The sequence below is a fragment of the Eleutherodactylus coqui genome, unplaced genomic scaffold, assembly GCF_035609145.1.
Source record: "Eleutherodactylus coqui strain aEleCoq1 unplaced genomic scaffold, aEleCoq1.hap1 HAP1_SCAFFOLD_30, whole genome shotgun sequence".
NCBI classification, from domain to species: Eukaryota; Metazoa; Chordata; class Amphibia; order Anura; family Eleutherodactylidae; genus Eleutherodactylus; species Eleutherodactylus coqui.
This window is the reverse complement of record NW_027102247.1, coordinates 1,265,071-1,409,249: the sequence shown is the minus strand read 5'-3', so window position 1 is coordinate 1,409,249 and position 144,179 is coordinate 1,265,071. Positions and strand designations below refer to the sequence as shown.

General features: G+C 48.9%; 13 pseudogenes; all 13 read right to left on the bottom strand.

Annotated features, from left to right (window-relative positions):
- Positions 1 to 47,474: 47,474 nt before the first annotated feature.
- LOC136601124 (U2 spliceosomal RNA) lies at positions 47,475 to 47,602 on the bottom strand (annotated as a pseudogene).
- Positions 47,603 to 74,209: 26,607 nt separating this feature from the next.
- Positions 74,210 to 74,337, bottom strand: LOC136601123 (U2 spliceosomal RNA; annotated as a pseudogene).
- Positions 74,338 to 80,084: 5,747 nt separating this feature from the next.
- LOC136601122 (U2 spliceosomal RNA) lies at positions 80,085 to 80,212 on the bottom strand (annotated as a pseudogene).
- A 5,746-nt stretch (positions 80,213 to 85,958) lies between these two features.
- Positions 85,959 to 86,086, bottom strand: LOC136601120 (U2 spliceosomal RNA; annotated as a pseudogene).
- Positions 86,087 to 91,828: 5,742 nt separating this feature from the next.
- On the bottom strand, positions 91,829 to 91,956 carry LOC136601119 (U2 spliceosomal RNA; annotated as a pseudogene).
- Positions 91,957 to 97,714: 5,758 nt separating this feature from the next.
- On the bottom strand, positions 97,715 to 97,842 carry LOC136601117 (U2 spliceosomal RNA; annotated as a pseudogene).
- A 5,758-nt stretch (positions 97,843 to 103,600) lies between these two features.
- Positions 103,601 to 103,728, bottom strand: LOC136601116 (U2 spliceosomal RNA; annotated as a pseudogene).
- A 5,758-nt stretch (positions 103,729 to 109,486) lies between these two features.
- LOC136601115 (U2 spliceosomal RNA) lies at positions 109,487 to 109,614 on the bottom strand (annotated as a pseudogene).
- Positions 109,615 to 115,373: 5,759 nt separating this feature from the next.
- On the bottom strand, positions 115,374 to 115,501 carry LOC136601114 (U2 spliceosomal RNA; annotated as a pseudogene).
- A 5,747-nt stretch (positions 115,502 to 121,248) lies between these two features.
- Positions 121,249 to 121,376, bottom strand: LOC136601113 (U2 spliceosomal RNA; annotated as a pseudogene).
- Positions 121,377 to 127,118: 5,742 nt separating this feature from the next.
- On the bottom strand, positions 127,119 to 127,246 carry LOC136601112 (U2 spliceosomal RNA; annotated as a pseudogene).
- Positions 127,247 to 133,003: 5,757 nt separating this feature from the next.
- Positions 133,004 to 133,131, bottom strand: LOC136601111 (U2 spliceosomal RNA; annotated as a pseudogene).
- Positions 133,132 to 138,889: 5,758 nt separating this feature from the next.
- Positions 138,890 to 139,017, bottom strand: LOC136601110 (U2 spliceosomal RNA; annotated as a pseudogene).
- Between the last annotated feature and the right edge of the window lie 5,162 nt (positions 139,018 to 144,179).

Here is a 144,179-nt window from a genome sequence, read left to right as displayed (position 1 = left end):
TATATATACACTGGGAGCTGTCCAAATCCGCAGCTATGGTTGTGGTTTACACAGAAAGACGACAAGGAGAATAATGCTGATAATAATAGAAATTCTGTATGTCTGTTTTCAGCCTTACAAAACTATAACTATAGAAGTTTAAATTTATACGTAAAGCTAGATATTTTTAGAAATATCTATATTGATATATAACTATCTATTTTTATAGCTAGATATATATCTATGCAGTAAGATACATTAGATCGATGGTGACACACGCACCCGAAACAAGGACCACAGGTTGTAAGCAGCCATTTTTCCGTCAGTCTCCACTGGAGTCTCTCCCAGGCCCAAACTGAACCTACCTACCTGAATTGTAAGTACCTACCTTCTTGTTCTCTATGAAAGAACTGAGCGTACCTTTTAAAAAAATGGCGGCGGCAGCAGCAACCAATCAGATTTTGTATAGTTTATGTATAGCTACCTGCCATGCTGTCCATTGGTTTCTACAGTAACATTGCAGCGCCCTCTGTTGGTTTTACAGAAACGTGTTGCACCACCTATTGGATTTACCCAAACTTACAGCACCATAGAGATTAGCGGGTCACCTCCCAGTTCTCCATCTTTTTGCCCTATTTTTCTCTAGGGTGGTTTCAAACCGGCGGGTAAAATCGCGCCATTTTTAACCGATGCGTTGGTTATTGAAAAAAAAAAAAAGCAGATTTCACAGCCAATGATTCCCGACGGTTCCCTTCCCTTCAGCAAGGTTTTCACTGATGTGATGTTGAGAGAGAAAATCGCAGCCTGCTGTGTCCTTCTGCGCAGTGCGTTTTTTAAAATCTCCCATGTAATCCTATGGAGGCTGCGTTTTATCGCATCACAAGGCGACAAATATGCGCTGCAATGTTAACATTGGAAAGTCCTACCGACTTGCGCGTTAAACAAAAACATGTGGTTTTTAATGTGCGCGGCAGCGATGCGATTTAATCCTCTAAAAAAAAGCATCGCTGGTGATGGTCACGGCCGTATATTGGGACAAAACTAAGCCTAAGATTTCTGTGGTTTCGTTTTCACCAGCAGTATTCTCTCCCGTTAATACTTGACCGAGAAAATATAGGACCTCCCCTATGAATACTATGTGCGTGAAAGATCAGGCGGCCGCCATATTCCCACCATTTATTTTGTTTCTTACAGTTGCTCCTACAGCGGTGTGTGTGTGTTTGTTTATGTATGTGTATATATTTTACACACATACACACATCGCAATGCATTGTTCTTACAAGGCGCACTGCACTGCCAGACACACTCGCATATTTGCCATGCGAGATATTGGTTTGAGTTTCTCGGGCTGATATAGTGCTAATGAGCGGACTAACGAGGAAATGCTCATTTGTTGGCTGATGGCGTCCTTTACATGGGCTAAACATGAACGGCTCCTTGTCGTCTCTCCGTGTAAACCACAACCATAGCTGCGGATTTGGACAGCTCCCAGTGTGTGTATATATATATGTGTATATATATATATATATATATATATATACTGGGAGGAAGCTGCAGCAGCGCCGGGCAGCGCTCCTAGGTGATGTGTGTGTATATATATAGGCCTTAGGTTATGGCTGTGATGATAGGATTTCCTCCTGTCAAAGTTGCATCGCACACCGCACAAAAATCACGCTTTCATGCGATGCAACAGAGAGGAAGGCTCCATAGGATAACATGGGCCACGAAACCTCACGAGTCGCGGGCATATCGGGATGTCGCACCCTCCAAAACATGTGAATTGCCCCATTGGAAAGCATAGGCCGAACAAACACGTGATTTGTCGCAGTGTGACTTTGACGCTCATGTAAACGCGGCCTGAGTATTAGGGGACTCCCTAATATATACGAGCCTCCTAACATTTAGGCCATGTTTGTAGCTTGCTGGACCACGTGGTGCTAATAATCTCCGCTGTCGGTGTCCTGCGGCAGATTTGTACGTATTGCTGCGAACGTGTCGGACGCTCCTCGACTTCACAGCAGGTTTGCTGTTTCTGTGTTCATTGTGTGAAAATCCTGCTTAAGACGTGTTCTGCCTCCGAACGCCAACCGTAAATGCGCCAATATTCAGATGGAACATAAACGGTTGTATTCCCACGTTTGAGCGTTTCACTATTACCCGACTCCAGTTTACCATATGGTGCAGCCAACATGTCTGTTCATCATATGGCAGAAGGACGGCGTAATACTTAATTTCTCCTGCGGGGGCGTTGCAGGGGAATTGAACACTTCGGCCTTTTTCACGCGGCAGAGCAAATATTGCACGTATATGAACCGCGGCTCGTTCTATCTTTGGGCGGGGCCTTGCATCACCCATTGTTTTAATGGGGCTGGCGGCAGCATCGCACCGCGTGCTAGGAGCGGACAGCCGCAGCGGGAGGGAGGGGAGGCAGTTTTATTACAAAAATGACTCACATCCACAGAAAAATCGTACGTTAGCGAGCGCGAAAACGGGCCGCGATTCACGGCCTGGTATCGCACTCACTGTGTGACATTAGCCTTACTGCCAGATCTTCCTTGGATTACAGCGGATCGCTGGGGGTTCAGCTAACCTAATGCCAACACAATGGATCTCCCAGCTTTCCTAGAACCCTCTAGAGCAGTGCTCCCCACCTCCGCCCCTCAGCGCCCCCAACAGGTCATGTACAGGATCTCGTATAGTAAGAACACCTGTGGCAATGTCTGAGGTACCGATGATAATTACATCACCTGTACAACACTGAGGAAGTCCTGAAAACATGACCTGTGGGGTCCCTAGGACTGGAGGTGGGAGTCACTGCCCTACAGTGATATGACAAAAGGAGGCTGACTGGCCATTCAGGGACTAGGAAAGCTGGGTGACAGAACTGTTGGTAACCTGATGACCATCATGGAGCCCCCTACCGCTGACACGAACAGAGCCTCGCTCGGTAGTCGTCACACCACTTGCCTCGGCTCCTGAAAACAAAGTGGTGTAGACATGTAATGATGTTGTGCAGAAGACTAGGAAAGCTGGAGGCAAGTTGTGGTGGTGGCCATATTCAGTTCACTAAGATACAAAAATATCGTGAGTTCAGAACTGCTGCGTCCTCCCCAGAGCTGCCGCTCACTAGCCCCGCCCCCGCTCACTGATTGGATGGTGCGTCTGGAGTGTATTGGCTGCTGGGAGATCCTACCACCAGCCAATACATTCTAGCCAGCAGATCAGTGAAGTGGCTAGAGTGGAGCTACTGAAGAGAGGAGCCGCTCCAATCTAGTCTTGTGGAGCTAGTGAGCGCTATATTACCTTCAGAGAGGAAGGATGGGTGGGGGGCCGCTGGATCCTGATGGGTGGGGGGCCGCTGGATCCTGATGGGTGGGGGGCCGCTGGATCCTGATGGGTGGGGCGCTGTTGGATCCTGATGGGTGGGGGGGCTGGTGGATCCTGATGGGTGGGTGGGGGGGGGGGGTTGTTGGATCCTGACAGTCATCAAAGGGATGACAACCAGCTAGAACTAGGAGTAATAGATGCAATATAGACCATCCACCATAACACTGATACATATGGTTGGTGAGGAGACAAACTGTTATAGGCGTGCCGCGTGCGTGCGCCGGGCACATCTGCCGGGCCGAAGAAAGAAGATCGGGCCGCAAAGAAGAGAAGATCTGCCCGGTCTGCTACGGGTAAGTTATTCTTATTTTAGGTCTCCCGCGGATCCGGACGGCTTCCATAGGCTTCAATAGAAGCCTGCGGGAGACCCGCACCTAAATGGAGCATGTCCATTTTTTTTTTCATGCTCCACATTTTTCTTAATTCACTTTTATTGACCATCCGCGGGTATTTATCTACCTGCGGGTGGTCAATGCATCCCTATGGGGTGCGGATCCGCGTGCGGGTGATCCGCTGCGGATTTTAATTCTTCTTTTCCCCGTGGACATGAGGCCTAAAGGCTCTGCATATCCAAGTGATTCTGATATTGTTTTTTTGCCACATGTTGTACTTCATTTAGGTGGTGAAAATAGTCTGAGAAAATTAGTGTATATTTATTAAAAGCGTCAAAATTGAGAAAAAATTTATAAAAATGTAATTTATTTTCAGCCACAATATCTCAAATATGTGCAAACATACTGTACAAATCTTTGATAAGATATATATTTCCATCTGTTTACTTTATTCTGGACGCACATTAGAAAAACAGGAGACGTACAAATTTTACATTGATTTTTAACATTTTGAGGAACACTTTTTTTTCCTGCACCAAGCCAAGATTGCAAAGTCTCATGGGTGTCCAAATGATAGATCCCCCCACAAATGACCCCATTTTATAAACTACACCCCTTAATGTATTCACTGAGGGGGTCAGGAGGATTTTTACCCCACAGGTTTTGTCAAGAATTAATGCAATTTGGAGGGGAAGAAATTAAATTTCATATTTTTGCAAATATGTCATTTTAATTTTAATGATGGGCTTTTTTTCTATATTGCACATGAAGATGAGGATTGGCACCCCAAAATGGAGACCCCCCGTATGTCCCGTGTTCAGAGATATACCCATTGTGGCCCTAATCTTGTGTCCGTATGCACAATGGGGCCCAAACCGAAAGGAGCAGCCGGTGGCTTTGTGAACAGTTATTTTGCATGAAAGTGTTTTAGGTCCTATTGCTCACTTGTGGAGCCCTTGAGCACTTGGGAGAACCCCCACAAATGACCCTGTTTAAAAAACTAGACCCCTTAACGAATTCCTCTAGGGCTGTGCTGCGTATTTTGACCCACAGTATTTGAATGAATCTGAGCAAAGCAGAAGGAAAAAAGTTAAAGTTGTACTACCTCTAGCTTGGATACAAAATGTGAAACAGATCCTGTTGTATCGCCTCTAGCTTGGATACAAGACGTGATATGGGTGGGCAAGCTGCCACTTGGGATGCATTATGCATTGACACTTGGGGGTCAGGATAACAGCATGCTGACAATAGAGGGCAATGTATAGCTTTATGTCTTTGGTGATGTTAAATTCATTCTCTGTGGCTGATTTTACACAAGTGAGCACTATATCAGCCCGAGAAACTCAAACCTATATCTCGCATGGCAAATATGCGAGTGTGTCTGCCAGTGCAGTGCGCCTTGTAAGAACAATGCATTGCGATGTGTGTATGTGTCTAAAATATATACACATACATACACACATACATATACAAACACACACACACCGCTGTAGGAGCAACTGTAAGAAACAAAATAAATGGTGGGAATATGGCGGCCGCCTGATCTTTCACGCACATAGTATTCATAGGGGAGGTCCTATATTTTCTCGGTCAAGTATTAACGGGAGAGAATACTGCTGGTGAAAACGAAACCACAGAAAGCTTAGGCTTAGTTTTGTCCCAATATACGGCCGTGACAATCACCAGCGATGCTTTTTTTTTTTAGAGGATTAAATCGCATCGCTGCCGCGCACATTAAAAACCACATGTTTTTGTTTAACGCGCAAGTCGGTAGGACTTTCCAGTGTTAACATTGCAGCGCATATTTGTCGCCTTGTGATGCGATAAAACGCAGCCTCCATAGGATTACATGGGAGATTTTAAAAAACGCACTGCGCAGAAGGACACAGCAGGCTGCGATTTTCTCTCTCAACATCACATCAGTGAAAACCTTGCTGAAGGGAAGGGAACCGTCGGGAATCATTGGCTGCGAAATCTGCTTTTTTTTTTTTCAATAACCAACGCATCGGTTAAAAATGGCGCGATTTTACCCGCCGGTTTGAAACCACCCTAGAGAAAAATAGGGCAAAAAGATGGAGAACTGGGAGGTGACCCGCTAATCTCTATGGTGCTGTAAGTTTGGGTAAATCCAATAGGTGGTGCAACACTTTTCTGTAAAACCAACAGAGGGCGCTGCAATGTTACTGTAGAAACCAATGGACAGCATGGCAGGTAGCTATACATAAACTATACAAAATCTGATTGGTTGCTGCTGCCGCCGCCATTTTTTTAAAAGGTACGCTCAGTTCTTTCATAGAGAACAAGAAGGTAGGTACTTACAATTCAGGTAGGTAGGTTCAGTTTGGGCCTGGGAGAGACTCCAGTGGAGACTGACGGAAAAATGGCTGCTTACAACCTGTGGTCCTTGTTTCGGGTGCGTGTGTCACCATCGATCTAATGTATCTTACTGCATAGATATATATCTAGCTATAAAAATAGATAGTTATATATCAATATAGATATTTCTAAAAATATCTAGCTTTACGTATAAATTTAAACTTCTATAGTTATAGTTTTGTAAGGCTGAAAACAGACATACAGAATTTGTATTATTATCAGCATTATTCTTATAATTGCCATTGATGTTATTCCAGGGTCAGGTAATACACTGCATGAGGCTTTGACCAATTTTTACTATTTTAGGTAAAAAGCTGCATTGACTGCACTTCTGCATTTAGTGCGATATGGTAGGACTGCAAGCAAAGCCTGAGACAAGATCTTGGTGCGCCCCATGACAATACATATCAGGTAGGTATCCTGCCCTAGAGGTATGAAGGCACCATACAGCAGCACTCATCTGTAATCCAACCTGCAGGGACATTGTGTGCTGCTGTAATGCCCCAAAGTTACTGTAAGATTCTATTGCTTTACTGGTTTTTGCTTTTTTTGGTGTTTTTTATCTTTCATCCCAGTGCTACAAAGACCGAGGACAGAAAGCTCTGGCACTGAAATACTGTGATGAGGCTTCAGCCATGCCACCTGTTACTAAAGAGGTGAGGACTGTCAGTAGTAACGTGGTAACACAATTCAACTGTTATTTCAGCCATTGATTTACTGACCTACTCCACTGCTTACTGTATTGATTCTCTAGAATAGAGCCTCCATAGCCGCCTGTTCCCCATCTTCTATACTAGAAGCTAGAAGTGGTACAACGCAGTACTAGAGTCCCCTTCCCTGTCCTTATCTTATCTTTTATCCAAGCTACAAGGCGTACAACAGGGTACTAGAGCCTCCATTCCCATCTGTATAACCTCTTGTATCCAAGCTAGAAGTGGTACAACAGGATACCAGAGCCTCCTTGCCCACGTTTCATGTTTTGTCACCAGCTGCTTCCTTTGGGTAAGTGAGAATAGTGAGAATTTTGGCCCATGTGAAAGGGGAATTACTGTATGCTAAACTGTTCACTTCATTTTCATTACCTTCTATGACATTTATGGAAATGACACGGCACAGATTATTGTTAGGGGTTCCATCACACTCCCCTTCTGTAGCCGCACCGCCTCCACGCTCCCCTCATGTAAGCCCACTTTCCTAGTGTAACCGTATTGTCACCACACCCCCCTTAGGTAACCATACCGTCTTCACACTCCCCGCATGTAACCATACCACGGTTCGAAAAGTGTCATAATAGAGCCTTAAAGGGGTTCTGTCATTAAAAACAAAAAAATATACTGTATACTTACCTATTGCTCCCCAGGGAGCCTGCTTACCTCTTCTTCTTATCCCAAATCTTCTCCTGGAGCCGCTTGTCACTTCGGTCACGTGACCTCCAGCAACCCGATTTTCCTCCATCCGGTCAAAAAGTGTACATTGCGCTACCTTCCGCTTCCTTCACTAGTGACGTATGCGTACATTGCCTTGTCAGGAAGCGCGGAATGAAAGCAGCCGTGCGAGACAATGGCGCGACTGCGCACGTGCGAACCCGGCACACGACTGCGCATGCAGCTATCCTGGAGATAGCTATAGTCTATGGAATATACACGGGCTTTAGCCTTGGCAGTCGTCGTCTTTAAAATCTATGTATAGCTACCTCCCATGCTGTCCATTGGTTTCTACAGTAACATTGCAGCGCCCTCTATTGGTTTTACAGAAACGTGCTGCACCTATGCTCCCTTTAATAAATGATCCCCAAATAGGGGACGTATCAGATGCAACACGCTCAGGCAGCACTCCGGGCGCACCCACAATGCTCTGAGGGAGCTGGAAGACCTTTGCATAGCCCCACCCAACGCTTTATCAACCGCGCCCTCCCCCCTCCCCCTCACATCCTCCTCAGTCCTTCCTCTTGCACCGTGCTCACGCATCCTAGGCTTGCAGAGCCTGCAGGACTCGTCACCTCCCTACGCAGGATGGTTAAGCAGACGATGACACTAGAAGCAAGCACTAGTTTGCCTCTGAAGGTGCGTCCGTCGGTCGTTTTGAGAGATCTCTTTTGGTGGACGCATTTCGAGTGGGGACGGACGGAAACTTTTTCCCAAAAAAAGGAAAATTGGCTTCGAGCCCATAGGGCTTTATTGGCTTCCCCTGGGCTGGCATTAGTAGACCCTAGTAAGAATAACTATAGATCAGCATGGTCATCTGAAGAAGTTAAAATGTACAGCAGGCCTTTTTTTTTTCCCGCCATACATAAATAAATTCATCCATCCATCCATAACTATAGATTATATAGAGAAATAAATCTTGCTATTTGTATAGCGATAGATAGATAGATAGATAGATAGAGTGAGTAGATTATAGACATACATTATATCCAGATGATAGATTTTAGATTATTTATATCTGTGTAGATTTTATCATCTATATTAATTATATAATAGATCTATGGATTATCTATCTATCAATCAATAGATCTATTATATAATCAACATACATTATAGAATCTACATATATACATAATACAGCTTTATGTGTTTGTGTATGTATGTAGATATATAAATATATATATATATATATCATCTAAAATCTATCTTTAATCTATATGCACAAGATCTATAATTCAGATATAATCTATATCTATAATCTACATAATTAATAAATAGATAGATTCATTCAGTCATACTCATTCATTCATACATACATACATACATACACACTGTATGCAAATGAGCCAGGTGTCTGGCAGGCTGGTGTCACTGCATTGTGATGTCATCAATTTAGAAGTATAAATACCGGACTTGGCAGCCATGTTAGTCAGTCTCCGCTGCAGCTCGTGGACTGGAGGTGGGGGATCCCCTATCTCCTCCGAGAAGCCACAGAACTGGACCCTTTTTATTTTTAGCAGAGTGCATTTTTAATGCAGCACACAAGGGGGAGACAGCGGCCTACCAAAATCTACTGGGTCATATGACGTGGCTGGCGGTGGGCGGGGAAGCGGTTTTTACTCTATCTTCCGCTGTGCTACAGCGGAAGATAGCGTGACGCACTGCTTCCATTGACTAGAATGGAGGCCGGCCGCGCGTACACCCGCGGCAAATAAAGCATACCGCGGGTGAGGTCAGGTGATTTCACGGTGCGGAATTCCACGATGGAATTCCGCACCGTGAGCATTGAGCTATTGGGTTCAATAGAACCTAATAGCTGCGGGCAACGCAGCAGATTTACGCAGCATAAATCCCTCCGTGGGAATGAGCCCTAACTTTAGCCAGCAGAAGGCGCCATAGTATAAGGCAGAAAAAGAAAAGCCCCATGGCAACCCAAATCCAAAATTGGATTGCAGAGGGTTAAAGAGGCCCTGTCCTTTTTAGAACGACGGGGGTAAAATCATACGTCCTGATCAGCCCCGCCCCTGACACGTTGGCGCTTTGCGATAAATAAGTGGGTTTTGTGTTGCAGTTTGGGTACCCAGTCTCTAAAAGGTTCGCCATCACTGATATAGAGGAAGCCCCGACATGTTGGATACACATGGGAGTGCAGCGCCAAAAACGCATGGAACCGTAGTAACAGTGTGAAAATGGCCTTATAAAGATATATGTTTACATTTAGGCTGGATTCCGATGAGCTTACGCATATTTGCACAGACAAAGAAATAACACGCAACGATTATCTCAGCTAGTGAAATAGACAATTAGTATAATATGCGTTCTTTCCCTATGAGAATGTGCGAGAAAATATAGTATGCTGCGTATTTTTTTGTGCGATCGAAATGCACATGGAAAATACGCGCCTGTGAACAAACCCATTGAAATCAATCATTTCTATTTTCTGTGACTTTCGTAGGTGCAACTGCCCCAGAACAAATGGAATCCTGTCCCCTTCACCAGCAGTTTACACTCCGTGCCAGTGCGCGGAAGTTTGGAAATTGCTACGAGATGACAGGCGCCGCCCGATCTTCACCACCTAAATCAAGTACAACATGTGGCAAAAAAACAATATCAGAATCACTTGGATATGCAGAGCCTTTAGGCCTCATGTCCACGGGGAAAAGAAGAATTAAAATCCGCAGCGGATCACCCGCACGCGGATCCGCACCCCATAGGGATGCAATGACCACCCGCGGATAGATAAATACCTGCGGATGGTCAATAAAAGTGAATTAATAAAAATGTGGACATGCTCCATTTAGGTGCGGGTCTCCCGCGGGGACGGCTCCCGCAGGCTTCTATTGAAGCCTATAGAAGCCGTCCGGATCCGCGGGAGACCTAAAATAAGAATAACTTACCCGTAGCGGACCGGGCAGATCTTCTTTCTTCGGCCCGGCGGATGTGCCCGGCGCACGCGCGCGGCACGCCTATAGCAGTTTGTCTCCTCACCAACCATATGTATCAGTGTTATGGTGGATGGTCTATATTGCATCTATTACTCCTAGTTCTAGCTGGTTGTCATCCCTTTGATGACTGTCAGGATCCAGCAGCCCCCCACCCATCCTTCCCCTCTGAAGGTAATATGGAGCTCACTAGCTCCACAAGACTAGATTGGAGCGGCTCCTCTCTTCAGTAGCTCCACTCTAGCGACTTCACTGATCTGCTGGCTAGAATGTATTGGCTGGTGGTAGGATCTCCCAGCAGCCACTACACTCCAGACGCACCATCCAATCAGTGAGCGCGGGGCGGGGCTAGTGGGCGGCAGCGCTGGGGAGGACGCAGCAGTTCTGAACTTCATGTCTTTTGGGGTGGGTGCGGTGGCCTTCAGTTCCTGCAGGCAGAGCTGCACATCCAGCAGGTGAGGCCATCATATCTCTAGTGGGCATTAGTGTTTACAGCTGCTTTAACCAGGGCATTGTGGGTAATGGGCGGGGCCATAGTCTCCGCTGGGGCATTGTGGGTAATGGGGGGGGCTCTCTAGTCTTCGCTGGGACTAGTGGGGTCATAAATAAAGAGAGGTTTATGCGCACAACAGAACCATCTGCACAGCGCAGGCCGAGTCTTCATGCATGGCTGCTGCCGCACAGGAGGCTGGAGGGGCGGGTGAATAACAGCACCTAGCGGACATGGCGCGGCCCCAACTGCACCGCTCTGCGCCATCTGCGTGCAGCACGGGGACTTCTTACAGATGCGACACCATTGTACCCTTTACATTCCACGGTCAGCATAGATTGCTGTCAGTCCCAACCAGCTCCCACTGTGAACCCTTTACATTCCACGGTCAGCATAGATTGCTGTCAGCCCCAGCCAGCTCCCTCTGTGAACCCTTTACATGTCACGGTCAGCATAGATTGCTGTCAGCCCAAGCCAGCTCCCTCTGTAAACCTTTTACATGCCACGGTCAGCATAGATTGCTGTCAGCCCCAGCCAGCTCCCTCTGTAAACCCTTTACATGCCGTGGTCAGCATTTATTGCTTTCAATCCCAGCCAGCTCCCACTGTGAACCCTTTACATGCCGCGGTCAGCCAAGATGGCTGTCAGTCCCAGCCAGCTCCCTCTGCGAACCCTTTACATGCCGCGGTCAGCATAGATTGCTGTCAGCCCCAGCCAGCTCCCTCTGTAAACCCTTTACATGTCGCGATCAGCGTAGATGGCTGTCAGTCCCAGCCAGCTCCCTCTGTAAACCTTTTACATGCCCAGTCAGCATAGATTGCTGTCAGCCCCAGCCAGCTTCCTCTGTGAACCCTTTACATGCCGCGGTAAGCATAGATTGCTGTCAGTCCCAGCCAGCTTCCTCTGTGAACCCTTTACATGCCACGGTCAGCATAGATTGCTGTCAGTCCCAACCAGCTCCCTCTATAAACCCTTTACATGCCACGGTCAGCATAGATTGCTGTGAGCCCCAGCCAGCTCCCACTGTGAACCCTTTACATGCCACGGTCAGCATAGATTGCTGTCAGTCCCAGCTAGCTCCCATTGTGAAGCCTTTACATGTCACGGTCAGCATAGATTGCTGTCAGCCCCAGCCAGCTCCCTCTTTGACCACTTTACATGCCGTGGTCAGCATAGATTGCAGTCAGTCCCAGCCAGCTCCCTCTGTGAACCCTTTACATGCCACGATCAGCATAGATTGCTGTCAGTCCCAGCCAGCTCCCACTGTGGGATAGTACAATCTCAGATTCTGCTCCCACGAGTTTACAGCAAGTACCAGCCACCCAGGACATAAGTTATCTCTTAAGGGGTTAAACCCTTAATGCCACCGGATGTACGTCTGTCCTGGCTGTGTGGTACTTGCCACAACAGGACACAAACGTACATCATGTGGATGGCGTGGGATCAGAAGCTGAGCTCACACCATCCGATAGCGGGCTTCCCACTGCTACAGCAGGGTACCTAAGGATAGCGATCCCTACTATTAAACTCCTACATTCTGTTGAGATGGCAGCAAGTAGAGGATTCCCTGAGGGAGCATGCTCCCTATGTTATGTCGTCTGGCCCTTGTAATCGTGGCGGGCCGATTGGTTGCCATGACAACAGGTGTCCCTGCTTGCCATTACCTATGATCACTACTGTAACTGATGAGGCATTGCGGTACAGAAGCCTCTTGTATAATCATGGCTGTTGTGGCCCCTATAGAGAGAGATATAGATATTCAACTTTTCTGTGCATTTTCCTCTATTTCATATGGGGGGGGGGTGAAGACCCCCATATTTGGTATCACCATATCCGTAATGGCCTGTACAATACACTGAATACACTATCAAACACAGAAAAACTGGAGAAAGACAAACCTCTAATAAATGGAGGCAAAATACTAAGTGATCAAAAGTATGGACCCAAAATGGGGCAAAAAGCTCGTCACGTAGAAAGCAAGGCCTCACATACCTCTGACCGGGAAAGATGCAGAAGTTATGGGATGCTGAATGCGGGGATGGGAAAAGAACTTCCAAAACCAAGTGTTGTGTTTGATATGGAGATAATCTGCCCCCCGCAGGACACAATGTATCCGGGCATTAATGCTGGAATACATCACAGGCGTCGAGAGATGGGAAAATAAGAACTACACTTCACCAGGCCTCATATGGCCATGTCCTCAAGGGGCTTCCAAGAAATACATTGACCCCTGGGGAAGGGGGGGACAAACACAGGGCAGTCAGAATATGACAGTCATGGGACCAGCCCTCCGGAACAGGACCAATGCTCTCTACAGGTGCCAGGAGCAGAAGAATGATGATGTCATCATCCGGCTCCACTACATACACCGCGTCGGCCGACACTCCACCCCTCCCACAACAGGCGTCCGGCAGTGTGAAGGGACCACACAGGCGCCAGGAGCAGGATGATGATGTCATCATCCAACTCCGCGCCGGCCGACCCTCCACCCCTCCCACAACAGTTGTCTGGTAGTGTGAGGAGACCACACGGGTGCCAGGAGCAGAAGAATGATGATGTCATCAACCAGCTCCGCGCTGTACACTGCATTGGCCAACCCTCCACCCCCTCCCACAACAGGCAGTGCGGCAAGGGAGTAACGCACTCCATGCACAGTCTTTATATGGTGGGGGCCTCTGAGTTCCCTCACCGCAGGGGCCGGTTTGCAATTGTGACACCTGACGGTACACCTATGCTTTTCCTAAAGGCACACAATCTGCTGGTCAGTACGATTAAGGGCGCCCACCCACTGGCGATTTTTTTCCCTGCGAAATTCGCAGCATTTTGTTCTCTGCAGGGGTCTACGGGACTTGTAATGTTAAAATTGCGATCGCGCAAAATCGCGATAAATTGCGATTTTGCGCGATCGCGATTTTAACATTACAAGTCCCATAGACCACTGCAGAGAAAAAAATGCTGCGAATTTCGCAGGGGGGAAAAAAAATAAAAAAATAAAAATCGCCAGTGCGTCGGCGCCCTAAGGGTTAATACATTTGTGGCATTTATGCGCATCGTTTACTTAGACTAGTAACGTCCCCGCGCTCTCGTGGAAGGTTGTACATACACTGGAACTATAAGATTTGGGCTCTCCCATTCCCCGACCATAGATGCAAAAACTTCAGACGAGACACCCAATGAGTATTCCGGAAATTTCTCCCCCCACCCCCGAAACAAATACCAATCATCATCTTCCGCCAGGAGCTGTCATGTCCACAGCCCCCAGGGCTTTAATCCTCAGAGTGAGCATGTTTTTACGGCCCTAGGGATCAAAAACACTATAGGGCGGTCAATAAGGGGTTAAGGAGCAAACAGACTTTGTCTCTAAGGCCTCTCTATTTTAGTTTGTTTCAGCCCTTTTTAACGCCCCTCATCACCTATTGTAATGATGGAGTGCGTTACACAACGCTGTTGAGCACGTTTGAAAATGGCGTTCGAAAACACTTTAAAATGCAGCATTTTACCAGACGCCTGTGTGAAAGCAGCCTTAGGGCTCATGTCCACGGGCGTATACGTAACACACTGTGGGTCTCCTGCGGTGTTTTACAAATTGCAACCAATACTCTCTGCCGGCAGATAGACGGCAGAGGCCGCGTATGTGGTAAGTATAGCACTGTGCATGCCCACTAATTTCACATCACGGACATGCGCAGTTTGATTTTTTTTTTTTAATTCCCGCTCTGTTCAGAGCAGGAGAGTGTATCGAAACACTGCCCTCTTGCAATTTGGAATTTCTGCGGTTTTGTTTTTACCACTTCTTTTCCCGCCCGTTATTTGTGCGCTCGGGAAAAGATAATACCTGCCCTATCATGTAGTGACAGTACCTGCAGGGAAGATCGGGCGGCGCCGTAGCAATTTCCAAACTTCCGCGCACTGGCACGGAGTGTAAACTGCTGGTGAAGGGGACAGGATTCCATTTGTTCTGGGGCAGTTGCACCTATGAAAGTCACAGAAAATAGAAATGATTGATTTCAATGGGTTTGTTCACAGGCGCGTATTTTCCATGTGCATTTCGATCTCACAAAAAAATACGCAGCATACTATATTTTCTCGTACATTCTCATAGGGAAAGAACGCATATTATACTAATTGTCTATTTCACTAGCTGAGATAATCGTTGCGTGTTATTTCTTTGTCTGTGCAAATATGCGTAAGCTCATCGGAATCCAGCCTAAATGTAAACATATATCTTTATAAGGCCATTTTCACACTGTTTTTCCTCTTACTACGGTTCCATGCGTTTTTGGCGCTGCACTCCCATGTGTATCCAACATGTCGGGGCTTCCTCTATATCAGTGATGGCGAACCTTTTAGAGACTGGGTACCCAAACTGCAACACAAAACCCACTTATTTATCGCAAAGCGCCAACGTGTCAGGGGCGGGGCTGATCAGGACGTATGATTTTACCCCCGTCGTTCTAAAAAGGACAGGGCCTCTTTAACCCTCTGCAATCCAATTTTGGATTTGGGTTGCCATGGGGCTTTTCTTTTTCTGCCTTATACTATGGCGCCTTCTGCTGGCTAAAGTTAGGGCTCATTCCCACGGAGGGATTTATGCTGCGTAAATCTGCTGCGTTGCCCGCAGCTATTAGGTTCTATTGAACCCAATAGCTCAATGCTCACGGTGCGGAATTCCACCGTGAAATCACCTGACCTCACCCGCGGTATGCTTTATTTGCCGCGGGTGTACGCGCGGCCGGCCTCCATTCTAGTCAATGGAAGCAGTGCGTCACGCTATCTTCCGCTGTAGCACAGCGGAAGATAGAGTAAAAACCGCTTCCCCGCCCACCGCCAGCCACGTCATATGACCCAGTAGATTTTGGTAGGCCGCTGTCTCCCCCTTGTGTGCTGCATTAAAAATGCACTCTGCTAAAAATAAAAAGGGTCCAGTTCTGTGGCTTCTCGGAGGAGATAGGGGATCCCCCACCTCCAGTCCACGAGCTGCAGCGGAGACTGACTAACATGGCTGCCAAGTCCGGTATTTATACTTCTACATTGATGACCTCACAATGCAGTGACATCAGCCTGCCAGACACCTGGCTCATTTGCATACAGTGTGTATGTATGTATGTATGTATGAATGAATGAGTATGACTGAATGAATCTATCTATTTATTAATTATGTAGATTATAGATATAGATTATATCTGAATTATAGATCTTGTGCATATAGATTAAAGATAGATTTTAGATGATATATATATATATATATATATATTTATATATCTACATACATACACAAACACATAAAGCTGTATTATGTATATATGTAGATTCTATAATGTATGTTGATTATATAATAGATCTATTGATTGATAGATAGATAATCCATAGATCTATTATATAATTAATATAGATGATAAAATCTACACAGATATAAATAATCTAAAATCTATCATCTGGATATAATGTATGTCTATAATCTACTCACTCTATCTATCTATCTATCGCTATACAAATAGCAAGATTTATTTCTCTATATAATCTATAGTTATGGATGGATGGATGAATTTATTTATGTATGGCGGGAAAAAAAAAAGGCCTGCTGTACATTTTAACTTCTTCAGATGACCATGCTGATCTATAGTTATTCTTACTAGGGTCTACTAATGCCAGCCCAGGGGAAGCCAATAAAGCCCTATGGGCTCGAAGCCAATTTTCCTTTTTTTGGGAAAAAGTTTCCGTCCGTCCCCACTCGAAATGCGTCCACCAAAAGAGATCTCTCAAAACGACCGACGGACGCACCTTCAGAGGCAAACTAGTGCTTGCTTCTAGTGTCATCGTCTGCTTAACCATCCTGCGTAGGGAGGTGACGAGTCCTGCAGGCTCTGCAAGCCTAGGATGCGTGAGCACGGTGCAAGAGGAAGGACTGAGGAGGATGTGAGGGGGAGGGGGGAGGGCGCGGTTGATAAAGCGTTGGGTGGGGCTATGCAAAGGTCTTCCAGCTCCCTCAGAGCATTGTGGGTGCGCCCGGAGTGCTGCCTGAGCGTGTTGCATCTGATACGTCCCCTATTTGGGGATCATTTATTAAAGGGAGCATAGGTGCAGCACGTTTCTGTAAAACCAATAGAGGGCGCTGCAATGTTACTGTAGAAACCAATGGACAGCATGGGAGGTAGCTATACATAGATTTTAAAGACGACGACTGCCAAGGCTAAAGCCCGTGTATATTCCATAGACTATAGCTATCTCCAGGATAGCTGCATGCGCAGTCGTGTGCCGGGTTCGCACGTGCGCAGTCGCGCCATTGTCTCGCACGGCTGCTTTCATTCCGCGCTTCCTGACAAGGCAATGTACGCATACGTCACTAGTGAAGGAAGCGGAAGGTAGCGCAATGTACACTTTTTGACCGGATGGAGGAAAATCGGGTTGCTGGAGGTCACGTGACCGAAGTGACAAGCGGCTCCAGGAGAAGATTTGGGATAAGAAGAAGAGGTAAGCAGGCTCCCTGGGGAGCAATAGGTAAGTATACAGTATATTTTTTTGTTTTTAATGACAGAACCCCTTTAAGGCTCTATTATGACACTTTTCGAACCGTGGTATGGTTACATGCGGGGAGTGTGAAGACGGTATGGTTACCTAAGGGGGGTGTGGTGACAATACGGTTACACTAGGAAAGTGGGCTTACATGAGGGGAGCGTGGAGGCGGTGCGGCTACAGAAGGGGAGTGTGATGGAACCCCTAACAATAATCTGTGCCGTGTCATTTCCATAAATGTCATAGAAGGTAATGAAAATGAAGTGAACAGTTTAGCATACAGTAATTCCCCTTTCACATGGGCCAAAATTCTCACTATTCTCACTTACCCAAAGGAAGCAGCTGGTGACAAAACATGAAACGTGGGCAAGGAGGCTCTGGTATCCTGTTGTACCACTTCTAGCTTGGATACAAGAGGTTATACAGATGGGAATGGAGGCTCTAGTACCCTGTTGTACGCCTTGTAGCTTGGATAAAAGATAAGATAAGGACAGGCAAGGGGACTCTAGTACTGCGTTGTACCACTTCTAGCTTCTAGTATAGAAGATGGGGAACAGGCGGCTATGGAGGCTCTATTCTAGAGAATCAATACAGTAAGCAGTGGAGTAGGTCAGTAAATCAATGGCTGAAATAACAGTTGAATTGTGTTACCACGTTACTACTGACAGTCCTCACCTCTTTAGTAACAGGTGGCATGGCTGAAGCCTCATCACAGTATTTCAGTGCCAGAGCTTTCTGTCCTCGGTCTTTGTAGCACTGGGATGAAAGATAAAAAACACCAAAAAAAGCAAAAACCAGTAAAGCAATAGAATCTTACAGTAACTTTGGGGCATTACAGCAGCACACAATGTCCCTGCAGGTTGGATTACAGATGAGTGCTGCTGTATGGTGCCTTCATACCTCTAGGGCAGGATACCTACCTGATATGTATTGTCATGGGGCGCACCAAGATCTTGTCTCAGGCTTTGCTTGCAGTCCTACCATATCGCACTAAATGCAGAAGTGCAGTCAATGCAGCTTTTTACCTAAAATAGTAAAAATTGGTCAAAGCCTCATGCAGTGTATTACCTGACCCTGGAATAACATCAATGGCAATTATAAGAATAATGCTGATAATAATACAAATTCTGTATGTCTGTTTTCAGCCTTACAAAACTATAACTATAGAAGTTTAAATTTATACGTAAAGCTAGATATTTTTAGAAATATCTATATTGATATATAACTATCTATTTTTATAGCTAGATATGAAATGTGTGAGTAAAGAGAATTCTGAAGGCATCCATTGAAACAAATATGTTTGTGTGAAGCGGCCCTTACTGTACTTTTGTTAGCACGAATCAAGCACATTTGCAAGCGCAAAAAAACACGCAACCATGCCGCCATTTATTGAAATGGGCTCTCTTGGAGCGTTAAGGATATGGGAGCGTGGTCAGACCATGATATTGTTCCAATATCCGCCTGTAAAGCCCCCTCGAGGCCTGCCCGCGGCAGCAGGAACATATCTATCCTAGAATAAGATGCATGTGGCGCGGAGAGAAACGTGTAGTCCCTCTACGATCCATGCATGCACCTCCACACGTCGTATAATTCTTCTGAGTGTATGATTGGGACAATGGGTGACATGCCCCTGCCGCTCGCGGTGGAGTCCAAGGTAGGGTCCACCACTGAGTTTAGATCTCCTCCGATCACCAAATTCCCCTCTCGAATTTTAGCCACTTCGGAAAGAACATGTTTGAAGAATTTGGCCTGCCTTTTAAATGGGAAGTAGACATTTACTAGAGTGTAGGTGGTGGCGTTAATTACGCAGACTAATATTAGAAATCGCCCGCCTGGGTCCACGTATACGTTTTTTTGGGAAAATGTAACGTTCCGGCTAATGGCTATCATTACGCCTTTCTTTTTTTTCCCTTCATTTGATGCCAGGAAAATGTTTGGAAATTTAGGGTGGTTGCAGGGGGGGTGTTTATCTCTCAGGAAGTGTGTCTCTTGGGCGAGGAAGATGTCTGAGTGGGACTTAAGAGCCTGTCTCCAAAGCATGCTACGTTTATAGGGGCTGTTCAGGCCTTTTACATTTAGGGATGTGATGCTAATGGGCATAACTGGTAGGTGGTTTATACGCTGGGGAGTCGTTGTGTTTTTTCATATTAAGTATGGTGGGGGGGGGGTAGGGAAGTGGCCTCCTACTGAACCTTTTATAACTATATTTGACATAAGGAAAAAAAACATCATTAACAGTTAACAAAATCAAAATATTGTTCATCCAGCGCCTATCTGCACTGGATGAATGAACCTTAGGTAGGGGTGGCATTTTAAACCATCCACTTTAGGCTCCGTAAAGGAGAAATATAACTATGGGTTCAAGACCCTTTACAACATCAATTTATGCGTGTCTGCCATGCTTATCTGATGTTTTCCAGTCTTGTTCGATTCTTGTAGGAGATTCTACCGCCGTCCTCAGAGGCTTCTGAAGGATAGGGATCCCCCATTGTTTCAGGAACGAGACGCCTTCTTCTGGCGAGGTGGCAACCTGGATGGTTCCATTTTTTGAGATCAGTAGTTTGGTTGGGAATCCCCATCTATACTTGATGTGCGCCTCTCGTAGTGCTGCTGTAACTTCTGTAAACTTTCTCCGAGACTGCAGAGTGGCGGCTGAAAGATCTGGAAATATTTGTATGTCTTCATATGGAGTCGGTAGTGTGCCTCTACGCCTTCCAACTGCCAAGACTTCCTCTTTTATTTTATGGAAGTGTATTCTTGCTAAGATTTCTCTGGGGGCTGACTCAGGGACAGAGCGTGCTTTTGGAATTCTGTGGGCTCTGTCAACTGCATATTCGATCTCGGGAAGGTCCGGGAGGAGCGTTTGGAGTAATTTGAGTATATATTGTGGAATGTCAGGGGGGGTCACAGTCTCTGGAACTCCCCTAAATTTGAGATTGTTTCTTCTGGATCGGTCTTCCAAGTCTATGACCTTCTCTCTCAAATATGCGACTTCTTCCATACTGCCATGCGCATCTACCAACTCGTTGTGGGCTTTGGTAAATTCTCCCATTTTCCGTTCAAGGTGGTCAGTTCTGGTAGCTAGGTGGTCGATGTTAGATTGTAATTGACCAGAGAGGCTCTGTATATCTTTAGAAATGTCCTTTTGCAGCGAGATTAGCATAGTCTTCAGAGCGTTTATAGTTAAGGGGCTTTCAGAGTCGGGATAAGCTTGGAGATTGTTGATAGGATCTGTCTGCGGGGGAGTTTCTTGTGGATTGTTATTTTGGCTCTTTTTTGCCGCCGGTCCTTTTGGGGAGGGGGAGGCTGGTAGGGGGTCCTGAACATTCCTTTTCCCTTCGCTTCCAGGGGAGGTGTTGGGATTGGCTGGGGTAGGCGGGAGAGATCCTGTGGAGGAGTATGGAGACAGAGCCGCAGGGCTGTGGGTGTTGGGTATTTCTTCGGTTACGGGGATGTTTGAATGAGATGTGGCGGGTTTGTTTTTGTTGCTCTGTGTGCCAGGCGGGAAGTACTCTGAGAGTCTCCTGGGGGCCGTTGCTTTAATACGTCGCTTAACCATCCTGAATAGTTAATTCTTGGATATGCGCTGTGGATTGGATATGCGCTGTGGACTATTACTGCTGGGGCTGCTGGGGGTGGGTCACTATTACCGCTGGGGTATGTTTACATGTGGCGGAAATGGGCAGGGCTGTTTCAAAATAGGGTGCAAATTTTGACTACTTTTTGGATGCGGAAATGCTGCAGAATTTTCCACAGAAATTTCCGCTGAGGACGTTCTGCAACATTTCCGCATCTAAAAGCAGTCAAAATCTGCATGCTGTCAATTTTGAAGCGGCTGGTCCTTTTTGGAACGACGGGGGTAAAATCATACGCCGTGATAAACCCCGCCCCCGACGTGTTGGCACTTTGTGATAAATAAGTGGGTTTTAGGTTGCGGTTTGGGCACTCGATCTCTAAAAGGTTCGCCATCACTGGCCTATGCTCATTAGTGCTTAAACCAGGTCAGTCATGAAGGAGTTAACTGCGGGCGAATGCAGGTTACAGATGGAGGGATGTTGGTTGAACTGCATGTAAATCTGCAATAGTTTGGGGGACTCCCAGCAGACAGAGGGGTTCTCCTCCAGGAAGCAGGCAGCACATGGTTAACTACCTAAGCCGGGTGCGGGTGAATGCAACGCTTGTATGAAAGAGGCATAAAGCTGCGGGTTTTTTTTTCTCCCCTCTTCCCCCATGCACAGATATACGTTGTCCTCGTGTGCAGGGGAAGGGGGGGGGGGAAGAGCCAGGAGCAGGAACTGAGCTCCTGTCCCCCTCTCTGCCTCCTCTCCGCCCCTCTGCACTATTTGTAATGGGGAGAGGTGGGACGGGGGCGGGGCTAATTCTCGGAACTTAGCCCCGCCCCCGCCTCTATCCCATTGCAAATAGCGCAGCGTCATGACCGCGGGAAAGGAGGGAGCCGCTGCGGGATTCTGCATGAAGAATCTGCGGCGGGCATGATTTTCCCCGTGGACATGAGGCCTAAGGCCCCAGGGCCACGGGGAAAATCAGGCCCGCTACGGATTCTCCATGGAGAATCCGTAGCTGGTCCCGCCTGCCCCGCGGACATGATGCTAAGAAATAGGAATAAACTCACCTGCAGCGGTCCGTGCGTGTCTTCCTTCCATCACGAACGGAACTTCTTTCTTCAGCCCAGCGGATGTGCTTGGCATGTCGGCTGTGTGCCGTTCGCATGCGCCGGTCACATTCGCCGGGCCGAAGAAAGAAGTTTCCGGCCGCGAAGGAAGGAAGACCTGCATTGCCCGGAGCAGGTGAGTTTAATTCAGGCGCGGGTCTCCTGCGGATCCGGACGGCTTCCATAGGCCTCAATAGAAGCCTGCAGGAGCCATCCCCGCGGGAGACCCGCGCCTGAATGGAGCATGGCCGGATTTTTTCCTGCACACGGGACCCGCGCCTGCAGGAAAAAATGACATCCGCAGATATTTTACTACCTGCGGGTGTCTAATGCATCCCTATGGGGCGCGGATCCGCGTGCAGGAAAAACGCTGCGGATTTAAAATCCGCATTTGCCCGTGGACATGAGGCCTAAGGCGGATTTTAACTCTTCTCCTGCCCGCGGATCCGCATCCCATAGGATGCTCCCTGCTGTTGGCGCGACCACCAGTCACCCTTAAAAGTAAACAGAAAGTTAAAAAATGGTAAAATGTAATCTTCGCTCATATTCGTGAGGGGAGATACAATTACATACCTAAGGCCCCCGGATTTACCCTTGGACCTCACCTCGGCTTCTGCGCACGCGCCCGTCGTCAACGTTGGCCGATGCAAGAGCCGAAGATTGCCTGAGTAATTTAAGATATCCCTGCTCCTGGCTACCAAACATAGCCGAGAGCCTGGAGATTTCATGGTGGGCCGCAGTACGTGGTCCCCAGTCACGTGATTGCCATTAGCCAATGGATAACGGCGATCATGTAAAAGTAAAAGAGTTACAGCTTCACCTCCTGTCACGAATCCAATCCGTAAGGGAAGGTGAAAATTCTTCCCTAAGGCCTCCGGCGATGTCCCCCGATGGGATCCTTATCCTCGGTTGGATAACGGCGATCATGTAAAAGTTAAGAAAAAGTTGAAGTTTAACCTCCCCTCTTTGATCGGTGAGAGGAGATGAAACTTCTTACCGGAGGCCTCCGTATTTGAACCTCGATGTGATCCTCCTCCGTGGACCTTCTCCGGCTTCTGCGCATGAACCTGCCTTAAAATGCCAGACACATGCGCAGCAGCTGGGGAGCCCGGAAAATTTTAAATCTCTGTGTTCCCGGCTAACAAAGGTCACCGAGAGCCTGGAGCAGTGATCGGTGGTCTCGTTGAGCTGTCCCTGGTCACGTGATAAAAAGGTAGTGATCTACCGAAGGCCGGTCTCACACGACTGGATATGTTATACAGCCAGCCGCGGCGAAGGGAAGATCCGGAGCAGGTGAGTAAATTCCGATTTTGGTCTCCCGCACGAAAATGGAGCACGGTCCAGATTTTTTCATGCTCAATTTTTAAAAAAATCACTTTTATTGACCATCCGCGGGTATTTATCTACCCGCGGGAGATCAATGCATCCCTAGGGGATGCGGATCCGCGGGCAGGAGAAGAGTTAAAATCCGCCTTAGGCCTCATGTCCACGGGCAAATTCGGATTTTAAATCCGCAGCGGTTTTCCGCAGCGGAATTATACATCAGTATTTTGTGAGCCAAACCAGGAACGGGCGCAAAATACGGAAGAAATGAAAATCTTCCCAATTAGACTTTCTCTACACTTCTGGTTTTGGCTCACAAAATACTGATGAAAAATATGCCCGTGTGAATAAGCCCCTAATTCTGTGCATTGGGGGAAGGGGGGAGAAAAAAACCCCGCAGCTTTAGGCCTCTTTCATACAAGCGTTGCATTCACACGCAAAGGCATCGCGTGGAAGAATTGCGGCAGCGCAGCATTGCTGCAATCTAATCCCTTTTGGAATTAGCGCTGTCTCGTCCATTCACAGGGCTGCATCGCGTGAATGGACTCCGCTGCCGCGGTCGGCAGAATGGCTTTTGTTAAGCCTTAATAGCTAAATAGAAGCCCGCTGTCTTCTGCAACAAGTGCCGGTAAACTCCCTCCCCCTCTCTGCGGTTTTTGTCAAAAAATAGGTCATGGCTCATATTTTGATGCTGTGCGGGAGGGGAGGGGGGATAATAATCGCCCGTGTGAATGAATGCATTGGAGTCCAATGCTTTACATGGCGACGATTTGTGGGCGACATTTATCTGCGAGAAAACATTTGTATGAAAGCAGCTTTATGAGTGCGATATCAGTCTGATTTTCTTGTAGCGATATTGCGCTTGCCCGCGTATGTGTATTCGCATCTGCAGATATTTTGCTGGCTTTTGTGCATTCAGAAAGATACCCACCGCTGATCCCAGCTATTGAAATTAGTCTAACGAGTTCTGGGTGTGTTCCTCTCCTGCGCAATTACGCAGCCAGCTCCCTCATTTGCATATTACCCAGAGGAGCGTGCATGGCCAGGTGCGTCTACTTACTCAGTTTGCAGTTGCTCTCCGTTAGGGGGATTCATGACAGTTCCCTTATTTGTATATTACCCAGAGGAGCGTGCATGGCCAGGTTCGTCTCCTTACTCAGTTTGTAGGTGCTCTCCCTAAGGAGGATTCATGCCAGCTCCTTCATTTGCATATTACCCAGAGGAGCGTGCACAGCCAGGTGCGTCTACTTACTCAATTTGTACTTGCTCTCCCTAAGGAGGATTTATGCCAGCTCCCTTATTTGCATATTACCCAGAGGAGCGTGCATGGCCAGGTGCATCTGCTTACTCAGTTTGTAGTTGCTCTCCCTAAGGAGGATTCATGCCAGCTCCCTTATTTGCATATTACCCAGAGCAGGGGCGTAGATAGAGGCTCATGGGCTCGGGTGCATAAGTTTAGCTTGGGGCCCTCTACAGACCCCTCCAACCTCCACTCCTTTTCACGGCTACTACTTCTACATCACTTTTAGCTCCATTACTGTTTTTTTTTTTTAATTGCCCACCAATAGATCATTGGTAATCAGTGGTTTTAGCAGAGTTTTAAAACATCCAGAACACAAGCCTCAAGGCATGCTTCGCTTCCTCAGGAAAGAAAAAGAAAAAAAAAAAAATATATATATACATACACACACACATATACAGACATATACACATATGGAGACAGCATAATAACAATATATACAATAGAGACAACATTATATGGATGAGATTTCTTTAAACGTGTGACTACTTCTCCATTCACTTCTGTCGAGCTGACGGAGATGGTCAAGCACTGAGCTCCCATGAACGGCGGAGTCGTAGTCATGCAATGAGACTAGTGCTACGCGACCAAGATTGCTGTATAGCCCTGCGACCTCACACTCTCGGGCCGGCTTCACACCACCAGTTTCCTATTGTTCAATCCGCAGTTGTCGTCCACACGGAGGATCTGCAGCAAATCACATACATTGAAAGATACATACTACTGCTACTTCCTTCACACTCGCGGTCATCCGCATTACAGATTCTGCAGGAACGCAGGGTCGCCGGCTGGGGTAACGGCCAGATTCCGCTGTGGTATCCCGTATTCGGAATGTGAAGTGGTTGTGTGCAGCTGGCCTTACTGAAGACAATGGAGTTGCGATACAACTCACAAGTAGCTGCGACCAATATATTGCAAAAATCCAACCTCGGTGAGGTTTTAGCAATCTATAGGTTGTGGGAACTTGCGCGACCCCATTGATATATTTGAGAATGCAAGTTCACAGGGCTGCACAGCGATCTTTGGTCACATGACCCATGGCATGGCGAAAGACTCCATAGAGCTCCAGCCTTAGGGCTCACGTCCACAATTGTGTTCTCACCGCAGAGACGCAGCGTTTTATGCTCAATATGAAGACATACAAATATTTCCAGATCTTTCAGCCGCCACTCTGCAGTCTCGGAGAAAGTTTACAGAAGTTACAGCAGCACTACGAGAGGCGCACATCAAGTATAGATGGGGATTCCCAACCAAACTACTGATCTCAAAAAATGGAACCATCCAGGTTGCCACCTCGCCAGAAGAAGGCGTCTCGTTCCTGAAACAATGGGGGATCCCTATCCTTCAGAAGCCTCTGAGGACGGCGGTAGAATCTCCTACAAGAATCGAACAAGACTGGAAAACATCAGATAAGCATGGCAGACACGCATAAATTGATGTTGTAAAGGGTCTTGAACCCATAGTTATATTTCTCCTTTACGGAGCCTAAAGTGGATGGTTTAAAATGCCACCCCTACCTAAGGTTCATTCATCCAGTGCAGATAGGCGCTGGATGAACAATATTTTGATTTTGTTAACTGTTAATGATGTTTTTTTTCCTTATGTCAAATATAGTTATAAAAGGTTCAGTAGGAGGCCACTTCCCTACCCCCCCCCACCATACTTAATATGAAAAAACACAACGACTCCCCAGCGTATAAACCACCTACCAGTTATGCCCATTAGCATCACATCCCTAAATGTAAAAGGCCTGAACAGCCCCTATAAACGTAGCATGCTTTGGAGACAGGCTCTTAAGTCCCACTCAGACATCTTCCTCGCCCAAGAGACACACTTCCTGAGAGATAAACACCCCCCCTGCAACCACCCTAAATTTCCAAACATTTTCCTGGCATCAAATGAAGGGAAAAAAAAGAAAGGCGTAATGATAGCCATTAGCCGGAACGTTACATTTTCCCAAAAAAACGTATACGTGGACCCAGGCGGGCGATTTCTAATATTAGTCTGCGTAATTAACGCCACCACCTACACTCTAGTAAATGTCTACTTCCCATTTAAAAGGCAGGCCAAATTCTTCAAACATGTTCTTTCCGAAGTGGCTAAAATTCGAGAGGGGAATTTGGTGATCGGAGGAGATCTAAACTCAGTGGTGGACCCTACCTTGGACTCCACCGCGAGCGGCAGGGGCATGTCACCCATTGTCCCAATCATACACTCAGAAGAATTATACGACGTGTGGAGGTGCATGCATGGATCGTAGAGGGACTACACGTTTCTCTCCGCGCCACATGCATCTTATTCTAGGATAGATATGTTCCTGCTGCCGCGGGCAGGCCTCGAGGGGGCTTTACAGGCGGATATTGGAACAATATCATGGTCTGACCACGCTCCCATATCCTTAACGCTCCAAGAGAGCCCATTTCAATAAATGGCGGCATGGTTGCGTGTTTTTTTGCGCTTGCAAATGTGCTTGATTCGTGCTAACAAAAGTACAGTAAGGGCCGCTTCACACAAACATATTTGTTTCAATGGATGCCTTCAGAATTCTCTTTACTCACACATTTCATATCTAGCTATAAAAATAGATAGTTATATATCAATATAGATATTTCTAAAAATATCTAGCTTTACGTATAAATTTAAACTTCTATAGTTATAGTTTTGTAAGGCTGAAAACAGACATACAGAATTTGTATTATTATCAGCATTATTCTTATAATTGCCATTGATGTTATTCCAGGGTCAGGTAATACACTGCATGAGGCTTTGACCAATTTTTACTATTTTAGGTAAAAAGCTGCATTGACTGCACTTCTGCATTTAGTGCGATATGGTAGGACTGCAAGCAAAGCCTGAGACAAGATCTTGGTGCGCCCCATGACAATACATATCAGGTAGGTATCCTGCCCTAGAGGTATGAAGGCACCATACAGCAGCACTCATCTGTAATCCAACCTGCAGGGACATTGTGTGCTGCTGTAATGCCCCAAAGTTACTGTAAGATTCTATTGCTTTACTGGTTTTTGCTTTTTTTGGTGTTTTTTATCTTTCATCCCAGTGCTACAAAGACCGAGGACAGAAAGCTCTGGCACTGAAATACTGTGATGAGGCTTCAGCCATGCCACCTGTTACTAAAGAGGTGAGGACTGTCAGTAGTAACGTGGTAACACAATTCAACTGTTATTTCAGCCATTGATTTACTGACCTACTCCACTGCTTACTGTATTGATTCTCTAGAATAGAGCCTCCATAGCCGCCTGTTCCCCATCTTCTATACTAGAAGCTAGAAGTGGTACAACGCAGTACTAGAGTCCCCTTGCCTGTCCTTATCTTATCTTTTATCCAAGCTACAAGGCGTACAACAGGGTACTAGAGCCTCCATTCCCATCTGTATAACCTCTTGTATCCAAGCTAGAAGTGGTACAACAGGATACCAGAGCCTCCTTGCCCACGTTTCATGTTTTGTCACCAGCTGCTTCCTTTGGGTAAGTGAGAATAGTGAGAATTTTGGCCCATGTGAAAGGGGAATTACTGTATGCTAAACTGTTCACTTCATTTTCATTACCTTCTATGACATTTATGGAAATGACACGGCACAGATTATTGTTAGGGGTTCCATCACACTCCCCTTCTGTAGCCGCACCGCCTCCACGCTCCCCTCATGTAAGCCCACTTTCCTAGTGTAACAGTATTGTCACCACACCCCCCTTAGGTAACCATACCGTCTTCACACTCCCCGCATGTAACCATACCACGGTTCGAAAAGTGTCATAATAGAGCCTTAAAGGGGTTCTGTCATTAAAAACAAAAAAATATACTGTATACTTACCTATTGCTCCCCAGGGAGCCTGCTTACCTCTTCTTCTTATCCCAAATCTTCTCCTGGAGCCGCTTGTCACTTCGGTCACGTGACCTCCAGCAACCCGATTTTCCTCCATCCGGTCAAAAAGTGTACATTGCGCTACCTTCCGCTTCCTTCACTAGTGACGTATGCGTACATTGCCTTGTCAGGAAGCGCGGAATGAAAGCAGCCGTGCGAGACAATGGCGCGACTGCGCACGTGCGAACCCGGCACACGACTGCGCATGCAGCTATCCTGGAGATAGCTATAGTCTATGGAATATACACGGGCTTTAGCCTTGGCAGTCGTCGTCTTTAAAATCTATGTATAGCTACCTCCCATGCTGTCCATTGGTTTCTACAGTAACATTGCAGCGCCCTCTATTGGTTTTACAGAAACGTGCTGCACCTATGCTCCCTTTAATAAATGATCCCCAAATAGGGGACGTATCAGATGCAACACGCTCAGGCAGCACTCCGGGCGCACCCACAATGCTCTGAGGGAGCTGGAAGACCTTTGCATAGCCCCACCCAACGCTTTATCAACCGCGCCCTCCCCCCTCCCCCTCACATCCTCCTCAGTCCTTCCTCTTGCACCGTGCTCACGCATCCTAGGCTTGCAGAGCCTGCAGGACTCGTCACCTCCCTATGCAGGATGGTTAAGCAGACGATGACACTAGAAGCAAGCACTAGTTTGCCTCTGAAGGTGCGTCCGTCGGTCGTTTTGAGAGATCTCTTTTGGTGGACGCATTTCGAGTGGGGACGGACGGAAACTTTTTCCCAAAAAAAGGAAAATTGGCTTCGAGCCCATAGGGCTTTATTGGCTTCCCCTGGGCTGGCATTAGTAGACCCTAGTAAGAATAACTATAGATCAGCATGGTCATCTGAAGAAGTTAAAATGTACAGCAGGCCTTTTTTTTTCCCCGCCATACATAAATAAATTCATCCATCCATCCATAACTATAGATTATATAGAGAAATAAATCTTGCTATTTGTATAGCGATAGATAGATAGATAGATAGATAGATAGAGTGAGTAGATTATAGACATACATTATATCCAGATGATAGATTTTAGATTATTTATATCTGTGTAGATTTTATCATCTATATTAATTATATAATAGATCTATGGATTATCTATCTATCAATCAATAGATCTATTATATAATCAACATACATTATAGAATCTACATATATACATAATACAGCTTTATGTGTTTGTGTATGTATGTAGATATATAAATATATATATATATATATATATATATATATATATCATCTAAAATCTATCTTTAATCTATATGCACAAGATCTATAATTCAGATATAATCTATATCTATAATCTACATAATTAATAAATAGATAGATTCATTCAGTCATACTCATTCATTCATACATACATACATACATACACACTGTATGCAAATGAGCCAGGTGTCTGGCAGGCTGATGTCACTGCATTGTGAGGTCATCAATGTAGAAGTATAAATACCGGACTTGGCAGCCATGTTAGTCAGTCTCCGCTGCAGCTCGTGGACTGGAGGTGGGGGATCCCCTATCTCCTCCGAGAAGCCACAGAACTGGACCCTTTTTATTTTTAGCAGAGTGCATTTTTAATGCAGCACACAAGGGGGAGACAGCGGCCTACCAAAATCTACTGGGTCATATGACGTGGCTGGCGGTGGGCGGGGAAGCGGTTTTTACTCTATCTTCCGCTGTGCTACAGCGGAAGATAGCGTGACGCACTGCTTCCATTGACTAGAATGGAGGCCGGCCGCGCGTACACCCGCGGCAAATAAAGCATACCGCGGGTGAGGTCAGGTGATTTCACGGTGGAATTCCGCACCGTGAGCATTGAGCTATTGGGTTCAATAGAACCTAATAGCTGCGGGCAACGCAGCAGATTTACGCAGCATAAATCCCTCCGTGGGAATGAGCCCTAACTTTAGCCAGCAGAAGGCGCCATAGTATAAGGCAGAAAAAGAAAAGCCCCATGGCAACCCAAATCCAAAATTGGATTGCAGAGGGTTAAAGAGGCCCTGTCCTTTTTAGAACGACGGGGGTAAAATCATACGTCCTGATCAGCCCCGCCCCTGACACGTTGGCGCTTTGCGATAAATAAGTGGGTTTTGTGTTGCAGTTTGGGTACCCAGTCTCTAAAAGGTTCGCCATCACTGATATAGAGGAAGCCCCGACATGTTGGATACACATGGGAGTGCAGCGCCAAAAACGCATGGAACCGTAGTAAGAGGAAAAACAGTGTGAAAATGGCCTTATAAAGATATATGTTTACATTTAGGCTGGATTCCGATGAGCTTACGCATATTTGCACAGACAAAGAAATAACACGCAACGATTATCTCAGCTAGTGAAATAGACAATTAGTATAATATGCGTTCTTTCCCTATGAGAATGTACGAGAAAATATAGTATGCTGCGTATTTTTTTGTGAGATCGAAATGCACATGGAAAATACGCGCCTGTGAACAAACCCATTGAAATCAATCATTTCTATTTTCTGTGACTTTCATAGGTGCAACTGCCCCAGAACAAATGGAATCCTGTCCCCTTCACCAGCAGTTTACACTCCGTGCCAGTGCGCGGAAGTTTGGAAATTGCTACGGCGCCGCCCGATCTTCCCTGCAGGTACTGTCACTACATGATAGGGCAGGTATTATCTTTTCCCGAGCGCACAAATAACGGGCGGGAAAAGAAGTGGTAAAAACAAAACCGCAGAAATTCCAAATTGCAAGAGGGCAGTGTTTCGATACACTCTCCTGCTCTGAACAGAGCGGGAATTAAAAAAAAAAAATCAAACTGCGCATGTCCGTGATGTGAAATTAGTGGGCATGCACAGTGCTATACTTACCACATACGCGGCCTCTGCCGTCTATCTGCCGGCAGAGAGTATTGGTTGCAATTTGTAAAACACCGCAGGAGACCCACAGTGTGTTACGTATACGCCCGTGGACATGAGCCCTAAGGCTGCTTTCACACAGGCGTCTGGTAAAATGCTGCATTTTAAAGTGTTTTCGAACGCCATTTTCAAACGTGCTCAACAGCGTTGTGTAACGCACTCCATCATTACAATAGGTGATGAGGGGCGTTAAAAAGGGCTGAAACAAACTAAAATAGAGAGGCCTTAGAGACAAAGTCTGTTTGCTCCTTAACCCCTTATTGACCACCCTATAGTGTTTTTGATCCCTAGGGCCGTAAAAACATGCTCACTCTGAGGATTAAAGCCCTGGGGGCTGTGGACATGACAGCTCCTGGCGGAAGATGATGATTGGTATTTGTTTCGGGGGTGGGGGGAGAAATTTCCGGAATACTCATTGGGTGTCTCGTCTGAAGTTTTTGCATCTATGGTCGGGGAATGGGAGAGCCCAAATCTTATAGTTCCAGTGTATGTACAACCTTCCACGAGAGCGCGGGGACGTTACTAGTCTAAGTAAACGATGCGCATAAATGCCACAAATGTATTAACCCTTAGGGCGCCGACGCACTGGCGATTTTTATTTTTTTATTTTTTTTTCCCCCCTGCGAAATTCGCAGCATTTTTTTCTCTGCAGTGGTCTATGGGACTTGTAATGTTAAAATCGCGATCGCGCAAAATCGCAATTTATCGCGATTTTGCGCGATCGCAATTTTAACATTACAAGTCCCGTAGACCCCTGCAGAGAACAAAATGCTGCGAATTTCGCAGGGAAAAAAATCGCCAGTGGGTGGGCGCCCTTAATCGTACTGACCAGCAGATTGTGTGCCTTTAGGAAAAGCATAGGTGTACCGTCAGGTGTCACAATTGCAAACCGGCCCCTGCGGTGAGGGAACTCAGAGGCCCCCACCATATAAAGACTGTGCATGGAGTGCGTTACTCCCTTGCCGCACTGCCTGTTGTGGGAGGGGGTGGAGGGTTGGCCAATGCAGTGTACAGCGCGGAGCTGGTTGATGACATCATCATTCTTCTGCTCCTGGCACCCGTGTGGTCTCCTCACACTACCAGACAACTGTTGTGGGAGGGGTGGAGGGTCGGCCGGCGCGGAGTTGGATGATGACATCATCATCCTGCTCCTGGCGCCTGTGTGGTCCCTTCACACTGCCGGACGCCTGTTGTGGGAGGGGTGGAGTGTCGGCCGACGCGGTGTATGTAGTGGAGCCGGATGATGACATCATCATTCTTCTGCTCCTGGCACCTGTAGAGAGCATTGGTCCTGTTCCGGAGGGCTGGTCCCATGACTGTCATATTCTGACTGCCCTGTGTTTGTCCCCCCCTTCCCCAGGGGTCAATGTATTTCTTGGAAGCCCCTTGAGGACATGGCCATATGAGGCCTGGTGAAGTGTAGTTCTTATTTTCCCATCTCTCGACGCCTGTGATGTATTCCAGCATTAATGCCCGGATACATTGTGTCCTGCGGGGGGCAGATTATCTCCATATCAAACACAACACTTGGTTTTGGAAGTTCTTTTCCCATCCCCGCATTCAGCATCCCATAACTTCTGCATCTTTCCCGGTCAGAGGTATGTGAGGCCTTGCTTTCTACGTGACGAGCTTTTTGCCCCATTTTGGGTCCATACTTTTGATCACTTAGTATTTTGCCTCCATTTATTAGAGGTTTGTCTTTCTCCAGTTTTTCTGTGTTTGATAGTGTATTCAGTGTATTGTACAGGCCATTACGGATATGGTGATACCAAATATGGGGGTCTTCACCCCCCCCCATATGAAATAGAGGAAAATGCACAGAAAAGTTGAATATCTATATCTCTCTCTATAGGGGCCACAACAGCCATGATTATACAAGAGGCTTCTGTACCGCAATGCCTCATCAGTTACAGTAGTGATCATAGGTAATGGCAAGCAGGGACACCTGTTGTCATGGCAACCAATCGGCCCGCCACGATTACAAGGGCCAGACGACATAACATAGGGAGCATGCTCCCTCAGGGAATCCTCTACTTGCTGCCATCTCAACAGAATGTAGGAGTTTAATAGTAGGGATCGCTATCCTTAGGTACCCTGCTGTAGCAGTGGGAAGCCCGCTATCGGATGGTGTGAGCTCAGCTTCTGATCCCACGCCATCCACATGATGTACGTTTGTGTCCTGTTGTGGCAAGTACCACACAGCCAGGACAGACGTACATCCGGTGGCATTAAGGGTTTAACCCCTTAAGAGATAACTTATGTCCTGGGTGGCTGGTACTTGCTGTAAACTCGTGGGAGCAGAATCTGAGATTGTACTATCCCACAGTGGGAGCTGGCTGGGACTGACAGCAATCTATGCTGATCGTGGCATGTAAAGGGTTCACAGAGGGAGCTGGCTGGGACTGACTGCAATCTATGCTGACCACGGCATGTAAAGTGGTCAAAGAGGGAGCTGGCTGGGGCTGACAGCAATCTATGCTGACCGTGACATGTAAAGGCTTCACAATGGGAGCTAGCTGGGACTGACAGCAATCTATGCTGACCGTGGCATGTAAAGGGTTCACAGTGGGAGCTGGCTGGGGCTCACAGCAATCTATGCTGACCGTGGCATGTAAAGGGTTTATAGAGGGAGCTGGTTGGGACTGACAGCAATCTATGCTGACCGTGGCATGTAAAGGGTTCACAGAGGAAGCTGGCTGGGACTGACAGCAATCTATGCTTACCGCGGCATGTAAAGGGTTCACAGAGGAAGCTGGCTGGGGCTGACAGCAATCTATGCTGACTGGGCATGTAAAAGGTTTACAGAGGGAGCTGGCTGGGACTGACAGCCATCTACGCTGATCGCGACATGTAAAGGGTTTACAGAGGGAGCTGGCTGGGGCTGACAGCAATCTATGCTGACCGCGGCATGTAAAGGGTTCGCAGAGGGAGCTGGCTGGGACTGACAGCCATCTTGGCTGACCGCGGCATGTAAAGGGTTCACAGTGGGAGCTGGCTGGGATTGAAAGCAATAAATGCTGACCACGGCATGTAAAGGGTTTACAGAGGGAGCTGGCTGGGGCTGACAGCAATCTATGCTGACCGTGGCATGTAAAAGGTTTACAGAGGGAGCTGGCTTGGGCTGACAGCAATCTATGCTGACCGTGACATGTAAAGGGTTCACAGAGGGAGCTGGCTGGGGCTGACAGCAATCTATGCTGACCGTGGAATGTAAAGGGTTCACAGTGGGAGCTGGTTGGGACTGACAGCAATCTATGCTGACCGTGGAATGTAAAGGGTACAATGGTGTCGCATCTGTAAGAAGTCCCCGTGCTGCACGCAGATGGCGCAGAGCGGTGCAGTTGGGGCCGCGCCATGTCCGCTAGGTGCTGTTATTCACCCGCCCCTCCAGCCTCCTGTGCGGCAGCAGCCATGCATGAAGACTCGGCCTGCGCTGTGCAGATGGTTCTGTTGTGCGCATAAACCTCTCTTTATTTATGACCCCACTAGTCCCAGCGAAGACTAGAGAGCCCCCCCCCATTACCCACAATGCCCCAGCGGAGACTATGGCCCCGCCCATTACCCACAATGCCCTGGTTAAAGCAGCTGTAAACACTAATGCCCACTAGAGATATGATGGCCTCACCTGCTGGATGTGCAGCTCTGCCTGCAGGAACTGAAGGCCACCGCACCCACCCCAAAAGACATGAAGTTCAGAACTGCTGCGTCCTCCCCAGCGCTGCCGCCCACTAGCCCCGCCCCGCGCTCACTGATTGGATGGTGCGTCTGGAGTGTAGTGGCTGCTGGGAGATCCTACCACCAGCCAATACATTCTAGCCAGCAGATCAGTGAAGTCGCTAGAGTGGAGCTACTGAAGAGAGGAGCCGCTCCAATCTAGTCTTGTGGAGCTAGTGAGCTCCATATTACCTTCAGAGGGGAAGGATGGGTGGGGGGCTGCTGGATCCTGACAGTCATCAAAGGGATGACAACCAGCTAGAACTAGGAGTAATAGATGCAATATAGACCATCCACCATAACACTGATACATATGGTTGGTGAGGAGACAAACTGCTATAGGCGTGCCGCGCGCGTGCGCCGGGCACATCCGCCGGGCCGAAGAAAGAAGATCTGCCCGGTCCGCTACGGGTAAGTTATTCTTATTTTAGGTCTCCCGCGGATCCGGACGGCTTCTATAGGCTTCAATAGAAGCCTGCGGGAGCCGTCCCCGCGGGAGACCCGCACCTAAATGGAGCATGTCCACATTTTTATTAATTCACTTTTATTGACCATCCGCAGGTATTTATCTATCCGCGGGTGGTCATTGCATCCCTATGGGGTGCGGATCCGCGTGCGGGTGATCCGCTGCGGATTTTAATTCTTCTTTTCCCCGTGGACATGAGGCCTAAAGGCTCTGCATATCCAAGTGATTCTGATATTGTTTTTTTGCCACATGTTGTACTTGATTTAGGTGGTGAAGATCGGGCGGCGCCTGTCATCTCGTAGCAATTTCCAAACTTCCGCGCACTGGCACGGAGTGTAAACTGCTGGTGAAGGGGACAGGATTCCATTTGTTCTGGGGCAGTTGCACCTACGAAAGTCACAGAAAATAGAAATGATTGATTTCAATGGGTTTGTTCACAGGCGCGTATTTTCCATGTGCATTTCGTTCGCACAAAAAAATACGCAGCATACTATATTTTCTCGCACATTCTCATAGGGAAAGAACGCATATTATACTAATTGTCTATTTCACTAGCTGAGATAATCGTTGCGTGTTATTTCTTTGTCTGTGCAAATATGCGTAAGCTCATCGGAATCCAGCCTAAATGTAAACATATATCTTTATAAGGCCATTTTCACACTGTTACTACGGTTCCATGCGTTTTTGGCGCTGCACTCCCATGTGTATCCAACATGTCGGGGCTTCCTCTATATCAGTGATGGCGAACCTTTTAGAGACTGGGTACCCAAACTGCAACACAAAACCCACTTATTTATCGCAAAGCGCCAACGTGTCAGGGGCGGGGCTGATCAGGACGTATGATTTTACCCCCGTCGTTCTAAAAAGGACAGGGCCTCTTTAACCCTCTGCAATCCAATTTTGGATTTGGGTTGCCATGGGGCTTTTCTTTTTCTGCCTTATACTATGGCGCCTTCTGCTGGCTAAAGTTAGGGCTCATTCCCACGGAGGGATTTATGCTGCGTAAATCTGCTGCGTTGCCCGCAGCTATTAGGTTCTATTGAACCCAATAGCTCAATGCTCACGGTGCGGAATTCCATCGTGGAATTCCGCACCGTGAAATCACCTGACCTCACCCGCGGTATGCTTTATTTGCCGCGGGTGTACGCGCGGCCGGCCTCCATTCTAGTCAATGGAAGCAGTGCGTCACGCTATCTTCCGCTGTAGCACAGCGGAAGATAGAGTAAAAACCGCTTCCCCGCCCACCGCCAGCCACGTCATATGACCCAGTAGATTTTGGTAGGCCGCTGTCTCCCCCTTGTGTGCTGCATTAAAAATGCACTCTGCTAAAAATAAAAAGGGTCCAGTTCTGTGGCTTCTCGGAGGAGATAGGGGATCCCCCACCTCCAGTCCACGAGCTGCAGCAGAGACTGACTAACATGGCTGCCAAGTCCGGTATTTATACTTCTAAATTGATGACATCACAATGCAGTGACACCAGCCTGCCAGACACCTGGCTCATTTGCATACAGTGTGTATGTATGTATGTATGTATGAATGAATGAGTATGACTGAATGAATCTATCTATTTATTAATTATGTAGATTATAGATATAGATTATATCTGAATTATAGATCTTGTGCATATAGATTAAAGATAGATTTTAGATGATATATATATATATATATATATATATATATTTATATATCTACATACATACACAAACACATAAAGCTGTATTATGTATATATGTAGATTCTATAATGTATGTTGATTATATAATAGATCTATTGATTGATAGATAGATAATCCATAGATCTATTATATAATTAATATAGATGATAAAATCTACACAGATATAAATAATCTAAAATCTATCATCTGGATATAATGTATGTCTATAATCTACTCACTCTATCTATCTATCTATCGCTATACAAATAGCAAGATTTATTTCTCTATATAATCTATAGTTATGGATGGATGGATGAATTTATTTATGTATGGCGGGAAAAAAAAAAGGCCTGCTGTACATTTTAACTTCTTCAGATGACCATGCTGATCTATAGTTATTCTTACTAGGGTCTACTAATGCCAGCCCAGGGGAAGCCAATAAAGCCCTATGGGCTCGAAGCCAATTTTCCTTTTTTTGGGAAAAAGTTTCCGTCCGTCCCCACTCGAAATGCGTCCACCAAAAGAGATCTCTCAAAACGACCGACGGACGCACCTTCAGAGGCAAACTAGTGCTTGCTTCTAGTGTCATCGTCTGCTTAACCATCCTGCGTAGGGAGGTGACGAGTCCTGCAGGCTCTGCAAGCCTAGGATGCGTGAGCACGGTGCAAGAGGAAGGACTGAGGAGGGTGTGAGGGGGAGGGGGGAGGGCGCGGTTGATAAAGCGTTGGGTGGGGCTATGCAAAGGTCTTCCAGCTCCCTCAGAGCATTGTGGGTGCGCCCGGAGTGCTGCCTGAGCGTGTTGCATCTGATACGTCCCCTATTTGGGGATCATTTATTAAAGGGAGCATAGGTGCAGCACGTTTCTGTAAAACCAATAGAGGGCGCTGCAATGTTACTGTAGAAACCAATGGACAGCATGGGAGGTAGCTATACATAGATTTTAAAGACGACGACTGCCAAGGCTAAAGCCCGTGTATATTCCATAGACTATAGCTATCTCCAGGATAGCTGCATGCGCAGTCGTGTGCCGGGTTCGCACGTGCGCAGTCGCGCCATTGTCTCGCACGGCTGCTTTCATTCCGCGCTTCCTGACAAGGCAATGTACGCATACGTCACTAGTGAAGGAAGCGGAAGGTAGCGCAATGTACACTTTTTGACCGGATGGAGGAAAATCGGGTTGCTGGAGGTCACGTGACCGAAGTGACAAGCGGCTCCAGGAGAAGATTTGGGATAAGAAGAAGAGGTAAGCAGGCTCCCTGGGGAGCAATAGGTAAGTATACAGTATATTTTTTTGTTTTTAATGACAGAACCCCTTTAAGGCTCTATTATGACACTTTTCGAACCGTGGTATGGTTACATGCGGGGAGTGTGAAGACGGTATGGTTACCTAAGGGGGGTGTGGTGACAATACGGTTACACTAGGAAAGTGGGCTTACATGAGGGGAGCGTGGAGGCGGTGCGGCTACAGAAGGGGAGTGTGATGGAACCCCTAACAATAATCTGTGCCGTGTCATTTCCATAAATGTCATAGAAGGTAATGAAAATGAAGTGAACAGTTTAGCATACAGTAATTCCCCTTTCACATGGGCCAAAATTCTCACTATTCTCACTTACCCAAAGGAAGCAGCTGGTGACAAAACATGAAACGTGGGCAAGGAGGCTCTGGTATCCTGTTGTACCACTTCTAGCTTGGATACAAGAGGTTATACAGATGGGAATGGAGGCTCTAGTACCCTGTTGTACGCCTTGTAGCTTGGATAAAAGATAAGATAAGGACAGGGAAGGGGACTCTAGTACTGCGTTGTACCACTTCTAGCTTCTAGTATAGAAGATGGGGAACAGGCGGCTATGGAGGCTCTATTCTAGAGAATCAATACAGTAAGCAGTGGAGTAGGTCAGTAAATCAATGGCTGAAATAACAGTTGAATTGTGTTACCACGTTACTACTGACAGTCCTCACCTCTTTAGTAACAGGTGGCATGGCTGAAGCCTCATCACAGTATTTCAGTGCCAGAGCTTTCTGTCCTCGGTCTTTGTAGCACTGGGATGAAAGATAAAAAACACCAAAAAAAGCAAAAACCAGTAAAGCAATAGAATCTTACAGTAACTTTGGGGCATTACAGCAGCACACAATGTCCCTGCAGGTTGGATTACAGATGAGTGCTGCTGTATGGTGCCTTCATACCTCTAGGGCAGGATACCTACCTGATATGTATTGTCATGGGGCGCACCAAGATCTTGTCTCAGGCTTTGCTTGCAGTCCTACCATATCGCACTAAATGCAGAAGTGCAGTCAATGCAGCTTTTTACCTAAAATAGTAAAAATTGGTCAAAGCCTCATGCAGTGTATTACCTGACCCTGGAATAACATCAATGGCAATTATAAGAATAATGCTGATAATAATACAAATTCTGTATGTCTGTTTTCAGCCTTACAAAACTATAACTATAGAAGTTTAAATTTATACGTAAAGCTAGATATTTTTAGAAATATCTATATTGATATATAACTATCTATTTTTATAGCTAGATATATATCTATGCAGTAAGATACATTAGATCGATGGTGACACACGCACCCGAAACAAGGACCACAGGTTGTAAGCAGCCATTTTTCCGTCAGTCTCCACTGGAGTCTCTCCCAGGCCCAAACTGAACCTACCTACCTGAATTGTAAGTACCTACCTTCTTGTTCTCTATGAAAGAACTGAGCGTACCTTTTAAAAAAATGGCGGCGGCAGCAGCAACCAATCAGATTTTGTATAGTTTATGTATAGCTACCTGCCATGCTGTCCATTGGTTTCTACAGTAACATTGCAGCGCCCTCTGTTGGTTTTACAGAAACGTGTTGCACCACCTATTGGATTTACCCAAACTTACAGCACCATAGAGATTAGCGGGTCACCTCCCAGTTCTCCATCTTTTTGCCCTATTTTTCTCTAGGGTGGTTTCAAACCGGCGGGTAAAATCGCGCCATTTTTAACCGATGCGTTGGTTATTGAAAAAAAAAAAAAAGCAGATTTCGCAGCCAATGATTCCCGACGGTTCCCTTCCCTTCAGCAAGGTTTTCACTGATGTGATGTTGAGAGAGAAAATCGCAGCCTGCTGTGTCCTTCTGCGCAGTGCGTTTTTTAAAATCTCCCATGTAATCCTATGGAGGCTGCGTTTTATCGCATCACAAGGCGACAAATATGCGCTGCAATGTTAACACTGGAAAGTCCTACCGACTTGCGCGTTAAACAAAAACATGTGGTTTTTAATGTGCGCGGCAGCGATGCGATTTAATCCTCTAAAAAAAAAAAGCATCGCTGGTGATTGTCACGGCCGTATATTGGGACAAAACTAAGCCTAAGCTTTCTGTGGTTTCGTTTTCACCAGCAGTATTCTCTCCCGTTAATACTTGACCGAGAAAATATAGGACCTCCCCTATGAATACTATGTGCGTGAAAGATCAGGCGGCCGCCATATTCCCACCATTTATTTTGTTTCTTACAGTTGCTCCTACAGCGGTGTGTGTGTGTTTGTATATGTATGTGTGTATGTATGTGTATATATTTTAGACACATACACACATCGCAATGCATTGTTCTTACAAGGCGCACTGCACTGGCAGACACACTCGCATATTTGCCATGCGAGATATAGGTTTGAGTTTCTCGGGCTGATATAGTGCTCACTTGTGTAAAATCAGCCACAGAGAATGAATTTAACATCACCAAAGACATAAAGCTATACATTGCCCTCTATTGTCAGCATGCTGTTATCCTGACCCCCAAGTGTCAATGCATAATGCATCCCAAGTGGCAGCTTGCCCACCCATATCACGTCTTGTATCCAAGCTAGAGGCGATACAACAGGATCTGTTTCACATTTTGTATCCAAGCTAGAGGTAGTACAACTTTAACTTTTTTCCTTCTGCTTTGCTCAGATTCATTCAAATACTGTGGGTCAAAATACGCAGCACAGCCCTAGAGGAATTCGTTAAGGGGTCTAGTTTTTTAAACAGGGTCATTTGTGGGGGTTCTCCCAAGTGCTCAAGGGCTCCACAAGTGAGCAATAGGACCTAAAACACTTTCATGCAAAATAACTGTTCACAAAGCCACCGGCTGCTCCTTTCGGTTTGGGCCCCATTGTGCATACGGACACAAGATTAGGGCCACAATGGGTATATCTCTGAACACGGGACATACGGGGGGTCTCCATTTTGGGGTGCCAATCCTCATCTTCATGTGCAATATAGAAAAAAAGCCCATCATTAAAATTAAAATGACATATTTGCAAAAATATGAAATTTAATTTCTTCCCCTCCAAATTGCATTAATTCTTGACAAAACCTGTGGGGTAAAAATCCTCCTGACCCCCTCAGTGAATACATTAAGGGGTGTAGTTTATAAAATGGGGTCATTTGTGGGGGGATCTATCATTTGGACACCCATGAGACTTTGCAATCTTGGCTTGGTGCAGGAAAAAAAAGTGTTCCTCAAAATGTTAAAAATCAATGTAAAATTTGTACGTCTCCTGTTTTTCTAATGTGCGTCCAGAATAAAGTAAACAGATGGAAATATATATCTTATCAAAGATTTGTACAGTATGTTTGCACATATTTGAGATATTGTGGCTGAAAATAAATTACATTTTTATAAATTTTTTCTCAATTTTGACGCTTTTAATAAATATACACTAATTTTCTCAGACTATTTTCACCACCTAAATGAAGTACAACATGTGGCAAAAAAACAATATCAGAATCACTTGGATATGCAGAGCCTTTAGGCCTCATGTCCACGGGGAAAAGAAGAATTAAAATCCGCAGCGGATCACCCGCACGCGGATCCGCACCCCATAGGGATGCATTGACCACCCGCAGGTAGATAAATACCCGCGGATGGTCAATAAAAGTGAATTAAGAAAAATGTGGAGCATGAAAAAAAAAATGGACATGCTCCATTTAGGTGCGGGTCTCCCGCAGGCTTCTATTGAAGCCTATGGAAGCCGTCCGGATCCGCGGGAGACCTAAAATAAGAATAACTTACCCGTAGCGGACCGGGCAGATCTTCTCTTCTTTGCGGCCCGATCTTCTTTCTTCGGCCCGGCAGATGTGCCCGGCGCACGCACGCGGCACGCCTATAACAGTTTGTCTCCTCACCAACCATATGTATCAGTGTTATGGTGGATGGTCTATATTGCATCTATTACTCCTAGTTCTAGCTGGTTGTCATCCCTTTGATGACTGTCAGGATCCAACAACCCCCCCCCCCTCCCACCCATCAGGATCCACCAGCCCCCCCACCCATCAGGATCCAACAGCGCCCCACCCATCAGGATCCAGCGGCCCCCCACCCATCAGGATCCAGCGGCCCCCCACCCATCAGGATCCAGCGGCCCCCCACCCATCCTTCCTCTCTGAAGGTAATATAGCGCTCACTAGCTCCACAAGACTAGATTGGAGCGGCTCCTCTCTTCAGTAGCTCCACTCTAGCCACTTCACTGATCTGCTGGCTAGAATGTATTGGCTGGTGGTAGGATCTCCCAGCAGCCAATACACTCCAGACGCACCATCCAATCAGTGAGCGGGGGCGGGGCTAGTGAGCGGCAGCTCTGGGGAGGACGCAGCAGTTCTGAACTCACGATATTTTTGTATCTTAGTGAACTGAATATGGCCACCACCACAACTTGCCTCCAGCTTTCCTAGTCTTCTGCACAACATCATTACATGTCTACACCACTTTGTTTTCAGGAGCCGAGGCAAGTGGTGTGACGACTACCGAGCGAGGCTCTGTTCGTGTCAGCGGTAGGGGGCTCCATGATGGTCATCAGGTTACCAACAGTTCTGTCACCCAGCTTTCCTAGTCCCTGAATGGCCAGTCAGCCTCCTTTTGTCATATCACTGTAGGGCAGTGACTCCCACCTCCAGTCCTCGGGACCCCACAGGTCATGTTTTCAGGACTTCCTCAGTGTTGTACAGGTGATGTAATTATCATCGGTACCTCAGACATTGCCACAGGTGTTCTTACTATACGAGATCCTGTACATGACCTGTTGGGGGCGCTGAGGGGCGGAGGTGGGGAGCACTGCTCTAGAGGGTTCTAGGAAAGCTGGGAGATCCATTGTGTTGGCATTAGGTTAGCTGAACCCCCAGCGATCCGCTGTAATCCAAGGAAGATCTGGCAGTAAGGCTAATGTCACACAGTGAGTGCGATACCAGGCCGTGAATCGCGGCCCGTTTTCGCGCTCGCTAACGTACGATTTTTCTGTGGATGTGAGTCATTTTTGTAATAAAACTGCCTCCCCTCCCTCCCGCTGCGGCTGTCCGCTCCTAGCACGCGGTGCGATGCTGCCGCCAGCCCCATTAAAACAATGGGTGATGCAAGGCCCCGCCCAAAGATAGAACGAGCCGCGGTTCATATACGTGCAATATTTGCTCTGCCGCGTGAAAAAGGCCGAAGTGTTCAATTCCCCTGCAACGCCCCCGCAGGAGAAATTAAGTATTACGCCGTCCTTCTGCCATATGATGAACAGACATGTTGGCTGCACCATATGGTAAACTGGAGTCGGGTAATAGTGAAACGCTCAAACGTGGGAATACAACCGTTTATGTTCCATCTGAATATTGGCGCATTTACGGTTGGCGTTCGGAGGCAGAACACGTCTTAAGCAGGATTTTCACACAATGAACACAGAAACAGCAAACCTGCTGTGAAGTCGAGGAGCGTCCGACACGTTCGCAGCAATACGTACAAATCTGCCGCAGGACACCGACAGCGGAGATTATTAGCACCACGTGGTCCAGCAAGCTACAAACATGGCCTAAATGTTAGGAGGCTCGTATATATTAGGGAGTCCCCTAATACTCAGGCCGCGTTTACATGAGCGACAAAGTCACACTGCGACAAATCACGTGTTTGTTCGGCCTATGCTTTCCAATGGGGCAATTCACATGTTTTGGAGGGTGCGACATCCCGATATGCCCGCGACTCGTGAGGTTTCGTGGCCCATGTTATCCTATGGAGCCTTCCTCTCTGTTGCATCGCATGAAAGCGTGATTTTTGTGCGGTGTGCGATGCAACTTTGACAGGAGGAAATCCTATCATCACAGCCATAACCTAAGGCCTATATATATACACACACATCACCTAGGAGCGCTGCCCGGCGCTGCTGCAGCTTCCTCCCAGTATATATATATATATATATATATATATATATATATATATATATATATATATATATATATATATACACATATATATATACACACACTGGGAGCTGTCCAAATCCGCAGCTATGGTTGTGGTTTACACGGAGAGACGACAAGGAGCCGTTCATGTTTAGCCCATGTAAAGGACGCCATCAGCCAACAAATGAGCATTTCCTCGTTAGTCCGCTCATCGCTGCCATGTTCACACGAGGTAATGAGCGGGCACCAGTCAGTGGCCACGAACCTTCGGCCACTGCAGATATTGGCGCGGACTTCCCTTTTACGGGAACCCGTGGCCAGCTGTTAGCCCAGTAAACCAATCCCACGGGTACAATGGTGTCGCATCTGTAAGAAGTCCCCGCGCCGCACGCAAATGGTGCAGAGCGGTGCAGTTGGGGCCGCGCCGTCTCCGCTAGGTGCTGTTATACACCCGCCCCTCCAGCCTCCTGTGCGACGACAGCCATGCATGAAGACTTGGCCTGCGCTGTGCAGCTGCTTCTGTTGTGCACATAAACCTCTCCATTTATGACCCCACCAGTCCCAGCGAAGACTAGAGAGCCCCCCCCCCCAATTACCCACAATGCCCCAGCGGAGACTATGGCCCCGCCCATTACCCACAATGCCCTGGTTAAAGCAGCTGTAAACACTAATGCCCACTAGAGATATGATGGCCTCACCTGCTGGATGTGCAGCTCTGCCTGCAGGAACTGAAGCCCGGCCACCGCACCCACCCCAGAAGACATGGAGTTCAGAACTGCTGCGTCCTCCCCAGAGCTGCCGCTCACTAGCCCTGCTCCCCGCTCACTGATTGGATGGTGCGTCTGGAGTGTAGTGGCTGCTGGGAGATCCTACCACTAGCCAATACATTCTATCCAGCAGATCAGTGAAGTGGCTAGAGTGGAGCTACTGAAGAGAGGAGCATTTTAGCATTCCCTAAAATAACGTAAACTGCGTTTTATGTCCGACGGCGGGGGTAATTACAGAGGCTGGTTGGGATGGGCACATGGGGCAAGAAAACCAGGTTTCCCCCCTCCTCTAATGCTTTTTGGGGTATTTCTTGACCTCAGCGACGGGTATGGGTTGTAAAAAGTGGCGCTCTGTGAAGCTGGCCATTCAGGAACTAGGAAAGCTGGGTGACAGAACATGTTGGTAACCTGATGACCATCATGGAGCTCCCTACCACTGACACGAACAGAGCCTCGCTCGGTAGTCGTCACCCCACTTGCCTCGGCTCCTGAAAACAAAGTGGTGTAGACATGTAATGATGTTGTGCAGAAGACTAGGAAAGTTGGAGGCAAGTTGTGGTGGCGGCCATATTCAGTTCACTTAGATACAAAAATATCGGATTAGTCATCTTAGTGACTTGGCGGAAGATGATGATTGGGATTTGTTCCCGCCAGGAACTTTTGTTCTAAAAGGAACAATCCCGTGGCCCCTTCAGCAGCACTCTGCGCTCTCACACTAACCTGCTATAGTGTGAGTGCAGAGCGCTGCTGAAGGGGCAGCTTTAAAATCCACCCCACAGGTCAATTTAAACTGTAGATTGTTTTTCCGCATTATATGGATGAGATTTCTTTAAACGTGTGACTACTTCTCCATTCACTTCTGTGGAGCTGACGGAGATGGTCAAGCACTGAGCTCCCATGAACGGCGGAGTCGTAGTCATGCAATGAGACTAGTGCTACGCGACCAAGATTGCTGTATAGCCCTGCGACCTCACACTCTCGGGCCGGCTTCACACCACCGGTTTCCTATTGTTCAATCCACAGTCGTCGTCCACACGGAGGATCCGCAGCAAATCACATGCATTGAAAGATACATACTACTGCTACTTCCTTCACTCTCGCGGTCATCCGCATTGCAGATTCTGCAGGAACGCAGGGTCACCGTCTGGGTTAACGGCCAGATTCCGCAGTGGTATCCCGCATTCGGAATGTGAAGCGGTCGTGTGCAACCGGCCTTACTGAAGACAATGGAGTTGCGATACAACTCACAAGTGGCTGCGACCAATATATTGCAAAAATCCAACCTCGTAGAGGTTTAAGCAATCTATAGGTTGTGGGAACTTGCGCGACCCCATTGATATATTTGAGAATGCAAGTTCACAGGGCTGCACAGCGATCTTTGGTCACATGACCCATGTCATGGCGAAAGACTCCATAGAGCTCCAGCCTTAGGGCTCATGTCCACGACACTGTTCTCACCGCAGAGACGCAGCGTTTTACGCATACCACCGTGGGCTCTTCGGCCAGATTCACACAGATGTATTTGCGCAGCATATTATGCATGAAAAATATACATGCTAAATACACGTCAGTAGAACCCGCTGATTGCAGCGAGTTCCTTCACATAAGTGTATTTTGCATGCGCATTTTGTTTAAAAAAAAAACAGTCCCCTTTATTTTCTCGTGCATTTCTGCAGGGGCAGAACATGTATTATTCTAATTACACTAATTGCCCATTTCAATAAATGGCGGCATGGTTGCGTGTTTTTTTGCGCTTGCAAATGTGCTTGATTCGTGCTAACAAAAGTACAGTAAGGGCCGCTTCACACAAACATATTTGTTTCAATGGATGCCTTCAGAATTCTCTTTACTCACACATTTCGCATGCATGCAAAACCTCACCATGCTCTATTTTTGTGCACATTTGCGCACCAAGGGTCCCTGTACAAGTCTATGGGAAGTGTGCACGTAACCGATTCCTATCTCCAAAAAAAGTTATAATAAACAGCGATAAAGTCTTATAAACTCCAAAATGGTACAAATAAAAACTACAGGACATCACGCAAAAACACGAGCCGTCGCACAAGTATCATGCGATACTTCCGCCATGTATCACGTGGACATGAGGCCTAAATCTAAGTGCTTGGTTGTTAGCAGCCGCAGCTGCGCTGCACCTCTTGCTCATCAGTTTTTTTTCCTGCTTTTGGAAACTGCTGTAGGAAAGGGGGTGCACCAGTACTGGAGGTACTGCAATACCAGGTCAATGTGCGGAGTGGACAGAGCAAGCACTTTTTCCAGCTCCCTGTTCTAAAAATCCATTTAATATATGATCCCCAGATAGGGGACGTATCAGATGCAACACGCTCAGCCAGCACTCCGGGCACACCCACAATGCACTGAGGGAGCCGGAAGACCTTTGCATAGCCCCGCCCAACGCCTTCTCAACCAGGGTGAGCCGTCCCCGCGGGAGACCCGCGCCTGAATGGAGCATGTCCGGATTTTTTCCTGCACGCGGGACCCGCGCCTGCAGGGAAAAATGACATCCGCAGGTATTTTACTACCTGCAGGTGTCTAATGCATCCATATCCATTGCATAGCGCCGATCGCAATGTCGGGGGTGGGGGGGTCCGAACAGCCCGGGATGACAGCTCCATGCTGCGGACACCGACAGCATGGAGCTGTCACGTCCAGAGCCCGAGGGGCTTTATTCTCTGCAGGACACATGTTTTTACTTCCTCAGAGAATAAAGCCCACTTCGGGAGGACGTAAAAACACTATGGCCCGGGGCGTGGCTTAGCAAGCAAGGAGAGAGGTCGCACGCTGTTTTGCTCCTCCACAGAATCTCCCTTTTCAGCCCTTTTCTGGGTCAAATCAGTGACCCAAACAGAGGCAGACAAGAGCACAGCACCTGGGGACCCACCAGAACCCACAACCGGCCCGGACAAGGCTCACCTGGTGATCTCCAGCCGCCAAAAAGAAGCCGAAGAGCCGTGGCCCTGCACAGCGGCCCGCGGCCTAACCCGACAAATACCGCGCTCAGAAACACCCGGCGAGGACCGCTCACGGAGCCCCAAGCAGAGGACTACGGCACAAGGTAACCCCTGCCGACTTGGAGGGGAGGCTCTGTCACCCTCAGTGCCCGCGCTCTCACCGCAGCGCCTTGCAAATACACAGCCGCGGCTCCCTCCCTCTGAATATACCGCCGTGGCCACCAACCTGCAACTCGGCGGCACATACACTCATCAGGGTGATCCCCCGCTGGACTAATCCCCACGCTGGTGGTTTTCCCCCTCCTGCTCCCCAGAGCCGACAATCAGCACGGGCAGGCACACCGGAAGATCTGCACCTAATCTCTAGCTCCCTGTGAGGCAGCGGCCATCTCGCCCCCCCTCCCCCCTGAGTCGAGCAGGCTGCTTGGCATACTAGCCAGACCAGAGCAGAAAAGTAAAAGTAAAAAAGAGAGGATACTGTGATCCAGCACATCAACACCAGGCAAAGTTTAAAGCAGTACTCACTATTTCTGACGTGCAGCGGGGGAACGAAGGTCCTCTCCCCGGAGCTCTCAGACCGACAGCAGGCTCCATTAAAGTATAGTGCAGTTCAAATATCAATGCACCACAGCACCATCTAGTGGCCAAAACAGAGATAACCAGGACCTGAACCTCTTCTCATCCCTTTCTCAAAGCACTAAACAAAGCCAATCCTTGCCCATTAGAAAGAGCAACGAGGCCCCTAAGGCCTCCTTCCCACGAGCGTGACGGGCTCCGCCGCGTAATATTACGCAGTGAAGCCCGTCACGGCGCCCCCCAGAGACCCCATACTTACCAGCGGAAGATCGCGTGAAGACGCTTCCCTGCCCACCGCCGTCGCGTCATGTGACACGCCCACGGCGTCACATGACGCGGCCGGCCGTGTCACGTGACGCGCCGGCCGCGTCATATGACGCGCGGCGGTAGGCGGGGAAGCGTTTTTTCACGCTATCTTCCGCTGGTTGCAGCGGGAGATAGCGTGAACGGACGGCTTCCATTGACTGCAATGGAAGCCGTCAGCGCGTACACCCGCAGCAAATAGAACATGCTGCGGGTGACAACGGGAGATTTCACGGTGCGTAATTCCGCGGTGGAATTACGCATCATGTGCATTGTGCTATTAGGTTCAATAGAACCTAATAGCATGGGGCAACGCAGCGGATTTTTGCCGCGGATTTACGCGGCGTAAATCCGGTCGTGGGAAGGAGGCCTAAGGCCTCATGTCCACGGGGAAAATAAGAATTAAAATCCGCAGCGGATTTTAACTCTTCTCCCGCGCGCGGATCTGCACCCCATAGGGATGCATTGACCACCCGCGGGTAGATAAATACCCGCGGATCGTCAATAAAAGTGATTTTTTTAAAAATGGAGCATGAAAAAATCTGGACCATGCTCCATTTTCATGCGGGTCTCCCGCGGGGACGGCTCCCGCGGGCTTCTATTGAAGCCTATGGAAGCCGTCCGGATCCGCGGGACACAAAAATCATATTTTACATACACGCTCCGGTTCTTCTCTTCGGCGCCGCGCCATCTTCTCTCAGTCGCGGCCGGATCATTTTGCTTCGGCCCGGCGCATGCGCGAGGCACGTCACCGACGTCATCATGCACATCCGCCGAGCCGAAGAATGAAGATCCGGCCGCGATGAGAGAAGATGACGCCGCCGAGAAGAGAAGAAACGGAGCGGATGGGAGGTGAGTTTATTCTAATTTATTCCCATTTTCAGCGCTCATGTCCGCGGGGCAGGAGGGACCCGCTGCAGATTCTACATGGAGAATCTGCAGCGGATCTGATTTTCCCCGTGGACATGAGGCCTAAGTGTGTTGAGAAGAGGGACCCACAGTTAACTACAAGGAGAATACCTCCCCACCTTACTGCCAAGTGATCTGTGGAGGAATATCTGCATAGCCAGACTGCTATATAGAAACTGTCAGCAACCCACAAAGACAGACCCTGTGCCAAAGGGTACTGACAGAAAAACACTATATAGCCTCCTCAGCATTACAAAATAGCCTGGAAGCAAGTCCCAGCCCCCGCAACACCCAAGGAAGCAATACATTGCGCGCCTCGCAGACGCAAATATCAATTTCCTGGTGCGACCCAGCGGACTCCTCAATCCCAAACACTTTCTTCTCAGCAAATACTGATAGTTCTAAAAAAAGAAAGGACTCTTATCAGGCAAAGCCACACTTAACAAATCTTCAAAACTCTACAGGAGCGCTACCTAAGGCACTCAAGATGGAATAGCAGGACTCTATGTTCTAACTCCACCCGCCACATGAGGCTCCTCAGCAACACATAACAGGACCACTCAACATCAATGAGCTTCTAAAGGAACTTTTAACAAACAACTACGCCTTCCAACGCCTCCATAAAGAATACGCCACCCGGTAGACCACTATACAACAAATAGCGACCAATCCACAGCGCATATCCAAGAATTAACTATTCAGGATGGTTAAGCGACGTATTAAAGCAACGGCCCCCAGGAGACTCTCAGAGTACTTCCCGCCTGGCACACAGAGCAACAAAAACAAACCCACCACATCTCATTCAAACATCCCCGTAACCGAAGAAATACCCAACACCCACAGCCCTGCGGCTCTGTCTCCATACTCCTCCACAGGATCTCTCCCGCCTACCCCAGCCAATCCCAACACCTCCCCTGGAAGCGGAGGGAAAAGGAATGTTCAGGACCCCCTACCAGCCTCCCCCTCCCCAAAAGGACCGGTGGCAAAAAAGAGCCAAAATAACAATCCACAAGAAACTCCCCCGCAGACAGATCCTATCAACAATCTCCAAGCTTATCCCGACTCTGAAAGCCCCTTAACTATAAACGCTCTGAAGACTATGCTAATCTCGCTGCAAAAGGACATTTCTAAAGATATACAGAGCCTCTCTGGTCAATTACAATCTAACATCGACCACCTAGCTACCAGAACTGACCACCTTGAACGGAAAATGGGAGAATTTACCAAAGCCCACAACGAGTTGGTAGATGCGCATGGCAGTATGGAAGAAGTCGCATATTTGAGAGAGAAGGTCATAGACTTGGAAGACTGATCCAGAAGAAACAATCTCAAATTTAGGGGAGTTCCAGAGACTGTGACCCCCCCCCTGACATTCCACAATATATACTCAAATTACTCCAAACGCTCCTCCTGGACCTTCCCGAGATCGAATATGCAGTTGACAGAGCCCACAGAATTCCAAAAGCACGCTCTGTCCCTGAGTCAGCCCCCAGAGACATCTTAGCAAGAATACACTTCCATAAAATAAAACAGGAAGTCTTGGCAGTTGGAAGGCGTAGAGGCACACTACCGACTCCATATGAAGACATACAAATATTTCCAGATCTTTCAGCCGCCACTCTGCAGTCTCGGAGAAAGTTTACAGAAGTTACAGCAGCACTACGAGAGGCGCACATCAAGTATAGATGGGGATTCCCAACCAAACTACTGATCTCAAAAAATGGAACCATCCAGGTTGCCACCTCGCCAGAAGAAGGCGTCTCGTTCCTGAAACAATGGGGGATCCCTATCCTTCAGAAGCCTCTGAGGACGGCGGTAGAATCTCCTACAAGAATCGAACAAGACTGGAAAACAGCAGATAAGCATGGCAGACACGCATAAATTGATGTTGTAAAGGGTCTTGAACCCATAGTTATATTTCTCCTTTACGGAGCCTAAAGTGGATGGTTTAAAATGCCACCCCTACCTAATGTTCATTCATCCAGTGCAGATAGGCGCTGGATGAACAATATTTTGATTTTGTTAACTGTTAATGATGTTTTTTTTCCTTATGTCAAATATAGTTATAAAAGGTTCAGTAGGAGGCCACTTCCCTACCCCCCCACCATACTTAATATGAAAAAACACAACGACTCCCTAGCGTATAAACCACCTACCAGTTATGCCCATTAGCATCACATCCCTAAATGTAAAAGGCCTGAACAGCCCCTATAAACGTAGCATGCTTTGGAGACAGGCTCTTAAGTCCCACTCAGACATCTTCCTCGCCCAAGAGACACACTTCCTGAGAGATAAACACCCCCCCTGCAACCACCCTAAATTTCCAAACATTTTCCTGGCATCAAATGAAGGGAAAAAAAAGAAAGGCGTAATGATAGCCATTAGCCGGAACGTTACATTTTCCCAAAAAAACGTATACGTGGACCCAGGCGGGCGATTTCTAATATTAGTCTGCGTAATTAACGCCACCACCTACACTCTAGTAAATGTCTACTTCCCATTTAAAAGGCAGGCCAAATTCTTCAAACATGTTCTTTCCGAAGTGGCTAAAATCCGAGAGGGGAATTTGGTGATCGGAGGAGATCTAAACTCAGTGGTGGACCCTACCTTGGACTCCACCGCGAGCGGCAGGGGCATGTCACCCATTGTCCCAATCATACACTCAGAAGAATTATACGACGTGTGGAGGTGCATGCATGGATCGTAGAGGGACTACACGTTTCTCTCCGCGCCACATGCATCTTATTCTAGGATAGATATGTTCCTTCTGCCGCGGGCAGGCCTCGAGGGGGTTTTACAGGCGGATATTGGAACAATATCATGGTCTGACCACGCCCCCATATCCTTAACGCTCCAAGAGAAATTCAACTACTCCCCATCATTCCCATGGAGATTAAATGAATACACTTTAAACCATCCTGAGCACGAACTACCTCTTAAAGAGGAATTAGAAGGATTTTTTGCAAACAATATAGGATCAGTCCCGAACATCTCCACAGTGTGGAATACACACAAAGCCTACATGAGAGGCATATTTATTAAACTTGGAGCAAGAGCCAAAAAGAAAAGAGAAGAGGAATTTAACCTCCTAATGGACGCGTGCAGGTGATCCGCTGCGGATTTTAATTCTTTTCCCCGTGGACATGAGGCCTAAAGGCTCTGCATATCCAAGTGATTCTGATATTGTTTTTTTGCCACATGTTGTACTTCATTTAGGAGGTGAAAATAGTCTGATAAAATTAGTGTATATTTATTAAAAGCGTCAAAATTGAGAAAAATTTAAAAAAAAACGTAATTTATTTTCAGCCGCAATATCTCAAACATGTGCAAACATACTGTACAAATCTTTGATAATGGAGACCCCCTGTATGTCCCGTGTTCAGAGATATACCCATTGTGGCCCTAATCTTGTGTCCATATGCACAATGGGGGCCAAACCGAAAGGAGCAGCCGGTGGCTTTGTGAAGTTATTTTGCATGAAAGTGTTTTAGGCCCCATTGCCCACTTGTGGAGCCCTTGAGCGGCTTTGGAGAACCCCCACAAATGACCCTGTTTAATTGTCTCTTTATTAACAATTTTCCATTACAATCAAAAGAGAAAAAAAAAAGGGACTTTTCATATTGTTAACATATTGAAGTGTAGTAGTACTGTGGCAATATCCAAATTATACCAGAACTACAGAGCAGAATAGAGCATATATATATAACATATTGAAAGAGGAACAAAATAAAATAAAATAAAATAACATGGAATAAAATAACATGAGATAGAGGAGGTACACTTATGATGGGGACTGATGAGTTATTTGAGTCCAAAATCTATCGAATTTACCATACTACCGTATGTTTTCCGGGGTGTGGGTAGGGGGGGGCTTCGGTCGACGGAGGGGGAGTTAGAACATGTGGGGGGTCAGCAGGTCCGCCTCATTTGGGTTTAGCAGTTAAGGGAGGTGGCATTGCCTTTTCGTGTCTTTAGGGATTATTAGTCATATAGTCTATCCAGGTTGCCCAAAAGGTCATTCGTGGGCCCCCGGAAGCAAATCTTCGTGAGTAGGCCTCCTCTAAATGAAATGTGTGGTTTACTAAGTTCCTTACCTCCAGTATGGAGGGGGCTTCCTTTGCTTTCCAGTGTTTGGCAATTGCCATACGTGACGCTAGGAGAATGTGTGAGGTGAGAGCCGAGTAGAAGGGGGATAGCCTCAAGGGGCTTCCAAGAAATACATTGACCCCTGAGCCGTGGGGAAGGGGGGGACAAACACAGGGCAGTCAGAATATGACAGTCATGGGACCAGCCCTCCGGAACAGGACCAATGCTCTCTACAGGTGCCAGGAGCAGAAGAATGATGATGTCATCATCCGGCTCCACTACATACACCGCGTCGGCCGACACTCCACCCCTCCCACAACAGGCGTCCGGCAGTGTGAAGGGACCACACAGGCGCCAGGAGCAGGATGATGATGTCATCATCCAACTCCGCGCCATACACCGCGTCGGCCGACCCTCCACCCCTCCCAAAACAGGCGTCTGGTAGTGTGAGGAGACCACACGGGTGCCAGGAGCAGAAGAATGATGATGTCATCAACCAGCTCCGCGCTGTACACTGCATTGGCCAACCCTCCACCCCCTCCCACAACAGGCAGTGCGGCAAGGGAGTAATGCACTCCATGCACATTCTTTATATGGTGGGGGCCTCTGAGTTCCCTCACCGCAGGGGCCGGTTTGCAATTGTGACACCTGACGGTACACCTATGCTTTTCCTAAAGGCACACAATCTGCTGGTCAGTACGATTAAGGGTTAATACATTTGTAGCATTTATGCGCATCGTTTACTTAGACTAGTAACATCCCCGCGCTCTCGTGGAAGGTTGTACATACACTGGAACTATAAGATTTGGGCTCTCCCATTCCCCGACCATAGATGCAAAAACTTCAGACGAGACACCCAATGAGTATTCCGGAAATTTCTCCCCCCACCCCCGAAACAAATACCAATCATCATCTTCCGCCAGGAGCTGTCATGTCCACAGCCCCCAGGGCTTTACTCCTCAGAGTGAGTAAAAACCGCTTCCCCGCCCACCGCCAGCCACGTCATATGACCCAGTAGATTTTGGTAGGCCGCTGTCTCCCCCTTGTGTGCTGCATTAAAAATGCACTCTGCTAAAAATAAAAAGGGTCCAGTTCTGTGGCTTCTCGGAGGAGATAGGGGTTCCCCCACCCCCGTCTCCGAGCTGCAGCGGAGACTGACTAACATGGCTGCCAAGTACGGTATTTATACTTCTAAATTGATGACATCACAATGCAGTGACATCAGCCTGCCAGACACCTGGCTCATTTGCATACAGTATGTATGTATGTATGTATGTATGAATGAATGAGTATGAATGAATGAATCTATCTATTTATTTATTAATTATGTAGATATAGATTATATAGATTTTGTGCATATAGATTAAAGATAGATTTTAGATGATATATATATATATATATATATATATTTATATATCTACATACATACACAAACACATAAAGCTGTATTATGTATATATGTAGATTCTATAATGTATGTTGATTATATAATAGATCTATTGATTGATAGATAGATAATAGATCTATGGATTATCTAATTAATATAGATGATAAAATCTACACAGATATAAATAATCTAAAATCTATCATCTGGATATAATGTATGTCTATAATCTACTCACTCTATCTATCTATCTATCGCTATACAAATAGCAAGATTTATTTCTCTATATAATCTATAGTTATGGATGGATGGATGAATTTATTTATGTATGGCAGGAAAAAAAAAAAAAGGCCTGCTGTACATTTTAACTTCTTCAGATGACCATGCTGATCTATTCTTATTCTTACTAGGGTCTACTAATGCCAGCCCAGGGGAAGCCAATAAAGCCCTATGGGGTCGAAGCCATTTTTCCTTTTTTTGGGAGAAAGTTTCCGTCCGTCCCCACTCGAAATGCGTCCACCAAAAGAGATCTCTCAAAACGACCGACGGATGCACCTTCAGAGGCAAACTAGTGCTTGCTTCTAGTGTCATCGTCTGCTTAACCATCCTGCGTAGGGAGGTGACGAGTCCTGCAGGCTCTGCAAGCCTAGGATGCGTGAGCACGGTGCAAGAGGAAGGACTGAGGAGGATGTGAGGGGGAGGGCGCGGTTGAGAAAGCGTTGGGTGGGGCTATGCAAAGGTCTTCCAGCTCCCTCAGAGCATTGCGGGTGCGCCTGGAGTGCTGCCTGAGCGTGTTGCATCTGATACGTCCCCTATCTGGGGATCATTTATTAAAGGGAGCATAGGTGCAGCACGTTTCTGTAAAACCAATAGAGGGCGCTGCAATGTTACTGTAGAAACCAATGGACAGCATGGGAGGTAGCTATACATAGATTTTAAAGACGACGACTGCCAAGGCTAAAGCCCGTGTATATTCCATAGACTATAGCTATCTCCAGGATAGCTGCATGCGCAGTCGTGTGCCGGGTTCGCACGTGCGCAGTCACGCCATTGTCTCGCACGGCTGCTTTCATTCCGCGCTTCCTGACAAGGCAATGTACGCATACGTCACTAGTGAAGGAAGCGGAAGGTAGCGCAATGCACGCTTTTTGACCGGATGGAGGAAAATCGGGTTGCTGGAGGTCACGTGACCGAAGTGACAAGCGGCTCCAGGAGAAGATTTGGGATAAGAAGAAGAGGTAAGCAGGCTGCCTGGGGAGCAATAGGTAAGGAGCTCCCTACCACTGACACGAACAGAGCCTCGCTCGGTAGTCGTCACCCCACTTGCCTCGGCTCCTGAAAACAAAGTGGTGTAGACATGTAATGGTGTTGTGCAGAAGACTAGGAAAGCTGGAGGCAAGTTGTGGCAAGTTTGGCCTGGTCATTAAGGTGCAAACAGGCTTTCATTTTTTTGGCAATTGTGTCAATTTAAAAACTGGGTTTTTTGGACAGTGTACATAGGAATGAAGACATTCACCCCAAAATGGATACCCCCGCTGTCCCGTGTTCAGAAACATACCCATTGTGGCCCTAATCTACTTAAAGGACACATGGCTAGGCCTATAATGGAAGGAGCACCCATTGGATTTCAGGGTACAACGGAATAAATTCCAGTCCCCATTGCCCACTTGTAGAGACATTGGGCGGCCAAAACGAAAAAGAACCCTCACAAATGACCCTATTTTGAAAACTAGACCCCTTAACAAATTCATCTAGGGGTGTACTGCGTATTTTGACCCCACAGTATTTGACTGAATCTAAGCAAAGCAGAAGGAAAAAATTACGATTTTCATTTGTTTGGCAATTTTGTCAATTTAAAAACTGGTTTTTTTTACAGCACACATAGGAATGAAGACTTTCACCCCAAAATGGATCCCCCCATTTGTCCCGTGTTCAGAAACATACCCATTGTGGCCCTAATCTACTTACAGGACACATGGCTAGGCCTGGAGGGAATGCCCGCTGGATTTCTGGGCAGAACTGAATAATTTCCAGGCCCCATTGCCCACTTATACAGAAAAAAAAACTGACATCCTAAAAATAATCCCTCCCCCCGCCATCCCCATTTTTTTGGCATTCCCTAAATATTAGATAAAGGTAATAATATAAACTGCGTTTTATGTCCGAAGACAGGGGTAATTACGGAGGCTCCTTGGGATGGGCACATGGGGCAAGAAAACCGGGTATCCCCCCTCCTCTCATGTATTTTGGGGGGGATTTCGTAACCTCAGCAGCGGGTATGGGGTGTAAAAAGTGGCGCTCTGTGAGGCTTTGTAATTTTGCTGCGGTGCGGCGGTCTCACAGACAAGGCGCACAACAAGCTGCTCCTGGAACTGCAGGAAGGCGAGCGTTCCCGGGGCTTCTTGTAAATTACGGATTACAGGTAGCGGTCTGAATAACGCCGGGCTTACGTAGCCGTAGGCGGAATCTGCTTGCGGAGGCCCACAGCGGATTCCAGCTGTGAGCCCGGCTGTGACCCTGCGTACAGCCGCGTAATGTTCTGCGCATAACTGCCTACTGGGGTCAGAAACGCTCTTTTCTCCTTAGGGAGAGCAACTATATACTATAAACTAAGTGAGGAGACTCAAATGGCCACGCACGCTCCTCTGGGTAATATGCAAATAAGGGAGATGGAATAAATCCTCCACAGTGCCACCTATTGAAAGGCAGCATTCCTTCGAGTCAAAGTGGGACTTTTTATACAAGTCTTCTTACAATGACTGGGAATCAAAAGCAAAGCCAGACTCCATGTACATACAGCTGTTTCCAGGTTATTGCCCATCATCAGTGTACAGTAGGAGTCTGGCTTTTGCTAGTGAGAGGCCTGGGACAGGGGTCAGAAACGCTCTTTTCTCCTTAGGGAGAGCAACTATATACTATAAACTAAGTGAGGAGACTCAAATGGCCACGCACGCTCCTCTGGGCATAACTGCCTACTCACACAGGCAGTTTTTTGTTTATATTTCCCGTGCCGTCGCTTAGAGATGACCCGGGTACCCGCAGCCCGTACACAATGTGTTTGCATATGGGCTGCGGGTATATCCGTGGTCATAGAGCACAATGGGCTCTAGGTCGCGGATATCCGCGGTAAAATATAGCATGCCGTGTTCTGTTTCTGCGAGTGGATTACGTAATTCCGACCCGCTAATTGGGGGGAATTGTGTAATCCAATGCATGCGATTGATCCGTGGATTACCGTTGATCAAGCGCATGCAGAACCTGTAATTCCTCTCCGGTCATGTGTGACCGGCCTAATGTTAGTTCGCTACTTTATCATGTGACCGGGGACCGCTCAACGAGGCCCCCGGTCACTGCTCCAAGCACTCAGCAACCATTGGTCGCTGGGAGCAAGGAGATTTAAAATTTCCTGGGCTCCCCGGCTCCTGCGAATGTGTCCGGCATTTTGCCGGCGGGCCCATACCCAGGAGCTGGCAGGATCCATGGAGGATAATCGCATCTGGATTCAAATGCGGAAGCCTCCGAGAAGATGTTTCATCTCCTCTCACCGATCGCATCGGTGAGGGGAGATGAAACTGCCACTTTTTAAAGAACTTTTACGTGATCGCCATTATGCATTGGATAACGGCGATCACGTGACCAGTAACCGCATACCGCGGCTCCCCGTGACATCTCCAGGCTCTTGGCTACCTTTGGTAGCCAGCAGCAGGGAGATGTTACATTTCTTGGGCAATCTTTCACTTTTGCGCATGCGTCCGCCATAATGCTGACGGGCGCATGCGCAGAAGCTGGGGTAAGGTCCACGGATCAACATCCCACCAGGGAACAAATCCGGGACCTTGGGTACGTAATTTCATCCCCCTTACGGATACGACCTGTAAGGGGAGATGAAAGTTTAACTTTTTAAACTTTTAACTTTTTTTTTTTTTTTACTTTTTAACTTTATATGATCACCGTTATCTGATGCATAAAGGTGATCATATGACTGGAAACCGCATACAGCGGTCCCCAGTCATATCTCCCTGCACTCGGCTATCTGTGACAGCCGGGTGCAGGGAGATTTTGAATTTGCCGGGCTCGCCGGCTTCTGCGCATGCGCGCCACATTATTTAGATCCCACATTTTCAGGAATTAATGCAATTCAGATTAAAAAAAAAAAAGTGTTCGGGTAATGTGCTATTCTAAAAATTTTTCCCCCAAAATCATTTTCATGTGCACTGACGCCCCAAAATGGATACCCCTGTTTGTATTGTGTTCAGAAATGTACCCATTGTGGCCCTAATGTTATGTTAGTATGCACAAATGGGACCCAAAATGTAATCAGTACTATGTGGCTTTCTGAACAGACTGTTATGATCGTGTGGGCAGATTTAGCAGACTGCCAATACCATCGTGACCAAAGGACTAGTAGTCTAGTAGTATACATGCACACAGGAAATTCACATGGAATCCATGCCACTGACCCTGTGCTAAAAGGGGGGGGGGGGGGTCGACAGTGGCCCAACCTAAGCGTAGACATCGCCCAAATAAGAGAGCGGCCCAGCGGTCTTCGGAACTGGGCCATAGCTGATCTTAGGAGCCACAGAACAGGACACACGCATGGCATATAACAGAGACAGAACAGAATACACAGAGATAGAAAACACTGCATACAGAAGCCAAAAATGCAACCACTACTAAAAGATAGGCTGATTATAAAGAACAGGTATTACTTGACATTTTAGACAAAACGTGAAGCTAGCGGGCGAACTTCTAAGCTCCTGGTTATACCGCTATTCCCTACCCTAACCATGAGTCCAGGAGACCCGGACAACGATCACACAGGAGATCTCTAATAAATCTCTAAACCGCTATAAGCTACATACTGTCCCTGCTTTTCTTCACCACAACTTTAACCCATTCCCGCTGCAGGGCGTAAGTTTACGTCCTGGGAGCGGGGGTACTTCCCGCAACAGGGCGTAAACTTACGTCCTGGAGATAGCGCTGGATCATATGTGATCCAGCGCTATCCCGCAGCGGGAGCCGGCTGTCAGTCACAGCCGGCGTCTCGCTGCAGCAGCGGGGGGACATCGGAGATGCGCCCGCCACTGTTAACCCCTTCCCTGCCGCGATCTAAGTAGCTCGCGGCAGGGAAAGAGTTCACAGCGGGAGCGCGGCTCCCTCTGTGTCTCCGGCCGGAACTCGCGATGTCATCGCGAGAGCCCGGCCTGTCACCATGGCAACAGGACACCAGACACTGGCGTCCTGTATTGCCTATGCCTGAGATCGCTGTATGAGCGATAAGGCATGGGAGAGCAGTAGCTCTGCCATGCCTTATGACAGCGATCATCAGGGCAGTGATTAAAGTCCCTCAGAGGGACACAAACAGTGTAAAAAAAAGAAAGATTTAAAAAATGAATTAAAAAAAATGTAAAAAAAAGAGTAAAAAAACCATTTTTTATGCTTTTTCTCAGATTAGCATAAAAAAAGGTAAAAAAAAAACAAAACCCCACATATTTGGTATTGTCGCGTCCGTAACAATGTATACAATAAGTTGCACATGCTTTTGACTGTGCACCGAAAAAAACGCTTAAAAAAAAGCTAAAAAACTGAGGCAAAATGCTCATTTTTAGCATTTTGCCTCACTAAAAACGCAATAAAAGTGATCAAAAAAGTCGTATGTACGCCAAAATGGTACCAATAAAATCTACAGCTCGTCTCGCAAAAAATAAGCCTGTACATGAAAAAATAAAAAAGTTACGTAACTTTGAATGCAGCAATTTAGAATAGAAAAAAGATTTCCAAAAAAAAGGGTTTTTATTGCAGAAAAGTGGGAAAACCTAAAAAAAATTTTAGAATTTTGGTATCGTTGTAACCGTCCTGCAGAAAAAATGGAAAGTCTCATTTATGCTGCATGATTAACGGTGTAAAAAAAAAATAAAAAAATCTATGGCAGAATTGATGCGTTTTCTCTCTCTGCTATCATTAAAAAAAAAAAACAAATTTTACAATATAGTCTATGTACCCAAAATTGGCATCGATAAAAACTACAGTTCGCCACGCAAAAAACAAGCCCTTATACGGCCGCGTCCACGGAAAAATAAAAAAGTTATGGCTTTTGAAAAATGGAGATGGAAAAATACCAAAAAATCGCTTGGTCCTCAACGCCAAAATAGGCCATGTCATGAAGGGGTTAATAGATCCAGACATCTCATTTGGACAATTGGTATGTTTTTCCGAAGCTTTGTTAGCTGTGTGCTAATTTGGTACAGTATTGTGATGGCACCTGTACGTTTGCAAGAAAATAAATAAAAGCTATTAGTGTATCCAAAAATGCCAAATAAAAAATAAAAATTCAAAAATTTTATGTAATCTGTTATCCGGCCTATAAGATGAAATTTTAACACAGCAAATTATTGTCCAAATTCGACGTACGTGTACACACACGTACGTACATACATACACGTACGTACGTACGTACGTACACGTATATACATACACGGGAGTACGTACATGCACGGACGTACATACATAAACGCACGTACGTACATACATACATGTACATACGTACATACATACACGCACGTACATACATACATACATACACGCACGTAGGTACATACATACACGCACGTACGTACGTACATACACGCACGTACGTACGTACATACACGCACGTACGTACATACATACATACACGCACGTACATACATACATACATACACACACGCACGCACGTACACACACGCACATACATACACGCACGCACGTACATACACACACGCAGCTGATGACAAGTGCGAACCGCTGCCACTTCAGTCTATGCCAGACGCAGCACCGTACATTTCCGGCTGTACACGCCTGCATAGGATTGCATTTTAATACGCAATCCTATGCAGAAGGCCGTGGTTTATCTACGCGAAATCACGCGCAGAAAACAAACCGCGCCATGCTCTAATTCTGTGCGGGGTGCGCATGCGCCGTCTGCTGGCACATGAGTCAGAGCTGCGGGAGCGGGCGAGTTCCGCACTGCTCTCTGCAGGCGCTCAGGTTGGGTCCCGTTGCGAGCAGCTGGATGCGACACGGCCGTCTGCAGGCGGCCTTAGGCCTCATGTCCACTAGAAAAATACAATCCGCGTAGAATCAGGCGTCACGCGCTCGATTGCCCATGCACGCTGTGGCGTCATGCGGGACTCCGAAACCGGAAGTATTGGGGTCTCTTGGGGCCGCCGTGACGGGCTCCGCCCCGGAATTCCATGGCAGAGCCTGTCACAGCCATGTGCAGCCGGCTTTACAGTGTGGGTAATCAGGAGTCTGAAAACATAAATAAGGTAAAACAAAAAAACAAATTCAAATCACGTTTTATTATTTATTAAAAATGTGGATTTTACACCAAGTGTCATTCCCTGATAAACCAAAGGCCGCTGTGTTTGGGTATCTTTTCTGTTTACTCAATCGGTGTAAAATATTGCGCAGTTTTTCAGGATCCTCCGTCCTAATTCTTTAAAGAAAAAGCTTATAAAAAAAAAAAAAAGGTGAGTCACAGGCAAAAAGCAGTCCAATAGCCCTAAACAATATTGTTAAAGGGGCGTTCGAGGCTATCGCTCTTCATGACTGCGAAAGCTTCTTCCCAGGAGCGTGGGCGCAATACACTCGGCGGCACGAAGCGCAATTGTGCCTCGAGGAGAGCGATCCCTTGGCCGGCTTTACCGATACCACGCTACACAGCAGATGAAAGATATGTTTTTTTTCAGACAGCATTCGCTAGTTGTTACCATGTACGTCAGGCGCAAACAGAGCTGTAAGTCACGGATGAGAATAACGGAGGAAAAGATTCCTGAAAGTCGCCCAAAGAAAATATGGCGGAGCGAGAAAACCAAACTAAAACGACGCAGACAGTTCTCAGCGAGGCACAGGATTTACTGAATGTAAAACTATTCGTCTGCAATACAACCCCCCCCCCCCCCATATGAAATAGAGGAAAATGCACAGAAAAGTTGAATATCTATATATCTCTCTATAGGGGCCACAACAGCCATGATTATACAAGAGGCTTCTGTACCGCAATGCCTCATCAGTTACAGTAGTGATCATAGGTAATGGCAAGCAGGGACACCTGTTGTCATGGCAACTAATCGGCCCGCCACGATTACAAGGGCCAGACGACATAACATAGGGAGCACGCTCCCTCGGGGAATCCTCTACTTGCTTACATCTCAACAGAATGTAAGAGTTTAATAGTAGGGATCGCTATCCTTATGTACCCCGCTGTAGCAGTGGGAAGCCCGCTATCGGATGGTGTGAGCTCAGCTTCTGATCCCACGCCATCCACATGATGTACGGCCTATAATGGAGGGAACACCTGTTGGATTTCAGTGCACAACTGAATAAATTCCAGGCCCCATTGCCCACTTGTGCGGAAAAAAAATTGACTTTCTAAAAATAATCCCCCTCTACAACCCCCCTCCCCCCTGCCATCCCCAATTTTTAGCATTCCCTAAATCTTAGATAAAAGTAATAATATAAACTGCGTTTTATGTCCGACGGCGGGGTAATTACAGAGGCTGGTTGAGATGGGCACATGGGGCAAGAAAATCAGGTATCCGCCCTCCTCTCATGCTTTTTTGGGGGTATTTCTTGACCTCAGCGGCGGGTATGGGGTGTAAAAAGTGGCGCTCTGTGAGGCTTCGTATGCTTGCCATGGTGCGGAAGTCTCACACAGAAGACTCTCAACAAGCTGCTCTTGGAACTGCAGGAAGGCAAGCGTTCCCGGGGCTTCTTGTAAATTATGTATTCTAGGTAGTGGTCTGAATAACGCTGGGATCACACTGCCGTATGTAGAATCCACTTGTGGAGGCCGGCGGGCGCATGCACAGAAGCCGGAAGGGTCCATGGAGGATAACCGGATCTGGATTCAAATGCGGAAGCCTCCGAGAAGATGTTTCATCTCCTCTCGCTGATGGCCGGGGTAAGGTCCGCGGATCAACATCCCATCAGGGGACAAATCCGGGGACCTTAGGTACGTAATTTCATCTCCCCTTATGGATACGAAGTGGGGTGAGTATCTTCACCTTCCCTCATGGATCCGATCCATGAGGGGAGGTGAAACTTATGAATGTGTGTGTGTGTATGAATGTGTGTGCGTGTGTATATGAATGTGTGTGTGTGTGTATGAATGTGTGTGTGTGTTTGTGTGTGTGTATGTATGAATGTGTGTGTGTGTGTATGTGTGTGTATGTGTGTATGTGTGTGTGAGAATGAATGTGTGTGTATGTATGAGTGTGTGTGTGTGTGTATGTATGAGTGTGTGTGTGTGTGTATGTATGAGTGTGTGTATGTGTGTGTGTATGTATGTATGTATGTATGAGTGTGTGTGTGTGTGTATGTATGTATGAGTGTGTGTGTGTGTGTGTGTATGTATGAGTGTGTGTGTGTGTGTGTATGTATGATAAAGAGCTGGTATGTGAGGTTGAAACGTCGCACTCCTTTTCATGCTTACATACTGGGAAAATAAAAGCTGATTTTTCTACGAAAAAGTTATCCAATGTGCTGGTCCTCCTTCTGAAACTTTCCTAAACACTCTGCTCCTCACACAGCTGCCCGCCTGCTCACCCACTTACTCAGCCACCCCCTCTCTCTCACACACACACTTGCTGTGTTCAATTTGTCTTATTGGTCGAAAAAGACATTACATTAGATTAGATTTGAGTATTTAATTCCTTTTTTTTTTTTTAGCAAACGTACAGGTTCCATCACAATACTGTAACAAACAGTAACTGAACAAACCTTCGGAGAAACATACCAATTGTCCAAATAAGATATCTTTATCTATTAAAGTAGGAGTGAAAAAAAGCAGGAACAGTGTGTTGCCTATAGATGTTTAGAGATGTATTAGGCAATAACTATGCAAACCCACGGAACTAAGCCAATTGCAGGGAATAGAGCCTCCTGAGTGTGAACAAGCTGGTGATGCCACCAGCTGCTTCCTTTCTGTAAGTGAGTGGAGCTACTGAAGAGAGGAGCCGCTCCAATCTAGTCTTGTGGAGCTAGTGAGCGCTATATTACCTTCAGAGGGGAAGGATGGGTGGGACGCTGTTGGATCCTGGGGGGGGGGGTGTTGGATCCTGACAGTCATCAAAGGGATGACAAACAGCTAGAACTAGAAGTAATAGATGCAATATAGACCATCCAACATAACACTGATACATATGGTTGGTGAGGAGATAAACTGCTATAGGCGTGCCGCGCGCCGGGCACATCCGCCGGGCCGAAGAAAGAAGATCCGGCCGCAAAGAAGAGGAGACCTGCCCGGTCCGCTACGGGTAAGTTATTCTTATTTTAGGTCTCCCGCGGATCCGGACGGCTTCCATAGGCTTCAATAGAAGCCTGCAGGAGCCGTCCCCGCGGGAGACCCGCACCTAAATGGAGCATGTCCATTTTTTTTCATGCTCCACATTTTTTTTAATTCACTTTTATTGACCATCCGCGGGTATTTATCTACCCACGGGTGGTCAATGCATCCCTACGGGGTGCGGATCCGCGTGCAGGTGATCCGCTGCGGATTTTAATTCTTTTCCCCGTGGACATGAGGCCTAAAGGCTCTGCATATCCAAGTGATTCTGATATTGTTTTTTTGCCACATGTTGTACTTCATTTAGGAGGTGAAAATAGTCTGATAAAATTAGTGTATATTTATTAAAAGCGTCAAAATTGAGAAAAATTTAAAAAAAAACGTAATTTATTTTCAGCCGCAATATCTCAAACATGTGCAAACATACTGTACAAATCTTTGATAATGGAGACCCCCTGTATGTCCCGTGTTCAGAGATATACCCATTGTGGCCCTAATCTTGTGTCCGTATGCACAATGGGGGCCAAACCGAAAGGAGCAGCCGGTGGCTTTGTGAAGTTATTTTGCATGAAAGTGTTTTAGGCCCCATTGCCCACTTGTGGAGCCCTTGAGCGGCTTTGGAGAACCCCCACAAATGACCCTGTTTAATTGTCTCTTTATTAACAATTTTCCATTACAATCAAAAGAGAAAAAGAGAAAAAAAAAAAGGGACTTTTCATATTGTTAACATATTGAAGTGTAGTAGTACTGTGGCAATATCCAAATTATACCAGAACTACAGAGCAGAATAGAGCATATATATATAACATATTGAAAGAGGAACAAAATAAAATAAAATAAAATAACATGGAATAAAATAACATGAGATAGAGGAGGTACACTTATGATGGGGACTGATGAGTTATTTGAGTCCAAAATCTATCGAATTTACCATACTACCGTATGTTTTCCGGGGTGTGGGTAGGGGGGGGCTTCGGTCGACGGAGGGGGAGTTAGAACATGTGGGGGGTCAGCAGGTCCGCCTCATTTGGGTTTAGCAGTTAAGGGAGGTGGCATTGCCTTTTCGTGTGTGTGTGTGTGTGTATGTATGAGTGTGTGGGATTATTAGTCATATAGTCTATCCAGGTTGCCCAAAACGTCATTCGTGGGCCCCCGGAAGCAAATCTTCGTGAGTAGGCCTCCTCTAAATGAAATGTGTGGTTTACTAAGTTCCTTACCTCCAGTATGGAGGGGGCTTCCTTTGCTTTCCAGTGTTTGGCAATTGCCATACGTGACGCTAGGAGAATGTGTGAGGTGAGAGCCGAGTAGAAGGGGGATAGCTTCTTTGTGTTCAGGAAACAAAGGACCAGGGTCGGGTCAGGGGCTACATATTGGTGGGTGACTGAGTGGATGAAGTTGAACACTGTGTTCCAGAACGATCTTATGACTGGACAAAGCCACCACATGTGAAAATATGTGCCTTTCGCACCGCACTCTCTCCAGCAGGTCTCCGGGATTAGGTTGTTCATCTTAGATATTCTAGCTGGGGTAAGGTACCAGCGAAGAAATATCTTCTGGGATGTTTCCCAGTGTGCTATTCCATGCGATATCTTTTTCGTCCATGCAAGCGCCCTACTCCAATCTTCCAGACTGAATGTTTGTTTAAAGTCAAGCTCCCATAGCATCATATGGGCTGATTTGGTTTGGGAGATCTGAGAGAACGAGCTCTCGTAAAAAGTAGATATGCCTCCGGAGACCTCTGTTGAGAGCGAGTAGAAAGTAAAGGCCGTTTTTGGGAATAGTGGTTTACTAATATCTAGGGATTGTAGTGCGTATCTCAATCTCAAATGTGAGAAGCCCAGTTTACTAGGGAGATTGAATTTTCTGCTTAATGTAGGGAAGTCCATTATAGCAGCCTCTTCCCATAGATCTCCTACTTTTTTCACCCCAGCTCTCTCCCAGGTCCCAAATTCAAAGTCCGGGAGTATAGAGGATAGGAATCTCAGGGGGAGGGATATGGCCGAGACCTTTTCCGAGTTGGATGCCACTAGTTGGTTCCAAATCTGCACCGACACCTGAAGACTTGGTAGGGTACGAGTTGGCAGCGGGGGGGGGGGGGGGCGGGGGTTGGCAACTCCGAGAAGGGAGATCAGGGGGGCTCCCAATGTTGCTTTTTCTATGCTCACCCATTTTTTGGGGGATGAGGTAACCCACCAGTGTTTGATTTGATCTAGAATAGTGGCTGCGAAGTATCGCTTAATGTCAGGTGCTCTCATACCTCCCAGTTCATATGGTTTTGCTAAAGTGGCGAATTTTATTCTAGCGTGGGATCCTCCCCAGATGAATTGGTTAATCAAGGCTTGGAGTTTGGTTATGAATTGGGACGGAATTGGGATTGGTACTGTTCTGAAGACATATAGGATTCGGGGTAGCATCATCATTTTGACTGCCGCTATTCTACCTGCCCAGGAGATGAAGGGTTTGCGAAACTTACTTAGAATATTGGGGATACTGTTAAGAAGTGGTAGATAGTTTTTGGAGAAGGTGAGGGAGCTGGGGTATGCTATGTTGATGCCCAGGTATGGCATAGAACTGCTGCACCATGTGAAAGGGAATGCTTCCGTAATGCTTTGGGTCGTCTTGGGGTCCAGGCCTAAATTTAACATTTGGGATTTTGTGTTGTTGATTTTATAGTATGAGACATCTCCAAATTGGTCTAAAGTAGACTGGACATGTGGCAGGGAAGAGGTTGGGTTAGTAATGGCTAAAATGACGTCGTCTGCATATAAACCAATCTTATGTTCTTGTAATGCTACTTTGATCCCTTGAATGTTTGGATTAGTCCTAAACTTTTCAGCCAGTGGTTCCATTACCAAGGCAAATATTAGGGGGGAAAGGGGGCACCCCTGTCTTGTACCATTAGAGATGGCAAATGGAGAGGAAAGGCATCCCGAGGCGAATATCCTTGCTGACGGGGCAGAGTACAGGGACATAATTGCTGTCTTGATACGTCCTGAAAATCCAAACCTCTCCAGGGTGGCTTCCAGGAACCCCCAATGGATTCGGTCGAATGCTTTCTCAGCATCTAGTGCTAAGAGCATAGCTGGTGTTCTGTTCCTTTCGGCCACCCTGACCAGGTCTAGAAAGCGACGGGTACCATCCGATGCCTGTCTTTGGGGGACAAATCCCACTTGGTCTGTTGCTACTAATACCGGAAGGATTGTGAACAGTCTTATACCAAGGATTTTTGCGTAAATTTTTACATCTGTGTTCAACAGGGAGATAGGTCGGAAATTGGCTGGGGATGTATTCTCCTTCCCTGGTTTGGGGATTGTAACGATCAGAGCTTCCAACATCTCGGGTGGGAAGGAGCCGTTTTCCATCGCCCTGTTGAACACAGATGCCAGATGAGGGGCCAGGAGCGTTGCAAATTTTTTATAATAACCGTTTGAAAATCCGTCCGGGCCTGGGGTTTTGTGGGGCTTAAGTAATTTAATCGCGTCCTCCACTTCCTGAGAGGTGATTGGGGAAGAGAGATTTTCTATTTGCTCGGGAGACAGGCGAGGGAGGTTCACACTTTGTAGGAAACTGTGTATTTCTTCCTTTTGGGGATGGTGTATGTTTTGGTTATTTTTTAAGTTATATAAGGAGGAATAATATGCAGCAAATGCGTTCGCCATTTTTTGGGGATGGAAGATTTTTCTGCCTTGTGGGTCGAGGAGGTATGCAATTCTTTCTTTAGTTCTAAGATCTTTGAGCTGCTTCGCTAGTAAGGCCCCCGTCCTATTGTCGTGCGCATAAAATTGCATTCTGAGTTTTTGAAACGCGGTCATGTTTAAAAACCAACAGGTTTTGTAGCTTCGCCCGAAGGTTAAAAAGGTCTGTTGTCCTTTGTGGGGTAGGTTTATTTTTATTTAATGCTTCTAGGGATTTAATTTTGTCCATTAGGAGGTTAAATTCCTCTTCTCTTTTCTTTTTGGCTCTTGCTCCAAGTTTAATAAATATGCCTCTCATGTAGGCTTTGTGTGTATTCCACACTGTGGAGATGTTCGGGACTGATCCTATATTGTTTGCAAAAAATCCTTCTAATTCCTCTTTAAGAGGTAGTTCGTGCTCAGGATGGTTTAAAGTGTATTCATTTAATCTCCATGGGAATGATGGGGAGTAGTTGAATTTCTCTTGGAGTGTTAAGGATATGGGGGCGTGGTCAGACCATGATATTGTTCCAATATCCGCCTGTAAAACCCCCTCGAGGCCTGCCCGCGGCAGAAGGAACATATCTATCCTAGAATAAGATGCATGTGGCGCGGAGAGAAACGTGTAGTCCCTCTACGATCCATGCATGCACCTCCACACGTCGTATAATTCTTCTGAGTGTATGATTGGGACAATGGGTGACATGCCCCTGCCGCTCGCGGTGGAGTCCAAGGTAGGGTCCACCACTGAGTTTAGATCTCCTCCGATCACCAAATTCCCCTCTCGAATTTTAGCCACTTCGGAAAGAACATGTTTGAAGAATTTGGCCTGCCTTTTAAATGGGAAGTAGACATTTACTAGAGTGTAGGTGGTGGCGTTAATTACGCAGACTAATATTAGAAATCGCCCGCCTGGGTCCACGTATACGTTTTTTTGGGAAAATGTAACGTTCCGGCTAATGGCTATCATTACGCCTTTCTTTTTTTTCCCTTCATTTGATGCCAGGAAAATGTTTGGAAATTTAGGGTGGTTGCAGGGGGGGTGTTTATCTCTCAGGAAGTGTGTCTCTTGGGCGAGGAAGATGTCTGAGTGGGACTTAAGAGCCTGTCTCCAAAGCATGCTACGTTTATAGGGGCTGTTCAGGCCTTTTACATTTAGGGATGTGATGCTAATGGGCATAACTGGTAGGTGGTTTATACGCTAGGGAGTCGTTGTGTTTTTTCATATTAAGTATGGTGGGGGGGGTAGGGAAGTGGCCTCCTACTGAACCTTTTATAACTATATTTGACATAAGGAAAAAAAACATCATTAACAGTTAACAAAATCAAAATATTGTTCATCCAGCGCCTATCTGCACTGGATGAATGAACCTTAGGTAGGGGTGGCATTTTAAACCATCCACTTTAGGCTCCGTAAAGGAGAAATATAACTATGGGTTCAAGACCCTTTACAACATCAATTTATGCGTGTCTGCCATGCTTATCTGCTGTTTTCCAGTCTTGTTCGATTCTTGTAGGAGATTCTACCGCCGTCCTCAGAGGCTTCTGAAGGATAGGGATCCCCCATTGTTTCAGGAACGAGACGCCTTCTTCTGGCGAGGTGGCAACCTGGATGGTTCCATTTTTTGAGATCAGTAGTTTGGTTGGGAATCCCCATCTATACTTGATGTGCGCCTCTCGTAGTGCTGCTGTAACTTCTGTAAACTTTCTGCCGAGACTGCAGAGTGGCGGCTGAAAGATCTGGAAATATTTGTATGTCTTCATATGGAGTCGGTAGTGTGCCTCTACGCCTTCCAACTGCCAAGACTTCCTCTTTTATTTTATGGAAGTGTATTCTTGCTAAGATTTCTCTGGGGGCTGACTCAGGGACAGAGCGTGCTTTTGGAATAGCTCCACTCACTTACAGAAAGGAAGCAGCTGGTGGCATCACCAGCTTGTTCACACTCAGGAGGCTCTATTCCCTGCAATTGGCTTAGTTCCGTGGGTTTGCATAGTTATTGCCTAATACATCTCTAAACATCTATAGGCAACACACTGTTCCTGCTTTTTTTCACTCCTACTTTAATAGATAAAGATATCTTATTTGGACAATTGGTATGTTTCTCCGAAGGTTTGTTCGGTTAGTGTTTGTTGCAGTATTGTGATGCAACCTGTACGTTTGCTAAAAAAAAAAAAGGAATTAAATACTCAAATCTAATCTAATGTAATGTCTTTTTCGACCAATAAGACAAATTGAACACAGCAAGTGTGTGTGTGAGAGAGAGGGGGTGGCTGAGTAAGTGGGTGAGCAGGCGGGCAGCTGTGTGAGGAGCAGAGTGTTTAGGAAAGTTTCAGAAGGAGGACCAGCACATTGGATAACTTTTTCGTAGAAAAATCAGCTTTTATTTTCATTCATGACAGTTCCCTTATTTGTATATTACCCAGAGGAGCGTGCATGGCCAGGTTCGTCTCCTTACTCAGTTTGTAGGTGCTCTCCCTAAGGAGGATTCATGCCAGCTCCTTCATTTGCATATTACCCAGAGGAGCGTGCATGGCCAGGTGCATCTACTTACTCAATTTGTACTTGCTCTCCCTAAGGAGGATTCATGCCAGTTCCCTTATTTGCATATTACCCAGAGGAGCGTGCATGGCCAGGTTCGTCTCCTTACTCAGTTTGTAGGTGCTCTCCCTAAGGAGGATTCATGCCAGCTCCTTCATTTGCATATTACCCAGAGGAGCGTGCACAGCCAGGTGCGTCTACTTACTCAATTTGTACTTGCTCTCCCTAAGGAGGATTTATGCCAGCTCCCTTATTTGCATATTACCCAGAGGAGCGTGCATGGCCAGGTGCATCTGCTTACTCAGTTTGTAGTTGCTCTCCCTAAGGAGGATTCATGCCAGCTCCCTTATTTGCATATTACCCAGAGCAGGGGCGTAGATAGAGGCTCATGGGCTCGGGTGCATAAGTTTAGCTTGGGGCCCTCTACAGACCCCTCCAACCTCCACTCCTTTTCACGGCTACTACTTCTACATCACTTTTAGCTCCATTACTGTTTTTTTTTTAAATTGCCCACCAATAGATCATTGGTAATCAGTGGTTTTAGCAGAGTTTTAAAACATCCAGAACACAAGCCTCAAGGCATGCTTCGCTTCCTCAGGAAAGAAAAAGAAAAAAAATATATATATATATACATATACATACACATACACATACACATACACACACACACACACACACACACACACACACACACACACACACACACACACACACATATATACAGACATATACACATATGGAGACAGCATAATAACAATATATACAATAGAGACAACATTATATGGATGAGATTTCTTTAAACGTGTGACTACTTCTCCATTCACTTCTGTCGAGCTGACGGAGATGGTCAAGCACTGAGCTCCCATGAACGGCGGAGTCGTAGTCATGCAATGAGACTAGTGCTACGCGACCAAGATTGCTGTATAGCCCTGCGACCTCACACTCTCGGGCCGGCTTCACACCACCGGTTTCCTATTGTTCAATCCACAGTCGTCGTCCACACGGAGGATCCGCAGCAAATCACATGCATTGAAAGATACATACTACTGCTACTTCCTTCACTCTCGCGGTCATCCGCATTGCAGATTCTGCAGGAACGCAGGGTCACCGTCTGGGTTAACGGCCAGATTCCGCAGTGGTATCCCGCATTCGGAATGTGAAGCGGTCGTGTGCAACCGGCCTTACTGAAGACAATGGAGTTGCGATACAACTCACAAGTAGCTGCGACCAATATATTGCAAAAATCCAACCTCGTAGAGGTTTAAGCAATCTATAGGTTGTGGGAACTTGCGCGACCCCATTGATATATTTGAGAATGCAAGTTCACAGGGCTGCACAGCGATCTTTGGTCACATGACCCATGTCATGGCGAAAGACTCCATAGAGCTCCAGCCTTAGGGCTCATGTCCACGACTGTGTTCTCACCGCAGAGACGCAGCGTTTTACGCATACCACCGTGGGCTCTTCGGCCAGATTCACACAGATGTATTTGCGCAGCATATTATGCATGAAAAATATACATGCTAAATACACGTCAGTAGAACCCGCTGATTGCAGCGAGTTCCTTCACATAAGTGTATTTTGCATGCGCATTTTGTTAAAAAAAAAAAGCAGTCCCCTTTATTTTCTCGTGCATTTCTGCAGGGGCAGAACATGTATTATTCTAATTACACTAATTGCCCATTTCAATAAATGGCGGCATGGTTGCGTGTTTTTTTGCGCTTGCAAATGTGCTTGATTCGTGCTAACAAAAGTACAGTAAGGGCCGCTTCACACAAACATATTTGTTTCAATGGATGCCTTCAGAATTCTCTTTACTCACACATTTCGCATGCGTGCAAAACCTCACCATGCTCTATTTTTGTGCACATTTGCGCACCAAGGGTCCCTGTACAAGTCTATGGGAAGTGTGCACGTAACCGATTCCTATCTCCAAAAAAAGTTATAATAAACAGCGATAAAGTCTTATAAACTCCAAAATGGTACAAATAAAAACTACAGGACATCACACAAAAACACGAGCCGTCGCACAAGTATCATGCGATACTTCCGCCATGTATCACGTGGACATGAGGCCTAAATCTAAGTGCTTGGTTGTTAGCAGCCGCAGCTGCGCTGCACCTCTTGCTCATCAGTTTTTTTTCCTGCTTTTGGAAACTGCTGTAGGAAAGGGGGTGCACCAGTACTGGAGGTACTGCAATACCAGGTCAATGTGCGGAGTGGACAGAGCAAGCACTTTTTCCAGCTCCCTGTTCTAAAAATCCATTTAATATATGATCCCCAGATAGGGGACGTATCAGATGCAACACGCTCAGCCAGCACTCCGGGCACACCCACAATGCACTGAGGGAGCCGGAAGACCTTTGCATAGCCCCGCCCAACGCCTTCTCAACCAGGGTGAGCCGTCCCCGCGGGAGACCCGCGCCTGAATGGAGCATGTCCGGATTTTTTCCTGCACGCGGGACCCGCGCCTGCAGGGAAAAATGACATCCGCAGGTATTTTACTACCTGCAGGTGTCTAATGCATCCATATCCATTGCATAGCGCCGATCGCAATGTCGGGGGTGGGGGGGTCCGAACAGCCCGGGATGACAGCTCCATGCTGCGGACACCGACAGCATGGAGCTGTCATGTCCAGAGCCCGAGGGGCTTTATTCTCTGCAGGACACATGTTTTTACTTCCTCAGAGAATAAAGCCCACTTCGGGAGGACGTAAAAACACTATGGCCCGGGGCGTGGCTTAGCAAGCAAGGAGAGAGGTCGCACGCTGTTTTGCTCCTCCACAGAATCTCCCTTTTCAGCCCTTTTCTGGGTCAAATCAGTGACCCAAACAGAGGCAGACAAGAGCACAGCACCTGGGGACCCACCAGAACCCACAACCGGCCCGGACAAGGCTCACCTGGTGATCTCCAGCCGCCAAAAAGAAGCCGAAGAGCCGCAGCCCTGCACAGCGGCCCGCGCCCTAACCCGACAAGTACCGCGCTCAGAAACACCCGGCGAGGACCGCTCACGGAGCCCCAAGCAGAGGACTATGGCACAAGGTAACCCCTGCCGACTTGGAGGGGAGGCTCTGTCACCCTCAGTGCCCGCGCTCTCACCGCAGCGCCTTGCAAATACACAGCCGCGGCTCCCTCCCTCTGAATATACCGCCGTGGCCACCAACCTGCAACTCGGCGGCACATACAATCATCAGGGTGATCCCCCGCTGGACTAATCCCCACGCTGGTGGTTTTCCCCCTCCTGCTCCCCAGAGCCGACAATCAGCACAGGCGGGCACACCGGAAGATCTGCACCTAGTCTCTAGCTCCCTGTGAGGCAGCGGCCATCTCGCCCCCCCTCCCCCCTGAGTCGAGCAGGCTGCTTGGCATACTAGCCAGACCAGAGCAGAAAAGTAAAAAAGAGAGGATACTGTGATCCTCCCAGCATATCAACACCAGGCAAAGTTTAAAGCAGTACTCACTATTTCTGACGTGCAGCGGGGGAACGGAGGTCCTCTCCCCGGAGCTCTCAGACCGACAGCAGGCTCCATTAAAGTATAGTGCAATTCAAATATCAATGCACCACAGCACCATCTAGTGGCCAAAACAGAGATAACCAGGACCTGAACCTCTTCTCATCCCTTTCTCAAAGCACTAAACAAAGCCAATCCTTGCCCATTAGAAAGAGCAACGAGGCCCCTAAGGCCTCCTTCCCACAAGCGTGACGGGCTCCGCCGCGTAATATTACGCAGTGAAGCCCGTCACGGCGCCCCCCAGAGACCCCATACTTACCAGCGGAAGATCGCGTGAAGACACTTCCCTGCACACCGCCGTCGCGTCATGTGACACGCCCACCGCGTCACATGACGCGGCCGGCCGTGTCACGTGACGCGCCGGCCGCGTCATATGACGCGCGGCGGTAGGCGGGGAAGCGTTTTTTCACGCTATCTTCCGCTGGTTGCAGCGGGAGATAGCGTGAACGGAAGCCGTCAGCGCGTACACCCGCAGCAAATAGAACATGCTGCGGGTGACAACGGGAGATTTCACGGTGCGTAATTCCGCGGTGGAATTACGCATCGTGTGCATTGTGCTATTAGGTTCAATAGAACCTAATAGCATGGGGCAACGCAGCGGATTTTTGCCGCGGATTTACGCGGCGTAAATCCGTTCGTGGGAAGGAGGCCTAAGGCCTCATGTCCACGGGGAAAATAAGAATTAAAATCCGCAGCGGATTTTAACTCTTCTCCCGCGCGCGGATCCGCACCCCATAGGGATGCATTGACCACCCGCGGGTAGATAAATACCCGCGGATCGTCAATAAAAGTGATTTTAAAAAAAATGGAGCATGAAAAAAATCTGGACCATGCTCCATTTTCATGCGGGTCTCCCGCGGGCTTCTATTGAAGCCTATGGAAGCCGTCCGGATCCGCGGGACACAAAAATCATATTTTACTTACACGCTCCGGTTCTTCTCTTCGGCGCCGCGCCATCTTCTCTCAGTCGCGGCCGGATCATTTTGCTTCGGCCCGGCGCATGCGCGAGGCACGTCACCGACGTCATCATGCACATCCGCCGAGCCGAAGAATGAAGATCCGGCCGCGACGAGAGAAGATGACGCCGCCGCGAAGAGAAGAAACGGAGCGGATGGGAGGTGAGTTTATTCTCATTTATTCCCATTTTCAGCGCTCATGTCCGCGGGGCAGGAGGGACCCGCTGCAGATTCTACATGGAGAATCTGCAGCGGATCTGATTTTCCCCGTGGACATGAGGCCTAAGTGTGTTGAGAAGAGGGACCCACAGTTAACTACAAGGAGAATACCTCCCCACCTTACTGCCAAGTGATCTGTGGAGGAATATCTGCATAGCCAGACTGCTATATAGAAACTGTCAGCAACCCACAAAGACAGACCCTGTGCCAAAGGGTACTGACAGAAAAACACTATATAGCCTCCTCAGCATTACAAAATAGCCTGGAAGCAAGTCCCAGCCCCCGCAACACCCAAGGAAGCAATACATCGCGCGCCTCGCAGACGCAAATATCAAATTCCCGGTGCGACCCAGCGGACTCCTCAATCCCAAACACTTTCTTCTCAGCAAATACTGATAGTTCTAAAAAAAGAAAGGACTCTTATCAGGCAAAGCCACACTTAACAAATCTTCAAAACTCTACAGGAGCGCTACCTAAGGCACTCAAGATGGAATAGCAGGACTCTATGTTCTAACTCCACCCGCCACATGAGGCTCCTCAGCAACACATAACAGGACCACTCAACATCAATGAGCTTCTAAAGGAACTTTTAACAAACAACTACGCCTTCCAACGCCTCCATAAAGAATACGCCACCCAGTAGACCACTATACAACAAATAGCGACCAATCCACAGCGCATATCCAAGAATTAACTATTCAGGATGGTTAAGCGACGTATTAAAGCAACGGCCCCCAGGAGACTCTCAGAGTACTTCCCGCCTGGCACACAGAGCAACAAAAACAAACCCGCCACATCTCATTCAAACATCCCCGTAACCGAAGAAATACCCAACACCCACAGCCCTGCGGCTCTGTCTCCATACTCCTCCACAGGATCTCTCCCGCCTACCCCAGCCAATCCCAACACCTCCCCTGGAAGCGGAGGGAAAAGGAATGTTCAGGACCCCCTACCAGCCTCCCCCTCCCCAAAAGGACCGGCGGCAAAAAAGAGCCAAAATAACAATCCACAAGAAACTCCCCCGCAGACAGATCCTATCAACAATCTCCAAGCTTATCCCGACTCTGAAAGCCCCTTAACTATAAACGCTCTGAAGACTATGCTAATCTCGCTGCAAAAGGACATTTCTAAAGATATACAGAGCCTCTCTGGTCAATTACAATCTAACATCGACCACCTAGCTACCAGAACTGACCACCTTGAACGGAAAATGGGAGAATTTACCAAAGCCCACAACGAGTTGGTAGATGCGCATGGCAGTATGGAAGAAGTCGCATATTTGAGAGAGAAGGTCATAGACTTGGAAGACCGATCCAGAAGAAACAATCTCAAATTTAGGGGAGTTCCAGAGACTGTGACCCCCCCTGACATTCCACAATATATACTCAAATTACTCCAAACGCTCCTCCCGGACCTTCCCGAGATCGAATATGCAGTTGACAGAGCCCACAGAATTCCAAAAGCACGCTCTGTCCCTGAGTCAGCCCCCAGAGAAATCTTAGCAAGAATACACTTCCATAAAATAAAAGAGGAAGTCTTGGCAGTTGGAAGGCGTAGAGGCACACTACCGACTCCATATGAAGACATACAAATATTTCCAGATCTTTCAGCCGCCACTCTGCAGTCTCGGAGAAAGTTTACAGAAGTTACAGCAGCACTACGAGAGGCGCACATCAAGTATAGATGGGGATTCCCAACCAAACTACTGATCTCAAAAAATGGAACCATCCAGGTTGCCACCTCGCCAGAAGAAGGCGTCTCGTTCCTGAAACAATGGGGGATCCCTATCCTTCAGAAGCCTCTGAGGACGGCGGTAGAATCTCCTACAAGAATCGAACAAGACTGGAAAACATCAGATAAGCATGGCAGACACGCATAAATTGATGTTGTAAAGGGTCTTGAACCCATAGTTATATTTCTCCTTTACGGAGCCTAAAGTGGATGGTTTAAAATGCCACCCCTACCTAAGGTTCATTCATCCAGTGCAGATAGGCGCTGGATGAACAATATTTTGATTTTGTTAACTGTTGATGATGTTTTTTTTCCTTATGTCAAATATAGTTATAAAAGGTTCAGTAGGAGGCCACTTCCCTACCCCCCCCCCCCCCACCATACTTAATATGAAAAAACACAACGACTCCCCAGCGTATAAACCACCTACCAGTTATGCCCATTAGCATCACATCCCTAAATGTAAAAGGCCTGAACAGCCCCTATAAACGTAGCATGCTTTGGAGACAGGCTCTTAAGTCCCACTCAGACATCTTCCTCGCCCAAGAGACACACTTCCTGAGAGATAAACACCCCCCCTGCAACCACCCTAAATTTCCAAACATTTTCCTGGCATCAAATGAAGGGAAAAAAAAGAAAGGCGTAATGATAGCCATTAGCCGGAACGTTACATTTTCCCAAAAAAACGTATACGTGGACCCAGGCGGGCGATTTCTAATATTAGTCTGCGTAATTAACGCCACCACCTACACTCTAGTAAATGTCTACTTCCCATTTAAAAGGCAGGGCCAAATTCTTCAAACATGTTCTTTCCGAAGTGGCTAAAATTCGAGAGGGGAATTTGGTGATCGGAGGAGATCTAAACTCAGTGGTGGACCCTACCTTGGACTCCACCGCGAGCGGCAGGGGCATGTCACCCATTGTCCCAATCATACACTCAGAAGAATTATACGACGTGTGGAGGTGCATGCATGGATCGTAGAGGGACTAAACGTTTCTCTCCGCGCCACATGCATCTTATTCTAGGATAGATATGTTCCTGCTGCCGTGGGCAGGCCTCGAGGGGGTTTTACAGGCGGATATTGGAACAATATCATGGTCTGACCACGCCCCCATATCCTTAACGCTCCAAGAGAGCCCATTTCAATAAATGGCGGCATGGTTGCGTGTTTTTTTGCGCTTGCAAATGTGCTTGATTCGTGCTAACAAAAGTACAGTAAGGGCCGCTTCACACAAACATATTTGTTTCAATGGATGCCTTCAGAATTCTCTTTACTCACACATTTCGCATGCGTGCAAAACCTCACCATGCTCTATTTTTGTGCACATTTGCGCACCAAGGGTCCCTGTACAAGTCTATGGGAAGTGTGCACGTAACCGATTCCTATCTCCAAAAAAAGTTATAATAAACAGCGATAAAGTCTTATAAACTCCAAAATGGTACAAATAAAAACTACAGGACATCACGCAAAAACACGAGCCGTCGCACAAGTATCATGCGATACTTCCGCCATGTATCACGTGGACATGAGGCCTAAATCTAAGTGCTTGGTTGTTAGCAGCCGCAGCTGCGCTGCACCTCTTGCTCATCAGTTTTTTTTCCTGCTTTTGGAAACTGCTGTAGGAAAGGGGGTGCACCAGTACTGGAGGTACTGCAATACCAGGTCAATGTGCGGAGTGGACAGAGCAAGCACTTTTTCCAGCTCCCTGTTCTAAAAATCCATTTAATATATGATCCCCAGATAGGGGACGTATCAGATGCAACACGCTCAGCCAGCACTCCGGGCACACCCACAATGCACTGAGGGAGCCGGAAGACCTTTGCATAGCCCCGCCCAACGCCTTCTCAACCAGGGTGAGCCGTCCCCGCGGGAGACCCGCGCCTGAATGGAGCATGTCCGGATTTTTTCCTGCACGCGGGACCCGCGCCTGCAGGGAAAAATGACATCCGCAGGTATTTTACTACCTGCAGGTGTCTAATGCATCCATATCCATTGCATAGCGCCGATCGCAATGTCGGGGGTGGGGGGGTCCGAACAGCCCGGGATGACAGCTCCATGCTGCGGACACCGACAGCATGGAGCTGTCATGTCCAGAGCCCGAGGGGCTTTATTCTCTGCAGGACACATGTTTTTACTTCCTCAGAGAATAAAGCCCACTTCGGGAGGACGTAAAAACACTATGGCCCGGGGCGTGGCTTAGCAAGCAAGGAGAGAGGTCGCACGCTGTTTTGCTCCTCCACAGAATCTCCCTTTTCAGCCCTTTTCTGGGTCAAATCAGTGACCCAAACAGAGGCAGACAAGAGCACAGCACCTGGGGACCCACCAGAACCCACAACCGGCCCGGACAAGGCTCACCTGGTGATCTCCAGCCGCCAAAAAGAAGCCGAAGAGCCGCGGCCCTGCACAGCGGCCCGCGCCCTAACCCGACAAGTACCGCGCTCAGAAACACCCGGCGAGGACCGCTCACGGAGCCCCAAGCAGAGGACTATGGCACAAGGTAACCCCTGCCGACTTGGAGGGGAGGCTCTGTCACCCTCAGTGCCCGCGCTCTCACCGCAGCGCCTTGCAAATACACAGCCGCGGCTCCCTCCCTCTGAATATACCGCCGTGGCCACCAACCTGCAACTCGGCGGCACATACAATCATCAGGGTGATCCCCCGCTGGACTAATCCCCACGCTGGTGGTTTTCCCCCTCCTGCTCCCCAGAGCCGACAATCAGCACGGGCGGGCACACCGGAAGATCTGCACCTAGTCTCTAGCTCCCTGTGAGGCAGCGGCCATCTCCCCCCCCTCCCCCCTGAGTCGAGCAGGCTGCTTGGCATACTAGCCAGACCAGAGCAGAAAAGTAAAAAAGAGAGGATACTGTGATCCTCCCAGCACATCAACACCAGGCAAAGTTTAAAGCAGTACTCACTATTTCTGACGTGCAGCGGGGGAACGGAGGTCCTCTCCCCGGAGCTCTCAGACCGACAGCAGGCTCCATTAAAGTATAGTGCAATTCAAATATCAATGCACCACAGCACCATCTAGTGGCCAAAACAGAGATAACCAGGACCTGAACCTCTTCTCATCCCTTTCTCAAAGCACTAAACAAAGCCAATCCTTGCCCATTAGAAAGAGCAACGAGGCCCCTAAGGCCTCCTTCCCACAAGCGTGACGGGCTCCGCCGCGTAATATTACGCAGTGAAGCACGTCACGGCGCCCCCCAGAGACCCCATACTTACCAGCGGAAGATCGCGTGAAGACACTTCCCTGCACACCGCCGTCGCGTCATGTGACACGCCCACCGCGTCACATGACGCGGCCGGCCGTGTCACGTGACGCGCCGGCCGCGTCATATGACGCGCGGCGGTAGGCGGGGAAGCGTTTTTTCACGCTATCTTCCGCTGGTTGCAGCGGGAGATAGCGTGAACGGAAGCCGTCAGCGCGTACACCCGCAGCAAATAGAACATGCTGCGGGTGACAACGGGAGATTTCACGGTGCGTAATTCCGCGGTGGAATTACGCATCGTGTGCATTGTGCTATTAGGTTCAATAGAACCTAATAGCATGGGGCAACGCAGCGGATTTTTGCCGCGGATTTACGCGGCGTAAATCCGTTCGTGGGAAGGAGGCCTAAGGCCTCATGTCCACGGGGAAAATAAGAATTAAAATCCGCAGCGGATTTTAACTCTTCTCCCGCGCGCGGATCCGCACCCCATAGGGATGCATTGACCACCCGCGGGTAGATAAATACCCGCGGATCGTCAATAAAAGTGATTTTAAAAAAAATGGAGCATGAAAAAAATCTGGACCATGCTCCATTTTCATGCGGGTCTCCCGCGGGCTTCTATTGAAGCCTATGGAAGCCGTCCGGATCCGCGGGACACAAAAATCATATTTTACTTACACGCTCCGGTTCTTCTCTTCGGCGCCGCGCCATCTTCTCTCAGTCGCGGCCGGATCATTTTGCTTCGGCCCGGCGCATGCGCGAGGCACGTCACCGACGTCATCATGCACATCCGCCGAGCCGAAGAATGAAGATCCGGCCGCGACGAGAGAAGATGACGCCGCCGCGAAGAGAAGAAACGGAGTGGATGGGAGGTGAGTTTATTCTCATTTATTCCCATTTTCAGCGCTCATGTCCGCGGGGCAGGAGGGACCCGCTGCAGATTCTACATGGAGAATCTGCAGCGGATCTGATTTTCCCCGTGGACATGAGGCCTAAGTGTGTTGAGAAGAGGGACCCACAGTTAACTACAAGGAGAATACCTCCCCACCTTACTGCCAAGTGATCTGTGGAGGAATATCTGCATAGCCAGACTGCTATATAGAAACTGTCAGCAACCCACAAAGACAGACCCTGTGCCAAAGGGTACTGACAGAAAAACACTATATAGCCTCCTCAGCATTACAAAATAGCCTGGAAGCAAGTCCCAGCCCCCGCAACACCCAAGGAAGCAATACATCGCGCGCCTCGCAGACGCAAATATCAAATTCCCGGTGCGACCCAGCGGACTCCTCAATCCCAAACACTTTCTTCTCAGCAAATACTGATAGTTCTAAAAAAAGAAAGGACTCTTATCAGGCAAAGCCACACTTAACAAATCTTCAAAACTCTACAGGAGCGCTACCTAAGGCACTCAAGATGGAATAGCAGGACTCTATGTTCTAACTCCACCCGCCACATGAGGCTCCTCAGCAACACATAACAGGACCACTCAACATCAATGAGCTTCTAAAGGAACTTTTAACAAACAACTACGCCTTCCAACGCCTCCATAAAGAATACGCCACCCAGTAGACCACTATACAACAAATAGCGACCAATCCACAGCGCATATCCAAGAATTAACTATTCAGGATGGTTAAGCGACGTATTAAAGCAACGGCCCCCAGGAGACTCTCAGAGTACTTCCCGCCTGGCACACAGAGCAACAAAAACAAACCCGCCACATCTCATTCAAACATCCCCGTAACCGAAGAAATACCCAACACCCACAGCCCTGCGGCTCTGTCTCCATACTCCTCCACAGGATCTCTCCCGCCTACCCCAGCCAATCCCAACACCTCCCCTGGAAGCGGAGGGAAAAGGAATGTTCAGGACCCCCTACCAGCCTCCCCCTCCCCAAAAGGACCGGCGGCAAAAAAGAGCCAAAATAACAATCCACAAGAAACTCCCCTGCAGACAGATCCTATCAACAATCTCCAAGCTTATCCCGACTCTGAAAGCCCCTTAACTATAAACGCTCTGAAGACTATGCTAATCTCGCTGCAAAAGGACATTTCTAAAGATATACAGAGCCTCTCTGGTCAATTACAATCTAACATCGACCACCTAGCTACCAGAACTGACCACCTTGAACGGAAAATGGGAGAATTTACCAAAGCCCACAACGAGTTGGTAGATGCGCATGGCAGTATGGAAGAAGTCGCATATTTGAGAGAGAAGGTCATAGACTTGGAAGACCGATCCAGAAGAAACAATCTCAAATTTAGGGGAGTTCCAGAGACTGTGACCCCCCCTGACATTCCACAATATATACTCAAATTACTCCAAACGCTCCTCCCGGACCTTCCCGAGATCGAATATGCAGTTGACAGAGCCCACAGAATTCCAAAAGCACGCTCTGTCCCTGAGTCAGCCCCCAGAGAAATCTTAGCAAGAATACACTTCCATAAAATAAAAGAGGAAGTCTTGGCAGTTGGAAGGCGTAGAGGCACACTACCGACTCCATATGAAGACATACAAATATTTCCAGATCTTTCAGCCGCCACTCTGCAGTCTCGGAGAAAGTTTACAGAAGTTACAGCAGCACTACGAGAGGCGCACATCAAGTATAGATGGGGATTCCCAACCAAACTACTGATCTCAAAAAATGGAACCATCCAGGTTGCCACCTCGCCAGAAGAAGGCGTCTCGTTCCTGAAACAATGGGGGATCCCTATCCTTCAGAAGCCTCTGAGGACGGCGGTAGAATCTCCTACAAGAATCGAACAAGACTGGAAAACATCAGATAAGCATGGCAGACACGCATAAATTGATGTTGTAAAGGGTCTTGAACCCATAGTTATATTTCTCCTTTACGGAGCCTAAAGTGGATGGTTTAAAATGCCACCCCTACCTAAGGTTCATTCATCCAGTGCAGATAGGCGCTGGATGAACAATATTTTGATTTTGTTAACTGTTAATGATGTTTTTTTTCCTTATGTCAAATATAGTTATAAAAGGTTCAGTAGGAGGCCACTTCCCTACCCCCCCCCCCCCCACCATACTTAATATGAAAAAACACAACGACTCCCCAGCGTATAAACCACCTACCAGTTATGCCCATTAGCATCACATCCCTAAATGTAAAAGGCCTGAACAGCCCCTATAAACGTAGCATGCTTTGGAGACAGGCTCTTAAGTCCCACTCAGACATCTTCCTCGCCCAAGAGACACACTTCCTGAGAGATAAACACCCCCCCTGCAACCACCCTAAATTTCCAAACATTTTCCTGGCATCAAATGAAGGGAAAAAAAAGAAAGGCGTAATGATAGCCATTAGCCGGAACGTTACATTTTCCCAAAAAAACGTATACGTGGACCCAGGCGGGCGATTTCTAATATTAGTCTGCGTAATTAACGCCACCACCTACACTCTAGTAAATGTCTACTTCCCATTTAAAAGGCAGGGCCAAATTCTTCAAACATGTTCTTTCCGAAGTGGCTAAAATTCGAGAGGGGAATTTGGTGATCGGAGGAGATCTAAACTCAGTGGTGGACCCTACCTTGGACTCCACCGCGAGCGGCAGGGGCATGTCACCCATTGTCCCAATCATACACTCAGAAGAATTATACGACGTGTGGAGGTGCATGCATGGATCGTAGAGGGACTAAACGTTTCTCTCCGCGCCACATGCATCTTATTCTAGGATAGATATGTTCCTGCTGCCGTGGGCAGGCCTCGAGGGGGTTTTACAGGCGGATATTGGAACAATATCATGGTCTGACCACGCCCCCATATCCTTAACGCTCCAAGAGAGCCCATTTCAATAAATGGCGGCATGGTTGCGTGTTTTTTTGCGCTTGCAAATGTGCTTGATTCGTGCTAACAAAAGTACAGTAAGGGCCGCTTCACACAAACATATTTGTTTCAATGGATGCCTTCAGAATTCTCTTTACTCACACATTTCGCATGCGTGCAAAACCTCACCATGCTCTATTTTTGTGCACATTTGCGCACCAAGGGTCCCTGTACAAGTCTATGGGAAGTGTGCACGTAACCGATTCCTATCTCCAAAAAAAGTTATAATAAACAGCGATAAAGTCTTATAAACTCCAAAATGGTACAAATAAAAACTACAGGACATCACGCAAAAACACGAGCCGTCGCACAAGTATCATGCGATACTTCCGCCATGTATCACGTGGACATGAGGCCTAAATCTAAGTGCTTGGTTGTTAGCAGCCGCAGCTGTGCTGCACCTCTTGCTCATCAGTTTTTTTTCCCGCTTTTGGAAACTGCTGTAGGAAAGGGGGTGCACCAGTACTGGAGGTACTGCAATACCAGGTCAATGTGCGGAGTGGACAGAGCAAGCACTTTTTCCAGCTCCCTGTTCTAAAAATCCATTTAATATATGATCCCCAGATAGGGGACGTATCAGATGCAACACGCTCAGCCAGCACTCCGGGCACACCCACAATGCACTGAGGGAGCCGGAAGACCTTTGTATAGCCCCGCCCAACACCTTCTCAACCAGGGTGAGCCGTCCCCGCGGGAGACCCGCGCCTGAATGGAGCATGTCCGGATTTTTTCCTGCACGCGGGACCCGCGCCTGCAGGGAAAAATGACATCCGCAGGTATTTTACTACCTGCAGGTGTCTAATGCATCCATATCCATTGCATAGCGCCGATCGCAATGTCGGGGGTGGGGGGGTCCGAACAGCCCGGGATGACAGCTCCATGCTGCGGACACCGACAGCATGGAGCTGTCATGTCCAGAGCCCGAGGGGCTTTATTCTCTGCAGGACACATGTTTTTACTTCCTCAGAGAATAAAGCCCACTTCGGGAGGACGTAAAAACACTATGGCCCGGGGCGTGGCTTAGCAAGCAAGGAGAGAGGTCGCACGCTGTTTTGCTCCTCCACAGAATCTCCCTTTTCAGCCCTTTTCTGGGTCAAATCAGTGACCCAAACAGAGGCAGACAAGAGCACAGCACCTGGGGACCCACCAGAACCCACAACCGGCCCGGACAAGGCTCACCTGGTGATCTCCAGCCGCCAAAAAGAAGCCGAAGAGCCGCGGCCCTGCACAGCGGCCCGCGCCCTAACCCGACAAGTACCGCGCTCAGAAACACCCGGCGAGGACCGCTCACGGAGCCCCAAGCAGAGGACTATGGCACAAGGTAACCCCTGCCGACTTGGAGGGGAGGCTCTGTCACCCTCAGTGCCCGCGCTCTCACCGCAGCGCCTTGCAAATACACAGCCGCGGCTCCCTCCCTCTGAATATACCGCCGTGGCCACCAACCTGCAACTCGGCGGCACATACAATCATCAGGGTGATCCCCCGCTGGACTAATCCCCACGCTGGTGGTTTTCCCCCTCCTGCTCCCCAGAGCCGACAATCAGCACGGGCGGGCACACCGGAAGATCTGCACCTAGTCTCTAGCTCCCTGTGAGGCAGCGGCCATCTCGCCCCCCCTCCCCCCTGAGTCGAGCAGGCTGCTTGGCATACTAGCCAGACCAGAGCAGAAAAGTAAAAAAGAGAGGATACTGTGATCCTCCCAGCACATCAACACCAGGCAAAGTTTAAAGCAGTACTCACTATTTCTGACGTGCAGCGGGGGAACGGAGGTCCTCTCCCCGGAGCTCTCAGACCGACAGCAGGCTCCATTAAAGTATAGTGCAATTCAAATATCAATGCACCACAGCACCATCTAGTGGCCAAAACAGAGATAACCAGGACCTGAACCTCTTCTCATCCCTTTCTCAAAGCACTAAACAAAGCCAATCCTTGCCCATTAGAAAGAGCAACGAGGCCCCTAAGGCCTCCTTCCCACGAGCGTGACGGGCTCCGCCGCGTAATATTACGCAGTGAAGCCCGTCACGGCGCCCCCCAGAGACCCCATACTTACCAGCGGAAGATCGCGTGAAGACACTTCCCTGCACACCGCCGTCGCGTCATGTGACACGCCCACCGCGTCACATGACGCGGCCGGCCGTGTCACGTGACGCACTGGCCGCGTCATATGACGCGCGGCGGTAGGCGGGGAAGCGTTTTTTCACGCTATCTTCCGCTGGTTGCAGCGGGAGATAGCGTGAACGGAAGCCGTCAGCGCGTACACCCGCAGCAAATAGAACATGCTGCGGGTGACAACGGGAGATTTCACGGTGCGTAATTCCGCGGTGGAATTACGCATCGTGTGCATTGTGCTATTAGGTTCAATAGAACCTAATAGCATGGGGCAACGCAGCGGATTTTTGCCGCGGATTTACGCGGCGTAAATCCGTTCGTGGGAAGGAGGCCTAAGGCCTCATGTCCACGGGGAAAATAAGAATTAAAATCCGCAGCGGATTTTAACTCTTCTCCCGCGCGCGGATCCGCACCCCATAGGGATGCATTGACCACCCGCGGGTAGATAAATACCCGCGGATCGTCAATAAAAGTGATTTTAAAAAAAATGGAGCATGAAAAAAATCTGGACCATGCTCCATTTTCATGCGGGTCTCCCGCGGGCTTCTATTGAAGCCTATGGAAGCCGTCCGGATCCGCGGGACACAAAAATCATATTTTACTTACACGCTCCGGTTCTTCTCTTCGGCGCCGCGCCATCTTCTCTCAGTCGCGGCCGGATCATTTTGCTTCGGCCCGGCGCATGCGCGAGGCACGTCACCGACGTCATCATGCACATCCGCCGAGCCGAAGAATGAAGATCCGGCCGCGACGAGAGAAGATGACGCCGCCGCGAAGAGAAGAAACGGAGCGGATGGGAGGTGAGTTTATTCTCATTTATTCCCATTTTCAGCGCTCATGTCCGCGGGGCAGGAGGGACCCGCTGCAGATTCTACATGGAGAATCTGCAGCGGATCTGATTTTCCCCGTGGACATGAGGCCTAAGTGTGTTGAGAAGAGGGACCCACAGTTAACTACAAGGAGAATACCTCCCCACCTTACTGCCAAGTGATCTGTGGAGGAATATCTGCATAGCCAGACTGCTATATAGAAACTGTCAGCAACCCACAAAGACAGACCCTGTGCCAAAGGGTACTGACAGAAAAACACTATATAGCCTCCTCAGCATTACAAAATAGCCTGGAAGCAAGTCCCAGCCCCCGCAACACCCAAGGAAGCAATACATCGCGCGCCTCGCAGACGTAAATATCAAATTCCCGGTGCGACCCAGCGGACTCCTCAATCCCAAACACTTTCTTCTCAGCAAATACTGATAGTTCTAAAAAAAGAAAGGACTCTTATCAGGCAAAGCCACACTTAACAAATCTTCAAAACTCTACAGGAGCGCTACCTAAGGCACTCAAGATGGAATAGCAGGACTCTATGTTCTAACTCCACCCGCCACATGAGGCTCCTCAGCAACACATAACAGGACCACTCAACATCAATGAGCTTCTAAAGGAACTTTTAACAAACAACTACGCCTTCCAACGCCTCCATAAAGAATACGCCACCCAGTAGACCACTATACAACAAATAGCGACCAATCCACAGCGCATATCCAAGAATTAACTATTCAGGATGGTTAAGCGACGTATTAAAGCAACGGCCCCCAGGAGACTCTCAGAGTACTTCCCGCCTGGCACACAGAGCAACAAAAACAAACCCGCCACATCTCATTCAAACATCCCCGTAACCGAAGAAATACCCAACACCCACAGCCCTGCGGCTCTGTCTCCATACTCCTCCACAGGATCTCTCCCGCCTACCCCAGCCAATCCCAACACCTCCCCTGGAAGCGGAGGGAAAAGGAATGTTCAGGACCCCCTACCAGCCTCCCCCTCCCCAAAAGGACCGGCGGCAAAAAAGAGCCAAAATAACAATCCACAAGAAACTCCCCCGCAGACAGATCCTATCAACAATCTCCAAGCTTATCCCGACTCTGAAAGCCCCTTAACTATAAACGCTCTGAAGACTATGCTAATCTCGCTGCAAAAGGACATTTCTAAAGATATACAGAGCCTCTCTGGTCAATTACAATCTAACATCGACCACCTAGCTACCAGAACTGACCACCTTGAACGGAAAATGGGAGAATTTACCAAAGCCCACAACGAGTTGGTAGATGCGCATGGCAGTATGGAAGAAGTCGCATATTTGAGAGAGAAGGTCATAGACTTGGAAGACCGATCCAGAAGAAACAATCTCAAATTTAGGGGAGTTCCAGAGACTGTGACCCCCCCTGACATTCCACAATATATACTCAAATTACTCCAAACGCTCCTCCCGGACCTTCCCGAGATCGAATATGCAGTTGACAGAGCCCACAGAATTCCAAAAGCACGCTCTGTCCCTGAGTCAGCCCCCAGAGAAATCTTAGCAAGAATACACTTCCATAAAATAAAAGAGGAAGTCTTGGCAGTTGGAAGGCGTAGAGGCACACTACCGACTCCATATGAAGACATACAAATATTTCCAGATCTTTCAGCCGCCACTCTGCAGTCTCGGAGAAAGTTTACAGAAGTTACAGCAGCACTACGAGAGGCGCACATCAAGTATAGATGGGGATTCCCAACCAAACTACTGATCTCAAAAAATGGAACCATCCAGGTTGCCACCTCGCCAGAAGAAGGCGTCTCGTTCCTGAAACAATGGGGGATCCCTATCCTTCAGAAGCCTCTGAGGACGGCGGTAGAATCTCCTACAAGAATCGAACAAGACTGGAAAACATCAGATAAGCATGGCAGACACGCATAAATTGATGTTGTAAAGGGTCTTGAACCCATAGTTATATTTCTCCTTTACGGAGCCTAAAGTGGATGGTTTAAAATGCCACCCCTACCTAAGGTTCATTCATCCAGTGCAGATAGGCGCTGGATGAACAATATTTTGATTTTGTTAACTGTTAATGATGTTTTTTTTCCTTATGTCAAATATAGTTATAAAAGGTTCAGTAGGAGGCCACTTCCCTACCCCCCCCCACCATACTTAATATGAAAAAACACAACGACTCCCCAGCGTATAAACCACCTACCAGTTATGCCCATTAGCATCACATCCCTAAATGTAAAAGGCCTGAACAGCCCCTATAAACGTAGCATGCTTTGGAGACAGGCTCTTAAGTCCCACTCAGACATCTTCCTCGCCCAAGAGACACACTTCCTGAGAGATAAACACCCCCCCTGCAACCACCCTAAATTTCCAAACATTTTCCTGGCATCAAATGAAGGGAAAAAAAAGAAAGGCGTAATGATAGCCATTAGCCGGAACGTTACATTTTCCCAAAAAAACGTATACGTGGACCCAGGCGGGCGATTTCTAATATTAGTCTGCGTAATTAACGCCACCACCTACACTCTAGTAAATGTCTACTTCCCATTTAAAAGGCAGGGCCAAATTCTTCAAACATGTTCTTTCCGAAGTGGCTAAAATTCGAGAGGGGAATTTGGTGATCGGAGGAGATCTAAACTCAGTGGTGGACCCTACCTTGGACTCCACCGCGAGCGGCAGGGGCATGTCACCCATTGTCCCAATCATACACTCAGAAGAATTATACGACGTGTGGAGGTGCATGCATGGATCGTAGAGGGACTACACGTTTCTCTCCGCGCCACATGCATCTTATTCTAGGATAGATATGTTCCTGCTGCCGTGGGCAGGCCTCGAGGGGGTTTTACAGGCGGATATTGGAACAATATCATGGTCTGACCACGCCCCCATATCCTTAACGCTCCAAGAGAGCCCATTTCAATAAATGGCGGCATGGTTGCGTGTTTTTTTGCGCTTGCAAATGTGCTTGATTCGTGCTAACAAAAGTACAGTAAGGGCCGCTTCACACAAACATATTTGTTTCAATGGATGCCTTCAGAATTCTCTTTACTCACACATTTCGCATGCGTGCAAAACGTCACCATGCTCTATTTTTGTGCACATTTGCGCACCAAGGGTCCCTGTACAAGTCTATGGGAAGTGTGCACGTAACCGATTCCTATCTCCAAAAAAAGTTATAATAAACAGCGATAAAGTCTTATAAACTCCAAAATGGTACAAATAAAAACTACAGGACATCACGCAAAAACACGAGCCGTCGCACAAGTATCATGCGATACTTCCGCCATGTATCACGTGGACATGAGGCCTAAATCTAAGTGCTTGGTTGTTAGCAGCCGCAGCTGTGCTGCACCTCTTGCTCATCAGTTTTTTTTCCCGCTTTTGGAAACTGCTGTAGGAAAGGGGGTGCACCAGTACTGGAGGTACTGCAATACCAGGTCAATGTGCGGAGTGGACAGAGCAAGCACTTTTTCCAGCTCCCTGTTCTAAAAATCCATTTAATATATGATCCCCAGATAGGGGACGTATCAGATGCAACACGCTCAGCCAGCACTCCGGGCACACCCACAATGCACTGAGGGAGCCGGAAGACCTTTGCATAGCCCCGCCCAACGCCTTCTCAACCAGGGTGAGCCGTCCCCGCGGGAGACCCGCGCCTGAATGGAGCATGTCCGGATTTTTTCCTGCACGCGGGACCCGCGCCTGCAGGGAAAAATGACATCCGCAGGTATTTTACTACCTGCAGGTGTCTAATGCATCCATATCCATTGCATAGCGCCGATCGCAATGTCGGGGGTGGGCGGGTCCGAACAGCCCGGGATGACAGCTCCATGCTGCGGACACCGACAGCATGGAGCTGTCACGTCCAGAGCCCGAGGGGCTTTAGGCTCTGCAGGACACATGTTTTTACTTCCTCAGAGAATAAAGCCCACTTCGGGAGGACGTAAAAACACTATGGCCCGGGGCGTGGCTTAGCAAGCAAGGAGAGAGGTCGCACGCTGTTTTGCTCCTCCATAGAATCTCCCTTTTCAGCCCTTTTCTGGGTCAAATCAGTGACCCAAACAGAGGCAGACAAGAGCACAGCACCTGGGGACCCACCAGAACCCACAACCAGCCCGGACAAGGCTCACCTGGTGATCTCCAGCCGCCAAAAAGAAGCCGAAGAGCCGCGGCCCTGCACAGCGGCCCGCGCCCTAACCCGACAAGTACCGCGCTCAGAAACACCCGGCGAGGACCGCTCACGGAGCCCCAAGCAGAGGACTATGGCACAAGGTAACCCCTGCCGACTTGGAGGGGAGGCTCTGTCACCCTCAGTGCCCGCGCTCTCACCGCAGCGCCTTGCAAATACACAGCCGCGGCTCCCTCCCTCTGAATATACCGCCGTGGCCACCAACCTGCAACTCGGCGGCACATACAATCATCAGGGTGATCCCCCGCTGGACTAATCCCCACGCTGGTGGTTTTCCCCCTCCTGCTCCCCAGAGCCGACAATCAGCACGGGCGGGCACACCGGAAGATCTGCACCTAGTCTCTAGCTCCCTGTGAGGCAGCGGCCATCTCGCCCCCCCTCCCCCCTGAGTCGAGCAGGCTGCTTGGCATACTAGCCAGACCAGAGCAGAAAAGTAAAAAAGAGAGGATACTGTGATCCTCCCAGCACATCAACACCAGGCAAAGTTTAAAGCAGTACTCACTATTTCTGACGTGCAGCGGGGGAACGGAGGTCCTCTCCCCGGAGCTCTCAGACCGACAGCAGGCTCCATTAAAGTGTAGTGCAATTCAAATATCAATGCACCACAGCACCATCTAGTGGCCAAAACAGAGATAACCAGGACCTGAACCTCTTCTCATCCCTTTCTCAAAGCACTAAACAAAGCCAATCCTTGCCCATTAGAAAGAGCAACGAGGCCCCTAAGGCCTCCTTCCCACGAGCGTGACGGGCTCCGCCGCGTAATATTACGCAGTGAAGCCCGTCACGGCGCCCCCCAGAGACCCCATACTTACCAGCGGAAGATCGCGTGAAGACACTTCCCTGCACACCGCCGTCGCGTCATGTGACACGCCCACCGCGTCACATGACGCGGCCGGCCGTGTCACGTGACGCGCCGGCCGCGTCATATGACGCGCGGCGGTAGGTGGGGAAGCGTTTTTTCACGCTTTCTTCCGCTGGTTGCAGCGGGAGATAGCGTGAACGGAAGCCGTCAGCGCGTACACCCGCAGCAAATAGAACATGCTGCGGGTGACAACGGGAGATTTCACGGTGCGTAATTCCGCGGTGGAATTACGCATCGTGTGCATTGTGCTATTAGGTTCAATAGAACCTAATAGCATGGGGCAACGCAGCGGATTTTTGCCGCGGATTTACGCGGCGTAAATCCGTTCGTGGGAAGGAGGCCTAAGGCCTCATGTCCACGGGGAAAATAAGAATTAAAATCCGCAGCGGATTTTAACTCTTCTCCCGCGGCGCGGATCCGCACCCCATAGGGATGCATTGACCACCCGCGGGTAGATAAATACCCGCGGATCGTCAATAAAAGTGATTTAAAAAAAAATGGAGCATGAAAAAAATCTGGACCATGCTCCATTTTCATGCGGGTCTCCCGCGGGGACGGCTCCCGCGGGCTTCTATTGAAGCCTATGGAAGCCGCCTGGATCCGCGGGACACAAAAATCATATTTTACTTACACGCTCCGGTTCTTCTCTTCGGCGCCGCGCCATCTTCTCTCAGTCGCGGCCGGATCATTTTGCTTCGGCCCGGCGCATGCGCGAGGCACGTCACCGACGTCATCATGCACATCCGCCGAGCCGAAGAATGAAGATCCGGCCGCGACGAGAGAAGATGACGCCGCCGCGAAGAGAAGAAACGGAGCGGATGGGAGGTGAGTTTATTCTCATTTATTCCCATTTTCAGCGCTCATGTCCGCGGGGCAGGAGGGACCCGCTGCAGATTCTACATGGAGAATCTGCAGCGGATCTGATTTTCCCCGTGGACATGAGGCCTAAGTGTGTTGAGAAGAGGGACCCACAGTTAACTACAAGGAGAATACCTCCCCACCTTACTGCCAAGTGATCTGTGGAGGAATATCTGCATAGCCAGACTGCTATATAGAAACTGTCAGCAACCCACAAAGACAGACCCTGTGCCAAAGGGTACTGACAGAAAAACACTATATAGCCTCCTCAGCATTACAAAATAGCCTGGAAGCAAGTCCCAGCCCCCGCAACACCCAAGGAAGCAATACATCGCGCGCCTCGCAGACGCAAATATCAAATTCCCGGTGCGACCCAGCGGACTCCTCAATCCCAAACACTTTCTTCTCAGCAAATACTGATAGTTCTAAAAAAAGAAAGGACTCTTATCAGGCAAAGCCACACTTAACAAATCTTCAAAACTCTACAGGAGCGCTACCTAAGGCACTCAAGATGGAATAGCAGGACTCTATGTTCTAACTCCACCCGCCACATGAGGCTCCTCAGCAACACATAACAGGACCACTCAACATCAATGAGCTTCTAAAGGAACTTTTAACAAACAACTACGCCTTCCAACGCCTCCATAAAGAATACGCCACCCAGTAGACCACTATACAACAAATAGCGACCAATCCACAGCGCATATCCAAGAATTAACTATTCAGGATGGTTAAGCGACGTATTAAAGCAACGGCCCCCAGGAGACTCTCAGAGTACTTCCCGCCTGGCACACAGAGCAACAAAAACAAACCCGCCACATCTCATTCAAACATCCCCGTAACCGAAGAAATACCCAACACCCACAGCCCTGCGGCTCTGTCTCCATACTCCTCCACAGGATCTCTCCCGCCTACCCCAGCCAATCCCAACACCTCCCCTGGAAGCGAAGGGAAAAGGAATGTTCAGGACCCCCTACCAGCCTCCCCCTCCCCAAAAGGACCGGCGGCAAAAAAGAGCCAAAATAACAATCCACAAGAAACTCCCCCGCAGACAGATCCTATCAACAATCTCCAAGCTTATCCCGACTCTGAAAGCCCCTTAACTATAAACGCTCTGAAGACTATGCTAATCTCGCTGCAAAAGGACATTTCTAAAGATATACAGAGCCTCTCTGGTCAATTACAATCTAACATCGACCACCTAGCTACCAGAACTGACCACCTTGAACGGAAAATGGGAGAATTTACCAAAGCCCACAACGAGTTGGTAGATGCGCATGGCAGTATGGAAGAAGTCGCATATTTGAGAGAGAAGGTCATAGACTTGGAAGACCGATCCAGAAGAAACAATCTCAAATTTAGGGGAGTTCCAGAGACTGTGACCCCCCCTGACATTCCACAATATATACTCAAATTACTCCAAACGCTCCTCCCGGACCTTCCCGAGATCGAATATGCAGTTGACAGAGCCCACAGAATTCCAAAAGCACGCTCTGTCCCTGAGTCAGCCCCCAGAGAAATCTTAGCAAGAATACACTTCCATAAAATAAAAGAGGAAGTCTTGGCAGTTGGAAGGCGTAGAGGCACACTACCGACTCCATATGAAGACATACAAATATTTCCAGATCTTTCAGCCGCCACTCTGCAGTCTCGGAGAAAGTTTACAGAAGTTACAGCAGCACTACGAGAGGCGCACATCAAGTATAGATGGGGATTCCCAACCAAACTACTGATCTCAAAAAATGGAACCATCCAGGTTGCCACCTCGCCAGAAGAAGGCGTCTCGTTCCTGAAACAATGGGGGATCCCTATCCTTCAGAAGCCTCTGAGGACGGCGGTAGAATCTCCTACAAGAATCGAACAAGACTGGAAAACATCAGATAAGCATGGCAGACACGCATAAATTGATGTTGTAAAGGGTCTTGAACCCATAGTTATATTTCTCCTTTACGGAGCCTAAAGTGGATGGTTTAAAATGCCACCCCTACCTAAGGTTCATTCATCCAGTGCAGATAGGCGCTGGATGAACAATATTTTGATTTTGTTAACTGTTAATGATGTTTTTTTTCCTTATGTCAAATATAGTTATAAAAGGTTCAGTAGGAGGCCACTTCCCTACCCCCCCCCACCATACTTAATATGAAAAAACACAACGACTCCCCAGCGTATAAACCACCTACCAGTTATGCCCATTAGCATCACATCCCTAAATGTAAAAGGCCTGAACAGCCCCTATAAACGTAGCATGCTTTGGAGACAGGCTCTTAAGTCCCACTCAGACATCTTCCTCGCCCAAGAGACACACTTCCTGAGAGATAAACACCCCCCCTGCAACCACCCTAAATTTCCAAACATTTTCCTGGCATCAAATGAAGGGAAAAAAAAGAAAGGCGTAATGATAGCCATTAGCCGGAACGTTACATTTTCCCAAAAAAACGTATACGTGGACCCAGGCGGGCGATTTCTAATATTAGTCTGCGTAATTAACGCCACCACCTACACTCTAGTAAATGTCTACTTCCCATTTAAAAGGCAGGGCCAAATTCTTCAAACATGTTCTTTCCGAAGTGGCTAAAATTCGAGAGGGGAATTTGGTGATCGGAGGAGATCTAAACTCAGTGGTGGACCCTACCTTGGACTCCACCGCGAGCGGCAGGGGCATGTCACCCATTGTCCCAATCATACACTCAGAAGAATTATACGACGTGTGGAGGTGCATGCATGGATCGTAGAGGGACTACACGTTTCTCTCCGCGCCACATGCATCTTATTCTAGGATAGATATGTTCCTGCTGCCGTGGGCAGGCCTCGAGGGGGTTTTACAGGCGGATATTGGAACAATATCATGGTCTGACCACGCCCCCATATCCTTAACGCTCCAAGAGAGCCCATTTCAATAAATGGCGGCATGGTTGCGTGTTTTTTTGCGCTTGCAAATGTGCTTGATTCGTGCTAACAAAAGTACAGTAAGGGCCGCTTCACACAAACATATTTGTTTCAATGGATGCCTTCAGAATTCTCTTTACTCACACATTTCGCATGCGTGCAAAACGTCACCATGCTCTATTTTTGTGCACATTTGCGCACCAAGGGTCCCTGTACAAGTCTATGGGAAGTGTGCACGTAACCGATTCCTATCTCCAAAAAAAGTTATAATAAACAGCGATAAAGTCTTATAAACTCCAAAATGGTACAAATAAAAACTACAGGACATCACGCAAAAACACGAGCCGTCGCACAAGTATCATGCGATACTTCCGCCATGTATCACGTGGACATGAGGCCTAAATCTAAGTGCTTGGTTGTTAGCAGCCGCAGCTGTGCTGCACCTCTTGCTCATCAGTTTTTTTTCCCGCTTTTGGAAACTGCTGTAGGAAAGGGGGTGCACCAGTACTGGAGGTACTGCAATACCAGGTCAATGTGCGGAGTGGACAGAGCAAGCACTTTTTCCAGCTCCCTGTTCTAAAAATCCATTTAATATATGATCCCCAGATAGGGGACGTATCAGATGCAACACGCTCAGCCAGCACTCCGGGCACACCCACAATGCACTGAGGGAGCCGGAAGACCTTTGCATAGCCCCGCCCAACGCCTTCTCAACCAGGGTGAGCCGTCCCCGCGGGAGACCCGCGCCTGAATGGAGCATGTCCGGATTTTTTCCTGCACGCGGGACCCGCGCCTGCAGGGAAAAATGACATCCGCAGGTATTTTACTACCTGCAGGTGTCTAATGCATCCATATCCATTGCATAGCGCCGATCGCAATGTCGGGGGTGGGCGGGTCCGAACAGCCCGGGATGACAGCTCCATGCTGCGGACACCGACAGCATGGAGCTGTCACGTCCAGAGCCCGAGGGGCTTTAGGCTCTGCAGGACACATGTTTTTACTTCCTCAGAGAATAAAGCCCACTTCGGGAGGACGTAAAAACACTATGGCCCGGGGCGTGGCTTAGCAAGCAAGGAGAGAGGTCGCACGCTGTTTTGCTCCTCCATAGAATCTCCCTTTTCAGCCCTTTTCTGGGTCAAATCAGTGACCCAAACAGAGGCAGACAAGAGCACAGCACCTGGGGACCCACCAGAACCCACAACCAGCCCGGACAAGGCTCACCTGGTGATCTCCAGCCGCCAAAAAGAAGCCGAAGAGCCGCGGCCCTGCACAGCGGCCCGCGCCCTAACCCGACAAGTACCGCGCTCAGAAACACCCGGCGAGGACCGCTCACGGAGCCCCAAGCAGAGGACTATGGCACAAGGTAACCCCTGCCGACTTGGAGGGGAGGCTCTGTCACCCTCAGTGCCCGCGCTCTCACCGCAGCGCCTTGCAAATACACAGCCGCGGCTCCCTCCCTCTGAATATACCGCCGTGGCCACCAACCTGCAACTCGGCGGCACATACAATCATCAGGGTGATCCCCCGCTGGACTAATCCCCACGCTGGTGGTTTTCCCCCTCCTGCTCCCCAGAGCCGACAATCAGCACGGGCGGGCACACCGGAAGATCTGCACCTAGTCTCTAGCTCCCTGTGAGGCAGCGGCCATCTCGCCCCCCCTCCCCCCTGAGTCGAGCAGGCTGCTTGGCATACTAGCCAGACCAGAGCAGAAAAGTAAAAAAGAGAGGATACTGTGATCCTCCCAGCACATCAACACCAGGCAAAGTTTAAAGCAGTACTCACTATTTCTGACGTGCAGCGGGGGAACGGAGGTCCTCTCCCCGGAGCTCTCAGACCGACAGCAGGCTCCATTAAAGTGTAGTGCAATTCAAATATCAATGCACCACAGCACCATCTAGTGGCCAAAACAGAGATAACCAGGACCTGAACCTCTTCTCATCCCTTTCTCAAAGCACTAAACAAAGCCAATCCTTGCCCATTAGAAAGAGCAACGAGGCCCCTAAGGCCTCCTTCCCACGAGCGTGACGGGCTCCGCCGCGTAATATTACGCAGTGAAGCCCGTCACGGCGCCCCCCAGAGACCCCATACTTACCAGCGGAAGATCGCGTGAAGACACTTCCCTGCACACCGCCGTCGCGTCATGTGACACGCCCACCGCGTCACATGACGCGGCCGGCCGTGTCACGTGACGCGCCGGCCGCGTCATATGACGCGCGGCGGTAGGTGGGGAAGCGTTTTTTCACGCTTTCTTCCGCTGGTTGCAGCGGGAGATAGCGTGAACGGAAGCCGTCAGCGCGTACACCCGCAGCAAATAGAACATGCTGCGGGTGACAACGGGAGATTTCACGGTGCGTAATTCCGCGGTGGAATTACGCATCGTGTGCATTGTGCTATTAGGTTCAATAGAACCTAATAGCATGGGGCAACGCAGCGGATTTTTGCCGCGGATTTACGCGGCGTAAATCCGTTCGTGGGAAGGAGGCCTAAGGCCTCATGTCCACGGGGAAAATAAGAATTAAAATCCGCAGCGGATTTTAACTCTTCTCCCGCGGCGCGGATCCGCACCCCATAGGGATGCATTGACCACCCGCGGGTAGATAAATACCCGCGGATCGTCAATAAAAGTGATTTAAAAAAAAATGGAGCATGAAAAAAATCTGGACCATGCTCCATTTTCATGCGGGTCTCCCGCGGGGACGGCTCCCGCGGGCTTCTATTGAAGCCTATGGAAGCCGCCTGGATCCGCGGGACACAAAAATCATATTTTACTTACACGCTCCGGTTCTTCTCTTCGGCGCCGCGCCATCTTCTCTCAGTCGCGGCCGGATCATTTTGCTTCGGCCCGGCGCATGCGCGAGGCACGTCACCGACGTCATCATGCACATCCGCCGAGCCGAAGAATGAAGATCCGGCCGCGACGAGAGAAGATGACGCCGCCGCGAAGAGAAGAAACGGAGCGGATGGGAGGTGAGTTTATTCTCATTTATTCCCATTTTCAGCGCTCATGTCCGCGGGGCAGGAGGGACCCGCTGCAGATTCTACATGGAGAATCTGCAGCGGATCTGATTTTCCCCGTGGACATGAGGCCTAAGTGTGTTGAGAAGAGGGACCCACAGTTAACTACAAGGAGAATACCTCCCCACCTTACTGCCAAGTGATCTGTGGAGGAATATCTGCATAGCCAGACTGCTATATAGAAACTGTCAGCAACCCACAAAGACAGACCCTGTGCCAAAGGGTACTGACAGAAAAACACTATATAGCCTCCTCAGCATTACAAAATAGCCTGGAAGCAAGTCCCAGCCCCCGCAACACCCAAGGAAGCAATACATCGCGCGCCTCGCAGACGCAAATATCAAATTCCCGGTGCGACCCAGCGGACTCCTCAATCCCAAACACTTTCTTCTCAGCAAATACTGATAGTTCTAAAAAAAGAAAGGACTCTTATCAGGCAAAGCCACACTTAACAAATCTTCAAAACTCTACAGGAGCGCTACCTAAGGCACTCAAGATGGAATAGCAGGACTCTATGTTCTAACTCCACCCGCCACATGAGGCTCCTCAGCAACACATAACAGGACCACTCAACATCAATGAGCTTCTAAAGGAACTTTTAACAAACAACTACGCCTTCCAACGCCTCCATAAAGAATACGCCACCCAGTAGACCACTATACAACAAATAGCGACCAATCCACAGCGCATATCCAAGAATTAACTATTCAGGATGGTTAAGCGACGTATTAAAGCAACGGCCCCCAGGAGACTCTCAGAGTACTTCCCGCCTGGCACACAGAGCAACAAAAACAAACCCGCCACATCTCATTCAAACATCCCCGTAACCGAAGAAATACCCAACACCCACAGCCCTGCGGCTCTGTCTCCATACTCCTCCACAGGATCTCTCCCGCCTACCCCAGCCAATCCCAACACCTCCCCTGGAAGCGAAGGGAAAAGGAATGTTCAGGACCCCCTACCAGCCTCCCCCTCCCCAAAAGGACCGGCGGCAAAAAAGAGCCAAAATAACAATCCACAAGAAACTCCCCCGCAGACAGATCCTATCAACAATCTCCAAGCTTATCCCGACTCTGAAAGCCCCTTAACTATAAACGCTCTGAAGACTATGCTAATCTCGCTGCAAAAGGACATTTCTAAAGATATACAGAGCCTCTCTGGTCAATTACAATCTAACATCGACCACCTAGCTACCAGAACTGACCACCTTGAACGGAAAATGGGAGAATTTACCAAAGCCCACAACGAGTTGGTAGATGCGCATGGCAGTATGGAAGAAGTCGCATATTTGAGAGAGAAGGTCATAGACTTGGAAGACCGATCCAGAAGAAACAATCTCAAATTTAGGGGAGTTCCAGAGACTGTGACCCCCCCTGACATTCCACAATATATACTCAAATTACTCCAAACGCTCCTCCCGGACCTTCCCGAGATCGAATATGCAGTTGACAGAGCCCACAGAATTCCAAAAGCACGCTCTGTCCCTGAGTCAGCCCCCAGAGAAATCTTAGCAAGAATACACTTCCATAAAATAAAAGAGGAAGTCTTGGCAGTTGGAAGGCGTAGAGGCACACTACCGACTCCATATGAAGACATACAAATATTTCCAGATCTTTCAGCCGCCACTCTGCAGTCTCGGAGAAAGTTTACAGAAGTTACAGCAGCACTACGAGAGGCGCACATCAAGTATAGATGGGGATTCCCAACCAAACTACTGATCTCAAAAAATGGAACCATCCAGGTTGCCACCTCGCCAGAAGAAGGCGTCTCGTTCCTGAAACAATGGGGGATCCCTATCCTTCAGAAGCCTCTGAGGACGGCGGTAGAATCTCCTACAAGAATCGAACAAGACTGGAAAACATCAGATAAGCATGGCAGACACGCATAAATTGATGTTGTAAAGGGTCTTGAACCCATAGTTATATTTCTCCTTTACGGAGCCTAAAGTGGATGGTTTAAAATGCCACCCCTACCTAAGGTTCATTCATCCAGTGCAGATAGGCGCTGGATGAACAATATTTTGATTTTGTTAACTGTTAATGATGTTTTTTTTCCTTATGTCAAATATAGTTATAAAAGGTTCAGTAGGAGGCCACTTCCCTACCCCCCCCCACCATACTTAATATGAAAAAACACAACGACTCCCCAGCGTATAAACCACCTACCAGTTATGCCCATTAGCATCACATCCCTAAATGTAAAAGGCCTGAACAGCCCCTATAAACGTAGCATGCTTTGGAGACAGGCTCTTAAGTCCCACTCAGACATCTTCCTCGCCCAAGAGACACACTTCCTGAGAGATAAACACCCCCCCTGCAACCACCCTAAATTTCCAAACATTTTCCTGGCATCAAATGAAGGGAAAAAAAAGAAAGGCGTAATGATAGCCATTAGCCGGAACGTTACATTTTCCCAAAAAAACGTATACGTGGACCCAGGCGGGCGATTTCTAATATTAGTCTGCGTAATTAACGCCACCACCTACACTCTAGTAAATGTCTACTTCCCATTTAAAAGGCAGGGCCAAATTCTTCAAACATGTTCTTTCCGAAGTGGCTAAAATTCGAGAGGGGAATTTGGTGATCGGAGGAGATCTAAACTCAGTGGTGGACCCTACCTTGGACTCCACCGCGAGCGGCAGGGGCATGTCACCCATTGTCCCAATCATACACTCAGAAGAATTATACGACGTGTGGAGGTGCATGCATGGATCGTAGAGGGACTACACGTTTCTCTCCGCGCCACATGCATCTTATTCTAGGATAGATATGTTCCTGCTGCCGTGGGCAGGCCTCGAGGGGGTTTTACAGGCGGATATTGGAACAATATCATGGTCTGACCACGCCCCCATATCCTTAACGCTCCAAGAGAGCCCATTTCAATAAATGGCGGCATGGTTGCGTGTTTTTTTGCGCTTGCAAATGTGCTTGATTCGTGCTAACAAAAGTACAGTAAGGGCCGCTTCACACAAACATATTTGTTTCAATGGATGCCTTCAGAATTCTCTTTACTCACACATTTCGCATGCGTGCAAAACGTCACCATGCTCTATTTTTGTGCACATTTGCGCACCAAGGGTCCCTGTACAAGTCTATGGGAAGTGTGCACGTAACCGATTCCTATCTCCAAAAAAAGTTATAATAAACAGCGATAAAGTCTTATAAACTCCAAAATGGTACAAATAAAAACTACAGGACATCACGCAAAAACACGAGCCGTCGCACAAGTATCATGCGATACTTCCGCCATGTATCACGTGGACATGAGGCCTAAATCTAAGTGCTTGGTTGTTAGCAGCCGCAGCTGTGCTGCACCTCTTGCTCATCAGTTTTTTTTCCCGCTTTTGGAAACTGCTGTAGGAAAGGGGGTGCACCAGTACTGGAGGTACTGCAATACCAGGTCAATGTGCGGAGTGGACAGAGCAAGCACTTTTTCCAGCTCCCTGTTCTAAAAATCCATTTAATATATGATCCCCAGATAGGGGACGTATCAGATGCAACACGCTCAGCCAGCACTCCGGGCACACCCACAATGCACTGAGGGAGCCGGAAGACCTTTGCATAGCCCCGCCCAACGCCTTCTCAACCAGGGTGAGCCGTCCCCGCGGGAGACCCGCGCCTGAATGGAGCATGTCCGGATTTTTTCCTGCACGCGGGACCCGCGCCTGCAGGGAAAAATGACATCCGCAGGTATTTTACTACCTGCAGGTGTCTAATGCATCCATATCCATTGCATAGCGCCGATCGCAATGTCGGGGGTGGGCGGGTCCGAACAGCCCGGGATGACAGCTCCATGCTGCGGACACCGACAGCATGGAGCTGTCACGTCCAGAGCCCGAGGGGCTTTAGGCTCTGCAGGACACATGTTTTTACTTCCTCAGAGAATAAAGCCCACTTCGGGAGGACGTAAAAACACTATGGCCCGGGGCGTGGCTTAGCAAGCAAGGAGAGAGGTCGCACGCTGTTTTGCTCCTCCATAGAATCTCCCTTTTCAGCCCTTTTCTGGGTCAAATCAGTGACCCAAACAGAGGCAGACAAGAGCACAGCACCTGGGGACCCACCAGAACCCACAACCGGCCCGGACAAGGCTCACCTGGTGATCTCCAGCCGCCAAAAAGAAGCCGAAGAGCCGCGGCCCTGCACAGTGGCCCGCGCCCTAACCCGACAAGTACCGCGCTCAGAAACACCCGGCGAGGACCGCTCACGGAGCCCCAAGCAGAGGACTATGGCACAAGGTAACCCCTGCCGACTTGGAGGGGAGGCTCTGTCACCCTCAGTGCCCGCGCTCTCACCGCAGCGCCTTGCAAATACACAGCCGCGGCTCCCTCCCTCTGAATATACCGCCGTGGCCACCAACCTGCAACTCGGCGGCACATACAATCATCAGGGTGATCCCCCGCTGGACTAATCCCCACGCTGGTGGTTTTCCCCCTCCTGCTCCCCAGAGCCGACAATCAGCACGGGCGGGCACACCGGAAGATCTGCACCTAGTCTCTAGCTCCCTGTGAGGCAGCGGCCATCTCGCCCCCCCTCCCCCCTGAGTCGAGCAGGCTGCTTGGCATACTAGCCAGACCAGAGCAGAAAAGTAAAAAAGAGAGGATACTGTGATCCTCCCAGCACATCAACACCAGGCAAAGTTTAAAGCAGTACTCACTATTTCTGACGTGCAGCGGGGGAACGGAGGTCCTCTCCCCGGAGCTCTCAGACCGACAGCAGGCTCCATTAAAGTGTAGTGCAATTCAAATATCAATGCACCACAGCACCATCTAGTGGCCAAAACAGAGATAACCAGGACCTGAACCTCTTCTCATCCCTTTCTCAAAGCACTAAACAAAGCCAATCCTTGCCCATTAGAAAGAGCAACGAGGCCCCTAAGGCCTCCTTCCCACGAGCGTGACGGGCTCCGCCGCGTAATATTACGCAGTGAAGCCCGTCACGGCGCCCCCCAGAGACCCCATACTTACCAGCGGAAGATCGCGTGAAGACACTTCCCTGCACACCGCCGTCGCGTCATGTGACACGCCCACCGCGTCACATGACGCGGCCGGCCGTGTCACGTGACGCGCCGGCCGCGTCATATGACGCGCGGCGGTAGGTGGGGAAGCGTTTTTTCACGCTTTCTTCCGCTGGTTGCAGCGGGAGATAGCGTGAACGGAAGCCGTCAGCGCGTACACCCGCAGCAAATAGAACATGCTGCGGGTGACAACGGGAGATTTCACGGTGCGTAATTCCGCGGTGGAATTACGCATCGTGTGCATTGTGCTATTAGGTTCAATAGAACCTAATAGCATGGGGCAACGCAGCGGATTTTTGCCGCGGATTTACGCGGCGTAAATCCGTTCGTGGGAAGGAGGCCTAAGGCCTCATGTCCACGGGGAAAATAAGAATTAAAATCCGCAGCGGATTTTAACTCTTCTCCCGCGGCGCGGATCCGCACCCCATAGGGATGCATTGACCACCCGCGGGTAGATAAATACCCGCGGATCGTCAATAAAAGTGATTTAAAAAAAAATGGAGCATGAAAAAAATCTGGACCATGCTCCATTTTCATGCGGGTCTCCCGCGGGGACGGCTCCCGCGGGCTTCTATTGAAGCCTATGGAAGCCGCCTGGATCCGCGGGACACAAAAATCATATTTTACTTACACGCTCCGGTTCTTCTCTTCGGCGCCGCGCCATCTTCTCTCAGTCGCGGCCGGATCATTTTGCTTCGGCCCGGCGCATGCGCGAGGCACGTCACCGACGTCATCATGCACATCCGCCGAGCCGAAGAATGAAGATCCGGCCGCGACGAGAGAAGATGACGCCGCCGCGAAGAGAAGAAACGGAGCGGATGGGAGGTGAGTTTATTCTCATTTATTCCCATTTTCAGCGCTCATGTCCGCGGGGCAGGAGGGACCCGCTGCAGATTCTACATGGAGAATCTGCAGCGGATCTGATTTTCCCCGTGGACATGAGGCCTAAGTGTGTTGAGAAGAGGGACCCACAGTTAACTACAAGGAGAATACCTCCCCACCTTACTGCCAAGTGATCTGTGGAGGAATATCTGCATAGCCAGACTGCTATATAGAAACTGTCAGCAACCCACAAAGACAGACCCTGTGCCAAAGGGTACTGACAGAAAAACACTATATAGCCTCCTCAGCATTACAAAATAGCCTGGAAGCAAGTCCCAGCCCCCGCAACACCCAAGGAAGCAATACATCGCGCGCCTCGCAGACGCAAATATCAAATTCCCGGTGCGACCCAGCGGACTCCTCAATCCCAAACACTTTCTTCTCAGCAAATACTGATAGTTCTAAAAAAAGAAAGGACTCTTATCAGGCAAAGCCACACTTAACAAATCTTCAAAACTCTACAGGAGCGCTACCTAAGGCACTCAAGATGGAATAGCAGGACTCTATGTTCTAACTCCACCCGCCACATGAGGCTCCTCAGCAACACATAACAGGACCACTCAACATCAATGAGCTTCTAAAGGAACTTTTAACAAACAACTACGCCTTCCAACGCCTCCATAAAGAATACGCCACCCAGTAGACCACTATACAACAAATAGCGACCAATCCACAGCGCATATCCAAGAATTAACTATTCAGGATGGTTAAGCGACGTATTAAAGCAACGGCCCCCAGGAGACTCTCAGAGTACTTCCCGCCTGGCACACAGAGCAACAAAAACAAACCCGCCACATCTCATTCAAACATCCCCGTAACCGAAGAAATACCCAACACCCACAGCCCTGCGGCTCTGTCTCCATACTCCTCCACAGGATCTCTCCCGCCTACCCCAGCCAATCCCAACACCTCCCCTGGAAGCGAAGGGAAAAGGAATGTTCAGGACCCCCTACCAGCCTCCCCCTCCCCAAAAGGACCGGCGGCAAAAAAGAGCCAAAATAACAATCCACAAGAAACTCCCCCGCAGACAGATCCTATCAACAATCTCCAAGCTTATCCCGACTCTGAAAGCCCCTTAACTATAAACGCTCTGAAGACTATGCTAATCTCGCTGCAAAAGGACATTTCTAAAGATATACAGAGCCTCTCTGGTCAATTACAATCTAACATCGACCACCTAGCTACCAGAACTGACCACCTTGAACGGAAAATGGGAGAATTTACCAAAGCCCACAACGAGTTGGTAGATGCGCATGGCAGTATGGAAGAAGTCGCATATTTGAGAGAGAAGGTCATAGACTTGGAAGACCGATCCAGAAGAAACAATCTCAAATTTAGGGGAGTTCCAGAGACTGTGACCCCCCCTGACATTCCACAATATATACTCAAATTACTCCAAACGCTCCTCCCGGACCTTCCCGAGATCGAATATGCAGTTGACAGAGCCCACAGAATTCCAAAAGCACGCTCTGTCCCTGAGTCAGCCCCCAGAGAAATCTTAGCAAGAATACACTTCCATAAAATAAAAGAGGAAGTCTTGGCAGTTGGAAGGCGTAGAGGCACACTACCGACTCCATATGAAGACATACAAATATTTCCAGATCTTTCAGCCGCCACTCTGCAGTCTCGGAGAAAGTTTACAGAAGTTACAGCAGCACTACGAGAGGCGCACATCAAGTATAGATGGGGATTCCCAACCAAACTACTGATCTCAAAAAATGGAACCATCCAGGTTGCCACCTCGCCAGAAGAAGGCGTCTCGTTCCTGAAACAATGGGGGATACCTATCCTTCAGAAGCCTCTGAGGACGGCGGTAGAATCTCCTACAAGAATCGAACAAGACTGGAAAACATCAGATAAGCATGGCAGACACGCATAAATTGATGTTGTAAAGGGTCTTGAACCCATAGTTATATTTCTCCTTTACGGAGCCTAAAGTGGATGGTTTAAAATGCCACCCCTACCTAAGGTTCATTCATCCAGTGCAGATAGGCGCTGGATGAACAATATTTTGATTTTGTTAACTGTTAATGATGTTTTTTTTCCTTATGTCAAATATAGTTATAAAAGGTTCAGTAGGAGGCCACTTCCCTACCCCCCCCCCACCATACTTAATATGAAAAAACACAACGACTCCCCAGCGTATAAACCACCTACCAGTTATGCCCATTAGCATCACATCCCTAAATGTAAAAGGCCTGAACAGCCCCTATAAACGTAGCATGATTTGGAGACAGGCTCTTAAGTCCCACTCAGACATCTTCCTCGCCCAAGAGACACACTTCCTGAGAGATAAACACCCCCCCTGCAACCACCCTAAATTTCCAAACATTTTCCTGGCATCAAATGAAGGGAAAAAAAAGAAAGGCGTAATGATAGCCATTAGCCGGAACGTTACATTTTCCCAAAAAAACGTATACGTGGACCCAGGCGGGCGATTTCTAATATTAGTCTGCGTAATTAACGCCACCACCTACACTCTAGTAAATGTCTACTTCCCATTTAAAAGGCAGGCCAAATTCTTCAAACATGTTCTTTCCGAAGTGGCTAAAATTCGAGAGGGGAATTTGGTGATCGGAGGAGATCTAAACTCAGTGGTGGACCCTACCTTGGACTCCACCACGAGCGGCAGGGGCATGTCACCCATTGTCCCAATCATACACTCAGAAGAATTATACGACGTGTGGAGGTGCATGCATGGATCGTAGAGGGACTACACGTTTCTCTCCGCGCCACATGCATCTTATTCTAGGATAGATATGTTCCTGCTGCCGCGGGCAGGCCTCGAGGGGGTTTTACAGGCGGATATTGGAACAATATCATGGTCTGACCACGCCCCCATATCCTTAACGCTCCAAGAGAGCCCATTTCAATAAATGGCGGCATGGTTGCGTGTTTTTTTGCGCTTGCAAATGTGCTTGATTCGTGCTAACAAAAGTACAGTAAGGGCCGCTTCACACAAACATATTTGTTTCAATGGATGCCTTCAGAATTCTCTTTACTCACACATTTCGCATGCGTGCAAAACCTCACCATGCTCTATTTTTGTGCACATTTGCGCACCAAGGGTCCCTGTACAAGTCTATGGGAAGTGTGCACGTAACCGATTCCTATCTCCAAAAAAAGTTATAATAAACAGCGATAAAGTCTTATAAACTCCAAAATGGTACAAATAAAAACTACAGGACATCACGCAAAAACACGAGCCATCGCACAAGTATCATGCGATACTTCCGCCATGTATCACGTGGACATGAGGCCTAAATCTAAGTGCTTGGTTGTTAGCAGCCGCAGCTGCGCTGCACCTCTTGCTCATCAGTTTTTTTTCCTGCTTTTGGAAACTGCTGTAGGAAAGGGGGTGCACCAGTACTGGAGGTACTGCAATACCAGGTCAATGTGCGGAGTGGACAGAGCAAGCACTTTTTCCAGCTCCCTGTTCTAAAAATCCATTTAATATATGATCCCCAGATAGGGGACGTATCAGATGCAACACGCTCAGCCAGCACTCCGGGCACACCCACAATGCACTGAGGGAGCCGGAAGACCTTTGCATAGCCCCGCCCAACGCCTTCTCAACCAGGGTGAGCCGTCCCCGCGGGAGACCCGCGCCTGAATGGAGCATGTCCGGATTTTTTCCTGCACGCGGGACCCGCGCCTGCAGGGAAAAATGACATCCGCAGGTATTTTACTACCTGCAGGTGTCTAATGCATCCATATCCATTGCATAGCGCCGATCGCAATGTCGGGGGTGGGGGGGTCCGAACAGCCCGGGATGACAGCTCCATGCTGCGGACACCGACAGCATGGAGCTGTCACGTCCAGAGCCCGAGGGGCTTTATTCTCTGCAGGACACATGTTTTTACTTCCTCAGAGAATAAAGCCCACTTCGGGAGGACGTAAAAACACTATGGCCCGGGGCGTGGCTTAGCAAGCAAGGAGAGAGGTCGCACGCTGTTTTGCTCCTCCACAGAATCTCCCTTTTCAGCCCTTTTCTGGGTCAAATCAGTGACCCAAACAGAAGCAGACAAGAGCACAGCACCTGGGGACCCACCAGAACCCACAACCGGCCCGGACAAGGCTCACCTGGTGATCTCCAGCCGCCAAAAAGAAGCCGAAGAGCCGCGGCCCTGCACAGCGGCCCGCGCCCTAACCCGACAAGTACCGCGCTCAGAAACACCCGGCGAGGACCGCTCACGGAGCCCCAAGCAGAGGACTATGGCACAAGGTAACCCCTGCCGACTTGGAGGGGAGGCTCTGTCACCCTCAGTGCCCGCGCTCTCACCGCAGCGCCTTGCAAATACACAGCCGCGGCTCCCTCCCTCTGAATATACCGCCGTGGCCACCAACCTGCAACTCGGCGGCACATACAATCATCAGGGTGATCCCCCGCTGGACTAATCCCCACGCTGGTGGTTTTCCCCCTCCTGCTCCCCAGAGCCGACAATCAGCACGGGCGGGCACACCGGAAGATCTGCACCTAGTCTCTAGCTCCCTGTGAGGCAGCGGCCATCTCGCCCCCCCTCCCCCCTGAGTCGAGCAGGCTGCTTGGCATACTAGCCAGACCAGAGCAGAAAAGTAAAAAAGAGAGGATACTGTGATCCTCCCAGCACATCAACACCAGGCAAAGTTTAAAGCAGTACTCACTATTTCTGACGTGCAGCGGGGGAACGGAGGTCCTCTCCCCGGAGCTCTCAGACCGACAGCAGGCTCCATTAAAGTGTAGTGCAATTCAAATATCAATGCACCACAGCACCATCTAGTGGCCAAAACAGAGATAACCAGGACCTGAACCTCTTCTCATCCCTTTCTCAAAGCACTAAACAAAGCCAATCCTTGCCCATTAGAAAGAGCAACGAGGCCCCTAAGGCCTCCTTCCCACGAGCGTGATGGGCTCCGCCGCGTAATATTACGCAGTGAAGCCCGTCACGGCGCCCCCCAGAGACCCCATACTTACCAGCGGAAGATCGCGTGAAGACACTTCCCTGCACACCGCCGTCGCGTCATGTGACACGCCCACCGCGTCACATGACGCGGCCGGCCGTGTCACGTGACGCGCCGGCCGCGTCATATGACGCGCGGCGGTAGGCGGGGAAGCGTTTTTTCACGCTATCTTCCGCTGGTTGCAGCGGGAGATAGCGTGAACGGAAGCCGTCAGCGCGTACACCCGCAGCAAATAGAACATGCTGCGGGTGACAACGGGAGATTTCACGGTGCGTAATTCCGCGGTGGAATTACGCATCGTGTGCATTGTGCTATTAGGTTCAATAGAACCTAATAGCATGGGGCAACGCAGCGGATTTTTGCCGCGGATTTACGCGGCGTAAATCCGTTCGTGGGAAGGAGGCCTAAGGCCTCATGTCCACGGGGAAAATAAGAATTAAAATCCGCAGCGGATTTTAACTCTTCTCCCGCGCGCGGATCCGCACCCCATAGGGATGCATTGACCACCCGCGGGTAGATAAATACCCGCGGATCGTCAATAAAAGTGATTTTAAAAAAAATGGAGCATGAAAAAAATCTAGACCATGCTCCATTTTCATGCGGGTCTCCCGCGGGGACGGCTCCCGCGGGCTTCTATTGAAGCCTATGGAAGCCGCCCGGATCCGCGGGACACAAAAATCATATTTTACTTACACGCTCCGGTTCTTCTCTTCGGCGCCGCGCCATCTTCTCTCAGTCGCGGCCGGATCATTTTGCTTCGGCCCGGCGCATGCGCGAGGCACGTCACCGACGTCATCATGCACATCCGCCGAGCCGAAGAATGAAGATCCGGCCGCGACGAGAGAAGATGACGCCGCCGCGAAGAGAAGAAACGGAGCGGATGGGAGGTGAGTTTATTCTCATTTATTCCCATTTTCAGCGCTCATGTCCGCGGGGCAGGAGGGACCCGCTGCAGATTCTACATGGAGAATCTGCAGCGGATCTGATTTTCCCCGTGGACATGAGGCCTAAGTGTGTTGAGAAGAGGGACCCACAGTTAACTACAAGGAGAATACCTCCCCACCTTACTGCCAAGTGATCTGTGGAGGAATATCTGCATAGCCAGACTGCTATATAGAAACTGTCAGCAACCCACAAAGACAGACCCTGTGCCAAAGGGTACTGACAGAAAAACACTATATAGCCTCCTCAGCATTACAAAATAGCCTGGAAGCAAGTCCCAGCCCCCGCAACACCCAAGGAAGCAATACATCGCGCGCCTCGCAGACGCAAATATCAAATTCCCGGTGCGACCCAGCGGACTCCTCAATCCCAAACACTTTCTTCTCAGCAAATACTGATAGTTCTAAAAAAAGAAAGGACTCTTATCAGGCAAAGCCACACTTAACAAATCTTCAAAACTCTACAGGAGCGCTACCTAAGGCACTCAAGATGGAATAGCAGGACTCTATGTTCTAACTCCACCCGCCACATGAGGCTCCTCAGCAACACATAACAGGACCACTCAACATCAATGAGCTTCTAAAGGAACTTTTAACAAACAACTACGCCTTCCAACGCCTCCATAAAGAATACGCCACCCAGTAGACCACTATACAACAAATAGCGACCAATCCACAGCGCATATCCAAGAATTAACTATTCAGGATGGTTAAGCGACGTATTAAAGCAACGGCCCCCAGGAGACTCTCAGAGTACTTCCCGCCTGGCACACAGAGCAACAAAAACAAACCCGCCACATCTCATTCAAACATCCCCGTAACCGAAGAAATACCCAACACCCACAGCCCTGCGGCTCTGTCTCCATACTCCTCCACAGGATCTCTCCCGCCTACCCCAGCCAATCCCAACACCTCCCCTGGAAGCGAAGGGAAAAGGAATGTTCAGGACCCCCTACCAGCCTCCCCCTCCCCAAAAGGACCGGCGGCAAAAAAGAGCCAAAATAACAATCCACAAGAAACTCCCCCGCAGACAGATCCTATCAACAATCTCCAAGCTTATCCCGACTCTGAAAGCCCCTTAACTATAAACGCTCTGAAGACTATGCTAATCTCGCTGCAAAAGGACATTTCTAAAGATATACAGAGCCTCTCTGGTCAATTACAATCTAACATCGACCACCTAGCTACCAGAACTGACCACCTTGAACGGAAAATGGGAGAATTTACCAAAGCCCACAACGAGTTGGTAGATGCGCATGGCAGTATGGAAGAAGTCGCATATTTGAGAGAGAAGGTCATAGACTTGGAAGACCGATCCAGAAGAAACAATCTCAAATTTAGGGGAGTTCCAGAGACTGTGACCCCCCCTGACATTCCACAATATATACTCAAATTACTCCAAACGCTCCTCCCGGACCTTCCCGAGATCGAATATGCAGTTGACAGAGCCCACAGAATTCCAAAAGCACGCTCTGTCCCTGAGTCAGCCCCCAGAGAAATCTTAGCAAGAATACACTTCCATAAAATAAAAGAGGAAGTCTTGGCAGTTGGAAGGCGTAGAGGCACACTACCGACTCCATATGAAGACATACAAATATTTCCAGATCTTTCAGCCGCCACTCTGCAGTCTCGGAGAAAGTTTACAGAAGTTACAGCAGCACTACGAGAGGCGCACATCAAGTATAGATGGGGATTCCCAACCAAACTACTGATCTCAAAAAATGGAACCATCCAGGTTGCCACCTCGCCAGAAGAAGGCGTCTCGTTCCTGAAACAATGGGGGATCCCTATCCTTCAGAAGCCTCTGAGGACGGCGGTAGAATCTCCTACAAGAATCGAACAAGACTGGAAAACATCAGATAAGCATGGCAGACACGCATAAATTGATGTTGTAAAGGGTCTTGAACCCATAGTTATATTCCTCCTTTACGGAGCCTAAAGTGGATGGTTTAAAATGCCACCCCTACCTAAGGTTCATTCATCCAGTGCAGATAGGCGCTGGATGAACAATATTTTGATTTTGTTAACTGTTAATGATGTTTTTTTTCCTTATGTCAAATATAGTTATAAAAGGTTCAGTAGGAGGCCACTTCCCTACCCCCCCCCCCCACCATACTTAATATGAAAAAACACAACGACTCCCCAGCGTATAAACCACCTACCAGTTATGCCCATTAGCATCACATCCCTAAATGTAAAAGGCCTGAACAGCCCCTATAAACGTAGCATGCTTTGGAGACAGGCTCTTAAGTCCCACTCAGACATCTTCCTCGCCCAAGAGACACACTTCCTGAGAGATAAACACCCCCCCTGCAACCACCCTAAATTTCCAAACATTTTCCTGGCATCAAATGAAGGGAAAAAAAAGAAAGGCGTAATGATAGCCATTAGCCGGAACGTTACATTTTCCCAAAAAAACGTATACGTGGACCCAGGCGGGCGATTTCTAATATTAGTCTGCGTAATTAACGCCACCACCTACACTCTAGTAAATGTCTACTTCCCATTTAAAAGGCAGGCCAAATTCTTCAAACATGTTCTTTCCGAAGTGGCTAAAATTCGAGAGGGGAATTTGGTGATCGGAGGAGATCTAAACTCAGTGGTGGACCCTACCTTGGACTCCACCGCGAGCGGCAGGGGCATGTCACCCATTGTCCCAATCATACACTCAGAAGAATTATACGACGTGTGGAGGTGCATGCATGGATCGTAGAGGGACTACACGTTTCTCTCCGCGCCACATGCATCTTATTCTAGGATAGATATGTTCCTGCTGCCGCGGGCAGGCCTCGAGGGGGTTTTACAGGCGGATATTGGAACAATATCATGGTCTGACCACGCCCCCATATCCTTAACGCTCCAAGAGAGCCCATTTCAATAAATGGCGGCATGGTTGCGTGTTTTTTTGCGCTTGCAAATGTGCTTGATTCGTGCTAACAAAAGTACAGTAAGGGCCGCTTCACACAAACATATTTGTTTCAATGGATGCCTTCAGAATTCTCTTTACTCACACATTTCGCATGCGTGCAAAACCTCACCATGCTCTATTTTTGTGCACATTTGCGCACCAAGGGTCCCTGTACAAGTCTATGGGAAGTGTGCACGTAACCGATTCCTATCTCCAAAAAAAGTTATAATAAACAGCGATAAAGTCTTATAAACTCCAAAATGGTACAAATAAAAACTACAGGACATCACGCAAAAACACGAGCCATCGCACAAGTATCATGCGATACTTCCGCCATGTATCACGTGGACATGAGGCCTAAATCTAAGTGCTTGGTTGTTAGCAGCCGCAGCTGCGCTGCACCTCTTGCTCATCAGTTTTTTTTCCTGCTTTTGGAAACTGCTGTAGGAAAGGGGGTGCACCAGTACTGGAGGTACTGCAATACCAGGTCAATGTGCGGAGTGGACAGAGCAAGCACTTTTTCCAGCTCCCTGTTCTAAAAATCCATTTAATATATGATCCCCAGATAGGGGACGTATCAGATGCAACACGCTCAGCCAGCACTCCGGGCACACCCACAATGCACTGAGGGAGCCGGAAGACCTTTGCATAGCCCCGCCCAACGCCTTCTCAACCAGGGTGAGCCGTCCCCGCGGGAGACCCGCGCCTGAATGGAGCATGTCCGGATTTTTTCCTGCACGCGGGACCCGCGCCTGCAGGGAAAAATGACATCCGCAGGTATTTTACTACCTGCAGGTGTCTAATGCATCCATATCCATTGCATAGCGCCGATCGCAATGTCGGGGGTGGGGGGGTCCGAACAGCCCGGGATGACAGCTCCATGCTGCGGACACCGACAGCATGGAGCTGTCACGTCCAGAGCCCGAGGGGCTTTATTCTCTGCAGGACACATGTTTTTACTTCCTCAGAGAATAAAGCCCACTTCGGGAGGACGTAAAAACACTATGGCCCGGGGCGTGGCTTAGCAAGCAAGGAGAGAGGTCGCACGCTGTTTTGCTCCTCCACAGAATCTCCCTTTTCAGCCCTTTTCTGGGTCAAATCAGTGACCCAAACAGAGGCAGACAAGAGCACAGCACCTGGGGACCCACCAGAACCCACAACCGGCCCGGACAAGGCTCTCCTGGTGATCTCCAGCCGCCAAAAAGAAGCCGAAGAGCCGCGGCCCTGCACAGCGGCCCGCGCCCTAACCCGACAAGTACCGCGCTCAGAAACACCCGGCGAGGACCGCTCACGGAGCCCCAAGCAGAGGACTATGGCACAAGGTAACCCCTGCCGACTTGGAGGGGAGGCTCTGTCACCCTCAGTGCCCGCGCTCTCACCGCAGCGCCTTGCAAATACACAGCCGCGGCTCCCTCCCTCTGAATATACCGCCGTGGCCACCAACCTGCAACTCGGCGGCACATACAATCATCAGGGTGATCCCCCGCTGGACTAATCCCCACGCTGGTGGTTTTCCCCCTCCTGCTCCCCAGAGCCGACAATCAGCACGGGCGGGCACACCGGAAGATCTGCACCTAGTCTCTAGCTCCCTGTGAGGCAGCGGCCATCTCGCCCCCCCTCCCCCCTGAGTCGAGCAGGCTGCTTGGCATACTAGCCAGACCAGAGCAGAAAAGTAAAAAAGAGAGGATACTGTGATCCTCCCAGCACATCAACACCAGGCAAAGTTTAAAGCAGTACTCACTATTTCTGACGTGCAGCGGGGGAACGGAGGTCCTCTCCCCGGAGCTCTCAGACCGACAGCAGGCTCCATTAAAGTGTAGTGCAATTCAAATATCAATGCACCACAGCACCATCTAGTGGCCAAAACAGAGATAACCAGGACCTGAACCTCTTCTCATCCCTTTCTCAAAGCACTAAACAAAGCCAATCCTTGCCCATTAGAAAGAGCAACGAGGCCCCTAAGGCCTCCTTCCCACGAGCGTGATGGGCTCCGCCGCGTAATATTACGCAGTGAAGCCCGTCACGGCGCCCCCCAGAGACCCCATACTTACCAGCGGAAGATCGCGTGAAGACACTTCCCTGCACACCGCCGTCGCGTCATGTGACACGCCCACCGCGTCACATGACGCGGCCGGCCGTGTCACGTGACGCGCCGGCCGCGTCATATGACGCGCGGCGGTAGGCGGGGAAGCGTTTTTTCACGCTATCTTCCGCTGGTTGCAGCGGGAGATAGCGTGAACGGAAGCCGTCAGCGCGTACACCCGCAGCAAATAGAACATGCTGCGGGTGACAACGGGAGATTTCACGGTGCGTAATTCCGCGGTGGAATTACGCATCGTGTGCATTGTGCTATTAGGTTCAATAGAACCTAATAGCATGGGGCAACGCAGCGGATTTTTGCCGCGGATTTACGCGGCGTAAATCCGTTCGTGGGAAGGAGGCCTAAGGCCTCATGTCCACGGGGAAAATAAGAATTAAAATCCGCAGCGGATTTTAACTCTTCTCCCGCGCGCGGATCCGCACCCCATAGGGATGCATTGACCACCCGCGGGTAGATAAATACCCGCGGATCGTCAATAAAAGTGATTTTAAAAAAAATGGAGCATGAAAAAAATCTGGACCATGCTCCATTTTCATGCGGGTCTCCCGCGGGCTTCTATTGAAGCCTATGGAAGCCGTCCGGATCCGCGGGACACAAAAATCATATTTTACTTACACGCTCCGGTTCTTCTCTTCGGCGCCGCGCCATCTTCTCTCAGTCGCGGCCGGATCATTTTGCTTCGGCCCGGCGCATGCGCGAGGCACGTCACCGACGTCATCATGCACATCCGCCGAGCCGAAGAATGAAGATCCGGCCGCGACGAGAGAAGATGACGCCGCCGCGAAGAGAAGAAACGGAGTGGATGGGAGGTGAGTTTATTCTCATTTATTCCCATTTTCAGCGCTCATGTCCGCGGGGCAGGAGGGACCCGCTGCAGATTCTACATGGAGAATCTGCAGCGGATCTGATTTTCCCCGTGGACATGAGGCCTAAGTGTGTTGAGAAGAGGGACCCACAGTTAACTACAAGGAGAATACCTCCCCACCTTACTGCCAAGTGATCTGTGGAGGAATATCTGCATAGCCAGACTGCTATATAGAAACTGTCAGCAACCCACAAAGACAGACCCTGTGCCAAAGGGTACTGACAGAAAAACACTATATAGCCTCCTCAGCATTACAAAATAGCCTGGAAGCAAGTCCCAGCCCCCGCAACACCCAAGGAAGCAATACATCGCGCGCCTCGCAGACGCAAATATCAAATTCCCGGTGCGACCCAGCGGACTCCTCAATCCCAAACACTTTCTTCTCAGCAAATACTGATAGTTCTAAAAAAAGAAAGGACTCTTATCAGGCAAAGCCACACTTAACAAATCTTCAAAACTCTACAGGAGCGCTACCTAAGGCACTCAAGATGGAATAGCAGGACTCTATGTTCTAACTCCACCCGCCACATGAGGCTCCTCAGCAACACATAACAGGACCACTCAACATCAATGAGCTTCTAAAGGAACTTTTAACAAACAACTACGCCTTCCAACGCCTCCATAAAGAATACGCCACCCAGTAGACCACTATACAACAAATAGCGACCAATCCACAGCGCATATCCAAGAATTAACTATTCAGGATGGTTAAGCGACGTATTAAAGCAACGGCCCCCAGGAGACTCTCAGAGTACTTCCCGCCTGGCACACAGAGCAACAAAAACAAACCCGCCACATCTCATTCAAACATCCCCGTAACCGAAGAAATACCCAACACCCACAGCCCTGCGGCTCTGTCTCCATACTCCTCCACAGGATCTCTCCCGCCTACCCCAGCCAATCCCAACACCTCCCCTGGAAGCGGAGGGAAAAGGAATGTTCAGGACCCCCTACCAGCCTCCCCCTCCCCAAAAGGACCGGCGGCAAAAAAGAGCCAAAATAACAATCCACAAGAAACTCCCCTGCAGACAGATCCTATCAACAATCTCCAAGCTTATCCCGACTCTGAAAGCCCCTTAACTATAAACGCTCTGAAGACTATGCTAATCTCGCTGCAAAAGGACATTTCTAAAGATATACAGAGCCTCTCTGGTCAATTACAATCTAACATCGACCACCTAGCTACCAGAACTGACCACCTTGAACGGAAAATGGGAGAATTTACCAAAGCCCACAACGAGTTGGTAGATGCGCATGGCAGTATGGAAGAAGTCGCATATTTGAGAGAGAAGGTCATAGACTTGGAAGACCGATCCAGAAGAAACAATCTCAAATTTAGGGGAGTTCCAGAGACTGTGACCCCCCCTGACATTCCACAATATATACTCAAATTACTCCAAACGCTCCTCCCGGACCTTCCCGAGATCGAATATGCAGTTGACAGAGCCCACAGAATTCCAAAAGCACGCTCTGTCCCTGAGTCAGCCCCCAGAGAAATCTTAGCAAGAATACACTTCCATAAAATAAAAGAGGAAGTCTTGGCAGTTGGAAGGCGTAGAGGCACACTACCGACTCCATATGAAGACATACAAATATTTCCAGATCTTTCAGCCGCCACTCTGCAGTCTCGGAGAAAGTTTACAGAAGTTACAGCAGCACTACGAGAGGCGCACATCAAGTATAGATGGGGATTCCCAACCAAACTACTGATCTCAAAAAATGGAACCATCCAGGTTGCCACCTCGCCAGAAGAAGGCGTCTCGTTCCTGAAACAATGGGGGATCCCTATCCTTCAGAAGCCTCTGAGGACGGCGGTAGAATCTCCTACAAGAATCGAACAAGACTGGAAAACATCAGATAAGCATGGCAGACACGCATAAATTGATGTTGTAAAGGGTCTTGAACCCATAGTTATATTTCTCCTTTACGGAGCCTAAAGTGGATGGTTTAAAATGCCACCCCTACCTAAGGTTCATTCATCCAGTGCAGATAGGCGCTGGATGAACAATATTTTGATTTTGTTAACTGTTAATGATGTTTTTTTTCCTTATGTCAAATATAGTTATAAAAGGTTCAGTAGGAGGCCACTTCCCTACCCCCCCCCCCCCCACCATACTTAATATGAAAAAACACAACGACTCCCCAGCGTATAAACCACCTACCAGTTATGCCCATTAGCATCACATCCCTAAATGTAAAAGGCCTGAACAGCCCCTATAAACGTAGCATGCTTTGGAGACAGGCTCTTAAGTCCCACTCAGACATCTTCCTCGCCCAAGAGACACACTTCCTGAGAGATAAACACCCCCCCTGCAACCACCCTAAATTTCCAAACATTTTCCTGGCATCAAATGAAGGGAAAAAAAAGAAAGGCGTAATGATAGCCATTAGCCGGAACGTTACATTTTCCCAAAAAAACGTATACGTGGACCCAGGCGGGCGATTTCTAATATTAGTCTGCGTAATTAACGCCACCACCTACACTCTAGTAAATGTCTACTTCCCATTTAAAAGGCAGGGCCAAATTCTTCAAACATGTTCTTTCCGAAGTGGCTAAAATTCGAGAGGGGAATTTGGTGATCGGAGGAGATCTAAACTCAGTGGTGGACCCTACCTTGGACTCCACCGCGAGCGGCAGGGGCATGTCACCCATTGTCCCAATCATACACTCAGAAGAATTATACGACGTGTGGAGGTGCATGCATGGATCGTAGAGGGACTAAACGTTTCTCTCCGCGCCACATGCATCTTATTCTAGGATAGATATGTTCCTGCTGCCGTGGGCAGGCCTCGAGGGGGTTTTACAGGCGGATATTGGAACAATATCATGGTCTGACCACGCCCCCATATCCTTAACGCTCCAAGAGAGCCCATTTCAATAAATGGCGGCATGGTTGCGTGTTTTTTTGCGCTTGCAAATGTGCTTGATTCGTGCTAACAAAAGTACAGTAAGGGCCGCTTCACACAAACATATTTGTTTCAATGGATGCCTTCAGAATTCTCTTTACTCACACATTTCGCATGCGTGCAAAACCTCACCATGCTCTATTTTTGTGCACATTTGCGCACCAAGGGTCCCTGTACAAGTCTATGGGAAGTGTGCACGTAACCGATTCCTATCTCCAAAAAAAGTTATAATAAACAGCGATAAAGTCTTATAAACTCCAAAATGGTACAAATAAAAACTACAGGACATCACGCAAAAACACGAGCCGTCGCACAAGTATCATGCGATACTTCCGCCATGTATCACGTGGACATGAGGCCTAAATCTAAGTGCTTGGTTGTTAGCAGCCGCAGCTGTGCTGCACCTCTTGCTCATCAGTTTTTTTTCCCGCTTTTGGAAACTGCTGTAGGAAAGGGGGTGCACCAGTACTGGAGGTACTGCAATACCAGGTCAATGTGCGGAGTGGACAGAGCAAGCACTTTTTCCAGCTCCCTGTTCTAAAAATCCATTTAATATATGATCCCCAGATAGGGGACGTATCAGATGCAACACGCTCAGCCAGCACTCCGGGCACACCCACAATGCACTGAGGGAGCCGGAAGACCTTTGTATAGCCCCGCCCAACACCTTCTCAACCAGGGTGAGCCGTCCCCGCGGGAGACCCGCGCCTGAATGGAGCATGTCCGGATTTTTTCCTGCACGCGGGACCCGCGCCTGCAGGGAAAAATGACATCCGCAGGTATTTTACTACCTGCAGGTGTCTAATGCATCCATATCCATTGCATAGCGCCGATCGCAATGTCGGGGGTGGGGGGGTCCGAACAGCCCGGGATGACAGCTCCATGCTGCGGACACCGACAGCATGGAGCTGTCATGTCCAGAGCCCGAGGGGCTTTATTCTCTGCAGGACACATGTTTTTACTTCCTCAGAGAATAAAGCCCACTTCGGGAGGACGTAAAAACACTATGGCCCGGGGCGTGGCTTAGCAAGCAAGGAGAGAGGTCGCACGCTGTTTTGCTCCTCCACAGAATCTCCCTTTTCAGCCCTTTTCTGGGTCAAATCAGTGACCCAAACAGAGGCAGACAAGAGCACAGCACCTGGGGACCCACCAGAACCCACAACCGGCCCGGACAAGGCTCACCTGGTGATCTCCAGCCGCCAAAAAGAAGCCGAAGAGCCGCGGCCCTGCACAGCGGCCCGCGCCCTAACCCGACAAGTACCGCGCTCAGAAACACCCGGCGAGGACCGCTCACGGAGCCCCAAGCAGAGGACTATGGCACAAGGTAACCCCTGCCGACTTGGAGGGGAGGCTCTGTCACCCTCAGTGCCCGCGCTCTCACCGCAGCGCCTTGCAAATACACAGCCGCGGCTCCCTCCCTCTGAATATACCGCCGTGGCCACCAACCTGCAACTCGGCGGCACATACAATCATCAGGGTGATCCCCCGCTGGACTAATCCCCACGCTGGTGGTTTTCCCCCTCCTGCTCCCCAGAGCCGACAATCAGCACGGGCGGGCACACCGGAAGATCTGCACCTAGTCTCTAGCTCCCTGTGAGGCAGCGGCCATCTCGCCCCCCCTCCCCCCTGAGTCGAGCAGGCTGCTTGGCATACTAGCCAGACCAGAGCAGAAAAGTAAAAAAGAGAGGATACTGTGATCCTCCCAGCACATCAACACCAGGCAAAGTTTAAAGCAGTACTCACTATTTCTGACGTGCAGCGGGGGAACGGAGGTCCTCTCCCCGGAGCTCTCAGACCGACAGCAGGCTCCATTAAAGTATAGTGCAATTCAAATATCAATGCACCACAGCACCATCTAGTGGCCAAAACAGAGATAACCAGGACCTGAACCTCTTCTCATCCCTTTCTCAAAGCACTAAACAAAGCCAATCCTTGCCCATTAGAAAGAGCAACGAGGCCCCTAAGGCCTCCTTCCCACGAGCGTGACGGGCTCCGCCGCGTAATATTACGCAGTGAAGCCCGTCACGGCGCCCCCCAGAGACCCCATACTTACCAGCGGAAGATCGCGTGAAGACACTTCCCTGCACACCGCCGTCGCGTCATGTGACACGCCCACCGCGTCACATGACGCGGCCGGCCGTGTCACGTGACGCACTGGCCGCGTCATATGACGCGCGGCGGTAGGCGGGGAAGCGTTTTTTCACGCTATCTTCCGCTGGTTGCAGCGGGAGATAGCGTGAACGGAAGCCGTCAGCGCGTACACCCGCAGCAAATAGAACATGCTGCGGGTGACAACGGGAGATTTCACGGTGCGTAATTCCGCGGTGGAATTACGCATCGTGTGCATTGTGCTATTAGGTTCAATAGAACCTAATAGCATGGGGCAACGCAGCGGATTTTTGCCGCGGATTTACGCGGCGTAAATCCGTTCGTGGGAAGGAGGCCTAAGGCCTCATGTCCACGGGGAAAATAAGAATTAAAATCCGCAGCGGATTTTAACTCTTCTCCCGCGCGCGGATCCGCACCCCATAGGGATGCATTGACCACCCGCGGGTAGATAAATACCCGCGGATCGTCAATAAAAGTGATTTTAAAAAAAATGGAGCATGAAAAAAATCTGGACCATGCTCCATTTTCATGCGGGTCTCCCGCGGGCTTCTATTGAAGCCTATGGAAGCCGTCCGGATCCGCGGGACACAAAAATCATATTTTACTTACACGCTCCGGTTCTTCTCTTCGGCGCCGCGCCATCTTCTCTCAGTCGCGGCCGGATCATTTTGCTTCGGCCCGGCGCATGCGCGAGGCACGTCACCGACGTCATCATGCACATCCGCCGAGCCGAAGAATGAAGATCCGGCCGCGACGAGAGAAGATGACGCCGCCGCGAAGAGAAGAAACGGAGCGGATGGGAGGTGAGTTTATTCTCATTTATTCCCATTTTCAGCGCTCATGTCCGCGGGGCAGGAGGGACCCGCTGCAGATTCTACATGGAGAATCTGCAGCGGATCTGATTTTCCCCGTGGACATGAGGCCTAAGTGTGTTGAGAAGAGGGACCCACAGTTAACTACAAGGAGAATACCTCCCCACCTTACTGCCAAGTGATCTGTGGAGGAATATCTGCATAGCCAGACTGCTATATAGAAACTGTCAGCAACCCACAAAGACAGACCCTGTGCCAAAGGGTACTGACAGAAAAACACTATATAGCCTCCTCAGCATTACAAAATAGCCTGGAAGCAAGTCCCAGCCCCCGCAACACCCAAGGAAGCAATACATCGCGCGCCTCGCAGACGTAAATATCAAATTCCCGGTGCGACCCAGCGGACTCCTCAATCCCAAACACTTTCTTCTCAGCAAATACTGATAGTTCTAAAAAAAGAAAGGACTCTTATCAGGCAAAGCCACACTTAACAAATCTTCAAAACTCTACAGGAGCGCTACCTAAGGCACTCAAGATGGAATAGCAGGACTCTATGTTCTAACTCCACCCGCCACATGAGGCTCCTCAGCAACACATAACAGGACCACTCAACATCAATGAGCTTCTAAAGGAACTTTTAACAAACAACTACGCCTTCCAACGCCTCCATAAAGAATACGCCACCCAGTAGACCACTATACAACAAATAGCGACCAATCCACAGCGCATATCCAAGAATTAACTATTCAGGATGGTTAAGCGACGTATTAAAGCAACGGCCCCCAGGAGACTCTCAGAGTACTTCCCGCCTGGCACACAGAGCAACAAAAACAAACCCGCCACATCTCATTCAAACATCCCCGTAACCGAAGAAATACCCAACACCCACAGCCCTGCGGCTCTGTCTCCATACTCCTCCACAGGATCTCTCCCGCCTACCCCAGCCAATCCCAACACCTCCCCTGGAAGCGGAGGGAAAAGGAATGTTCAGGACCCCCTACCAGCCTCCCCCTCCCCAAAAGGACCGGCGGCAAAAAAGAGCCAAAATAACAATCCACAAGAAACTCCCCCGCAGACAGATCCTATCAACAATCTCCAAGCTTATCCCGACTCTGAAAGCCCCTTAACTATAAACGCTCTGAAGACTATGCTAATCTCGCTGCAAAAGGACATTTCTAAAGATATACAGAGCCTCTCTGGTCAATTACAATCTAACATCGACCACCTAGCTACCAGAACTGACCACCTTGAACGGAAAATGGGAGAATTTACCAAAGCCCACAACGAGTTGGTAGATGCGCATGGCAGTATGGAAGAAGTCGCATATTTGAGAGAGAAGGTCATAGACTTGGAAGACCGATCCAGAAGAAACAATCTCAAATTTAGGGGAGTTCCAGAGACTGTGACCCCCCCTGACATTCCACAATATATACTCAAATTACTCCAAACGCTCCTCCCGGACCTTCCCGAGATCGAATATGCAGTTGACAGAGCCCACAGAATTCCAAAAGCACGCTCTGTCCCTGAGTCAGCCCCCAGAGAAATCTTAGCAAGAATACACTTCCATAAAATAAAAGAGGAAGTCTTGGCAGTTGGAAGGCGTAGAGGCACACTACCGACTCCATATGAAGACATACAAATATTTCCAGATCTTTCAGCCGCCACTCTGCAGTCTCGGAGAAAGTTTACAGAAGTTACAGCAGCACTACGAGAGGCGCACATCAAGTATAGATGGGGATTCCCAACCAAACTACTGATCTCAAAAAATGGAACCATCCAGGTTGCCACCTCGCCAGAAGAAGGCGTCTCGTTCCTGAAACAATGGGGGATCCCTATCCTTCAGAAGCCTCTGAGGACGGCGGTAGAATCTCCTACAAGAATCGAACAAGACTGGAAAACATCAGATAAGCATGGCAGACACGCATAAATTGATGTTGTAAAGGGTCTTGAACCCATAGTTATATTTCTCCTTTACGGAGCCTAAAGTGGATGGTTTAAAATGCCACCCCTACCTAAGGTTCATTCATCCAGTGCAGATAGGCGCTGGATGAACAATATTTTGATTTTGTTAACTGTTAATGATGTTTTTTTTCCTTATGTCAAATATAGTTATAAAAGGTTCAGTAGGAGGCCACTTCCCTACCCCCCCCCACCATACTTAATATGAAAAAACACAACGACTCCCCAGCGTATAAACCACCTACCAGTTATGCCCATTAGCATCACATCCCTAAATGTAAAAGGCCTGAACAGCCCCTATAAACGTAGCATGCTTTGGAGACAGGCTCTTAAGTCCCACTCAGACATCTTCCTCGCCCAAGAGACACACTTCCTGAGAGATAAACACCCCCCCTGCAACCACCCTAAATTTCCAAACATTTTCCTGGCATCAAATGAAGGGAAAAAAAAGAAAGGCGTAATGATAGCCATTAGCCGGAACGTTACATTTTCCCAAAAAAACGTATACGTGGACCCAGGCGGGCGATTTCTAATATTAGTCTGCGTAATTAACGCCACCACCTACACTCTAGTAAATGTCTACTTCCCATTTAAAAGGCAGGGCCAAATTCTTCAAACATGTTCTTTCCGAAGTGGCTAAAATTCGAGAGGGGAATTTGGTGATCGGAGGAGATCTAAACTCAGTGGTGGACCCTACCTTGGACTCCACCGCGAGCGGCAGGGGCATGTCACCCATTGTCCCAATCATACACTCAGAAGAATTATACGACGTGTGGAGGTGCATGCATGGATCGTAGAGGGACTACACGTTTCTCTCCGCGCCACATGCATCTTATTCTAGGATAGATATGTTCCTGCTGCCGTGGGCAGGCCTCGAGGGGGTTTTACAGGCGGATATTGGAACAATATCATGGTCTGACCACGCCCCCATATCCTTAACGCTCCAAGAGAGCCCATTTCAATAAATGGCGGCATGGTTGCGTGTTTTTTTGCGCTTGCAAATGTGCTTGATTCGTGCTAACAAAAGTACAGTAAGGGCCGCTTCACACAAACATATTTGTTTCAATGGATGCCTTCAGAATTCTCTTTACTCACACATTTCGCATGCGTGCAAAACGTCACCATGCTCTATTTTTGTGCACATTTGCGCACCAAGGGTCCCTGTACAAGTCTATGGGAAGTGTGCACGTAACCGATTCCTATCTCCAAAAAAAGTTATAATAAACAGCGATAAAGTCTTATAAACTCCAAAATGGTACAAATAAAAACTACAGGACATCACGCAAAAACACGAGCCGTCGCACAAGTATCATGCGATACTTCCGCCATGTATCACGTGGACATGAGGCCTAAATCTAAGTGCTTGGTTGTTAGCAGCCGCAGCTGTGCTGCACCTCTTGCTCATCAGTTTTTTTTCCCGCTTTTGGAAACTGCTGTAGGAAAGGGGGTGCACCAGTACTGGAGGTACTGCAATACCAGGTCAATGTGCGGAGTGGACAGAGCAAGCACTTTTTCCAGCTCCCTGTTCTAAAAATCCATTTAATATATGATCCCCAGATAGGGGACGTATCAGATGCAACACGCTCAGCCAGCACTCCGGGCACACCCACAATGCACTGAGGGAGCCGGAAGACCTTTGCATAGCCCCGCCCAACGCCTTCTCAACCAGGGTGAGCCGTCCCCGCGGGAGACCCGCGCCTGAATGGAGCATGTCCGGATTTTTTCCTGCACGCGGGACCCGCGCCTGCAGGGAAAAATGACATCCGCAGGTATTTTACTACCTGCAGGTGTCTAATGCATCCATATCCATTGCATAGCGCCGATCGCAATGTCGGGGGTGGGCGGGTCCGAACAGCCCGGGATGACAGCTCCATGCTGCGGACACCGACAGCATGGAGCTGTCACGTCCAGAGCCCGAGGGGCTTTAGGCTCTGCAGGACACATGTTTTTACTTCCTCAGAGAATAAAGCCCACTTCGGGAGGACGTAAAAACACTATGGCCCGGGGCGTGGCTTAGCAAGCAAGGAGAGAGGTCGCACGCTGTTTTGCTCCTCCATAGAATCTCCCTTTTCAGCCCTTTTCTGGGTCAAATCAGTGACCCAAACAGAGGCAGACAAGAGCACAGCACCTGGGGACCCACCAGAACCCACAACCAGCCCGGACAAGGCTCACCTGGTGATCTCCAGCCGCCAAAAAGAAGCCGAAGAGCCGCGGCCCTGCACAGCGGCCCGCGCCCTAACCCGACAAGTACCGCGCTCAGAAACACCCGGCGAGGACCGCTCACGGAGCCCCAAGCAGAGGACTATGGCACAAGGTAACCCCTGCCGACTTGGAGGGGAGGCTCTGTCACCCTCAGTGCCCGCGCTCTCACCGCAGCGCCTTGCAAATACACAGCCGCGGCTCCCTCCCTCTGAATATACCGCCGTGGCCACCAACCTGCAACTCGGCGGCACATACAATCATCAGGGTGATCCCCCGCTGGACTAATCCCCACGCTGGTGGTTTTCCCCCTCCTGCTCCCCAGAGCCGACAATCAGCACGGGCGGGCACACCGGAAGATCTGCACCTAGTCTCTAGCTCCCTGTGAGGCAGCGGCCATCTCGCCCCCCCTCCCCCCTGAGTCGAGCAGGCTGCTTGGCATACTAGCCAGACCAGAGCAGAAAAGTAAAAAAGAGAGGATACTGTGATCCTCCCAGCACATCAACACCAGGCAAAGTTTAAAGCAGTACTCACTATTTCTGACGTGCAGCGGGGGAACGGAGGTCCTCTCCCCGGAGCTCTCAGACCGACAGCAGGCTCCATTAAAGTGTAGTGCAATTCAAATATCAATGCACCACAGCACCATCTAGTGGCCAAAACAGAGATAACCAGGACCTGAACCTCTTCTCATCCCTTTCTCAAAGCACTAAACAAAGCCAATCCTTGCCCATTAGAAAGAGCAACGAGGCCCCTAAGGCCTCCTTCCCACGAGCGTGACGGGCTCCGCCGCGTAATATTACGCAGTGAAGCCCGTCACGGCGCCCCCCAGAGACCCCATACTTACCAGCGGAAGATCGCGTGAAGACACTTCCCTGCACACCGCCGTCGCGTCATGTGACACGCCCACCGCGTCACATGACGCGGCCGGCCGTGTCACGTGACGCGCCGGCCGCGTCATATGACGCGCGGCGGTAGGTGGGGAAGCGTTTTTTCACGCTTTCTTCCGCTGGTTGCAGCGGGAGATAGCGTGAACGGAAGCCGTCAGCGCGTACACCCGCAGCAAATAGAACATGCTGCGGGTGACAACGGGAGATTTCACGGTGCGTAATTCCGCGGTGGAATTACGCATCGTGTGCATTGTGCTATTAGGTTCAATAGAACCTAATAGCATGGGGCAACGCAGCGGATTTTTGCCGCGGATTTACGCGGCGTAAATCCGTTCGTGGGAAGGAGGCCTAAGGCCTCATGTCCACGGGGAAAATAAGAATTAAAATCCGCAGCGGATTTTAACTCTTCTCCCGCGGCGCGGATCCGCACCCCATAGGGATGCATTGACCACCCGCGGGTAGATAAATACCCGCGGATCGTCAATAAAAGTGATTTAAAAAAAAATGGAGCATGAAAAAAATCTGGACCATGCTCCATTTTCATGCGGGTCTCCCGCGGGGACGGCTCCCGCGGGCTTCTATTGAAGCCTATGGAAGCCGCCTGGATCCGCGGGACACAAAAATCATATTTTACTTACACGCTCCGGTTCTTCTCTTTGGCGCCGCGCCATCTTCTCTCAGTCGCGGCCGGATCATTTTGCTTCGGCCCGGCGCATGCGCGAGGCACGTCACCGACGTCATCATGCACATCCGCCGAGCCGAAGAATGAAGATCCGGCCGCGACGAGAGAAGATGACGCCGCCGCGAAGAGAAGAAACGGAGCGGATGGGAGGTGAGTTTATTCTCATTTATTCCCATTTTCAGCGCTCATGTCCGCGGGGCAGGAGGGACCCGCTGCAGATTCTACATGGAGAATCTGCAGCGGATCTGATTTTCCCCGTGGACATGAGGCCTAAGTGTGTTGAGAAGAGGGACCCACAGTTAACTACAAGGAGAATACCTCCCCACCTTACTGCCAAGTGATCTGTGGAGGAATATCTGCATAGCCAGACTGCTATATAGAAACTGTCAGCAACCCACAAAGACAGACCCTGTGCCAAAGGGTACTGACAGAAAAACACTATATAGCCTCCTCAGCATTACAAAATAGCCTGGAAGCAAGTCCCAGCCCCCGCAACACCCAAGGAAGCAATACATCGCGCGCCTCGCAGACGCAAATATCAAATTCCCGGTGCGACCCAGCGGACTCCTCAATCCCAAACACTTTCTTCTCAGCAAATACTGATAGTTCTAAAAAAAGAAAGGACTCTTATCAGGCAAAGCCACACTTAACAAATCTTCAAAACTCTACAGGAGCGCTACCTAAGGCACTCAAGATGGAATAGCAGGACTCTATGTTCTAACTCCACCCGCCACATGAGGCTCCTCAGCAACACATAACAGGACCACTCAACATCAATGAGCTTCTAAAGGAACTTTTAACAAACAACTACGCCTTCCAACGCCTCCATAAAGAATACGCCACCCAGTAGACCACTATACAACAAATAGCGACCAATCCACAGCGCATATCCAAGAATTAACTATTCAGGATGGTTAAGCGACGTATTAAAGCAACGGCCCCCAGGAGACTCTCAGAGTACTTCCCGCCTGGCACACAGAGCAACAAAAACAAACCCGCCACATCTCATTCAAACATCCCCGTAACCGAAGAAATACCCAACACCCACAGCCCTGCGGCTCTGTCTCCATACTCCTCCACAGGATCTCTCCCGCCTACCCCAGCCAATCCCAACACCTCCCCTGGAAGCGAAGGGAAAAGGAATGTTCAGGACCCCCTACCAGCCTCCCCCTCCCCAAAAGGACCGGCGGCAAAAAAGAGCCAAAATAACAATCCACAAGAAACTCCCCCGCAGACAGATCCTATCAACAATCTCCAAGCTTATCCCGACTCTGAAAGCCCCTTAACTATAAACGCTCTGAAGACTATGCTAATCTCGCTGCAAAAGGACATTTCTAAAGATATACAGAGCCTCTCTGGTCAATTACAATCTAACATCGACCACCTAGCTACCAGAACTGACCACCTTGAACGGAAAATGGGAGAATTTACCAAAGCCCACAACGAGTTGGTAGATGCGCATGGCAGTATGGAAGAAGTCGCATATTTGAGAGAGAAGGTCATAGACTTGGAAGACCGATCCAGAAGAAACAATCTCAAATTTAGGGGAGTTCCAGAGACTGTGACCCCCCCTGACATTCCACAATATATACTCAAATTACTCCAAACGCTCCTCCCGGACCTTCCCGAGATCGAATATGCAGTTGACAGAGCCCACAGAATTCCAAAAGCACGCTCTGTCCCTGAGTCAGCCCCCAGAGAAATCTTAGCAAGAATACACTTCCATAAAATAAAAGAGGAAGTCTTGGCAGTTGGAAGGCGTAGAGGCACACTACCGACTCCATATGAAGACATACAAATATTTCCAGATCTTTCAGCCGCCACTCTGCAGTCTCGGAGAAAGTTTACAGAAGTTACAGCAGCACTACGAGAGGCGCACATCAAGTATAGATGGGGATTCCCAACCAAACTACTGATCTCAAAAAATGGAACCATCCAGGTTGCCACCTCGCCAGAAGAAGGCGTCTCGTTCCTGAAACAATGGGGGATCCCTATCCTTCAGAAGCCTCTGAGGACGGCGGTAGAATCTCCTACAAGAATCGAACAAGACTGGAAAACATCAGATAAGCATGGCAGACACGCATAAATTGATGTTGTAAAGGGTCTTGAACCCATAGTTATATTTCTCCTTTACGGAGCCTAAAGTGGATGGTTTAAAATGCCACCCCTACCTAAGGTTCATTCATCCAGTGCAGATAGGCGCTGGATGAACAATATTTTGATTTTGTTAACTGTTAATGATGTTTTTTTTCCTTATGTCAAATATAGTTATAAAAGGTTCAGTAGGAGGCCACTTCCCTACCCCCCCCACCATACTTAATATGAAAAAACACAACGACTCCCCAGCGTATAAACCACCTACCAGTTATGCCCATTAGCATCACATCCCTAAATGTAAAAGGCCTGAACAGCCCCTATAAACGTAGCATGCTTTGGAGACAGGCTCTTAAGTCCCACTCAGACATCTTCCTCGCCCAAGAGACACACTTCCTGAGAGATAAACACCCCCCCTGCAACCACCCTAAATTTCCAAACATTTTCCTGGCATCAAATGAAGGGAAAAAAAAGAAAGGCGTAATGATAGCCATTAGCCGGAACGTTACATTTTCCCAAAAAAACGTATACGTGGACCCAGGCGGGCGATTTCTAATATTAGTCTGCGTAATTAACGCCACCACCTACACTCTAGTAAATGTCTACTTCCCATTTAAAAGGCAGGGCCAAATTCTTCAAACATGTTCTTTCCGAAGTGGCTAAAATTCGAGAGGGGAATTTGGTGATCGGAGGAGATCTAAACTCAGTGGTGGACCCTACCTTGGACTCCACCGCGAGCGGCAGGGGCATGTCACCCATTGTCCCAATCATACACTCAGAAGAATTATACGACGTGTGGAGGTGCATGCATGGATCGTAGAGGGACTACACGTTTCTCTCCGCGCCACATGCATCTTATTCTAGGATAGATATGTTCCTGCTGCCGTGGGCAGGCCTCGAGGGGGTTTTACAGGCGGATATTGGAACAATATCATGGTCTGACCACGCCCCCATATCCTTAACGCTCCAAGAGAGCCCATTTCAATAAATGGCGGCATGGTTGCGTGTTTTTTTGCGCTTGCAAATGTGCTTGATTCGTGCTAACAAAAGTACAGTAAGGGCCGCTTCACACAAACATATTTGTTTCAATGGATGCCTTCAGAATTCTCTTTACTCACACATTTCGCATGCGTGCAAAACGTCACCATGCTCTATTTTTGTGCACATTTGCGCACCAAGGGTCCCTGTACAAGTCTATGGGAAGTGTGCACGTAACCGATTCCTATCTCCAAAAAAAGTTATAATAAACAGCGATAAAGTCTTATAAACTCCAAAATGGTACAAATAAAAACTACAGGACATCACGCAAAAACACGAGCCGTCGCACAAGTATCATGCGATACTTCCGCCATGTATCACGTGGACATGAGGCCTAAATCTAAGTGCTTGGTTGTTAGCAGCCGCAGCTGTGCTGCACCTCTTGCTCATCAGTTTTTTTTCCCGCTTTTGGAAACTGCTGTAGGAAAGGGGGTGCACCAGTACTGGAGGTACTGCAATACCAGGTCAATGTGCGGAGTGGACAGAGCAAGCACTTTTTCCAGCTCCCTGTTCTAAAAATCCATTTAATATATGATCCCCAGATAGGGGACGTATCAGATGCAACACGCTCAGCCAGCACTCCGGGCACACCCACAATGCACTGAGGGAGCCGGAAGACCTTTGCATAGCCCCGCCCAACGCCTTCTCAACCAGGGTGAGCCGTCCCCGCGGGAGACCCGCGCCTGAATGGAGCATGTCCGGATTTTTTCCTGCACGCGGGACCCGCGCCTGCAGGGAAAAATGACATCCGCAGGTATTTTACTACCTGCAGGTGTCTAATGCATCCATATCCATTGCATAGCGCCGATCGCAATGTCGGGGGTGGGCGGGTCCGAACAGCCCGGGATGACAGCTCCATGCTGCGGACACCGACAGCATGGAGCTGTCACGTCCAGAGCCCGAGGGGCTTTAGGCTCTGCAGGACACATGTTTTTACTTCCTCAGAGAATAAAGCCCACTTCGGGAGGACGTAAAAACACTATGGCCCGGGGCGTGGCTTAGCAAGCAAGGAGAGAGGTCGCACGCTGTTTTGCTCCTCCATAGAATCTCCCTTTTCAGCCCTTTTCTGGGTCAAATCAGTGACCCAAACAGAGGCAGACAAGAGCACAGCACCTGGGGACCCACCAGAACCCACAACCAGCCCGGACAAGGCTCACCTGGTGATCTCCAGCCGCCAAAAAGAAGCCGAAGAGCCGCGGCCCTGCACAGCGGCCCGCGCCCTAACCCGACAAGTACCGCGCTCAGAAACACCCGGCGAGGACCGCTCACGGAGCCCCAAGCAGAGGACTATGGCACAAGGTAACCCCTGCCGACTTGGAGGGGAGGCTCTGTCACCCTCAGTGCCCGCGCTCTCACCGCAGCGCCTTGCAAATACACAGCCGCGGCTCCCTCCCTCTGAATATACCGCCGTGGCCACCAACCTGCAACTCGGCGGCACATACAATCATCAGGGTGATCCCCCGCTGGACTAATCCCCACGCTGGTGGTTTTCCCCCTCCTGCTCCCCAGAGCCGACAATCAGCACGGGCGGGCACACCGGAAGATCTGCACCTAGTCTCTAGCTCCCTGTGAGGCAGCGGCCATCTCGCCCCCCCTCCCCCCTGAGTCGAGCAGGCTGCTTGGCATACTAGCCAGACCAGAGCAGAAAAGTAAAAAAGAGAGGATACTGTGATCCTCCCAGCACATCAACACCAGGCAAAGTTTAAAGCAGTACTCACTATTTCTGACGTGCAGCGGGGGAACGGAGGTCCTCTCCCCGGAGCTCTCAGACCGACAGCAGGCTCCATTAAAGTGTAGTGCAATTCAAATATCAATGCACCACAGCACCATCTAGTGGCCAAAACAGAGATAACCAGGACCTGAACCTCTTCTCATCCCTTTCTCAAAGCACTAAACAAAGCCAATCCTTGCCCATTAGAAAGAGCAACGAGGCCCCTAAGGCCTCCTTCCCACGAGCGTGACGGGCTCCGCCGCGTAATATTACGCAGTGAAGCCCGTCACGGCGCCCCCCAGAGACCCCATACTTACCAGCGGAAGATCGCGTGAAGACACTTCCCTGCACACCGCCGTCGCGTCATGTGACACGCCCACCGCGTCACATGACGCGGCCGGCCGTGTCACGTGACGCGCCGGCCGCGTCATATGACGCGCGGCGGTAGGTGGGGAAGCGTTTTTTCACGCTTTCTTCCGCTGGTTGCAGCGGGAGATAGCGTGAACGGAAGCCGTCAGCGCGTACACCCGCAGCAAATAGAACATGCTGCGGGTGACAACGGGAGATTTCACGGTGCGTAATTCCGCGGTGGAATTACGCATCGTGTGCATTGTGCTATTAGGTTCAATAGAACCTAATAGCATGGGGCAACGCAGCGGATTTTTGCCGCGGATTTACGCGGCGTAAATCCGTTCGTGGGAAGGAGGCCTAAGGCCTCATGTCCACGGGGAAAATAAGAATTAAAATCCGCAGCGGATTTTAACTCTTCTCCCGCGGCGCGGATCCGCACCCCATAGGGATGCATTGACCACCCGCGGGTAGATAAATACCCGCGGATCGTCAATAAAAGTGATTTAAAAAAAAATGGAGCATGAAAAAAATCTGGACCATGCTCCATTTTCATGCGGGTCTCCCGCGGGGACGGCTCCCGCGGGCTTCTATTGAAGCCTATGGAAGCCGCCTGGATCCGCGGGACACAAAAATCATATTTTACTTACACGCTCCGGTTCTTCTCTTCGGCGCCGCGCCATCTTCTCTCAGTCGCGGCCGGATCATTTTGCTTCGGCCCGGCGCATGCGCGAGGCACGTCACCGACGTCATCATGCACATCCGCCGAGCCGAAGAATGAAGATCCGGCCGCGACGAGAGAAGATGACGCCGCCGCGAAGAGAAGAAACGGAGCGGATGGGAGGTGAGTTTATTCTCATTTATTCCCATTTTCAGCGCTCATGTCCGCGGGGCAGGAGGGACCCGCTGCAGATTCTACATGGAGAATCTGCAGCGGATCTGATTTTCCCCGTGGACATGAGGCCTAAGTGTGTTGAGAAGAGGGACCCACAGTTAACTACAAGGAGAATACCTCCCCACCTTACTGCCAAGTGATCTGTGGAGGAATATCTGCATAGCCAGACTGCTATATAGAAACTGTCAGCAACCCACAAAGACAGACCCTGTGCCAAAGGGTACTGACAGAAAAACACTATATAGCCTCCTCAGCATTACAAAATAGCCTGGAAGCAAGTCCCAGCCCCCGCAACACCCAAGGAAGCAATACATCGCGCGCCTCGCAGACGCAAATATCAAATTCCCGGTGCGACCCAGCGGACTCCTCAATCCCAAACACTTTCTTCTCAGCAAATACTGATAGTTCTAAAAAAAGAAAGGACTCTTATCAGGCAAAGCCACACTTAACAAATCTTCAAAACTCTACAGGAGCGCTACCTAAGGCACTCAAGATGGAATAGCAGGACTCTATGTTCTAACTCCACCCGCCACATGAGGCTCCTCAGCAACACATAACAGGACCACTCAACATCAATGAGCTTCTAAAGGAACTTTTAACAAACAACTACGCCTTCCAACGCCTCCATAAAGAATACGCCACCCAGTAGACCACTATACAACAAATAGCGACCAATCCACAGCGCATATCCAAGAATTAACTATTCAGGATGGTTAAGCGACGTATTAAAGCAACGGCCCCCAGGAGACTCTCAGAGTACTTCCCGCCTGGCACACAGAGCAACAAAAACAAACCCGCCACATCTCATTCAAACATCCCCGTAACCGAAGAAATACCCAACACCCACAGCCCTGCGGCTCTGTCTCCATACTCCTCCACAGGATCTCTCCCGCCTACCCCAGCCAATCCCAACACCTCCCCTGGAAGCGAAGGGAAAAGGAATGTTCAGGACCCCCTACCAGCCTCCCCCTCCCCAAAAGGACCGGCGGCAAAAAAGAGCCAAAATAACAATCCACAAGAAACTCCCCCGCAGACAGATCCTATCAACAATCTCCAAGCTTATCCCGACTCTGAAAGCCCCTTAACTATAAACGCTCTGAAGACTATGCTAATCTCGCTGCAAAAGGACATTTCTAAAGATATACAGAGCCTCTCTGGTCAATTACAATCTAACATCGACCACCTAGCTACCAGAACTGACCACCTTGAACGGAAAATGGGAGAATTTACCAAAGCCCACAACGAGTTGGTAGATGCGCATGGCAGTATGGAAGAAGTCGCATATTTGAGAGAGAAGGTCATAGACTTGGAAGACCGATCCAGAAGAAACAATCTCAAATTTAGGGGAGTTCCAGAGACTGTGACCCCCCCTGACATTCCACAATATATACTCAAATTACTCCAAACGCTCCTCCCGGACCTTCCCGAGATCGAATATGCAGTTGACAGAGCCCACAGAATTCCAAAAGCACGCTCTGTCCCTGAGTCAGCCCCCAGAGAAATCTTAGCAAGAATACACTTCCATAAAATAAAAGAGGAAGTCTTGGCAGTTGGAAGGCGTAGAGGCACACTACCGACTCCATATGAAGACATACAAATATTTCCAGATCTTTCAGCCGCCACTCTGCAGTCTCGGAGAAAGTTTACAGAAGTTACAGCAGCACTACGAGAGGCGCACATCAAGTATAGATGGGGATTCCCAACCAAACTACTGATCTCAAAAAATGGAACCATCCAGGTTGCCACCTCGCCAGAAGAAGGCGTCTCGTTCCTGAAACAATGGGGGATACCTATCCTTCAGAAGCCTCTGAGGACGGCGGTAGAATCTCCTACAAGAATCGAACAAGACTGGAAAACATCAGATAAGCATGGCAGACACGCATAAATTGATGTTGTAAAGGGTCTTGAACCCATAGTTATATTTCTCCTTTACGGAGCCTAAAGTGGATGGTTTAAAATGCCACCCCTACCTAAGGTTCATTCATCCAGTGCAGATAGGCGCTGGATGAACAATATTTTGATTTTGTTAACTGTTAATGATGTTTTTTTTCCTTATGTCAAATATAGTTATAAAAGGTTCAGTAGGAGGCCACTTCCCTACCCCCCCCCCACCATACTTAATATGAAAAAACACAACGACTCCCCAGCGTATAAACCACCTACCAGTTATGCCCATTAGCATCACATCCCTAAATGTAAAAGGCCTGAACAGCCCCTATAAACGTAGCATGATTTGGAGACAGGCTCTTAAGTCCCACTCAGACATCTTCCTCGCCCAAGAGACACACTTCCTGAGAGATAAACACCCCCCCTGCAACCACCCTAAATTTCCAAACATTTTCCTGGCATCAAATGAAGGGAAAAAAAAGAAAGGCGTAATGATAGCCATTAGCCGGAACGTTACATTTTCCCAAAAAAACGTATACGTGGACCCAGGCGGGCGATTTCTAATATTAGTCTGCGTAATTAACGCCACCACCTACACTCTAGTAAATGTCTACTTCCCATTTAAAAGGCAGGCCAAATTCTTCAAACATGTTCTTTCCGAAGTGGCTAAAATTCGAGAGGGGAATTTGGTGATCGGAGGAGATCTAAACTCAGTGGTGGACCCTACCTTGGACTCCACCGCGAGCGGCAGGGGCATGTCACCCATTGTCCCAATCATACACTCAGAAGAATTATACGACGTGTGGAGGTGCATGCATGGATCGTAGAGGGACTACACGTTTCTCTCCGCGCCACATGCATCTTATTCTAGGATAGATATGTTCCTGCTGCCGCGGGCAGGCCTCGAGGGGGTTTTACAGGCGGATATTGGAACAATATCATGGTCTGACCACGCCCCCATATCCTTAACGCTCCAAGAGAGCCCATTTCAATAAATGGCGGCATGGTTGCGTGTTTTTTTGCGCTTGCAAATGTGCTTGATTCGTGCTAACAAAAGTACAGTAAGGGCCGCTTCACACAAACATATTTGTTTCAATGGATGCCTTCAGAATTCTCTTTACTCACACATTTCGCATGCGTGCAAAACCTCACCATGCTCTATTTTTGTGCACATTTGCGCACCAAGGGTCCCTGTACAAGTCTATGGGAAGTGTGCACGTAACCGATTCCTATCTCCAAAAAAAGTTATAATAAACAGCGATAAAGTCTTATAAACTCCAAAATGGTACAAATAAAAACTACAGGACATCACGCAAAAACACGAGCCATCGCACAAGTATCATGCGATACTTCCGCCATGTATCACGTGGACATGAGGCCTAAATCTAAGTGCTTGGTTGTTAGCAGCCGCAGCTGCGCTGCACCTCTTGCTCATCAGTTTTTTTTCCTGCTTTTGGAAACTGCTGTAGGAAAGGGGGTGCACCAGTACTGGAGGTACTGCAATACCAGGTCAATGTGCGGAGTGGACAGAGCAAGCACTTTTTCCAGCTCCCTGTTCTAAAAATCCATTTAATATATGATCCCCAGATAGGGGACGTATCAGATGCAACACGCTCAGCCAGCACTCCGGGCACACCCACAATGCACTGAGGGAGCCGGAAGACCTTTGCATAGCCCCGCCCAACGCCTTCTCAACCAGGGTGAGCCGTCCCCGCGGGAGACCCGCGCCTGAATGGAGCATGTCCGGATTTTTTCCTGCACGCGGGACCCGCGCCTGCAGGGAAAAATGACATCCGCAGGTATTTTACTACCTGCAGGTGTCTAATGCATCCATATCCATTGCATAGCGCCGATCGCAATGTCGGGGGTGGGGGGGTCCGAACAGCCCGGGATGACAGCTCCATGCTGCGGACACCGACAGCATGGAGCTGTCACGTCCAGAGCCCGAGGGGCTTTATTCTCTGCAGGACACATGTTTTTACTTCCTCAGAGAATAAAGCCCACTTCGGGAGGACGTAAAAACACTATGGCCCGGGGCGTGGCTTAGCAAGCAAGGAGAGAGGTCGCACGCTGTTTTGCTCCTCCACAGAATCTCCCTTTTCAGCCCTTTTCTGGGTCAAATCAGTGACCCAAACAGAAGCAGACAAGAGCACAGCACCTGGGGACCCACCAGAACCCACAACCGGCCCGGACAAGGCTCACCTGGTGATCTCCAGCCGCCAAAAAGAAGCCGAAGAGCCGCGGCCCTGCACAGCGGCCCGCGCCCTAACCCGACAAGTACCGCGCTCAGAAACACCCGGCGAGGACCGCTCACGGAGCCCCAAGCAGAGGACTATGGCACAAGGTAACCCCTGCCGACTTGGAGGGGAGGCTCTGTCACCCTCAGTGCCCGCGCTCTCACCGCAGCGCCTTGCAAATACACAGCCGCGGCTCCCTCCCTCTGAATATACCGCCGTGGCCACCAACCTGCAACTCGGCGGCACATACAATCATCAGGGTGATCCCCCGCTGGACTAATCCCCACGCTGGTGGTTTCCCCCCTCCTGCTCCCCAGAGCCGACAATCAGCACGGGCGGGCACACCGGAAGATCTGCACCTAGTCTCTAGCTCCCTGTGAGGCAGCGGCCATCTCGCCCCCCCTCCCCCCTGAGTCGAGCAGGCTGCTTGGCATACTAGCCAGACCAGAGCAGAAAAGTAAAAAAGAGAGGATACTGTGATCCTCCCAGCACATCAACACCAGGCAAAGTTTAAAGCAGTACTCACTATTTCTGACGTGCAGCGGGGGAACGGAGGTCCTCTCCCCGGAGCTCTCAGACCGACAGCAGGCTCCATTAAAGTGTAGTGCAATTCAAATATCAATGCACCACAGCACCATCTAGTGGCCAAAACAGAGATAACCAGGACCTGAACCTCTTCTCATCCCTTTCTCAAAGCACTAAACAAAGCCAATCCTTGCCCATTAGAAAGAGCAACGAGGCCCCTAAGGCCTCCTTCCCACGAGCGTGATGGGCTCCGCCGCGTAATATTACGCAGTGAAGCCCGTCACGGCGCCCCCCAGAGACCCCATACTTACCAGCGGAAGATCGCGTGAAGACACTTCCCTGCACACCGCCGTCGCGTCATGTGACACGCCCACCGCGTCACATGACGCGGCCGGCCGTGTCACGTGACGCGCCGGCCGCGTCATATGACGCGCGGCGGTAGGCGGGGAAGCGTTTTTTCACGCTATCTTCCGCTGGTTGCAGCGGGAGATAGCGTGAACGGAAGCCGTCAGCGCGTACACCCGCAGCAAATAGAACATGCTGCGGGTGACAACGGGAGATTTCACGGTGCGTAATTCCGCGGTGGAATTACGCATCGTGTGCATTGTGCTATTAGGTTCAATAGAACCTAATAGCATGGGGCAACGCAGCGGATTTTTGCCGCGGATTTACGCGGCGTAAATCCGTTCGTGGGAAGGAGGCCTAAGGCCTCATGTCCACGGGGAAAATAAGAATTAAAATCCGCAGCGGATTTTAACTCTTCTCCCGCGCGCGGATCCGCACCCCATAGGGATGCATTGACCACCCGCGGGTAGATAAATACCCGCGGATCGTCAATAAAAGTGATTTTAAAAAAAATGGAGCATGAAAAAAATCTAGACCATGCTCCATTTTCATGCGGGTCTCCCGCGGGGACGGCTCCCGCGGGCTTCTATTGAAGCCTATGGAAGCCGCCCGGATCCGCGGGACACAAAAATCATATTTTACTTACACGCTCCGGTTCTTCTCTTCGGCGCCGCGCCATCTTCTCTCAGTCGCGGCCGGATCATTTTGCTTCGGCCCGGCGCATGCGCGAGGCACGTCACCGACGTCATCATGCACATCCGCCGAGCCGAAGAATGAAGATCCGGCCGCGACGAGAGAAGATGACGCCGCCGCGAAGAGAAGAAACGGAGCGGATGGGAGGTGAGTTTATTCTCATTTATTCCCATTTTCAGCGCTCATGTCCGCGGGGCAGGAGGGACCCGCTGCAGATTCTACATGGAGAATCTGCAGCGGATCTGATTTTCCCCGTGGACATGAGGCCTAAGTGTGTTGAGAAGAGGGACCCACAGTTAACTACAAGGAGAATACCTCCCCACCTTACTGCCAAGTGATCTGTGGAGGAATATCTGCATAGCCAGACTGCTATATAGAAACTGTCAGCAACCCACAAAGACAGACCCTGTGCCAAAGGGTACTGACAGAAAAACACTATATAGCCTCCTCAGCATTACAAAATAGCCTGGAAGCAAGTCCCAGCCCCCGCAACACCCAAGGAAGCAATACATCGCGCGCCTCGCAGACGCAAATATCAAATTCCCGGTGCGACCCAGCGGACTCCTCAATCCCAAACACTTTCTTCTCAGCAAATACTGATAGTTCTAAAAAAAGAAAGGACTCTTATCAGGCAAAGCCACACTTAACAAATCTTCAAAACTCTACAGGAGCGCTACCTAAGGCACTCAAGATGGAATAGCAGGACTCTATGTTCTAACTCCACCCGCCACATGAGGCTCCTCAGCAACACATAACAGGACCACTCAACATCAATGAGCTTCTAAAGGAACTTTTAACAAACAACTACGCCTTCCAACGCCTCCATAAAGAATACGCCACCCAGTAGACCACTATACAACAAATAGCGACCAATCCACAGCGCATATCCAAGAATTAACTATTCAGGATGGTTAAGCGACGTATTAAAGCAACGGCCCCCAGGAGACTCTCAGAGTACTTCCCGCCTGGCACACAGAGCAACAAAAACAAACCCGCCACATCTCATTCAAACATCCCCGTAACCGAAGAAATACCCAACACCCACAGCCCTGCGGCTCTGTCTCCATACTCCTCCACAGGATCTCTCCCGCCTACCCCAGCCAATCCCAACACCTCCCCTGGAAGCGAAGGGAAAAGGAATGTTCAGGACCCCCTACCAGCCTCCCCCTCCCCAAAAGGACCGGCGGCAAAAAAGAGCCAAAATAACAATCCACAAGAAACTCCCCCGCAGACAGATCCTATCAACAATCTCCAAGCTTATCCCGACTCTGAAAGCCCCTTAACTATAAACGCTCTGAAGACTATGCTAATCTCGCTGCAAAAGGACATTTCTAAAGATATACAGAGCCTCTCTGGTCAATTACAATCTAACATCGACCACCTAGCTACCAGAACTGACCACCTTGAACGGAAAATGGGAGAATTTACCAAAGCCCACAACGAGTTGGTAGATGCGCATGGCAGTATGGAAGAAGTCGCATATTTGAGAGAGAAGGTCATAGACTTGGAAGACCGATCCAGAAGAAACAATCTCAAATTTAGGGGAGTTCCAGAGACTGTGACCCCCCCTGACATTCCACAATATATACTCAAATTACTCCAAACGCTCCTCCCGGACCTTCCCGAGATCGAATATGCAGTTGACAGAGCCCACAGAATTCCAAAAGCACGCTCTGTCCCTGAGTCAGCCCCCAGAGAAATCTTAGCAAGAATACACTTCCATAAAATAAAAGAGGAAGTCTTGGCAGTTGGAAGGCGTAGAGGCACACTACCGACTCCATATGAAGACATACAAATATTTCCAGATCTTTCAGCCGCCACTCTGCAGTCTCGGAGAAAGTTTACAGAAGTTACAGCAGCACTACGAGAGGCGCACATCAAGTATAGATGGGGATTCCCAACCAAACTACTGATCTCAAAAAATGGAACCATCCAGGTTGCCACCTCGCCAGAAGAAGGCGTCTCGTTCCTGAAACAATGGGGGATCCCTATCCTTCAGAAGCCTCTGAGGACGGCGGTAGAATCTCCTACAAGAATCGAACAAGACTGGAAAACATCAGATAAGCATGGCAGACACGCATAAATTGATGTTGTAAAGGGTCTTGAACCCATAGTTATATTCCTCCTTTACGGAGCCTAAAGTGGATGGTTTAAAATGCCACCCCTACCTAAGGTTCATTCATCCAGTGCAGATAGGCGCTGGATGAACAATATTTTGATTTTGTTAACTGTTAATGATGTTTTTTTTCCTTATGTCAAATATAGTTATAAAAGGTTCAGTAGGAGGCCACTTCCCTACCCCCCCCCCCCCACCATACTTAATATGAAAAAACACAACGACTCCCCAGCGTATAAACCACCTACCAGTTATGCCCATTAGCATCACATCCCTAAATGTAAAAGGCCTGAACAGCCCCTATAAACGTAGCATGCTTTGGAGACAGGCTCTTAAGTCCCACTCAGACATCTTCCTCGCCCAAGAGACACACTTCCTGAGAGATAAACACCCCCCCTGCAACCACCCTAAATTTCCAAACATTTTCCTGGCATCAAATGAAGGGAAAAAAAAGAAAGGCGTAATGATAGCCATTAGCCGGAACATTACATTTTCCCAAAAAAACGTATACGTGGACCCAGGCGGGCGATTTCTAATATTAGTCTGCGTAATTAACGCCACCACCTACACTCTAGTAAATGTCTACTTCCCATTTAAAAGGCAGGCCAAATTCTTCAAACATGTTCTTTCCGAAGTGGCTAAAATTCGAGAGGGGAATTTGGTGATCGGAGGAGATCTAAACTCAGTGGTGGACCCTACCTTGGACTCCACCGCGAGCGGCAGGGGCATGTCACCCATTGTCCCAATCATACACTCAGAAGAATTATACGACGTGTGGAGGTGCATGCATGGATCGTAGAGGGACTACACGTTTCTCTCCGCGCCACATGCATCTTATTCTAGGAT